The sequence below is a fragment of the Mixophyes fleayi genome, chromosome 9 (genome assembly GCF_038048845.1).
Source record: "Mixophyes fleayi isolate aMixFle1 chromosome 9, aMixFle1.hap1, whole genome shotgun sequence".
Taxonomy (NCBI): domain Eukaryota; kingdom Metazoa; phylum Chordata; class Amphibia; order Anura; family Limnodynastidae; genus Mixophyes; species Mixophyes fleayi.
In genome coordinates, this window is record NC_134410.1 from 127,871,929 (window position 1) to 128,016,107 (window position 144,179).

Consider the following 144,179-nt stretch of genomic DNA (forward strand, 5'->3'; position numbering starts at 1 on the left):
CGGAGACCAAAGCGTAGATGCGAGAAACCTCGGAGGACTATGACCAGTCCCATCTCCATGGAGGCTTGACGACAGGACTGGCGAAGAGGTATGGTTCCTGCTGGACTGACAAAGACCGAAAGCCATGTAGAAAGCCTGCGGGGACCAGAAATGATCTACCTTCATACACAATCTTTGTGGGTCTTGTGACAGTGTCTGCCTGCCAAAAGCAGGGTGACACTGGGGCAGGACCATTCCTTTCCTGGAAGTGAGAGTTAGGAAAGCTTGGTTTCACAAGTAGGTACCCATGCAGGAAACCCAAGAGATTGGCTTAAGAGACTGGTAATTGTGATGTTCCGTTTTCTCTTTTATGTTCTATTGCAGTATTTTACAGTCAGCGGCCTCTTTGGCTCTTTCACTAATCTAGGCCCTCAGTTACTTTCTGTGTTCTCCTCCTTATAATACCATATGTATGTCAGTATAAAAATAGAGCACTTTACATCTCTTTACAACAATAATGGAAACAATTCACACTTACATTATTTCAATATGAAACCTGTTTATATATGGTTTAATGAACAAAACAGCTATATTTTTCTTTCAACTAACTGTAAACACGAGGATACAGACCACTATACACTGACAGCAACAGCGCCACCTGGAGAATGGCAATGTCTATTCATGTACCATTAAGAGCGCGGTCTGCATTTCCAGTACAGCAAATACCGTGTTTATGGCCTCAATAAATTTCAGTTTTACAGCAGACCTCTTTGTTGCAACAGATCATCTATCAACCCAGCTTTTGTATTGACTGAAATGTGACTCTAAATAGAGCTCAGAGTTATTGAGAAACTCAGCATTTTGTGGCACACCCCAGTAATAAAATATTCCAGGAAGAGTCGTTCCACGAAACCTGTAGGGACTATAACACAGAATAGGAAGGACTAAGAAAAGACTTTCTTAAAAAAGAACAGGAACTTTCATTCAGGCCTGTTTCTATGGATGTACAGAGAGTGCAGTGTTGTGTGAATAATATGGCCACAGCCTTTATTTTAAGGGGAATGGCTTCCAAAGCAAATCACTGCCACGTCACGGCTGCCGTGGCAATACCACATACCGCAGGGTCACGAATGGAGAACCCGGACCCAATACTCACTTGACACAATTCCTGACACCATGTATGTAGGAGACAACCGCCAACCCCCCTCCCTTAAACCTCCAACTCAGGCTGTGACAAAAAAGTTTAACATGCTGACAAAAGCATATATTTTTAAGTTTACATATGTAGAGATCACACTTGTACAAAAAGCAAGATATACGTAATACAGGTAAACTAACTGCACAAAATCATGCAACTTGTGCATTTTATAGTTGTCTGGCATTAAAGCAGTAATCCCATGATAAAATGAGGGGTGCTTTTATAAAAAGAAGTCACTAAGGCGGGCTAGAAGAAGAAGCTTGGTAATAAAATTTTTCCTTGGTTTTTTTTTTTTCAGGCTGCTATTAATGATTTACAATGCACAGTGTCATGTGATCACCATGGCAACCACAGTCACACGGTACAGTTAGTGAGCAGAGAGGCACTGAAAAGTCCCTCTGAACTCAGTTGGCTTGTGCACTGTAAAATTCTCCCACTCCTTCTACCCACTCTGCCTTCACATGACCTCAGAGGCTTCCTACACAGTACACAACACTGATGAGAATTCAAAAATGGGTTTCAAGAGTCTGAGTGTGACTAGTAGCCATACTTGTTTCCACTCCAGACAGATTTTGAAAAAGAGACAATGATTTGTGGGAAGGCAGCTAAGAAAAATGACTAGCATGCCTAAAAGGTACTTAACTTTCTATTTCAAGGGAGAAAAAAAATGATATGGGATTGATGGTTAGGCTTTATCCAGTAATCTCTTCATTAGAGCTTTTCTGCCATATTCCAACTTAAAAGTGGAAGACAGACAATAACTTATGGTTGATAATTCAGAAAAACCCCACTCAGACCCTCCTTTCCACCAATACACTTATAACACAGAACCATTAATTACAATACACTAAAAACAATGAAATAACTCTACAATACATAGAAAACTCAAAACAACACAATTCCTATAAACTGCTGGTGTTTTAACAGGAGATGTGATTGCGGGAAAGAGAAGCACCGCAAGAGCCATCATGTAATGAAGGCTACGTATATAATTTATTGATTGCAGAGTAACTAAAAAACAGCCGCGCTGCACGCTTATCCGTCCTTCTAATCAGTCTAATGGACAAGAGCCCCGAACATTTTTCAGGCCGGATCAATCTTCTTCTTCAAATGGCTTTTATTTTACATTTGTCTGTATAGCAGCAGTCTTGATGTTAAACCTACTATGGGAATCATTCACCATGCTGAGATTTTATTATGTGCTTTATTATTTAGCCGTTATGTGATAATAATAATTATATTAACAGTATAAGACATATCCGAAATGCATGAAATGCATGTAAATAATATCTTTATCAACAGCATTTCTACATTTACTTATCACTCCAGCTGTTTCTATTAGTAGCTGTTGCTCTGTCAGCAGAATCTCCATCATCTACTTTTAATTACTCACTGGCTACAGTAGTGTGAGGAATTTGATAGGCTGCATTCCTACTGATGTCATTGGTTCCTAGTGAATGGATAGGCTGCATTCTCACTGATGTCACTGGTTCCTAGTAAATGGATAGGCTGCATTCTCAGTGATGTCATTGGTTCCTAGTAAATGGATAGGCTGCATTTTCAGTGATGTCACTGGTTCCTTGTGAAGGGATAGGCTACATTCTCAGCGATGTCACTGCTTCCTGGTGACTGGATAGGCTGCAGTCTCAGTGATGTTCCTGGTGAATGGATAGGCAGCATTCTCAGTGATGTCACTGGTTCCTGGTGACTGGATAGGCTGTATTCTCAGCGATGTCACTGGTTCCTAGTGACTGGATAGCCTGCAGTCTCAGTGATGTTCCTGGTGAATGGATAGGCAGCATTCTCATTGATGTCACTGGTTCCTAGTGACTGGATAGGCTGCATTCCCAGTGATGTCACTGGTTCCTAGTGACTGGATAGGCTGCATTCTCAGTGATGTCACTGCTTCCTGGTGACTGGATAGGCTGTATTGTCAGCGATGTCACTGGTTCCTAGTGACTGGATAGCCTGCAGTCTCAGTGATGTTCCTGGTGAATGGATAGGCAGCATTCTCAGTGATGTCACTGCTTCCTGGTGACTGGATAGGCTGTATTGTCAGCGATGTCACTGGTTCCTAGTGACTGGATAGCCTGCAGTCTCAGTGATGTTCCTGGTGAATGGATAGGCAGCATTCTCAGTGATACCACTGGTTCGTAATGAAGGGATAGGCAGCATGCAACCCGTGGAGCCTGCACATTCTGGGGTTGGTCTTAGCCCCAGCACATGTACTGGCTGATACTTCAAAATACCATGATTCTCAAGCGTCCATGGTTAAATAACACAGGGCCATTCCACTTCAAATCAACACAATTTTAGAAAAAAAATCTACCTTACATTCTCTAATTTCAATTACATTTGGTATAGTAAATGCTGCTATGGGTGTAAAGAAAACCCCAAACATTGGGCTGATGTGTACACTGGTTTTGAAGTTATATGCCTTTAAAGCTGCATTTTTTTTAATAAAAAAATTGCTATTAACATTTTTTTAAATGCCAGCATTTATTATACCAAATATCATTACAATCTGAAATGGTCAGTTTGAAACCCTGTATTGATTTGATGTGGAATGTCCTACCGCCAAAATGTTGAATTGTCATTGCTTGCCTCAATAGGAGTTATACCTTCTAGTAGTTCTTTTGGTTACACTGGTGCTACAGCATTAATGGGGATGTATGCGCACCTCTATCTGGTGTGTGCACGCGTGCCTGTGAGACTGTGACATTGGTGGTATAGTGTGTTATAGGGAAGCTGTGTGTGCACCTGGTCTGGTGTGCGCATGCTACCCTTACAGCTACAATAGGCATCCCCACTGTCGAACAGGTGACCAACTACAACATTTTGGAGCCTAAAGTGGCCAAAATTAATAAAGTGGGTCCTTGCAAATTCTTTTTTCAATATATATATTTATCATATTTAAGATATATTTATTTATATATATATATTTCCATTTAATTATTGATATTATTTATGTAGTAAAATATCCTATATATATCCTTTTCTTTGTTATATCCCATACATTAGTTTGTACCTATTTCTCCATATTTTGCATACACCTACATATATACCCTCCTACTTTCCATCCATCCAAAATCATCCTAATTTCATCTTTATTTCTTGTACATTTATAGATCAAACCTCTTTGTCTCTAATCACATCATTTCTCCGCTACTGCACTTAATACTTCGTGCACATCTTCTAACACATTTATATTGTACTGTTGGTTCCATTAGAGCCATCTACACATAACATTGAATATTATAGAATATTAGCAGCAAAAGAACATACATTTTCTCCCACGTCTTTAACTATTCACATAGATCACATTGTACATTTAATGTATATTCCTTCTAGTCTCCCCCTGCCCTCCCATCTCTTCTCCATCTCCCCACTTTTCCTTCTTTATGTCATTTACTCTTTATATCATATTCTTATGTTAACATTATTCTTAATTTTCTTTATTGATTTGTATATTCTCTTTTCCTATTTTATCTAGTGCTAAACTATTTATCTTTATTTATCATCACATATTTATATTTCAGCATTATTTCTTGTCCCATCATTGTCTCCTCGTTATGCCTCTCCTGTAAAGCTGCAATAGTCTATAGTGTTGACTAATGTACAACTTCCCTCTGCCCGGTCAGCAATATGCCTTCTCCTTGACAAGAACCATATAGACCCTAAGATTCAGTGTCACACCACTTTAGTCATCAGCCTACAGGACATCATAGTACCACACAGAGCGCTTCACAACAACGCAAAGCTAAATAGACAAATCTGAGTTACATACCTGTATCCTGTAGTTAGCATCATGAGAGCAGAAAGTCTCCTGTGGTCTGGTACATTTGGCTGAGATGACTGGGTAACCATAACATAAACAGATCCAAGCGATCACTCAGGGGGCCAAGCTATTTGAAGTGCAATGGCCCACAAAATATCAGGATGTAAACGGATCTAAATTGTTATTATATGGGGAATTCTTTCTTTAGTTCCAACTGGAACTTTGGTTTATTTATATCATTGCTCTTGGCAAGGTGATTTAAAGAGACTATTGTTGGCTGGCTGTGAGATAAGAGGTATCTCCTACTTACGATCCACTCCTATGCCCAAGTACATGTGTGCATGATATGGTCATTGCTATTGGAATCTCAGTTCCTCCATCGGTGACCTCCGCTGCCTCATTGGTGACAAGTTAGACACCAGGCTACTCACAGCTACTCCAAGTTGGCAGTTAATCACAAGAGAGCCCATGCAGCCCATAAGCAAATGCCTGCTCCACAACCAGAAGAGGAGGTTCAGTTGTTATAACTGGTAAAGGGCAGTTATGATTTACAGCAACTATCTTAAGGTTTCTACAGCAACTGGTTCTTGTTTTGCATCTCCACCTTCCGCTGTCTCTCCTGGTCTCACCCGTGACGTACCACCGGTGGTTGAACAGAAATGCCATGCACCAAGGACCGCTTCATTACTGACATTGCTTCTTTATAATAAGAACAAATTAACCAGTCTAGCTGCTACAAATGTTATTCCGCTTCTTTATGAATCACGAGGTCCCCATACCTTTTAGACTGTAAGCTCACTTAGGCAGGGTCATCTTTACCTTTTGTACAGTGCTGAATAGTATATCAGCGCTTTATGAATACAATACAATAATAGTATTCCGCACAGGTGTTGAAGGGTCCAGTATTTGTACCACTTGGTTAGTGGGGTGATTCAGTGGACCTTGTGTCAACTGGGAATTAGAAATAAATGGTGATATATTTAGTTCCATGACAAGTAAATCTGCTTGATATCCAGTTGTACCTTCTTTTTATACAGTCTAGTTTTATCTTTGCCATGTCTGTGTCAGTAGCAGCCATTCACTCATCTGTAGGTTCCAGTTCATTGTAAAACTCTACAATCACAGTCCATTTCCCTACAATTCATATCATTTTCTAATTGAGGTTCTAAGGTACAAATCTGTTTCGATCTCCTCTTAACAACATTTACGACTGACCAGATTTATGTTTTAATCTGCAAACCATATCCCTTAAGCTTCTACCAGTTTAGCTGGCATTTGGAACATTTTAGATCTTGTATTAATCACACTCTGCTTCTCAATACAAAATGTATCATGACAAATGTGATGGCCATACCTTTTCAGTGATGTATAACTAGTGGCTATAACTAGGTTAAATATAATGTTGTCTGTTAGTTTCTTTATGATTTCTTAATAGTAAATAAATCCATGTCTAAATGCAATGTTCTGACTTTCCTGATTGTGTCAGCGACCTCTGTTTTTTGCCTCCTCTGCCTGTTGCGTGAAAATGAAGTACTCAGTCCTGTAACGCTGGGTGCACTACAAAATTTCTCCCGATGTGATATCCTTAACGATTTTACTAACAATTAAAGAAAAAGAAGTCCAGATCAGCATGCAGATTCATGTGTACATACTAAACACATTTTACATGATCGAACTTTAGATCTGTGCTCTTCATCTGTCATAACCATCAACTGAAAAGATTGTGACTCTGCACACTCCGTAGAGATCTAGGGACACTGCCGCTTATGAGTGTGTACACATTGCAGAATTGAAACAACATCATTCCATCGCTGATCAACAGTTTTAGTCTGGTTTAAAGTGCAAATGAAAAAATATGATGTGATTTGGAATGATAATCCTTCATTGTTAGCGTACACAGTGATACGAAATCGGGCCAAATGATCGTTTATCGTTTGATTGGCCCGATGATCTGCTGAAAACACGTAGTATGTACCCAGCCTGAGAGATAGTTGAACTTTTCTTGCAGACCTGGTTAATCCAGTCAAAATTACTAATAATTGTCTTCGATCAGGCAACCAGTGTGCAGTAGACTGCTCAAGATTACAAATAAGATACATACATTGACCAGCTAGACAACTTACAAAGACATTTTTCTGCAGGAAATACTGATTGGAAAAGCTTTAAATGGATTCATACACAGAAAACTGCAATCCCTCTTATAACAACAGGGTCAGTGTGCTGCCTCTCAGCTGTTTGTTGTCGTGGAGCGCTGTCGGTGGTGTCTTCATGTCTTGTAGATGGATTCTATAGCGATGTAGAACCAGAGCTGTGGATCTCTATGGTTTTTAAAGGGCAGTTGGAAAAGGAGCCACAAGACAGGTGATAAAATGTAACTGTGTTAAGTACAATGTAGTGGAGAGTTGGGTAAAATAGACAGAGCTGAAAAGAGAAAGGACTAAAGTGTTAGCACCCTGAAAGAAAAAGCAATAATGTATCATATTATACAGGACATAACCACAAGTTCAGGAATTATCTATTCATATAAACATTAATAATTACCCAAAGATTCTCAGGTTAGTAAACACTCAAACCTACTACTATACAACTCTCAGTTCCCTATTCCAGCTAAGGATAGAAAGGTTACAACAATTATTATATGCAGATTGATTCTATAGATTCCCTTTATAAGTGGAGTTTAACAGTTATTAAAGGGTCCATTTGATTCACCATTATGAACATTACAATAGGTTAGCTGCAATTAATTGAGTTCTTCTAGAGTCTAGACCTTTGAAGATCACAAATAAGCATTTGAGTGATGGCAGTTCAGTAAAAAGAATACGAATAGTAGGTGAAATCGATAACTATTAATAACTGATATACACTTAATTGGTGGGAAATAATAGAAATAAAAACATCTTGCTCGAACCTGTTGTATGTAAACATGTGTTATCTATTTCTGTTTAATCTCTCGAGATTCTGTAATGCATTTTCTAGGGGAAAAGATGTTTCTAATAAAAAGTTATAAAAAAAACAACATTTTGCTCTATTTTGCATTGAGTTGCATATACAGACCTGCGACTATACAATACAGATATTCTAAGAGGCATCTTTCTATGCAATTGTCCCAACACTGTCTTGTACAACGTCAATCCATAGACAAGGAGTCTCTGTTAATAGGCAAAATAAGTCCCAATGCGAAAATTGTAATAGCTACTAACAAGGCTTCCTTTGGGACCAGGCCTGTCCATCACACATCTCTAAGCTGATCCACCAAGTGACTCACCAATCCATAGCAATGGCTATATGAACACAAATCATAGTTTCTCTGAGTTATCATTAACACACAAAACAATACAACTGACAGTATATAAACAGTACATATAAATACAGTACATACATTACTGATTAACTGGTAAGATCGTCAACATTTATTTAGATAGCCCCAGCAAAATCCGTAGCGCTTTACAATTGGGAACAAACATTAATAAAACAATACTGGGTAATACAGGCAGACAGAGAGGTAAGAAGGACTTGCTCGCAAGCTTGCAATCTATGGGATAATATATTATACCACTAAATCACTCTCAGATGTGAGTTTTAGTTTATACACAGGCATGCTGCTTCTTTTTCCTGTTACTAAGTTATCTCTTTGAGTAACACTGTGTTTTCCTTAGTGTTAAGTTACTTAACTTTTTAGCTTAATACCACTTTTCCCTCTGTGTGGATGTCAGTGGAGAGCAACAGGTGGCCAGCGGAGGTATTAATGGGATCATCTCTATAATTAAAATAAACAGTCGCCTTTAATTGCACCTCTAAACTTTACACTATAGGCTACTTTAATTAACTACTTGACAATAATGGCACTTTTCCCAAGAGCTGACATTCTTATGTAGTGGGGCAGTCACTCTCAGTTCTCTGCTCCCTTGCTGCTGTGGTCAGTGCCGCTGACTGGATGCAGAGCTTAAATAGTTAATGACGGTAATTAATTCAGCCAATGTGCAGACAGAAAATAATCAGGAAACGCAGAAGTGAAATGATACGACAACGTGCACAGAAGTGAGGATGGTGGTAGATGGGTCATGCAGGACTGAGGGATAAGAAGCACAGAGACATGTAGGCGAAATGCAGCAAACATAATGGGCAGCGTCCAACAAAACAGGCCTCTAGTACCCATATTTCAAATGGAGACAGGAACAAAACGCTTGACGTGTTATCTAAGTAAAAAGTAAGCATCTCTCAGACATAGAACCCATTTGCTTTACAACACAAATTGTTTTTTACCAATTTCCCTTAAAGATCCCTTGATATAACAGCCAATAACTTGCGTATAAATGCTTCCAAAGCGAGGTAAGATATTCTAAATTGTTATTACCTGCTGGTGTCAATGATGTAACTTCTGTCAAAGAGAAGATTCAGCCAATAATATACAAGTGTTCTCCACAGACAGTAACAGTCCGGTCAGTCAGGTACTTATTATGGGATATATTTGCCTCAGTCCGGTCATATAAATATTATGGGAGGTTTTAGTTGCTTCAGTTTGATCACCTACATATTATGGGATATTATATCAGCAGCTATTTATATAGCGCTGTACAGAGAACTCACATCAGTCCCTGCCCCATTAGAGCTTACAGTCTAAATTCCCTAACACAGACACAGACCGAGGGAGAATAAGGTCAATTTAATAGCAGCCAATTAACCTACTAGTATGCTTTTGGGATGTGGGAGGAAACTGGAGCACCTGTAGGAAACCCACGCAAACACGGGGAGAACATACAAACTCCCCAAAGATAAGGCCATGGTCGGGAATTGAACTCATGACCCCAGTGCTGTGACACAGACATGCCAATCACTAAGCCACCGTGCAGCCCTAATCAATTAGTTGCCGGAGTCTTGTCAATCAGGTACATATTTTAGGATATCAGTCGCCTCAGTCCGGTACAGATTACAGGAATGTCAGTTAGTCGCCTCAGTCAGATACATATTATGGGATATCAGTCGCCTCAGTCAGATACATATTATAGGATATCAGTCGCCTCAGTCCGGTACAGATTACAGGAATGTCAGTTAGTCGCCTCAGTCAGGTACATATTATGGGATATCAGTCACCTCAGTGAGGTCAGTCAGGTACATATTATGGGATGTCAGTCACCTGAGTCCGTTCAGTCAGGTACATATTATGGGATGTCAGTCACCTGAGTCCGTTCAGTCAGGTACATATTATGGGATGTCAGTCACCTGAGTCCGTTCAGTCAGGTACATGTTATGGAATATTGGATTAGTTGCCTCAGTCAGGTACATATTATGGGATGTAAGTCGCCTCAGACCAGTCAGGTAGGTACATATTATGGGATATCAGTCACCTCAGTCAGGTACATATGATGAGATATAGATTAGGCAGTCCAGTGCATATAATGAGGTGTCGGTTAGCTGCCTCAGTCCGGTCAGTCAGGTACATATTATGGGATATCAGTCACCTCAGCCCGGTAAATATTATGGGAATGCTGGTTAGTCGCCTCAGTCAGGTACATATTATGGGATATCAGCAACCTAAGTCCGGTCAGTCAGGTACATATTGTGGGATATCAGTTGCTTCAGTCCAGTCAGTCAGGTACATATTATGGGATATCAGTCGCCTCAGTCCAGTCAGTCAGGTACATATTATGGGATATCAATCGCCTCAGTCCAGTTAGTCAGGTACATATTATGGGATATCAATCGCCTCAGTCCAGTCAGTCAGGTACATATTATGGGATATCAATCGCCACAGTCCAGGTAGTCAGGTACATATTATGGGATATCAATCGCCACAGTCCAGTTAGTCAGGTACATATTATGGGATGTCAATCGCCTCAGTCCAGTTAGTCAGGTACATATTATGGGATGTCAATCGCCTCAGTCCAGTTAGTCAGGTACATATTATGGGATGTCAATCGCCTCAGTCCAGTCAGTCAGGTACATATTATGGGATATCAATCGCCTCAGTCCAGTCAGTCAGGTACATATTATGGGATGTCAATCGCCTCAGTCCAGTTAGTCAGGTACATATTATGGGATATCAATCGCCTCAGTCCAGTTAGTCAGGTACATATTATGGGATATCAATCGCCTCAGTCCAGTTAGTCAGGTACATATTATGGAATATGGATTAATCGCCTCAGTCCGGTACATGTTATGGAATATGGATTAGGCAGTCAGGTACATATTATGGGATGTTTGTTAGTTGCCTCAGTTCAGTCAGTCAGGTACGTATTATGGACTATCAGTCGCCTCTGTTCAGTCAGGTACATATTATGGGATTTCAGTCACCTCAGTCAGGTACATATAATGGGATATCAGTTGCCTCAGTCCAGTCAGTCAGGTACGTATTATGGACTATCAGTCGCCTCTGGTCAGTCAGGTACAAATTATGGGATTTCAGTCACCTCAGTCAGGTACATATTATGGGATATCAGTCGCCTCAGTCCAGTCAGTCAGGTACATATTATGGGATATCAATCACCTCTGGTCAGTCAGGTACATATTATGGGATATCATTTGCCTCAGTCCAGTTAGTCAGGTAAATATTATGGAAATGCCGGTTAGCCCCCTCAGTCAGGTATATATATTATGGGATATCAGTCCCCGTACTCCGGTCAGTCAGGTACATATTATGGGATATCAGTCCCCGTACTCCGGTCACTCAGGTACATATTATGGGATATCAGTCCCCGTACTCCGGTCAGTCAGGTACATATTATGGGATATCAGTCCCCGTACTCAGGTCACTCAGGTACATATTATGGGATATCAGTCCCCGTACTCCGGTCACTCAGGTACATATTATGGGATATCAGTCCCCGTACTCCGGTCACTCAGGTACATATTATGGGATATCAGTCCCCGTACTCCGATCAGTCAGATACATATTATGGGATATCAGTCCTCGTACTCCGGTCACTCAGGTATATATTATGGGATATCAGTCCCCGTACTCCGGTCAGTCAGGTACATATTATGGGATATCAGTCCCCGTACTCCGGTCAGTCAGGTACATATTATGGGATGTCAATCGCCTCAGTCCAGTTAGTCAGGTACATATTATGGGATATCAATCGCCTCAGTCCAGTTAGTCAGGTACATATTATGGGATATCAATCGCCTCAGTCCAGTTAGTCAGGTACATATTATGGGATGTCAGTCACCCGAGTCCGTTCAGTCAGGTACATATTATGGAATATGGATTAATCGCCTCAGTCCGGTACATGTTATGGAATATGGATTAGGCAGTCAGGTACATATTATGGGATGTTTGTTAGTTGCCTCAGTTCAGTCAGTCAGGTACGTATTATGGACTATCAGTCGCCTCTGTTCAGTCAGGTACATATTATGGGATTTCAGTCACCTCAGTCAGGTACATATAATGGGATATCAGTTGCCTCAGTCCAGTCAGTCAGGTACATATTATGGGATTTCAGTCACCTCAGTCAGGTACATATAATGGGATATCAGTTGCCTCAGTCCAGTCAGTCAGGTACGTATTATGGACTATCAGTCGCCTCTGGTCAGTCAGGTACAAATTATGGGATTTCAGTCACCTCAGTCAGGTACATATTATGGGATATCAGTCGCCTCAGTCCAGTCAGTCAGGTACATATTATGGGATATCAATCACCTCTGGTCAGTCAGGTACATATTATGGGATATCATTTGCCTCAGTCCAGTTAGTCAGGTAAATATTATGGAAATGCCGGTTAGCCCCCTCAGTCAGGTATATATATTATGGGATATCAGTCCCCGTACTCCGGTCAGTCAGGTACATATTATGGGATATCAGTCCCCGTACTCCGGTCACTCAGGTACATATTATGGGATATCAGTCCCCGTACTCCGGTCAGTCAGGTACATATTATGGGATATCAGTCCCCGTACTCCGGTCACTCAGGTACATATTATGGGATATCAGTCCCTGTACTCCGGTCACTCAGGTACATATTATGGGATATCAGTCCCCGTACTCCGGTCAGTCAGATACATATTATGGGATATCAGTCCCCGTACTCCGGTCACTCAGGTATATATTATGGGATATCAGTCCCCGTACTCCGGTCAGTCAGGTACATATTATGGGATATCAGTCCCCGTACTCCGGTCAGTCAGGTACATATTATGGGATGTCAATCGCCTCAGTCCAGTTAGTCAGGTACATATTATGGGATATCAATCGCCTCAGTCCAGTTAGTCAGGTACATATTATGGGATGTCAGTCACCCGAGTCCGTTCAGTCAGGTACATATTATGGAATATGGATTAATCGCCTCAGTCCGGTACATGTTATGGAATATGGATTAGGCAGTCAGGTACATATTATGGGATGTTTGTTAGTTGCCTCAGTTCAGTCAGTCAGGTACGTATTATGGACTATCAGTCGCCTCTGTTCAGTCAGGTACATATTATGGGATTTCAGTCACCTCAGTCAGGTACATATAATGGGATATCAGTTGCCTCAGTCCAGTCAGTCAGGTACATATTATGGGATTTCAGTCACCTCAGTCAGGTACATATAATGGGATATCAGTTGCCTCAGTCCAGTCAGTCAGGTACGTATTATGGACTATCAGTCGCCTCTGGTCAGTCAGGTACAAATTATGGGATTTCAGTCACCTCAGTCAGGTACATATTATGGGATATCAGTCGCTTCAGTCCAGTCAGTCAGGTACATATTATGGGATATCATTTGCCTCAGTCCAGTTAGTCAGGTAAATATTATGGGAATGCCGGTTAGCCCCCTCAGTCAGGTATATATATTATGGGATATCAGTCCCCGTACTCCGGTCAGTCAGGTACATATTATGGGATATCAGTCCCCGTACTCCGGTCAGTCAGGTACATATTATGGGATATCAGTCCCCGTACTCCGGTCACTCAGGTACATATTATGGGATGTCAGTCCCCGTACTCCGGTCAGTCAGGTACATATTATGGGATATCAGTCCCCGTACTCCGGTCAGTCAGGTACATATTATGGGATATCAGTCCCCGTACTCCGGTCAGTCAGGTACATATTATGGGATATCAGTCCCCGTACTCCGGTCAGTCAGGTACATATTATGGGATATCAGTCCCCGTACTCAGGTCACTCAGGTACATATTATGGGATATGAGTCCCCGTACTCCGGTCACTCAGGTACATATTATGGGATGTCAGTCTCCGTACTCAGGTCACTCAGGTACATATTATGGGATGTCAGTCCCCGTACTCCGGTCAGTCAGGTACATATTATGGGATGTCAGTCCCCGTACTCCGGTCAGTCAGGTACATATTATGGGATATCAGTCCCCGTACTCCGGTCAGTCAGGTACATATTATGGGATATCAGTCCCCGTACTCCGGTCAGTCAGGTACATATTATGGGATATCAGTCCCCGTACTCCGGTCACTCAGGTATATATTATGGGACATCAGTCGCCGTACTCCGGTCAGTCAGGTACATATTATGGGATATCAGTCCCCGTACTCCGGTCAGTCAGGTACATATTATGGGATGTCAGTCCCCGTACTCAGGTCACTCAGGTACATATTATGGGATATGAGTCCCCGTACTCCGGTCAGTCAGGTACATATTATGGGATATCAGTCCCCGTACTCCGGTCAGTCAGGTACATATTATGGGATATCAGTCCCCGTACTCCGGTCAGTCAGGTACATATTATGGGATATCAGTCCCCGTACTCCGGTCAGTCAGGTACATATTATGGGATATCAGTCCCCGTACTCCGGTCAGTCAGGTACATATTATGGGATATCAGTCCCCGTACTCCGGTCAGTCAGGTACATATTATGGGATATCAGTCCCCGTACTCCGGTCAGTCAGGTACATATTATGGGATATCAGTCCCCGTACTCCGGTCAGTCAGGTACATATTATGGGATATCAGTCCCCGTACTCCGGTCAGTCAGGTACATATTATGGGATATCAGTCCCCGTACTCCGGTCACTCAGGTACATATTATGGGATATCAGTCCCCGTACTCCGGTCAGTCAGGTACATATTATGGGACATCAGTCCCCGTACTCCGGTCACTCAGGTACATATTATGGGATATCAGTCCCCGTACTCCGGTCAGTCAGGTACATATTATGGGATATCAGTCCCCGTACTCCGGTCACTCAGGTACATATTATGGGATATCAGTCCCCGTACTCCGGTCAGTCAGGTACATATTATGGGATATCAGTCCCCGTACTCCGGTCAGTCAGGTACATATTATGGGATATCAGTCCCCGTACTCCGGTCACTCAGGTACATATTATGGGATATCAGTCCCCGTACTCCGGTCACTCAGGTACATATTATGGGATATCAGTCCCCGTACTCCGGTCAGTCAGGTACATATTATGGGATATCAGTCCCCGTACTCCGGTCAGTCAGGTACATATTATGGGACATCAGTCCCCGTACTCCGGTCACTCAGGTACATATTATGGGATATCAGTCCCCGTACTCCGGTCACTCAGGTACATATTATGGGATATCAGTCCCCGTACTCCGGTCACTCAGGTACATATTATGGGATATCAGTCCCCGTACTCCGGTCACTCAGGTACATATTATGGGATATCAGTCCCCGTACTCCGGTCACTCAGGTACATATTATGGGATATCAGTCCCCGTACTCCGGTCAGTCAGGTATATATATTATGGGATATCAGTCCCCGTACTCCGGTCAGTCAGGTACATATTATGGGACATCGGTCACCACAATCCGGTGACTTCGTCCGTTTGATCCAGATAGTAACATTGGCAGAAGCGCTCTCCCTATTTCCGCTTGTGATTGGCCCGGTTCAGCACGTGACACAACTTTCAGCCAATGAGTGGCAGCGCTGTGTCCGGAGCTCGCAACGGAGGGGCCGGAGATTCTCATTCAAATCACAGCAGCCAGAGAGCGGCTGGAGCGGCTCCCGGAGCCGGAGAGGGAGCCCGGGCTCGTCATCACCACACCCGGCCACCTGCTGACATGTCCCGGACACCGCTGTCCGCCCGCCCCCCACAGGAGGCTCACAGAGGGGGCTGAGGAGAGTCCCCCAACTCTGCGCACCCCAACCACACGGGAGCCCCAGTGTACTGGGCACTGTGCGGAGGAGCCCCCGTCTGACCGTCCCCCACCTGGCCGCCCCTCACAGGGCCACAGGAGAAGGGACACAGAGCCCCCCATCTGACCGCCCCCAAGGAGTAGAGGACACAGAGCCCCCCTCCCCCCCCATCTGACCCCCCAGAGGTGACGGGGGTGCTGACCCTGGGGTGTTGTGACAATGCCGGTGAGGAACAGGTACAACCTGGTGGATGATGGATGTGACTCCCGGGTCCCCCTGCACAATGAGGAAGCCTTCCAGCATGGCATCCACTTCCAGGCGAAGGTGACTTATCCCGGACTACTTACTGTCTCCCCTCAGCTGCTGCTCTCTTACTGTCACTGTCCCTTCAGCTGCTGCTCTCTTGCTGTCACTGTCCCTTCAGCTGCTGCTCTCTTGCTGTCACTGTCCCTTCAGCTGCTGCTCTCTTGCTGTCACTGTCCCTTCAGCTGCTGCTCTCTTGCTGTCACTCTCCCCTCAGCTGCTGCTCTCTTGCTGTCACTGTCCCCTCAGCTGCTGCTCTCTTGCTGTCACTGTCCCCTCAGCTGCTGCTCTCTTGCTGTCACTGTCCCTTCAGCTGCTGCTCTCTTGCTGTCACTGTCCCCTCAGCTGCTGCTCTCTTGCTGTCACTGTCCCTTCAGCTGCTGCTCTCTTGCTGTCACTGTCCCCTCAGCTGCTGCTCTCTTGCTGTCACTGTCCCTTCAGCTGCTGCTCTCTTGCTGTCACTCTCCCCTCAGCTGCTGCTCTCTTGCTGTCACTGTCCCTTCAGCTGCTGCTCTCTTGCTGTCACTGTCCCCTCAGCTGCTGCTCTCTTGCTGTCACTGTCCCTTCAGCTGCTGCTCTCTTACTGTCACTGTCCCCTCAGCTGCTGCTCTCTTGCTGTCACTGTCCCTTCAGCTGCTGCTCTCTTGCTGTCACTGTCCCCTCAGCTGCTGCTCTCTTGCTGTCACTGTCCCTTCAGCTGCTGCTCTCTTGCTGTCACTCTCCCCTCAGCTGCTGCTCTCTTGCTGTCACTGTCCCTTCAGCTGCTGCTCTCTTGCTGTCACTGTCCCCTCAGCTGCTGCTCTCTTGCTGTCACTGTCCCTTCAGCTGCTGCTCTCTTGCTGTCACTCTCCCCTCAGCTGCTGCTCTCTTGCTGTCACTGTCCCCTCAGCTGCTGCTCTCTTGCTGTCACTCTCCCCTCAGCTGCTGCTCTCTTGCTGTCACTGTCCCCTCAGCTGCTGCTCTCTTGCTGTCACTGTCCCCTCAGCTGCTGCTCTCTTGCTGTCACTCTCCCCTCAGCTGCTGCTCTCTTGCTGTCACTCTCCCCTCAGCTGCTGCTCTCTTGCTGTCACTCTCCCCCCTCAGCTGCTGCTCTCTTGCTGTCACTCTCCCCCCTCAGCTGCTGCTCTCTTGCTGTCACTCTCCCCCCTCAGCTGCTGCTCTCTTGCTGTCACTCTCCCCCCTCAGCTGCTGCTCTCTTGCTGTCACTCTCTCCCCCCCTCAGCTGCTGCTCTCTTGCTGTCACTGTCCCTTCAGCTGCTGCTCTCTTGCTGTCACTGTCCCTTCAGCTGCTGCTCTCTTACTGTCACTGTCCCCTCAGCTGCTGCTCTCTTGCTGTCACTCTCCCCCCTCAGCTGCTGCTCTCTTGTTGTCACTCTCCCCCCTCAGCTGCTGCTCTCTTGTTGTCACTCTCCCCTCAGCTGCTGCTCTCTTGTTGTCACTCTCCCCCCTCAGCTGCTGCTCTCTTGTTGTCACTCTCCCCCCTCAGCTGCTGCTCTCTTGCTGTCACTCTCCCCCCTCAGCTGCTGCTCTCTTGCTGTCACTCTCCCCCTCAGCTGCTGCTCTCTTGCTGTCACTCTCCCCCCTCGGCTGCTGCTCTCTTGCTGTCACTCTCCCCCCTCAGCTGCTGCTCTCTTGCTGTCACTCTCCCCCCTCAGCTGCTGCTCTCTTGCTGTCACTCTCTCCCCCCCTCAGCTGCTGCTCTCTTGCTGTCACTGTCCCTTCAGCTGCTGCTCTCTTGCTGTCACTGTCCCCTCAGCTGCTGCTCTCTTGCTGTCACTCTCCCCCCTCAGCTGCTGCTCTCTTGCTGTCACTCTCCCCCCTCAGCTGCTGCTCTCTTGTTGTCACTCTCCCCCCTCAGCTGCTGCTCTCTTGTTGTCACTCTCCCCCCTCAGCTGCTGCTCTCTTGTTGTCACTCTCCCCTCAGCTGTTGCTGTCACTCTCCCCCCTCAGCTGCTGCTCTCTTGCTGTCACTCTCCCCCCTCGGCTGCTGCTCTCTTGCTGTCACTCTCCCCCCTCAGCTGCTGCTCTCTTGTAGTCTCTGTAGCCCCTCATATGCTGCTGCTCTCTTACTTACTTTCTGTCTATTTCTACCCCCTGGCTGCTGCTCTCCTGCTGACTGGCTCACTCTCCTCCTGCTTCTTTCTTGCTGTCTGTTGGAAGAACTCTACTGTATATTGTGTAGGGGGTCTGCAGCTATCTCTTCCCACAGAATCTATATGGCAGTAATAATGGAATATGTGATGTAATTAGTACATTCTTCATTAATGGAGATTGATATAGTTAGTGCATTATCTACTAGTTAATGGAGATCACTATTGTGGATTGATTTTGCTTGGACTGTAACTTGCAAACAGCAATATATACAGTTGTTTTTTTTCCAATGTCGGTCTAATCTCCAGTTATTTCCCTGATGCTGAATGGAATTTACTTGCCTGATCATGTATTGAGTGAAAGATATACATAATATTGAACAATTGCCATATTTGTGGAAAATAACACACGGACACACTTTACTTTTCCTATAATCTGTGTGTAGGACTAATGGTTTGTTTAGTTTTGCCTTCAAATGTATTTTTGTCCCAGTTATTAATCACACAGTCATGGTAGACAGGTTGTGCAATGTACATGGTAACATTTGTTCTGAAAGAGATTTTTCCCACAGTAATCGCACATTTATCCATTGATTTATTGAAATATACATTTAATAGAATTTCAGTTGTTGCTATACATTTTGCTTACAGAACTGCTGGAGTATTAACGTGCGCGCAGGATCTGCGGGTGCGCTGGAGTGAAGGCCAACTGTCATTGTGCAGATTTGTGAAAAGGCGACATAGGCCCGTGCTTAGGATGAGAGTGATGCTGGGTGGCACTTGGATCACTTTATATTCCAGTATCATTTACTACTTGTGTATCTTGTAAATTGAACCATTCACTCCATTAGGGCTATGTTATTACCCATGTGTGTGTTATACATATGGGGTGCAGTATGGGGTTGGAACCATATAGCGTTAAAGTGGAATGGGGTGGCCTAGAAAGAGGAGCCATGGGGGCACCCCAAATGTAAACTTGGCTGTTACTTGATACATGTAAACAATTGGTGTAATGATTGAGCAAGGCTGACAGTGCTCTTTATCTCTCATAACCATCTGCTGAAAAGATGGTGACGCTACACTGTACAGATATCTGCCTACGGTGCCGGTTGTGAGTGCGTACACACTGCCACATTTGCTCGACATCGTTCCATCGTTGATCGTGACTTTTTAAGGAAGTTTGGAAAACCAAATCAACAGATGCGATGTGCTTTGGTACGATTAACCGTGATCATGGGAGAGTACCCACTCTTGCAATATCTGACCAAAACAGTCGTTTATTGTGCAATCTGCACGATAATTGCATAGATGTGCTTAAGACCACGTGTTCGTAAATAGTATTTTTGGTCTTTGAGGAATATTATACAGGACTTGTGGGTCTGCAAACAGTGACTGCACAGTGTTGGTGGCAGTTTGGTCCAGAGGACCGCCCCGTATTACTGAGCGGAGAGAGATTGCATCGCTGGCTAGATGAGATGATGAGATTGTGATAAGGATTTAAACAACTGATTTGTTAACGCTGTAACGCTATAATCACAATATGGTATGAAGTATGGAATGTGTACAGTTGGCAGATTCTGCTCTGAGTGCCGGGAAGGGGGGCGTCCTATACCTGCAGCGGGCACCGCTGACCCTAAAATACCTCATAATAAAAATACAAAAAAATGTTCATATGATTGACGATGATACAGATAAAGTTTGGATAATGGGAGTGGATTTTGTTCTTTACTCATCTTTCTGTTTTGAGGAGAGTTCTGTTTATTGCAGAGTTCTGCAGTAAAGTTAACTGAGTCCATATAGACTGATAACCGAACACTAGCTGCAGATTGTAAGCTCTTCTTCACAGAGATCTCTTTGTGAGTAAACGTAGATAACAGTACGGTGAATAATGGTTACATGAAATATACTGCACACTGTCATCTTGTGGGATGCTTACATACAAATGTGGGATTGGCTGTAAGTCCATTCATTTTTATTTTATTTTTTAATTTAAGTTGTGTGGATAAGGGTCACCCTCCTCAAAATTGTATTTAACTTGAGCTGTTATCTATTGTGTATAAAATGTTACACAAATAGAATTTACTGATCTATTGTTGGTATAAATGTCCGCAGATAGTAGATCAGCAGTTGTTGCTGCAGGACCTTTTTGGATCTTAAGTTGCACTGACTGCCGTGAACAACTCTAACTGGCTCATAGTGATCTCTACAGACGGGGGATGAGTGAGACTGAGTCCTTGTAGAGGCGCAATAGGGGGCTGCATCATCACAGATTCGCTAATACTGTTGTGTATAGATCAGAAAGACAGCAGCAGGCCGTTCGCATGATTTATAACTGCGCCCATAACATGAATCAGACGTTCTTTAATGCAAGGTGTTTCCATTAACCCTGAAAATCTACAGTTTGTGTAATGAATTATTTTTGATCACTCTGTTTACATAATTACACACCTATAGATCTATTCTAGTGACCATAAAACAGAATAACTGTGACTGCTGGGCACTGATTTATACCAGGGGGGCCATGTTGGGTAACTTGGAAGAGGCTGGACGGGGTGAGAGAAGCTGCTGATTTTCATGCACAGTGGTGTCCTAGAAGCTGAGTCACGATGGATATATCAGTGTAGGGACTTTCAGTGTGTTAGTTGGACTTTAACCGGCCTGAGCTGAAAGTAGGTTGCAGGTTATAAATGTTTCTGCACTATTATATACGCGAGAGAATAAATAGTGCACCTGTCGTCATGAATTAATGTTTCCTAATTAGTATATTCATGAGGACGTTTGTTGTGTTGTAGATGTCTAGTCTGTCCGGCCTTCCCTTTAGTCACTGATGATGTGGAGGGAAGACGAGGCTGTATCAGGGGTTCTACTGTATTTTCCTTCACGATAGACTCACAAGTTTGTGGCCTGTTTAACAGTAAATAACGTTTTTTGGCGTTTCCACTTGACCGAGGCCGTCTGTGCCACCGTGCGCTGCTAGGAGGCAGCCCCTGTGTCTGTATGGGGAAATTACATGTAAATTTCTCTCGCCTCTGTGTTGTGTCCGTTACAAATCCTTTCAAATCCCCAGGGAATAATAGGAGCTGCACAATCTGCCCGGGAAGGGTTGAATGAGAGAAATTCCAGACATCATTAAACCTTAATAACCTCCCTTTATAGATGTTCACCATCATATGCAGACAGCATATTAATATCTGAAGACAAAACCAGACCACGGCGTCTTCAGTAAGGAAGATCTAGGACAAGTAAAAAAAAAAAAAAAAGTTTTTATGGAACCTCTTTTAGTTGTCTCACCATATAACTGTTATACTGCAAACTTAGTTTTATATCTGTGTGTGTTGTTTACACTTTATGCAGTCTATCATGGCTCATTTTTAAGAGGAGTCCTAAAATTGTGTACGATTATAAACAGACCTTATGTTTGCCTTTTCGGATTGGGTTATCTGTATTATAGGGGTCTATTTAAGACACATCATATTTTTTAGTTATCCTTTGTTATCGCATTGATCAGAAATTAATATATAATGTATTTATTAACATTGTTCAGCCAGGGCAGCAGCTCAAATAGGAGCCTATCCCTGCCAATAGTTTATAGTAAAGTGATTTGTAACTGCGATCACTGTACTTACAGGTTCTGTGCAGAATTTGCGATGTGGACGAGCACAAAGCCCATGGTAGCCTAGTTTTTGTTCTTCCGGGAGATCCTGGGGGGCAGATGAAGTACAAGTGAGGAAAGGGGGGGGGGGGGGGGTAGGGTGTTATGAATCACATCATTTTGGCCCTGCTCCAGAGATGTGATTGCGTGCATTTGTCGCACGGGGTGGGGCCAGCCTATCCTGTCATTCAGGCTTCCACCGTGCCCCCTTCACTAATAAGTAGGTAGGATGCGGGAGAACAGCCTACTCTCCCAGGAGTCTGGGAGACCTATCTGGAATTCGGGAGTCTCCCGGACATTTTGGGAGAGTGGAGGGCTCCAGGGAGATCCCTCTCCTGCGATGTGCTAGGATAGAACGGCTTTAGCTGTCTAAATCAAGCTCAGAATTTCGAAGCTTGATAAATAGTGTATAATTGCTGTTAATTGTTCTGGGGGACGTGATCCTTAATGGTAACTATCATATGAAAATATTGTTCCTTGTTCAACCATAAGTCTGTTCTGGATTGTTTTCTGCTCTGCAATTAATTCTCTCTTCCGGATCGGTTCCATGTCGTCTCTGATTGTCATGCAGATGTGTAGTTTTCAGCCCTGTGATAGCTAATGACGTTCTCTGAATTATTGTCGGAGAAAGTACAAAGAGCAGTTCTGTCTGAAATAATCTATCGTGTCAAATGTAACACAGTCCAATGGAAGTGATTAATAATCTCACCCAGCACCTGTCAGAAGAAATTGTGTACGCTGACATTTATGGCTTATTCAGGAGAAGGTTTGGTTTGGGGTAGATAATATCCTGTGTATGGAACAGTTCCCCCATACTGGTCATTGTTTCCAGGAAGCCACAGCCTGCTCAGGGATGATTCAATATAATAGTAGTCATTTAATTAACAAAACCACTATGAATATGCTATTCCATTATCTGTCCTCTTAATTAAAGATGTAGGCGACCAATGACTTTCTGCCTGCTGTGGAACTATAAGTACCAGCACGCCCTGACAGTCTTTGTTCCACAGTGGGTGAAGAGTGCAATGCATCTATTAGTCGCTGCGTCATACCGAGCGCAGTGCGTAGATGGATGACAATTACATATACACAGTGTGAGGTTTAATGAAGAAAACATTTGTCTGGATAAACCGTTTGTGTTTATTTGGGTTTTCTTTTTCGTTTTATCTTGTTTGTGTAATGTTACCTTGTGCAATGCAATCATCATCATCATCATCAACATTTATTTATATAGAGTCGGCAGATTCCATGGACTACATTCTAATAATCTGCGCTAACCTGGAGGTTGTCTGTATCTTTGTGTGTATCCAGAATAACGGTGTTGTTGTTGTAAATGATATTACTACATAGGTGATCAATGATGTAGAGTGATACATTGTTCAGTAGTTTAAAAAATAACTTTATACCCACTTGCAGGAATGAGCAGGGAAACAAAAAGGGTCCCAGGAAGATGGGGTAAATAATACATCAGTATTTTATTGCAACCTTGCATTTAATTTCTGACCCTGCAAGTCATTGACTTGTTTGTTTTTCCCGGGGTAAATGAGTAAAGCTCACAATCTTTAAATAGAGGGGGGATATGTGAGCTGGAGAACTAATCTTAAGCCGCTATCTCTTGCTTGTGGGTAGTCATCCCGCTCACACGTATCCCCTCAGCCAGGGCGATGAAGGAAACTCGTTGTGTAACATCTGGGGAGGCACCTTAGGAGCGAATATTTCTAACTGGTAGTGTGTCTTAGGTAGGCTTGTTAATGTTGGGACCTCATCATTTGTTTTATAGCTCCACCAATTCCGGAGCGCTGTACAGAGAATATTTGTCACTGCCGCATTGGCGCTTATAGTCTAAATCCCGTAACCCACTGACAGACTAGAGTTAGGTATGTTAGCAGCCAATTAACCTACTAGTATGTTTTTGATGTGTGGAAAGAAACCCACACAGACACTGGGAGAATATACAAACCCTGCACAGATAGAGCCATGATCGGGAATCAAACTCACGACACCAATGCTGTGAGGTCATGGGCAGCACTTCTGCCTTTCTTGTCATTCCCTCTGTCCCCTCTCTCCTCTAAGCTGGACGTTTCTACTATATTAATGTCTTTTGGGAGATGGTGCCCCAGAAGTGTACATAGTACTTGCCCTATAAATGACAATATAACCTCCTCCTTCCTGCTACTAATACCTCTTTCTGTACGGCCAAGTATTCCGCTGGATTTTCTCCTGGTGACTGCACACCTGTAACTATAACACCAAAGTCTCTTCCTGTGTTATTGGTTACTTGGTGTTCTGTGAAGTTAGTGGAAGAATACCTGGTTATATTTGCAGCACTTGGCCTTGGGAAGCTGCAGCCTGGTTACATGTGTCTTTATATCCAGCAAACAGAGCCGAAGATGGAGGATTTACTGCAGGTCACACAAAGACCCTCCGTAACCCACGCACGGTTATTTCTGCCCAAGATGTATAAAAGCTACAACCTATATAAACACGGACAATGAGCTGTACTTGCCGATAAAGGTCGTTACAGATGTTGTTAGATGAGGCTGCAAAACTTTGTTCTTTTAGGTTTTTTTTCAGTTAAGAACGTGATATTTTCAACAAGTGGCCTATGGTGCCACAAACTCTTTTTTTTTGGGGGGGGGGGGGGGGGGCTTTGGATAACAAGAGCTTAGACCACCAGCATGAAGTAATAACACAGTAGGTTATTTCTGCCCCGGCTAAATCTGCAAAAGTTGGAAGTCGGGGCCATATGGTAGGAGAGTAAAATGTGTGAGCCCTGCGCAAAAATAAAAATAGGTTTGATGTATGGAAAATACATTATATTCATAGCTTATTAACATAGAAGATCATGCTGCGGATGACCAACATATTATATCGCATTACCAGCTTATTATATACCACATTACCAGCCCAAATGACCAGCATATTATGCCAGCCCTTAGCCCCCACAGCACTCCTCATACAGACTATTCAACATGTCCCACTCAGGGGCAGTTCACCTTGTACTAAGAGTGGTGTTTTTACTTCAGCCCAGGTTACCGAGATATAAATCAGTGGATCCTGAATTGGAGCATTTATTTTTGGGAGTTGAGTTCCCCCCCCCTGCGTTTTACTGGTTAGTGCAACCCCCTAAGCCCCCCCACTCCTTCCATCCTGCAGACCGGCATGCTGGTATTCACACATTAACCTGCTACATAGACTGTATAACTGCGCTCACTGTGTGACCTCACCAATCACACACTAACCTGCTACATAGACTGTGTGACTGCGCTCACTGTGTGACATCACCATCCAATCACACACTAACCTGCTACATAGACTGTGTGACTGCGCTGTGACATCACCATCCAATCACACACTAACCTGCTACATAGACTGTGTGACTGCGCTGTGACATCACCATCCAATCACACACTAACCTGCTACATAGACTGTGTGACTGCACTAACTTCAAAGGAGATTTGTGATTGTGCCATTTGGTCCTCTCCTCAAAAAACTAGATATGTCCAATGTTGCTTCCCAATTTGGCTACAGATCTGTCATTTGCTGAATTATCTGTTTTATACAGAGTGTGTCTAACTAAATACAATCACTGATCTGATTTTGACCAAATAGGATGGGGCAATTGTCTGCTAATTTTGTGCAAGCCCCTAAATCTCATCTTTCCCATTTAAACTGGAATATCTCCCTGAGTCAACTTTCCTTACCATAGAACTCATTGTCTTTCTTCCGCCCAGACTCCAATCCCACCATGACCTCTATTGTCATCAATAACACCACCATCTCCTCTGTCATCCAACTTCGCTGCCTGGGTGTCACCCTCGACTCCTCTCTCTCTTTTGCCCCCACATTCATTCCCTTGCCCAAACCTGTCGCTTCCAACTACGCAACATCGCCCACATCCGTCCCTTCCTCTCTCAGGAGGCCACCAAAACCATCATACACGCACTCATCATCTCCCGCCTCGATTATTGTAACCTCCTCCTCACTGGCCTCCCCCACTCCCGTCTCTCCCCCCTCCGCTCTATACTCAATGCGGCCGCAAGACTTCTCTTCCTCTCACGCCGCTCTTCCTCTGCCTCCCCTCTCTGCCTTGCCTTACACTGGCTCCCCTTCCCCTACAGAATCCTTTTCAAACTCCTCACCACCAATTACAAGGCTCTCTCTGTCTACTGCCCCTTACATCTGTAACCTCCTCTTCATTCACACTCCCGCCCGCTCCCTGTGCTCGGCCAACGACCGCCGCCTCTCCTCCACCCTTATCACCTCTTCCCACTCCAGAATCCAAAACTTTTCCCGTGCAGCCCACCTTCTCTGGAATGTCCTCCCTCGTTCCATCCGTCTCTTTCCTACTCTGTGCTCCTTCAATTGTGCACTGAAAACTCGCCTCTTCCTCAAAGCCTACCAACCATCTACTTAACCCCCATCTCCTCCCTTCTCTCCTCTTGCCTAAACTGGCTCCTCTTGTGCCTGGTCTGTTTACCCTCCCTTAGGATGTAAGCTCGTATGAGCAGGGCCCCCTCCCCTCCTGTCTCCATACCTGTTCTTCCGCTCCGTCTTTACTGCATATGACTGGCCGGAGTTTCTGAAGTATTGGTACTTTTTGTTCATTGTTCTGTATGGTTTCACCCTGTATAGTCTACTGTTAGTACTGTGTGCGGCGCTGCGGATACCTTGTGGCGCCTAACAAATAAATGATGGTGATAATAATAATAATTACATATTTGCTGCTGGATTTATTTATAGCGTTCTTTCTAAATTACAGCAGAAGAATGATGTGTTTAACTGGGGGCTAATAGTGACCGATGCTCTATCCCTGTCCTCTAGAATACATTAAATATATTGACTTTACCTTATTTCAAACCCCACAAACAGACTGATGCAGGAGCTGTTTATATGGGGAGTGCAGCAAGTAGTGCGACCTAATTGTCTGTTTCTGGTCTGTCGCATCTCACAGAGGCAGCTGTTTGAGTGCCCTCCTCAGAATAAGACCCACTACAACCATTGTTCTTGACCATCTGTTACTGTAGTGTGTTAATCTCTGGGGGGGGGGGGGGGGGGTGCGCCAGCCTCCCGTCTGGCTGAGCTGTGCCACGTTTAGCACACTTTCTTCTTGCTGAGGCCACTCATCACTGTCACATCTCTGGCACGCTCGGCCGGGATGCTCATCAATCCAGAGATAGCTGCATAATGTACTAAGCAGCGTCCTAATCCAGCCGCTCATCTGACTTCTAGTAAATGCAAATGGAGCAGATGTTTTTAAATAGAACTTAAAGGGCAAATAGAAAATCATGACGTTATGTAGCAGAACAGTCTGTATCTGGAGTAAAGACTATGAGCCTGATTCATTAAGCCACACAAAACAAAAGTTGTTTTTTTTTGTGTGTGGCTTTTTTTTGTTTGTTTTTTAAACGCACGTAAATTGAGCATACGCACGTCCGTATTCAATTACAAGCGGAGCCAAAGAAGACACCTCGTAACGTTATGGGTGTAGGTATGCTCGGCACTTACCGTATTAAGACAGATACGATACACCGCAGGATACGTCCAATTCGTATGTTCAATATAAAGTACCATCAGAAGAATAACAAATATTCAATTATTGTCACCTATTAATGAAATGGTCATTAAGAAAAAGCATTAGAAACATAAATGGTTATTGTACAATATTTTTTCCATGAAATACATTTATTAGGATGTTATTAATGTCTACTGTACATAAAATACATTGTTACAGTTGCTCCTGATTACAAACACATGTTCTAGCTGTATACACAGCCGTCATCACTAGTAATCAGCACTTATATCTGACCTGTAGCTGGTGCAAGTGACACGACAGAATAACACGCACCTTAGAGAGCTTGGATCGGCCTTGGCACGTCCTTGCTGTACGTTGACCATGTGCATACGTCCCTTACCCTCCATATTCTGCCGTTCACCTTGTTGGCTGACGAACGTGAATTGCATTCCTTGGTGTATGCGCATGCACAAAACAGAAACAGAGTACCAAAAACGCAAAATGTGCCACTTAAATGGACTTGCGTTCCTTAATGAATCGGGCCCTGTAGATCTATTTTAAATGGTAGTAAATTATTTTAAAAATGTAAGATCCCGATCCCATGTGCGGGGGCTGCAAAATTCTCATCTTAGAGCAAATCCCTCTTCTTTTTTTTTTTTGTTTTCTTTTGGCTGTTTAGCAGCTGCAGATGACTTGGACATAGGACAAATAATTTTATCTTCCAGGCATAAAGAAATCTGTAAGACAATCTGCACCTGAATGTAATCTGTTTTAACATGTCGGGTAAGTGTGCTGTACTGTACAGGAGGAGACGTCCCAAATCTCTCCAAATTGCGTTGTTGTTCTTATTTATTATTTATTATATAGCACCATCATATTACACAGCACTGTACAGAGAAGATTTAACCATTTGCATCAGCCCCTGTGACTTGGGAGCTTACAGTCTAAATGATGTAACACACGTGGACGCTAAGGGCAGCGTCTGAGCATCCTGTCACTCTAGAACTCGGTTACTTCATTTAGGTGCAGAATTGACAATAAATTACAGCAACCAATCAGACGCTGGATTTTATTGGTTAACTTGCAGTAAGTGATGAAAGCTACTTGCTGATTGTGTCTTCTGTTCTTCAAGGCAAATCTTAATTTTAGTGAATTAATCCTTCTGAGTTTGTTCCCGGAGTTTGTCATTCTGGATCGATGAAATTCATTGTTTAACATTGTATGAATTATTGTGTGTTAAGGACTTATTTCCATAAATATAGGAAACTTGCGGACGTTTGTAGGACCATCAATCAGGGAGAACGAATCCCCTCGTTATTCCTCGTGCTAAGGGGCCCCTACACTCTCATTGTGTTCGGATAATTAGAACATTTTAGACCTAACTGACTGATGTGTGTTGTGGCCCCTGTACACACTGATTTGCAATCATTCCTTATGTCCCCTGCTCATTTCTATATATCAGGGAGGAGGTGAGTGACCGTTATTATCAGAAAAGATAAATTCCTGGTGCTGAGAATACTGTTATCATTGACTTGTAATCTGCATTAAAATATACCGTATATACTCGAGTATAAATCGACCCGAATATAAGCCGAGGCACCTAATTTTACCTAAAAAAACTGGGAAAACTTATTGACTCGAGTATAAGCCTAGGGTGGGAAATGCAGCAGCTACTGGTAAATTTCAAAAATAAAAATAGAATTAACAGTTCCATTTTGATGACTTTTTATAGATGTTTTCATACTGTGTAACTTTACCTAGATTGCACCACATTAGGCTTATGGCTACCTGGTACACCATTATTATGCCAATTTGCTAATCAATGAGCTGTAGCCTATGTTCCAGGTTTGGGCTACCTTCAGCTCTCCAGTTCTTCTGGACCATAAGCAGCTGCCACAGGCTGAAACTTGTACAACAGGTGCTACAAGTTCTCTACACCTGATAAATGCCTCCATGACAGCTTACAGAATTCTGCCCTTAATAGTGTCTGGACATCATACATAAAGAGGGGACGTTATTATGAGACACAGGAATTGTTCTGTAATTCCTTTATAAAGTGTCTTCCTAAGTTTAGTTATACTGAGAGAGAACCATCTCTAGAGTAAATGGTAATGTAAATCCATACATTGCAGTCCCTTATCTGTATTCAATTGCAAAAAGAATGAATCCAAATAAAAGTGTGAGTGAATAAAGTTTGTTAAGCCCCCCCCCGTATAAGTAAGCGCTCCGTGCCTGGGGAATAAAGGATGATGTGTCCCAGGCACTGCACTCACCTTTTGGGTCTATCTGGAAGCCGCAGTTGCAGTGAAAGGTGGACATTTTCCTGGCAGCACCCGGAGCCCAAGACGCAGACGATCAGGCACAGCAGTCTGCAACAGGACCCGGGAGAACTTCTGCGCATGCGCAGTCTAATGCCAGGCAGCGTCTGAGTGAGTGCTCAGCTCTTCCTGCACCACCCACCTTGCCCGCTCTGCTGCAGCCTGCCTTGCACTAAGTACGGCACCTTCTCTCTCCACTAGGGATGCCGCTCAGCTACCTCACCCCAAGCATCACTCGAGTATAAGCCGAGGGGGGCTTTTTCAGCACAAAAAATGTGCTGAAAAACTCGGTTTATACTCGAGTATATACGGTAAGTTCCGTTAAAGGCTGGGGCACTGAGCTGGAGAACTTCTATGCGGTACATGATACAGGAATCAGGATCTGTTACTCCTGGTAAATGACATAAATGGCATTTCTTATCTGTTCGCTCCCTGCTATAGGTTTATAATATCCCCTGTGGGCTATATTTGAATTTAAAGCTTCATAGCAACTTCCAAAGATCTTTAGTATATACATTAAGGGGCTCAAGTTACTAAAAGTTCTAACAAGGAAAAGAGATGTTGCCCATAGCAACCATTCAGATTGCAGCTGTCATTTCTTAGAATGTACTAGATAAATGAGATATAATTTGGTTGCTATGGGCAGCACCTCCTCTTTTTTGTTAGAACAAGAGGCGAGGCCGCTGTTTATGAACTATATACTGATGACAATATGAAGTATAGTATATACATTGCTCTATAACTCTAATATTGCTGACCGAGAGATCTGGACAATTAAGCCATGTCCCCAATTCATCCACATTCCCTTTCCTGTGAGTCTGCCCCTCTCCATTTTCACTGCCAGGTATTGGGACCATCCTTTGAAAATCAGGGGGTATATTTACTAAACTTCGGGTTTGAAAAACTGGAGATGTTGCCTATAGCAACCAATAAATTTATACTTAGCATTTATTTAATACTTTCTACAAAATGACAGCTAGAATCTGGTTGCTATAGGCCACTTTTTCAAACCCACAGTTTAGGAAATATACCTCCAGGACCATAGTCTTACCTCTGGAGAAAAGTACCACTGTTATTATAGAGCGGTTTCCCATTATATGGAAGTTAGTATCAGTATGTGGTCATTTTTAAATCTTTTTGTACTTTTCAGTTTCTTTGTTAGAATTTTACATTTCATGATTTGTCACAAAACTTCTCTTTAATCTGCAACCTTCTGTGGACAGCGTCTTGTCACTGATTACACCGCTTCATCGACCTAGGTAACATTGAGACCTGCAGGTTATAGAAGGCTAAAATGATCGTGAGGAAGCTCTCCGGCCTGTGGAAGCCATATCCATCTGAAACCGCGCAATGCCCGAAGCCCATGTTCCTCCAGTTTCACAACGGGAGAGGATGGTGTAGGGAGCAGGACATCTACACTGCATGGATCTTCTGATTTTTCGCCACGGGAAAGCGCCAGGGCTCATACCCATGGGCGTTAAAATAAAGCACGTCTATCACGTGTCGCCAAACTCCATAACCGCTCTCTGATGCTTGAGTGTAGGTTGCCTGGAGAACTGCGCGTAAAGAGCACATCCACCACTCTCCGGCTAAGCCCTACATTACCGTGGTAACACGTGGGGATTAGAAGTAAAATAGTTTTTGGTAGTCGATTCTTCTTGGTGATAATTGTATTTGGAGTGCCATCAATATTTTTTTGCAGCCCTATCACACAAATTGGGTGCCAACCTACTCAAACTAACGTACATATAACATTTCAGTGGAAACTAGGTGCTAAACTCTTATAGGTAACAAACACTGGTAAAAACTTGAGTTGAGAGGTGGACTCTATTCGTCTTTATTCTCTGTAAGATAGAGTTTAGTGCCTTATATCCACTGAAATTTTATATTCATGATAAAATACTGACTTTATCCGTCGGCTCAGATGTTGGACGCCAACGTTGTATTTTCTTGCTATTGGAGTAAATCTTATTTTTTTCTATATAATGAGCTTTTGATTGCTGAAAACTAAGACCAAACAAGTCAAGGGCATGTAGAAGCTTTTATCTCCGAGCACTTGCATGATGAATAGAGGACTGATGGTCTCCTTGTGCCTTAATGCTATTTACGTACAGAGGATTGAATAGAATCTCATTCCTTATTTGCGTATTTTTTTTCCAACAACCATTAACGTCTACATGGAAACCAATCAATATCGCAATTCAGCTTCTCATGTCCTGGAAGAATGCGTACTTATGGAACAAACAAGCAGCTCCAGATGTTGAGATGCAGAAGCTAGAGCCAAAGATGAATAAATTAGAAGATTATGCAGATCCTGCAAGATGACAGAGTTGCACTTGGCCCGGTCTCCGTGTTATGATAAACAGGTTCTGTGCCACAGCTTCCAAATGTAGAGTCTGCGATTTTTAAGTTTTATTTAAAATTTAGGCCAGCAAATGTTCCCGGCAATGACTCTTTTTCAAACATCCATCTAACTGCATTGTCTGTCTGCATTTTGTAACATTACAACGGCAAATTCTGGCACTAGCGATAGATTGTGAATCCAGGTCCCTCTTCCTGGAACACGTACACGCTAATGTGTAATTACACAATTTCAGACTAGACAGATCATCATCTTTTATATAGCGCTTCTAATTCCGTAGGGCTGTACAGAGAACTCATTCACATCAGTCCCCTACCATACACACACACAGACCGAGAGAGACTAAGGGCAATTTATTAGCAGCCAATTAACCTACCAGTATGTTTTTGGAGTGTGGGAGGAAACCGGAGCACCCGGAGGAAACCCACGCAAACACGGGGAGAACATACAAACTCCACACAGAATTCAAACTCATAATCCCAGTGCTGTGAGACCGAAGTGCTAACTACTGAGCCACCGTGCTGCCCACAGATGTGACCAGTTTGGTGACTTACTGAAAGTGGATGGACCTATTGGCCACAAAATGGGACAAATTGACTATTTAAAAAAAAAAAAAAAAAAGGGAGACAGAAAAATAGCGTTCCAGCTCGTATCCATCACCATGCACATTTCGAGATTCCTCCGGCTCCGCGCCCTTTAGAAAGTGCAAAAGATCCACCTCATAACGGGGGGCGAACATGCGCGTGTCTGGAGAGCTGCATGAGCCGTATTTGCGTGTACACACCTTTACTGTACTCGCTCAATGTTAGAACACCCCTTCCCAACTCCCCAGGCACAGCTGGGCGTCGGTGCCAGAATCGCACTGGCACACACACCTGTGCCCTTTCTGGGCATGCGCAGAATGATTTTGCACAAGGTCTGCACAAACAGACGTCTGCCCGTCCCATTCTCTCAGGGTTTGTGTTGTATATTTTGTTGGATGACAGATCGTCCTCATAAGCACAGCTCCCTTTTATCTAAACCGTAGATTGTTATCGCTGCCTCGTGTTTTACTCTGCTGCAAATGAAGATTAAGCTGCAACATATCTCCCTTAACAGAGCCATCCTAAACCATTTTTAGTTCTCGGCTATTATATATTTGTCACAAGCACCTTGGAGGGGGATTAACATTGCATCTTCCAAGATCATTTCTCAACCCAGGCTGGATTACCACACAGACAAAGCCTCTATTGATCATTTCCTCTTTACCCCCCCCCCCCCCCCCCCTCCTATATAGCCTGAAAAATGTTGATTTGTCTGAGTCTTCTTTGTAATCTCCATGCAGCTTGCTGAGCACAATGACATCAATCCTTCATTATATGAGCTCAAATTTCTCCAATTCCCCGTACTGGTAAGATCTGCCATAAAAGCTTGTGATGAACGAACATTCCAGTACGATTACTCAATGTCGTATGGCGGGGGGTGAGGGGTGGGGAAACTTGGGGTATTTCCATTTTTATAGATCAACAAAAAATGAGAACTGCAGGCGATTTAAAAAAAGAAATGTAAAAAGCACCCCACCCCTAAAATGAATGTTAACAATATTATTTAAAAGCCTTGTGTAAGCCGAAAAATACATATTTTTAATGACTTGTATTAATTTTTCGAGAAATATTTACTAAACCCTATGGGTACTGGATGTTTTCAACCTTTATTCTTTTAAAGGGCAACTAAATGCCGAACTGAAGTTTCCATATTTAAAGCATATAAATCTCCTAGATCAGTATTATCCTGCGCGTCCACCGCTGCTTTGTTACAAAGTAAACTGGGGATTAAGCAACTGCTCGTTGCTGAAATCACAATGGACTTGGTGCGCTCAGCCCCTGGGTATGAATCCACCAGTCTGCAGTCTGTTACCTTACGTACCCCCCCAAACGCAACAGTTCAATGAATCTCCATCAATTATCTTTTCACTGAAGGATTTGTACAGACAGACAGGGTCTGATTAAGGGTTCAGGCTGCCCTAGGCTAATACGTTCATAGCGCCAGCTCGCTTTCCATGCCAGGCTAATATGCGTTAGGTAAGAATAAACTGGTCTTTAATTTAAAATCCGGCTACCTTCACTAATGTTTATGTTCACGTGTTTTTTTGAAACTCTGCTCCTCTAGGCTTTATAAAAGGGTGACGCAGGGCCGGTGCTAGGGTCCACGGCGCCCTAGGCATTTTTAAAAAATCACCACTGCCGCCTCTCTGCTCCGTCTCCTCCCCTCCACTCACTGACACTAGTAAGTGGAGGGGAGGAGACGGAGCAGAGAGGCAACGGTGGTGACAAAATAGCCTCTTTCCCCCCCTACCTGTCCATCTGAATGCTGTGTGGCGGCCGTGACAGGTATGGTCAGCGGTCGCCACACAGTTTTAAAGTATTTCAGAATTCTGTGGCGCCCTCCAGAGCCTGGCGCCCTAGGCAAGTGCCTAACCTTGCCTAATGGGAGCGCCGGGCCTGGGGTCACGGCGATCGTTGTACCTCTATACAGATCTGATCGTAATGAAAACAAAATGAGTAACAGAGACAGACGAGCGCTCTGAGGGTGACTGCGCCTGTTGTTACCTTGGTCTCTCCTACTCACTTATCCTCAAGCACCCACCCAAGGATGACTCATTGTCTTCAGCCTCTACCATGGAAATACGTAAAGATTAAAACCTTACTACGTTTTTCTTTCAGGTCTTTTTACTTTACAGAACTATTCTGTTCTGTTTTAAAATGCATTTCAGTTTACACCTCTCCCTGCCACAATTTTTGCATCCTCAAAAATGTTTGCACCATCTTCCCAAAAGTCTTGCACCCTAGGCTGCAACCTAGTTGGCCTATTTCATAATCAGGCCCTGCGTACAGAGCATTTTAGCTCACTAAATTATGGTTGGTCAATCTCCTCTTGTACAGATATTGAAAATCTTAGCTGATCATATTTCTGAACCATAGTGTGTGTGCAACAGACGTAATGGTACGTGTGTGTGTGTGTGTGTTCGTCTTCACAGACCCGCCAGCCGTCACTCAATCTTTATCTGAGAAATATTATCTTCGATATTTGTTTGTAGCAGTTATCAGAATGCAGGTCCTGTGGGGGGCGGAGGGGCAGCCTGCGGTGACATCACAGCTCTGAGACCAGTGATTGTATCAATAAACTACAACTCCCATCATCCATTGCAAACCTGCATCCAGTAGCAGCACCAAACACTACCTGTCTCTGCTCCCTGATATGACCAAGGTTGGAGCAGCGGGTGATAGAATCCAGCAGAGAGCAGACAGTTGCAGACAAGGTAACACAAAATGGAATATGTTATCCAGAGCAACCAAACTAAACCGTATCACTACCCAGGAGGACAGTCAGTGCTGCCTCTGCTATAGCTCCCAGCTGCCATGTTATGTTGGCAGATATGTATGTTTTAGACCGAATGGATTTTAATAGCAAGAACTTGTTTGAAAGTAGAAAAGTCCTTTTTAAAGGAAATATTGTCCCTAGTCAGTAATAGAACAGCGCCCCCCGGTGCCTAAATACCTGTTGACAGTATTCACTGGCACAATCCTTGTACATATTACTTCTAGTGGGGTAACCTAATTTTCTTTTCTTTTTTTATAGTACATTGGGAGTCTGGATGTGCCAAGACCGAACAGCCGGGTAGAAATTGTGGCAGCTATGAGAAGAATCCGGGTAAGTCTAGTTTATTTTTGTATGGATTTTTTTGCATGTAATATGGAAATTATGTGGTTTACAGGTAGTTTTTCATCATAATCTGAAGAGTTCCCGTTGGCCTTATACTGGGCCTCCTGTCTGCACTCCTCCCCAGTAGAGGTCGTTCTCATCTGGGTTGTGTGGTAGAGAAGAGTCAAAACTGCACTTAGGAGGAAACCGTAATGTGTACTATAGACCATCGTTGTTTAAAGGGATTCTCCATTGATTGTTTCTGCATGTGTTAGATGTGTTATGTATGTGAATTCTACTCGATCCCAAAAGTTTACTTTATTATTATTATTCACCTCTTGTGATTGCTCCACCTGATCATTTACCCCTCCCCCTCGTTCCTACTGGCTTTCATCTGGGTCTGTGAGAAGAACCGATGGACTATATGGTGCAATCCTAAGGGCTAGGATAGGGAGAAACTTAGATAAATTTGCCCTACCACCTACTAGGTCATTTTTACCGTGATTGGGCATTCACTATACTTGCTGACTCCCTCTGCTGGATCCTGTTTGATCCCGGTAGCATCTGAAGAGAGCCTGGGATGCCAGGAGTCAGGTGTCAATGATTTCTACCTACACCACAATTTTGCCTAAGAACACAGCCATGAATAAAGAATGGTACCAAAACATCCTCCAAGAGCAACTTCTCCCAACCATCCAAGAACAGTTTGGTGATGAACAATGCCCTTTCCAGCATGATGGAGCACCTTGCCATAAGGCAAAAGTGATAACTAAGCGGCTCTGGGATCAAAACATCAAAATTTTGGGTCCATGACCAGGAAACTCCCCAGACCTTAATCCCATTGAGAACTTGTGGTCAATCTTCAAGAGCCGGGTGGAAAAACAAAAACCCACAAATTCTGACAAACTCCAAGCACTGATTAAGTAAAAATGGGCGGCCATCAGTCAGTGTGTGGCCCAGAAGTTGATTGACAGCATGCCAGGGCGAATTGCAGAGGTCTTCGAAAAGAAGGGTCAACACTGCAAATATTGACTCTTTGCATAAACTTAATGCAATTGTCAATCAAAGCCTTTGACACTTATGAAATGCTTGTAATGTTACTTCAGTATACCATAGCAACATCTGACAAAAGGTCTAAAAACAATGAAGCAACAAACTATGTGAAAACCAATACATTTGTCATTCTCAAAACTTTTGGCCATGACTGTATGCTGCAACAATGTAAAAGATTTTACACTTCCATGTAGTGGACGGACGTTGCTCATAGAACAGGTCGGGATCTGCAGAGATACATCTATAAAATCTTTATGGGAGGTAATAAATTATGACTTAGTCCCAGCATTACGGCAGCCAAGCACCATATACAGCTGTCCCGGGCTAGATAAAATGTTCCTGTGACTGTGTTTTCTTACATGAGTGTCTGGGTTGTGAACAGACTTCAGTTTGCTGTTCCACATAAGCTCTGTGTTTCTTGGCCTTCGGTGTTGATTTGACAGCCTTTGTTATGAGAGGTGACAGCTACGCGGAAGGAAGGTGCCCTGACGTGAAGACAGTCCTCACCAGGGATTATTCTGGACAATTTCATTGTCAAATCCCAGCTGTGCAGTTCACAAGGTTCCGTCTGCAAAGCCTTATATTGCTGCACTGAATCTATTGAATGTTTCTTCTGAATGTTAGTTCGGCAGCTTTTCCTATATTAAGGGGGAACCATTGTCTGGAATTTATTTTATTTATCATGTGTTCCCTGCACATCATAGATTGTAAGGTCATTTGGACAGGAAAAAAAAAACCTTTTAATTTTACGGATTTTGGGATTACCATTGGGTGCCCTGTCATTTTTTTTGTTCTGGGTCTAAGCATGACCATACCCCACACTCATCCAATCAGAGCCCACCCCCTTCCCATGTCCTGAAACTGTTCTAAATAATTTATAATATTGACAGGAGGGTTTTGAGAGGGAATTGGACAATGGGATATAGGCAGAAACTGGTCCTCTAGGTAAGGTAAAGTATGCAGACACCATAAAACTTGCATAGAAGGTAGGGAAAGCCCTGCAGCAGGAATATTATTATAATATTCATCTCTTTAATAATTGCATTAGAAAGATGAAAGTGGGGGAAAAAAGATATATGTATGGTTAGTAGGGATGAGCGCACTCGGATTTATGAAATCCGAGCCCACCCGAACGTTGCGGATCCGAGTCGGATCCGAGACAGATCCGGGTATTGGCGCCAAATTCAAATGTGAAACTGAGGCTCTGACTCATAATCCCGTTGTCGGATCTCGCGATACTCGGATCCTATAAATTCCCCGCTAGTCGCCGCCATCTTCACTCGGGCATTGATCAGGGTAGAGGGAGGGTGTGTTAGGTGGTCCTCTGTCCTGGTAGATCTCGTGCTGTGCTGTTTAGTTCTGTGCTGTGCTGTTTAGTTCTGTGCTGTGCTGTGCTGTGCTGTGCTGTGCTGTGCTGTGTTCTGCAGTATCAGTCCAGTGGTGCTGTGTGCTGTGCTCTGTCCTTCTGAGGTCAGTGGTGCTGCTGGGTCCTGTGCTGTGTCCTGTTCAGTCCAGTGGTGCTGTGTCCTGTGCTCTGTGCTTCTAAGAGCATAGTTATTTCCCCAATATTCCCCTGTGTTTAAAAAAAAAAAAAAAAAAAAGTTTTTTTTAAAAAATACCAAAAACTACTTAAATTTATTTTAATTACCACAAAATTTGCACAACCAATCCTGCAGTATAAGCCCATTGGTACTGCAATATTACCAAGTTCACACATTCAGCAGTAAAAGTACAGTGGTACTGCAATATTACAAAGTTTACACATTCTGCAGTATCAGTCCAGTGGTGCTGTGTCCTGTGCTCTGTCCTGCTGAGTTCCGTAGTGCTGCTGGGTCCTGTGCCGTGTCCTGTTCAGTCCAGTGGTGCTGTGTCCTGTGCTCTGTGCTTCTAAGGGCATAGTTATTTCCCCACTATTCCCAAGTTTTTTAAAAATAAAAAAAAAGTAAAAAAAAAATAAAAAATTTAAAAAAAAAAAAATATATAATAATTATAACCAAATTTGCAAAACCAATCCAGCAGTATAAGTCCATTGGTACTGCAATATTACCAAGTTCACACATTCTGCAGTATCTTGTGCTACATATAATGGAGACCAAAAATTTGGAGGATAAAGTAGGGAAAGATCAAGACCCACTTCCTCCTAATGCTGAAGCTGCTGCCACTAGTCATGACATAGACGATGAAATGCCATCAACGTCGTCTTCCAAGCCCGATGCCCAATCTCGTAGTACCGGGCATGTAAAATCCAAAAAGCCCAAGTTAAGAAAAAGTAGCAAAAAGAGAAACTTAAAATCATCTGAGGAGAAACGTAAAGTTGCCAATATGCCATTTACGACACGGAGTGGCAAGGAACGGCTTAGGCCCTGGCCCGTGTTCATGACTAGTGGTTCAGCTTCACCCACGGATCTTAGCCCTCCTCCTCCACCCCCCCCTACAAAAAATTGAAGAGAGTTATGCTGTCAGCAACAAAACAGCAAACAACTCTGCCTTCTAAAGAGAAATTATCACAAATCCACAAGGCGAGTCCAAGGATGTTGGTGGTTGTCAAGCCTGACCTTCCCATCACTGTACGGGAAGAGGTGGCTCGGGAGGAGGCTATTGATGATGTAGCTGGCGCTGTGGAGGAACTTGATGATGAGGATGGTGATGTGGTTATTGTAAATGAGGCACCAGGGGGGGAAACAGCTGATGTCTATGGGATGAAAAAGCCCATCGCCATGCCTGGTCAGAAGACCAAAAAATGCACCTCTTCGGTCTGGAGTTATTTTTATCAAAATCCAGACAACCAATGTATGGCCATATGTAGCTTATGTAAAGCTCAAATAAGCAGGGGTAAGGATCTTGCCCACCTAGGAACATCCTCCCTTATATGTCACCTGAATAACCTTCATAGTTCAGTGGTTAGTTCAGGAACTGGGGCTAGGACCCTCATCGGTACAGGGACACCTAAATCCCGTGGTCCAGTTGGATACACACCAGCAACACCCTCCTCGTCAACTTCCTCCACAATCTCCATCAGATTCAGTCCTGCAGCCCAAGTCAGCAGCCAGACTGAGTCCTCCTCAATACGGGATTCATCCGAGGAATCCTGCAGCGGTACGCCTACTACTGCCACTGCTGCTGTTGCTGCTGTTAGTCGGTCATCTTCCCAGAGGGGAAGTCGTAAGACCGCTAAGTCTTTCACAAAACAATTGACCGTCCAACAGTCGTTTGCCATGACCACAAAATACGATAGTAGTCACCCTATTGCAAAGCGTATAACTGCGGCTGTAACTGCAATGTTGGTGTTAGACGTGCGCCCGGTGTCCGCCATCAGTGGAGTGGGATTTAGAGGGTTGATGGAGGTATTGTGTCCCTGGTACCAAATCCCCTCGAGATTCCACTTCACTAGGCAGGCGATACCAAAAATGTACAGAGAAGTACGATCAAGTGTCCTCAGTGCTCTTAAAAATGCGGTTGTACCCACTGTCCACTTAACCACGGACATGTGGACAAGTGGTTCTGGGCAAACGAAGGACTATATGACTGTGACAGCCCACTGGGTAGATGCATCCCCTTCCGCAGCAACAGCAACAGCTGCATCAGTAGCAGCATCTACAAAATGGCTGCTCATGCAAAGGCAGGCAACATTGTGTATTACAGGCTTTAATAAGAGGCACAACGCTGACAACATATTAGAGAAAATGAGGGAAATTATCTCCCAGTGGCTTACCCCACTTAGACTCTCATGGGGATTTGTGGTGTCAGACAATGCCAGTAACATTGTGCGGGCATTAAATATGGGCAATTTCCAGCACGTCCCATGTTTTGCCCACACCATTAATTTGGTGGTGCAGCATTACCTCAAGAGTGACAGGGGTGTGCAGGAGATGCTTGCGGTGGCGCGCAAAATTGCTGGACACTTTCGGCATTCAGCCAGTGCCTACCGCAGACTAGAGGCACATCAAAAAAGCATGAACCTGCCCTGCCATCACCTCAAACAAGAGGTTGTGACGCGCTGGAACTCCACCCTCTATATGCTGCAGAGGATGGAGGAGCAGCAAAAGGCCATTCAGGCCTACACAGCCACCTACGACATAGGCAAAGGAGTGGGGATGCGCCTCAGTCAAGCGCAGTGGAGACTGATTTCCGTGTTGTGCAAGGTTCTGCAGCCATTTGAACTTGCCACACGAGAAGTCAGTTCCGACACTGCCAGCTTGAGTCAGGTCATTCCCCTGATCAGGCTGTTGCAGAAGCAGCTGGAGAAAGTGAGGGAGGAGCTGGTAAGCCATTGCGATTACACCAAGCATGTAGCTCTTGTGGATGTAGCCCTTCGTACGCTTTGCCAGGATCCGAGGGTGGTCACTCTTTTAAAGTCAGAGGAATACATTCTGGCCACCGTGCTCGATCCTCGGTTTAAAGCGTATGTTGTGTCTCTGTTTCCGGCGGACACAAGTCTACAGCGGTGCAAAGACCTGCTGGTCAGGAGATTGTCCTCTGAAGAGGACCGTGACATGCCAACAGCTCCACCCTCATTTTCTTCCACATCTATGGCTGCGAGGAAAAAGCTCAGTTTTCCCAAAAGAGGCACTGGCGGGGATGCTGATAACATCTGGTCCGGACTGAAGGACCTGCCAACCATTGCAGACATGTCTACTCTCGCTGCATTGGATGCTGTCACAATAGAAAAAATTGTGGATGATTACTTTGCTGACACCATCCAAGTAGACATGTCAGACAGTCCATATTGTTACTGGCAGGAAAAAAAAGGCAGTTTGGAAGCCCCTGTACAAACTGGCTCTATTTTACCTGAGTTGTCCCCCCTCCAGTGTGTACTCGGAAAGAGTTTTTAGTGCAGCGGGGAACCTGGTCAGTGAGCGGCGAAGGAGGTTGCTTCCTCACAACGTTGAAAAAATGATGTTTATAAAAATGAATAATCAATTCCTCAATGAAGTACAGCACTGCCCTCCAGATACTACAGAGGGACCTGTGGTTGTGGAGTCCAGCGGGGACAAATTGATAATGTGTGATGAGGAGGAAGTACACACTGTAGGGGGAGAGGAATCAGAGGTTGAGGCTGAGGACGACATCTTGCCTCAGTAGAGCCTGTTTAGTCTGTACAGGGAGAGATGAATAGCTTTTTTGGTGTGGGGGCCCAAACAAACCAATCATTTCAGCCAAAGTTGTTTGGTAGGCCCTGTCGCTGAAATGATTGGTTTGTTAAAGTGTGCATGTCCTATTTCAACAACATAAGGGTGGGTGTGAGGGCCCAAGGACAATTCCATCTTGGAACTTTTTTTTTGGCATTATATGACCAATCAACAGTCGTTTGCCATGTTCAAAAAGTAAAACCAAATTTTAAAAAATTCAAGAAATTAAACCAAAAGTAAAATGCCGTGTCATAATTTAAAACAAGAGGTATTGACGTGCTCTAAAACTACTGTATTGTTGTTTATATTATTACACTACACTTGAAAGCTTGAGTCTTTCAATAAAAAAGTAACTGTCCATTGCACGAATATTTGCAACAGGGACAATTTTAGGGTTAAGAAAGCCAACTAATAACACTTCGACGCTGTCTGTCTTTATAAACACTACACTTGGAAGTTGGAGGAGGTATTGTGGCCCCGGCACCAAATTTACTACCGGGGCCACTCCACTGTGCAGTCCATATTTAGGTGTATCAGATATTAAACAACGGTGACAGTTGATGCCCAATTTTTTAATTATATTGTGGCCTCGGTACCAAATTGTGTACCGGGGCCACCACACTACGCAGTCCAGATACTTGTTTGGTGGAATTCAGACCAGTTGAGGGTTTTATTATTATATTGTGGGGACCACTCTATCTATACCACACTACAACTCTATACCACTCTATTTCATACTTTAATTCTATTTAATACTTTAATTCTATTTCATACTTTAATTCTATTTAATACTTTAATTCTATTTCATACTTTAATTCTATTTAATACTTTAATTCTATTACTAATTACCATAAAGAGGAACTGCCGCTTCTATTTAATACTTTAATTCTATTAGTAGTTACCATAAAGAGGAACAAAATAAACCAATTTTACCAAAAGTATAATATGACTTAGACTTACAAACACTACACTTGAAAGATGGTGCCTTTAAATGAAAAAGTCAGTCTTCATTGCACGACTATGTGCAACAGGGACAGTTTTTTGGTTTACAAAGTCAACCAATAACACTTGGACCCTGTCTGTCTTTAACATACTTGATGGGATCTCAATGACGAATTGTCTGTACCATGTTTGGAGGAGGTATTGTGGCCCCGGTATCAAATTGGGTACCGGGTCCACCCCACTACGCAGTCCAGATACTTGTTTGGTGGAATTCTGACACGTGGAGGGTGTATTTATTTTATTGTGGCCCCGGTATCAAATTGGGTACCGGGGCCACCCCACTACGCAGTCCAGATACTTGTTTGGTGGAATTCTGACACGTGGAGGGTTTTTTAATTATATTGTGGCCTCGGTACCAAATTGTGTACCGGGGCCACCACACTACGCAGTCAAGATAGATAGATGCGTATCATAGATAAAGTACATTCAGTGGTGTGGGGCAAATTGAAAAATATTCAAAATGCACTGTCATTATCAAAAACAAGAGGTTGTCACAAGCTAAAACTCCAACATGTATATGATGGAGAGGATGGAGGAGCAGCCGTATGTGTAGTGTAATGCAGACCTGTTGAAGGTTTTTTATATATTTTATTGTGGTGCCCAGTGCCCACTCCTCTAGGCAGTCCAGGTACATTTATTGGTGCGATTCATAAAAGTTCAGGGTTTTTAATATATTGTGGTGACCCACTCCTCTACGCAGTCCAGGTACATTTATTGGTGCGAATCAAACAAGTTGATGGTTTTCTTATTATATATATTGTGGTGACCCACTCCTCTACGCAGTCCAGGTACATTTATTGGTGCGAATCAAACAAGTTGATGGTTTTCTTATTATATATATTGTGGTGACCCACTCCTCTAGGCAGTCCAGGTACATTTATTGGTGCGATTCATAAAAGTTCAGGGTTTTTAATATATTGTGGTGACCCACTCCTCTACGCAGTCCAGGTACATTTATTGGTGCGAATCAAACAAGTTGATGGTTTTCTTATTATATATATTGTGGTGACCCACTCCTCTACGCAGTCCAGGTACATTTATTGGTGCGAATCAAACAAGTTGATGGTTTTCTTATTATATATATTGTGGTGACCCACTCCTCTACGCAGTCCAGGTACATTTATTGGTGCGATTCATAAAAGTTCAGGGTTTTTAATATATTGTGGTGACCCACTCCTCTACGCAGTCCAGGTACATTTATTGGTGCGAATCAAACAAGTTGATGGTTTTCTTATTATATATATTGTGGTGACCCACTCCTCTAGGCAGTCCAGGTACATTTATTGGTGCGAATCATAAAAGTTCAGGGTTTTTAATATATTGTGGTGACCCACTCCTCTACGCAGTCCAGGTACATTTATTGGTGCGATTCATAAAAGTTCAGGGTTTTTAATATATTGTGGTGACCCACTCCTCTACGCAGTCCAGGTACATTTATTGGTACGAATCATAAAAGTTCAGGGTTTTTAATATATATTGTGGTGACCCACTCCTCTACGCAGTCCAGGTACATTTATTGGTGTGAATCATAAAAGTTCAGGGTTTTTAATATATATTGTGGTGACCCACTCCTCTACGCAGTCCAGAAAGATACCTTGTTGCAACGTTTTGGACTAATAACTATATTGTGAGGTGTTCAGAATACACTGTAAATTAGTGGAAATGCTTGTTATTGAATGTTATTGAGGTTAATAATAGCCTAGGAGTGAAAATAAGCCCAAAAACTTGATTTTTAAACTTTTTATGTTTTTTTCAAAAAAAATCCGAATCCAAAACCTTAAATCCGAACCGAGACCTTTCGTCAAGTGTTTTGCGAGACAAATCCGAACCCCAAAAATAACGAAAATCCGGATCCAAAACACAAAACACGAGACCTCAAAAGTCGCCGGTGCACATCCCTAATGGTTAGTGCCTTTTAACAGCTCTAAAAACACACATTGTATATCTGATGTCATCTTCCATGGAGCAGTGCTGAGATATTGGCTCTGTTGTCTGCAGATTGTCTGTTGGCAGCGCTGGTGTTCTCTCTGCTAGAACGGCTGTTGCTTGTGGCAATTCTGTATATAGGAATCTTGCACTTATTGAGTTGCATGACATGTCTTGTAATACAAGGAGGAACACAAAAGCAGCATGTTGTGTCCTATAATCACTGAGGAGGAGATCTACACCTTGTAATTACTGAGATTGCTATATCGCTGCTGCATGGGAGAAGGGTCTATTACTCTGTGGTAACCACAAAACGGGTTTACACTTCGTGTACAGCGCTATTTTCCTTGTCTGCGTTGGGAGTACTGCTCGGTGAAGGATGATTAGCCCCCACTGCAAGTAGGGATCATTGAGCCCTATGAAGACCGGACAGAGTGTACACAAGTGTTCAGAGTGAATGCTGGACGGACAGAAGTGCAGCCAGTCCTACGGTCTTTATCTATGTCCTGTCTTTACACGTGTGTACTGTTGCTGTGTGCTTCATAGGGTTCAGTTAAATGTGTTTGCAGTGCTGTGGCCACACCTCAGACAGAATGAACCATATGTGTAGGGAGCACACCTGTGTGTACAAGACTTATATTTGCTTTTCCAATACTCGTATGGCACATTTGTCATTGGAATCAGAGTTTCATAGATATCTTTGTAAACCTGGCTGTCACACTGGTGGCCCTTCTAAGATAGAGATGTTTGTGTTTACCTGTTTGTTTATACATACTGCCCAACCTGTCAAAAGGAAAAAAAATGGGCCGAAATAGGCCAGGACCTGGTCAACCTGACCACACCCTCATTTAGCAGACCACACCCCCAATCTGGTAGGCTACTCCCTGTTTGACTACAGGAGTAAATGTATCAAGCTGAGAGGTTTCCGGCAGGTTTGAAAAGTGGAGATGTTGCCTATAGCAACCAATCAGATTCTAGCTGTCATTTTGTAGAATGTACTAAATAAATGATAGCTAGAATCTGATTGGTTTTTCAAACCCGCTGGAAAACTCTCAGCTTGATACATTTACCCCCAAGGAGTACTTCCCTTTAGTGCCTGCAGAAATCAGGACCATCCTGCCACAAACGGGTCTGTTGGAGGGTAGGCAACATTCTGATGAATTGGCACCGCGCGGTCACTTGGGTACAGGTAGGATCCGCTAAGGTTCTGCTGTCGTCGTGCAGATATTGCCCTGTTTAATGCCCTTTATTTACGTTCTACCCTGTATCACCCATGTGTGTGATCAGTGGTGAGCTTGACCCCTCCAGAACACACGCTCTTGCTGTTGCCAAGCGGCTAAATGACACTGCGTGACGGCAAGCACTCAGGGTAATATATTATTGCTGTTGGCTGAGTTAAAGTATGGATGCGAGACGTGACTCTAGCGGAGTGCAAGCTCTGCTTTCATGCAGTGATGCATATGTCTACATGCAGTGATACATATGTCTACATGCAGCGCTCACCCATCAATCATGGTCACACAGCTCTGAATTTTAATACCGGTAGATCCTCTTCTGCAATGTTCATGTGTGTACATTTCCCAGGGAATGTTCTAGTGCTAAAGGTAATATAACAATGTAGAATTTCAGAGCCATTAGGAGCAATACATAACAAGTGTGTTCAGTGATAAATCTAAAATATGTAATGTGTTTATAGTTAACAAATTCTGTTACTATGATACCTGTCCCGTCTACCTGCTGAGAGCAGACGTGTTTAAAGACCTGCTTAGAAAACCAAGTACTCAAACAATAGCTTTACATCCTTAAATCCGATCTCCAACCAGTTTGGTCTTATCTGTTGTTCTCCTCATCATCGTTTCTAAGCTAAATCCAGAGAATCTTAATGGAGCGGATGTAGGTTTGGAGGGTAGAGGGAAGTCCACGAGGGATGTTTTCTGTTACGTATGAATGGTGAAGTCTTGGACCCACATTTTAGATAGTTACAGCAATATTTATAGACCCTACACGGAACCTGGAGATATAAAGTTACATATTATATTCTGATATTTATTTCAAGAGATTTCACATTCATGTTTATATATTTTAATTCCGTATTCGTGGAATACTTTCTTTATCAGAGTAATGTGAGGTTTTCTCCTCCCTATGACAACACGTTAGCTGGCATATAAAACTGGCACTGGACTAAATCATGGTGGTAGCTCAGGGCTGATTTGCTGGGTGGAGAGATTATCGTGGTTACCACTGTGACAACTGTCAGCCTCTCCTACAATACTTGAAAAACCCACTTAAGTGGCGAAACGCGTCGGTTACAGATTAGTATGTTGTCATGGGGAAACTATTTGATTCTTTGTTCATGATTGGACCATTTACTACTGCCGCACCTCTGAGGATGATTACAACTGGTGGTCAAGCCGTGTGAGTACGGAACGGGAGCACACATCAAATAGCCATAAGAATCCTGTCCAGATTCGGATATACTTAAATGTAACACAGATAGAAAGTATCCAGTCTATGACGGTACGGACAGATACAAGTATAAGGCTGATATAATTTATACGGGAGTTGGGGAACTGGGGTTCCCCATCCAGCCACGTTTTCCAGCGCTCTAAGGAGGGGTACCCTTCGGTTTGGAGGTGAGGCACTAACATCTGACAGCTGTCTTGTTACATGTACTTCAAGTAATTACCAAAGTCCTTTAGATGAGGATGCATCAGAGGGACATTGGACTGTTCTTTTTCAGCTTCTCGGTACATGGATTCTATGTAATACCGATCAGAGTGTGTAACTAACCTACTATCTGTCATGTAATCTCTACTGGATAAGGAGTAAGGCGAGTTGGTCACTCGCCATTTATCTTACCATCTGTACCTATAGCTTTTACATCAGAGGAGATCACCTTGTATGAGATTTGTAGTTTTGGTAACTTTTTTTTATCAACAACAGTTTTTTAGTGTTTTGGGGTTTTTTTTTTATGTGATTATCCACTGTCGTAATTGTTTTTATAGTTTTGTGTTTTTTGTTTGTTTTTTGATTGTATGATTTTAGATTTTTTATTTAATAAATCTTGTTTAACCGGCAGCCCATTGTTAGTCTGCCATATTTTATATTAGATTTTGGTTATCAAAATATCAATTGTAATTCATTTAAGCTGGCGCTACTTATGTCGTTTTTGTTTTTTCTTTCTCCTACAATTACAGTTTATCAGGGTGCGATGGTTATATGTTTCTCGGCTATTGTAGAGATTTGTTGTAGGGGTATTGTGCTACATAGAATACGTGTTTTTGTGAAACTATTAAATATAACATACTCCGGAGGGTTTCACTCTGTCCTGGGAGGGGGGTGGGGGGTCACTGTCCCGCCCTGCCACTCTGCCCTTGGTGGGGGCGGGGGGGTCACTGTCCCGCCCCGGTACTCTGCCCTGGGGGGGGGTGTCGCAGTCCCGGCCTGCCACTCTGCCCTGGGAAGGGGGATCGCTGTCCCGCCCTGCCACTCTGTCCTGGGGGGAGTCACTGACCTGCTCTGCACTAGCATAAGGGGGGCTCAATAAATCACACTACTGTCCACTCTTATTTTGGCCCAGGCACAACGTCTCTTGTTCAAGATTGCCTCATTGTCAGTCCGCTCACATCCTGCTAAGGAGAGACTATTATCTAGGTTCTGTCTCCAAAAATACAATGTCCCCACCACCAGCCAGCCGGCTCCTCTCTCTCCCTAACAATGTGCAGTCAAACAGGGTTTTCCGATATATTATTCACTTGGCATCATGGCATTTGTTCTTCAATTAAGTAAATATAATCTGCACAAACCCATATTGATGAGTGATAATTAGAATGGAAATGGGTATTGATTGGAGCTGTGGTGATGTTAACGGAGGCAGAGCCAGTTAATTCACTTCCTATCGCTTGATATAACAGAGCCACAGAAACAGACACGGGGCCCACATAAGTGAAATGGGATTTAAATTAGAAGTGCATCCTCTTCCCAAACTGCCTCACCCCTTATTTTATTTTGGTTGTCCTTAATGAACCATCTAATATTTCAGAGAATTGTACTGATATGATGAGTAATGACCTGGGATAATTACAAACTGTATATTATGTAATTTAGTAATACTCCAATAAACGTACACTAATTTACAATAACTGGTTAATGTGCTCCTTGAAGCAGCAAACCCACATCGAATTTAAGTACCTTTTTAAGCATCCATCTGATAGTAGTTTATCATCCTACAAATCATTATCTCAGAAAAGCTCTTTGGTTGGCAAACAATAATGGCTGTAAGACATGGTCTGCTACACAGGATCACAGTTCTCAGTATGTTATGTGATGGCAGGGTGGAGGGGATGTCATAGTGCAGACAGAGCTCAGAGGGGTGTTCCAAAGCCTCTCTGCTCACTACATCATTTGCCTTGTGGCTGTGGTTGCCATGGTAGCCCATTCTACTTATAGCCTTCCATGGTGATTTATGTTATAAAAATCTTGATTGCTGCTGTAAGGTCTGTTAGGAGTTGTGCTGAGGTCCTGGGATTTCAGATGTCTTCCTGCTTATGCAGTTAAACTATTCCCATCATCCGGCCCTTCTCTGTAATGACAGCTATAATACTGGTCCGCAGCGGCCTAAGAATCCGGCTTCCTCATTTGTTTCGTTTTCATTTAATTCTGAGCTGTCATCTGATTTCTTTCCTCCCTCATTAAATGACAAGGTGGCTAATCTCCGTGTTTCTTCCTTTCCGTTCATTGTACGAGGCCAGAAATAGATGAGGGGCAATTTTGTAATCATACGTTTTTTGACTCGAAGCCCCGGATATCTTTGTGTCCTTTTAATAATATTGAAATAAACTCATTAAGAGGTTCTGACTTGATGGCTTTGACCTTGGCCGTCCATTTGAGAAGTGCCTGCTTTATATGCAGATTTTCCCTAGAACACCAGGACTATTTACTGTAAATGTAGAGTGAACGAAAGATTTCCTGGTGACTGGAATCTATTCAGCACCGGACAATATACACCTGTAGTTTTATGTCCTGGATGCATGCAGTTTGGATTATAATATTTTATTTTTGTAATTTAATACATTGTAAGTAACATAATTACTGAAAACTGTTATAAACAAGTTTGGCATATGAACTTTATTGCTTATGAGGGTGCGTTTGATACCACGACCTCCATTCCCCTCCTCACATCATGTCACTGCCCCTGTCACATGCAGCCCTGTCCTCACTAACACATCGCTCATCTCCTGATATACTCTGTGCTGCTGGGGGACCCTGCTCTTTCCACTATATAACTCTCAGTCTGTGACTTCCTGCTGCCTCCATTACCCTCCTCACATCATGTCACTGCCCCTGTCACATGCAGTCCTGTCCTCACTAACACATCACTCATCTCCTGATATACTCTGTGCTGCTGGAGGACCCTGCTTCTTCAACTATATAACTCTCAGTCTGTGGCTTCCTGCTGCCTCCATTCCCCTCCTCACATCATGTCACTGCACCTGTCACATACAGCTCTGTCCTCACCAACACATCACTCATTTCCTGATATACTCTGTGCTGCTGGGGACCCTGCTCCTTCCACTATATAACTCTCAGTCTGTGGCTTCCTGCTGCCTCCATTCCCCTCCTCACATCATGTCACTGCCCCTGTCACATGCAGCCCTGTCCTCACTAACACATCACTCATCTCCTGATATACTCTGTGCTGCTGGGGGACCCTGCTCCTTCCACTATATAACTCTCAGTCTGTGGCTTCCTGCTGCCTCCATTCCCCTCCTCACATCATGTCACTGCACCTGTCACATACAGCTCTGTCCTCACCAACACATCACTCATCTCCTGATATACTCTGTGCTGCTGGGAGACCCTGCTTCTTCAACTATATAACCCTCAGTCTGTGGCTTCCTGCTGCCTCCATTCCCCTCCTCACATCATTGTGTCTAAACAAAATGTTTTCACCTTTTTCTGTATTATTGAAGTTTTGTGATAAAGGAACAGAGATCTTTCATTTGTGAATTATTTGCTGACACTGGCAGCTTCTCAGAGCAATTATGGTGTGAACTTTGTAACCTTGTAGGTCTAGGTGCCTGTCACTATCTCTGGAATCTGTGTCCTTAATTGGCTGCGTTTGCTGTAATGTCACAGTAGCAGCCTCTCATCCTGCTCCATTTGTCTGTGTAAATCCCTAAACTAGACACACAAATCCTCAGTATATTTAGTTTAATATATCCGGTTATCAATGATGAGAGATATGACTGTAGAGCGAGTGTACTGAGGGGGCTTCGTTAGAAGAAAAGGTGGTTACTACAAGTCGCTGGGAACTTCCACTGTAATTTGCAGCCTTGTAGACAAGTTTTGCGTGGGCAGAACCAGCAGTTCCCAAAGCAATTAGCGAGCAGAGGCTCAATTCTGTGGTCTCGTATTAATGCATGGCCTTATCTGTGCGTGGTTTGTATGTTCTTCTCGTGTTTGCGTGGGTTTCCTCCGGGTGCTCCGGTTTCCTCCTACACTCCAGAAACATACTGGTAGGTTAATTGGCTGCTATCAAATTGACCCTAGTCTCTGTGTCCGTGCATGTATGTTAGGGATTTTAGACTGTAAGCTCCAATGGGGCATGCGGGTGAGTTCTCTGTACAGCACTGCAGAATTAGTGGCGCTATATAAATAGCTGATGATGATAATGAATGGTGGATTATTAGACTCTTCTTTATTGGGGATAAAAAAAATGTCACGTTGGATCACTTTGGTCAATAAATGAATGAAACCGTGAATCCTTTTGTGCGTTAATTAATTTATTTGCATATCTATCTCTATTTTTATGCATTCGATGGAGCTCTGATCTCATATAAGGTCAAATTTGTGCAAAAATCTCAGCCAACTTTCTAGCACCACTGTATACCGACCTGTTCCAATATGTCCTGTTTCATTTGGGTTTTAAATGATGGGTTTTGTGAGTTTAAGATCTTGGATAGTTAAAGCTGAGGAAGAAGCCCATGGTGTTGGTGGTAGTCGTGGCTAGGTCATAAATGCCGACACAGCCAGGGAATAGGATTAGGGCATTTTAAAAGGTGGGACTTTAAACTGAATTTCGGATAGCCCTTGGGAGGCGCTCTCCCAGAGCTCTGCTCCTTCTATACAGAGCAGCCGTAGTGAGCTGGAACAGGACAGCAAGATCACCAGTAATTGTGGGGGTCCTGAAGCCTGGAGGGGGGAGGGGGGCACAACAGGTGCTAATAGCAGTATTACACCTACGTTTGTGTAGTGGCGATGTTGTATATACATGGTCACAAGCGGAGCCGTAACTTAAAATTTTACAGCCTGGGGCAAGAAATAAAAATATCTATTTCCCCCCTCACCCTCCCTTATCCCTACATTTTAAACAAATTATCCTAAACTATTCATAAACTGCATCCCACATCCAGCGTCACACCCTGGGCAGTCGCCCATATCGTACAGCCCCGGTCACAAGGCGTTAGGAGCTGGAGAAGTCTAATTAGACGACTGTCTAATATTCCCCCTCAGATCGCACAGATAAAGAGCGAGAGCTCTTCAATCACTGTGTGCTGGGATCTCGCTCCTGGCAGCGTGCAGTTGGACACTTGTCTCTTCCCCCCTCACACGTTACCACGGATACAGCGATCTTAACAGCATTCCGTAAGCTCCCCCACTTGTCAGCACACGCTACAATATTCTGTAGCTATGATAGATGAGAGCTTATGAATAATTATTATCCTGGCATTCAAAATATTGACAGCTTCTAATCCCTGATTCTGATCCGTCTGCATGAAAAGTTGTCCCCTTCTCCAAATAATAATCCCTTCATTAATCGCCATTTTTCATTTCAGAATTTGAATGTTTCAGCAAAGAGTCTCTAGTTACCTTATGAATCTATTTACCATTTTCTTAAAAAGTTACCTTAGTCCTACAAAAGAAAAAGGTGATAATTTATCTTTCAGAAAAATACACAATCTGTATTCTGGAGTTCAACATAATGAATATGTGTAATGGAGTCATTGGTTCAAAGCTCTGAAGATTATTTGGATAAATTTCCTTAAAGTTCTGGGAAGTTTCTTTTAACTTTGTTTTTTGGAAAGGTTCACACAGTAGGTGTCACGTTTCCTTTGATTAATTTACTGCACCTTCAGCAGTGCCAAATCGCGGATATTCATGAGGGTTGTGGCCGACTGAGAACGAGATGGACAAATGTTTATTAAAACTCAATGATTGATGGTTCTGTGTAAGCCGCTATATTTGTGTCTGTGATTCTACGTTTCTTTAATTGTTTGACACACAAAAAACTCATTTGGAAGCTATAATTGAGCAGTAAAACATGGGTATTCCCATTGTGGAGAGATTTTGTACCTAAATCATTTTATCTACTCGAAATATTTATTAGTGTATTTTATCCAGGTGCTGATTTGGTTCAGCTGTCATTTGTATGTGCTCAAGAAACGCACTTAAGAGACAGTTTTGTGAAACTTGCCCCAGCAGGGGGCGCTAATGGCCCCAGTTATTTGGACTCGCCCTAGTACAAGAAGCTGTGTTCAGTTTCATACCTGTTGTAACAATCCGTTATTCATTGTCGACTTCAAAAGTTGCTTGAGTCTATTTTACTTAGTCATTGTATCTTTTAACTAGACACCATGCAACTAGGCTCTTCACAATACACAGATGATCCGCTAACCAGCCTCACGGAACTTCACAATACACAGATGATCCGCTAACTAGCCTCACGGCTCTTCACAATGCACAGATGATCCGCTAACTAGCCACACGGCTCTTCACAATGCACAGATGATCCGCTAACTAGCCACACGGCTCTTCACAATACACAGATGATCCGCTAACTAGCCACACGGCTCTTCACAATACACAGATGATCCGATAACTAGCCACACGGCTCTTCACATAGCACAGATGATCCGCTAACTAGCCACACGGCTCTTCACATAGCACAGATGATCCGCTAACTAGCCACACGGCTCTTCACATAGCACAGATGATCCGCTAACTAGCCACACGGCTCTTCACAATGCACAGATGATCCGCTAACTAGCCACACGGCTCTTCACAATGCACAGATGATCCGCTAACTAGCCACACGGCTCTTCACAATACACAGATGATCCGCTAACTAACCACACGGCTCTTCACAATGCACAGATGATCCGCTAACTAGCCACACGGCTCTTCACAATGCACAGATGATCCGCTAACTAGCCTCACGGCTCTTCACAATACACAGATGATCCGCTAACTAGCCACACGGCTCTTCACAATACACAGATGATCCGCTAACTAGCCTCACGGCTCTTCACAATGCACAGATGATCCGCTAACTAGCCACACGGCTCTTCACATAGCACAGATGATCCGCTAACTAGCCACACGGCTCTTCACATAGAACAGATGATCCGATAACTAGCCACACGGCTCTTCACATAGCACAGATGATCCGCTAACTAGCCACACGGCTCTTCACAATGCACAGATGATCCGATAACTAGCCACACGGCTCTTCACAATGCACAGATGATCCGCTAACTAGCCTCACGGCTCTTCACAATGCACAGATGATCCGCTAACTAGCCACACGGCTCTTCACAATACACATATGATCCGCTAACTAGCCACACGGCTCTTCACAATGCACAGATGATCCGATAACTAGCCACACGGCTCTTCACATAGCACAGATGATCCGCTAACTAGCCACACGGCTCTTCACAATACACAGATGATCCGCTAACTAGCCTCACGGCTCTTCACAATACACAGATGATCCGCTAACTAGCCACACGGCTCTTCACAATACACAGATGATCCGCTAACTAGCCACACGGCTCTTCACAATACACAGATGATCCGCTAACTAGCCACACGGCTCTTCACAATGCACAGATGATCCGCTAACTAGCCACACGGCTCTTCACAATGCACAGATGATCCGATAACTAGCCACACGGCTCTTCACATAGAACAGATGATCCGATAACTAGCCACACGACTCTTCACATAGCACAGATGATCCGCTAACTAGCCACATGGCTCTTCACAATGCACAGATGATCCGCTAACTAGCCTCACGGCTCTTCACAATACACAGATGATCCGATAACTAGCCACACGGCTCTTCACAATGCACAGATGATCCGATAACTAGCCTCACGGCTCTTCACAATGCACAGATGATCCGCTAACTAGCCACACGGCTCTTCACATAGCACAGATGATCCGCTAACTAGCCACACGGCTCTTCACAATACACAGATGATCCGCTAACTAGCCACACGGCTCTTCACAATGCACAGATGATCCGCTAACTAACCACACGGCTCTTCACAATGCACAGATGATCCGCTAACTAGCCACACGGCTCTTCACAATACACAGATGATCCGCTAACTAGCCACACGGCTCTTCACAATACACAGATGATCCGCTAACTAGCCACACGGCTCTTCACAATGCACAGATGATCCGCTAACTAGCCACACGGCTCTTCACAATGCACAGATGATCCGCTAACTAACCACACGGCTCTTCACAATGCACAGATGATCCGCTAACTAGCCTCACGGCTCTTCACAATACACAGATGATCCGCTAACTAGCCACACGGCTCTTCACAATACACAGATGATCCGCTAACTAGCCACACGGCTCTTCACAATGCACAGATGATCCGCTAACTAGCCACACGGCTCTTCACCTATGCACAGATGATCCGCTAACTAGCCACACGGCTCTTCACCTATGCACAGATGATCCGCTAACTAGCCACACGGCTCTTCACAATACACAGATGATCCGCTAACTAGCCACACGGCTCTTCACAATGCACAGATGATCCGCTAACTAGCCACACGGCTCTTCACCTATGCACAGATGATCCGCTAACTAGCCACATGGCTCTTCACAATGCACAGATGATCCGCTAACTAGCCACACGGCTCTTCACAATGCACAGATGATCTGATAACTAGCCACACGGCTCTTCACAATGCACACATGATCCGCTAACTAGCCACACGGCTCTTCACAATGCACAGATGATCCGCTAACTAGCCACACGGCTCTTCACAATGCACACATGATCTGATAACTTGCACAGATGATCCATTAAGGTGTAAGGAGCAGACCGGTACTGTGTGACTTACAGAGCTGGATGAACTGATTTTCTAATCTATGACAGACTGCTGGTGGGATTTCAGCATTGCTGTGAAGAATTAAGTCTATTTGTCAGTCTCCCGTCCTGGGAAATAGACATTGCATCAGGTATCTAAAGATCAATATATTACAGATCTAATAAAGGAATGAAATGACAAACGCGTCTCGTACTTCTGTGCTGATTTCCTTGGCTGGCAGCAGAATATATGTATTTTCCTCTGCATTAGAAATGATGAAACAGTTGTGACATCCTGTTATATGTTACTGTGCGGAGAGTGAAACCTGTAAAAACAAGACCGACAAGACGAGCAGAATGGTAAATGCTTAAATCTCCAATGCAGGCCACAACCTTTCATGTATATTTCTTTATAATCCACCATACGACCGTTGGATCATTGCACTATATCACATATATTTTCCGCTTTGTTCGTGATCCAGCTAAGGATCGATTTCTCTTCTTTGCTCAGAAAAACATCAATATTACAGCTGATGAAGTTCATTCTAATTACTGAGTATCTCAAGATATACAGGCTGGAAAGTTTGGTTAGTTTTAGGGTGTCACTGTGTGTCTCTGTTTCAATGTGTCTGTGTGTGTGTCAATGGGTGTGTCTTTGTGTGTGTGTGTGTCAATGTGTGTCTGCGTGTGTGTGCCAATGTTTGTGTGTGTCTCTGATTTGTGTGTGTGTGTGTGTGTGTGTCTGTATATTTTGATGCACACGATTTCCACAGATCCTTCCGTTGCATGCTCTGCTGTATGTTATGCATTTAGTGAAAGCTGAACACAGGATGAATATATGTATTTTATGTCAGGACTGTATTGAGCTTTATAACTTTGCAACACGTTAATGTGTGACATTACCTTCTTCTGGTTCACATATGCAGAGACTGTAACTAATCATATCTGTTGTGTGTATCCTTATTCCTGTTACGTCTATAAAACTTTGTGGATATATATTGGCAGGGACAGAATACAGCTATCGGAGAAGTATATTTGGTTATGCCTGTTGGGAACCTTACATTCAGAGAACCAGACACCACAGGTCAGGGAACCCGCAAGACTTGTGTAATTAAAGTATATTCTTAAGATAAGTGTTCTTTCATGAACATCCCGTTGTCCTTGCTGAGGGTCATAGATCAATGTTGTTTCATTTTATGGATAATGTCTGAATCTCAAGGCTAATATGAGAGCAGTGTCTACGGTTAGTGCATAGAGATGTGCTGGAGATCGGACACTCTGTCTGGCTCAGTTCCTTCTGTATTAATGGAAGATGGAATCTGCATATGTCCTATTTGGGTGTTTATAGGCTATATTGAAGTTATTTCATTGCTTACCAATAAACATTGCCCGCTGCGATTTGTGTGGTTCCAACACACAATCAGATTTAATAGCAAAAAGCAGCAGGATACAACGAATAACAATTCACTAAAATAAGTACAGCTGATTACATGCGCAGGTGCCCTGGATCCAGCATACAGTCATTCAATCCTGAAGTCTGTGGTCAAGAAGACTGACCGCTGGTCCTAGAGCTCCAGTGAAAACAATAGAGATGATTTGGCATGTTTCCATTGGTTCAGACTTCAGGACAGTCCAGTGAAATGCAGGTCATTGGTCAGTTCAAACAATGCCCTCCAAGGGTGGGGGTCAGCTCTCCAACAGATGCATACTAATCTTCAAACCGAGAACTGGTTCAAACTGCTCTATTTGCATTACACACAATACCATTCTGATCATTTATTCCCTGATCTCTGAGGATAAATAGGGGATTAGGATGATACCAAACATATGTTTCCTGTATCCTGTACCTTAGATCTCAATAAAGTGTTTTTAACATTATTATATTTAACTATAAACTCTATTACATTTGATTATAAACGACTGAGTGTTGGAACTATTTTAAGGTGAACTATTTACAAGAGAATGTGTAAGTGTATGTATGCGTTATTTATCTGTGTGATTGCGTCATAAAACGTGGCGTACTGATCGCAATTGCACGGTAAAACGACATTAATCAATTTGATTTACTTCATCCAATTATTTGACTTCGACAGCTAATATTTTTTTTTCTTTAATCTTTTTCCTCCTCGTTCATACAGAAGAACAATATGCATGTGATGTCTATTGTTTGGCCTTGGGTTTGAAGTTTTGTGTAGTGAATAGGATTATATTTTAATAAAAGAATATATAATGACTGTTTCTGTGAAATCCAGTTTCCATTTCCGCCGAGTGTTGCTGCTCTTTACACTATCATATAGTGTAAAGCTTCTGTTCCTATGCACACCAGGAATTAAGGAGGGTTTCAACCTTAACATGTTTTAATTTATTGGCTTGTACATGGTTTCCTGCAACATTTTCAAAATTGTAACACTGGATTGTACTGACATCTCTGTGATTTTCAGCCACCGCTTTATATCATCAGAGAGTTTTTTTTTTTTGTGTCTTGGAGTTTGTTGTTCTCTGAATACAACGGGGAATAAATAATTTATCCGGATTATATAGGCAGACGAACCCTTTTACGTCTGGAATCCTGATGATGAACACACCACACAGCCCTCTCTGAGCAACACAGTATAAGTAATAATAGCTTCCTGCAATTCTATGCTTAGTACTGTTAAAGCCGTAATTCCATGAAATAAATCTGTTGTGTTTTTTAACATAAATCACTGTGGCAGGCTATATACGAAGTATGTTGATAATTTTTCCTTGTTTTCTTCAGCCTGCTTTTAATGAATTATAATTCTAGACTACCATGGCAACCACAGTCACATGGCACATGATGTACTGAGCAGAGAGGCTTTGGAACACCCGTCTGAGCTCTGTCTGCACGGTGACATCATCCTTCTTCCCCCTCTGCCATCACATGACCAGCTGTGAGCCTGTGTCTGTGTAGCACACTGTTTGTGTCTGACATTTTTTTTGGCCAAGCGATCTTTTAAAAAGGAGATAATGATTGTTATGGTAGCAAAGAAAAATGAGCATCAGATGACTGCTTAAAAGGTCCTTGTTTTTGTAAAGAGAGAAAAAAATCTATGTGGGATTTCTGCTTTAAATGTCTTATTACACTACAGTTGGGCCTTTGTCTGTTACACCCTACTTTTACATTTTACTTTCCATTTTATCTACTCGCCAAGTGGCCACGGTACATGTGTGTTCTTCATACAAAGGCATCATGACATTATGTAAAGGACAGCATGAAGTGGGCACTTTAATATGCTACTTACTTCCTATGGCGGAATTATCTTTTACCTTCATCTTCCAGACTGACTGGATACATTGTGTCCAAGCTGACTCCCTGCAGAAAGATCACTGATACATTGTTGCTGTGAAGAGCCCTTTAGAACAGACTCAAGTGCAGCAGCTGTTTGCTATAAATACATCCAGTAATAGAACAGTCTTTTTGGTAGCAGTGATCGAAGTCTGTATCCCCCGGGCACGTTACTGGGGATATATATGGGATTCAGTTACATGTACAGAAATAGAGCTGATAAATGCCAATTATATTGTGTATAAGCCGATGGGAAAATCCCCAGCAGGTGAAGCCAGTAGACGCACAAAGCCCTTTATACTTCCAGCTTAGACATCCTCAGCTATACGGCCACCTGCTCCGAGTTACTGCAATGTAAGTGTTCATCTTACCCTGAGTGTATCTAACCTTACCGGGCTATACCTGCTGCTTGTTGTCCATATAGAATACATAAGGCATCAGCGGGAGCCAGACTATATATTCCTAATTTAGCGTATTCCCCAAATAATTGTAATATAAATACATATGATTTATTGTGAATTAAGCAAGGTGTTTATAAAGGGATACAGCAGTAGCAAATCATTAACTATCTGGAAATACAAGCCAGTGTGAAAACTAATTTTAAAAAGAGAGACAAAACAAACCCCTTCAAAAACATACTTGTAAAAGTTTCCATACCTTGACAGAACTTGAGACGTTGGCTGTGCAGATGAGATTGACCTATTGGTCAATTAAATACTTCTGCACCAATATTGCAGTGATATCTGCTAATGGGCCAGATAAGGTATCATGGGGCCCGATTATAAGAATAATCGGATGGATATAGTTTGGGTGATTATTGGGTAACCTCTATTGGCCTGTGTGTACATCAAGCTTCCCACCACACCAACAGGCCCTGATGGACTATGGCAGTGTTGGCTAACCTGTGAAACTACAAGTCCCAGCATTCTTTGCCAATATTAGCAGCTTATTGCTGGAAGGGTATGCTGGGACTTGTAGTTTCACAACACCTGGAGTGTCACTGGTTAGCCAACACTGGACTATGGTGCTGAAGGACCGGACTGAGTCGCTCAGACCACGTAGGAGGGTGGGTAACAATGTAACAACCAGCCCTCCTTTCTCATGACTTCTCCTGCATAGTGACAGTGTGCAGGGAACCACAAAGGCAAATTATTATATTTTATTACATGAAGCGCCTAAATCTGGGTTGAAGCTGAGTCACCCTGTATCTTCGCTCATTGTTGTGCCCACTCAGACTTTGTGTGGCCATGATAGCCGTTGGCATGTGTGGGCAAACTGTTTATGAAGGAAGAACACAGATGCCCACCCCCTGCCTGTTCTGTCTCCACGCTGTTGGTATCTCTGATTTAGGGATCAGCAGACATAGGAGCTGGTATTCACTTGTCTCTGCTCAGAGACAGGTTTACAGATGCCAGGTCATAAAGACACGGAATGTCTTATAATTTATTCCTGCTCACAACTGCTTCTGATTTCCCGGAACACAGACAATTTGTCACGTTTATTCTGTGTGTATTGTGAAGTGTTTATGTCATTATCTAGTTATATTTGTCCTGGGATGTGGTGAAGCCTCTAAATATCTCTTTATTTGCCAGATTGCATCCTGCATGATGGTTGGTCTCTCCTATGCTTTCTGCAATCTGCTTTCTGTGTTTGCTCAGTTGGGGAACTTTGCTTTGTAAGTATATATTTGTGCGATAAAAAAAATGACAGGACTATTCTTCATTGTATGGTATAAGCAGAGGTCGCCGATCCTTTCTGCAAATTTAATTCACTTATTCTGTGATCTAAGGTTGGACGGGCGATGAATATTCTATGTGGCTTCAGATTATAGATACTACAAACCAGCGGAGAGGGGGAGGGTGTGGGGTAGATCCAAGGTGACTGTCTTCTCTGTGGTTATTAAAAAGGTTTTACTTCTCCAACATTGTTGTCTGCTCTTTTCTGTGTTTAGAATAATAAAAATATTTCTAAATCACGGTACGATAAGTGGTGGTCTCCAGGAATTAGGACTGGTCACACGCGGTCTTCTGAAGGCCAGAGACCAGTTGAATGTCCTTTTTATATATTGCACCTTTTCAGGACGACAGTAAACATACCTTAGGTGTTACATGCTGTCCCTGTATAGCTGTTGTTATGTTGTGGTTGTCGGTGACAAAAAAAATCTTAATAAAGTTCAGGGATAACTTGGAGATAAGATGTGGTTATATCACAGTAAGTAGACTATATATGTTGTAGCTATGAACTAGTGTTCGTAGAAAGAACAATCCACCCCCCCCCCCCTCTCCCAGATTTGAGGGCCACCGTTATGACACACGAGGTTGATTGATGTATTCCACTACTGGGCAGTTTCTGAGAGATTTCGGGGTATTAGTAGGGTCACTTTCACTGTAGTTGTTGTAATAAAATGGATGTGTGTAATTCTGCGCAGAGACTTGCGTTACTTTCCATAGACAGGGAATGAAGGATAGTCATTTTATATCTACAGGGGGTGAATTTCTATATGTTAATATTCTCAGCAGGTGAATGATGGCTGGTTTTAGTCTGTTTTATTGTTGGTGTGAATGTCCCTACAGGGTAGAGCTGCAGTCGTTGTTCTTTGTAACGTTTCTCCTCCAGTCGTAATGGTTTCCTACGTTTTTTGTGTTTAGTGTGTTCAGGGCGACGACGGCCAAGCGCACATCACCTTCCCTAGGGAATGGTGTGGACACAGCACTGCGCCGGTAACGTAACCACTAGCAGCCACCTGTCCTCTCCCATGGTAATTGCCCTACAGAGAGCTCTGGCAACCAATCCGCTGTGTTTTATCCAATGAGAGTGCAGTACCCAGGGCAGCCTTCAGGGGCGCCCTGCAGGATTCTGGCTCCATGGGATGTGTAAGATATGGAATAGGTGGACGGTTATGTTATATGCTGAATAGTTGTTGGCTAATATCTGATTAATGTATGACATTTTACACTTATTAAACCCTAAAGAGTTTTGGAAAATCTGAAAGTGTCTCGCTGGGACCGGAGGCTCTGTAAGGCTGACATTGTCCATTCTCCGCCGTGCCGGCAGGGAAGATTCTTCCTATTCATCAGAACAATCAGGAAGTGTATTGTAAAGGTTGCTGTCACTGTGACATTCACTCTGTGTTCTATTTCTGCACTTCTCATTATACTGTGCAGACCAGGAACTGTGCCTTTAAATAAGTCTTAAAGGGGCATCGATCGCTGGTTTGGTGGCCCGTGGTAGAAGACACTGGAAGGAGCGGGGTCCACCTGAGGACTGTGTAGAGGTGTAGCCTGTACGAGCTGTAAGATCTGCTCTTTTGTTTTTTTCAGAACAATTGCAAAATAAAAAACAGAAACAATTTGTAAGTTTCTCCCTGGACACTTCCCACATCAGAGGTCACTGACTGTAATCACTAAATACACTGGAGATTGTACAAGTCTTTTATAGTAATCCAGCAGAGGAGCCCTATGGGATCGCACCCTGGGTGACTGGATCTGCCCAGGATGAGGCTTTCCACACACGTGACCAGCGGAGAGTCATGTATGAGGTGACCATGTCACTAAAGCAGCAAAATATATCCAGACATATCTACACTACAGATTCTGTGCTTTTGGTTTGGAGCTTATAAAGACCACACCAACACAAGCTGTGATCTCGCGGGCGACCTCCGACAAATAGCCGCCTACTGCAGTACTATTACTACTGCCTGATCCTGTTGTAGCGTATAGGATCCGTACTCTGCACATTGATAAAGTGGGTGAGGAGGTGACAGTAAGTCAGGCGTGATCCGCTATGTTGGTAGCTTAATACTGTCCAGTATTGTTTCATGTTCAGTAGTTTCTGTTCCATGCATTAGAAAGCAGCGGTCACCCTAGATGGGTGTTAAACCCTCTCACAGTCTCTCTTGGCTCATATTTCACCATCTGACCTAAGATTAGTGGTCTGTATAAACCATCTTTACCATACTCTATCTCTTCTAGATTGTCAGTTCTTGGGAACAAAGCCCCCTCTCCATGAAAGTTTTAGTTTACTGTAATCTATGCTGCTGAATCCTGAATATTTATGTCACATCTATATAATTCTGAATCACATTCCAGACGCGATATCCTATACAGAGACCCCTCCCAACATTTGGCACTGTCGGCTCAAAATAGTCTGGGCGTCCTTCTGTTTGGAAGGCATTATCAGCTTAGGACACTTAGATGTAATTAAACACATGAGATAAACCTCATGATATTATCCTGTCTGGTCTATTTCAGGCAGCGAGATGTGAATGGTTGGATATGATGTCCTCCGAGTTGCTGGTAGATTAATTTATTGACGGGGGACCCCCCTACCTGGGGCTGGTCTCCTATTTAATGAATGTTATGAATCCCATCCTGGAGAACTTTAACAATGAGTCATGTGACACGTGGGTGGGTCCTAGGTCTGGAGGACAAACACGGCTGATTGTAAATTGACTGAAGAATATACTCAACATGCGAGCAGGGCAGCATCCTAATAACAATACATGGTCTATAAAGGAACATGAACTAAAATCTTATCTAAAAAAAAAACCCCACAAGATAAAAACACCCTAGTTCATTGCCGTAGGGTGGGCAGATTAGCGAGATTTTTTTTTATTTGTCCTTAATCAGGGTGTACACTGTCCCTGGTTCTGCCTCTGAGGCCCGTGGCACGTCCTCAGCCAACAGGAAAGGACCTTTTCAATCGTATAATTGAACATTTTGAGGGGCGGAACCGTCGCTAGCATCGTTAGCAAGGCAGCGGCTCCCGCCACTAGCAACAGGCGCGCTGCGTTTTTTTATACCTTCGAAACGCGTTGCTGATGTTTTTAATACAGTCTAGACCAATGATTTGGCCACAGGCAACACTAAGGCTGCATACAGCCCTCCAATCCTTCACCCCCAGGCCCCAGCGCCTTCCTGCTTCATACAGATGTGTGTGTTCTAGCGTGTAACACGGATAGGTCTCTTTCTTTCATTAAATGTATGTTTTTCCTGAGATTAAGGGTAATATGTGGCCCATGCAGCCCCTGATGTGTACCAGGGTACTTATCACTGATCTAGGGAAGTCTCGTATACAGCCACTCATCAGCCTGATCCAGATTAGTGCGAGAGTGTTACCAGGGGGACAAGAATCCACTCGGCAGCCTATTAGGCCCAGTGATGCCAAGGTAGCCCACTGTGGGACTAACCCGGGGGGGGGGGGGGCAGATGGCCCCCAGCCCAGGCTGCCCCTGATACATGGCCCATACGTAGATATCCCATCAACTACATCCAATACAGACGTGTCCTTCATCCAGTGCTGCAGCGACGTCGGCAGAAGTTGGATTTAAAGCCGCTATTTTCAGTAATGATTATTTCCAGGTAAAGTCCACAAACAAAATATTTAAGTAGCCTCAATGGGGCAGGGACTGATGTGAGTGAGTTCTCTGTACAGCGCTGTGGAATTAGTGGCGCTATATAAATAAATGGTGATAAGACACACGTGATTTCCCTCCATATGAAGGACACGTGTCTGGCTGGGAGGGTGCTGTTGTCAGACCAGCTGTTTAACGTTCAGTCTTTATATTTCATAGGAGCAGAGGCCGCTCGTACATCACAGCCCAGGATGTAGCCGGATATTTCACTGAAAAGTTCTTTATTTTCAGCACCATATTAGGGACATTGATGGAAATTGGTGCAGAATTTATTGTACAAAAAGGAGGTGGGAACGCAAAGCAGCCAGTTATCTGTAAACCAGATTAAAACAAAAGTCTTCTCTGTGTTCCTGCGTCCAAGAAATGCCTACAATGATTTATGTAGAAATATTAATTTCACCTCTGTAAAGCAAACGACCTGGCTGTAACTGAAATAAAGACGTAAATACAATACTCAGTTACCTTTAAAATGGGTATAAAAATTCTCCTAAAATCTCCAATATTTCTGCCTATACTGCTGGTTTTTGGAAAAACCGTGAAGCAGAAACTGGAACTGCTGAACATCGACTTAGACATCTGTCAAATCCTTTTACAGTAATCTGCATCATGGAGCTTCGCTTAGGCCAGTGCCCGGGCTGTTCCTCCAGACACAGAGACCGCTGGGGGCGTCCCGTCCTTGGGGGGCAGAGTAACGATGGATCACCCAGAAGGCTTCTCTATGTTACCCTGCAGCATTAATTAAAAGGAGATCTGTCTCCTAATTGCCACTTTGTTTTATCAACATTTCCACAACAAAGACAAAATAAAATGTGTATATGTGACCTTTACAGAGATTTAATTCTCCTCCTGTCTGGATGTCGGCAGCTTCTTTGTGGCTCATTATCATCACTTTGCATACGAAACTCCAGCCAAGTGCTCCCCAAGGAACTTGTCATGCAAATCAGCTTTTACTGGTAGCATATTTACTGTATTCGCGTTTTCTCTAGTCCAGGCCTGTTAAATTAATTTCCTAAACTGGGACAAGGGGCTGACGATCACTGTATATTCCCCACTTTGCATGTAGTGTCATATTCACTTGTGGCCCCCGGTATGCAAAGAATGATATAATAGGGCCCTATATGACATTTCTGTGCATATTAATGTGCTGTTAGGACATTGTGTATTAAACAGCCTCTGAGTGGATTAAGGCTGGGTACACACTACAGAAAACATCTCCCGGTGCGATATCGTTAACGATTTTACCAACGGCAAAAAAAAAAAAATGTTCCGATCAGCGTGCTGCTTCTTGTGTACACATTATACACGTTTTACACGATTTACCCTCAGATCTGTGATCTTCATCTGTCATAACCATCGGCTGAAAAGATGGTGACTCTGCTCACTCCATAGAGATCTATGGATCCTGCCGGTCCTGAGCGCGTACACACTGCAGAATTGGAACGACATTGTTCCATCATTGAACAAGATTTTTAGTCCGGTTTAAAAATCAAATCAGACGATACGATGAGCTTTGAAATGATAATAGTTCATTGTTGGAGCGTACACACTAATATGATATCGGGCCAAACGGTCGTTTATCGTGTGATTGGCCCGATAGTTGGCTGAAAACACTGTAGTGTGTACCCAGCCTTTACGCCTCCTATTCGGAGCATATTGCGAGAGTATCGTCTTCATAGATCTTGTTGTTCTTAGTAGATCGTCTACTGACATCTTATGCCAGGAATGGTTGTTTTTAATTGTAGCTCATTAATTAAGAACAAAACGTACTCTTCAGCCCGCAGGAGGCTTACGTTGACAGATCACCTGACCTGTTTGATTGAAGGTCGCTGGGCTGTCGTAAAGGACAGCACTGTGTGACCAGTCATCTGACTTTTCTGTAAATATTATACTATTTAAGATTACAGTGTGTGTTGCCAAATCCACAGCGTTTAATAATAACTGGGCAGTATTTCTGGAAATCCTCATTAAAATAAGGTTCTAGCTCCTTTTATGTATCATGTAATTATATGTCTGTATTCACTCTGTTATTTTCTCGCTGTGCACTAAGCGTTATAAAATGCCTCTATTCTCCCGGTCAGTGTGTATAATTACATGCCTGATTGGAGTTAATATCTAACTGTTGCTTTGAACGTGCAAAGCATATGTTTATGGGTTTCCCAAAAGGTTGACATTATCCCATTAATCTCTGCTGGTCCCTGCACCCCCCATAGACAGTGGCTACGGATATGGAGTATATTTCATTTTCTGCCTGGCTGCTCCGTAATGCAGGAATGTGTCAGCCGGATTCCAGCGATTGCCTTATTGCGTGTTGCACTTGTCACCATCGCTACCACAGGAGCGAGGGGCGTGGAGACCATGTTGTTTTGCGAATGAATTCCAGGAATTTGGCAGTTTTTCAGGAAGACCCTCCACTGTGCTGGAGGCCGGCCAACCTCCCGCAGAGACGAAACACAATTATTAACCAAATGTCTTGTATCTGTGCTTGTTATCTGACTGGGTTAAAGGGACACCAACCTCAGATTTATCCCTTTTTTAGGGGGCTCATTTTAAAGCTGGTCGTACGTTCGTTTGCCACGTAAAAATGTCTCTGGGCGCCAGGCATCCAGAACTTGCACCCAAATTCAGAGCTACGTGTGGCGTATGGCCTGTTGTGTCAAAAGAGGTGGATCGGGTGTTCACGTGTATGTGCAGTACAATAAGATTGTATACAGGTAAAGAAAACCCCTTACAGATGTATCCTAGGTACAGATAAATATATCTTTTCCACCATAAGCCTAATGCAAGTTTACATGTTCCGGACGACTGTTGCATCTTGTTTTAAATAAAATTATAAATGTTTAAAAATTAAAAAAAATAAAAAGTGCGTAACCCTCACTAAAATAAATAACCAACACCAGCGTTGGACTAAATCAGGGGACAATGAGTGCCGGGTACCCCAACTAAAGTGTTAAGCAGGATAGACAGGCTGGGCTGGTCTCTCACCCCCACACACACACTGGGGACAATCTGCCCTATACCGAAAAGTGCCAGTGATCTTTCTGACACCTAGGCTATGGGTACCAGTTTGATTGTACTAAAATAATTGACCCCCTTTGCCACCGTAGTGGGCCAGTATAATTAGAGCAGTGTCACGAAGTTCCTCATCCCTACAAATATATAACAAGGCAATAAAACAGAAACAAAGGGAGAAAAAACTTAAATAAACCTAAAACTCTTAACATATTTAAAAAATAAACACACAAACATGGTCCTTAGGGAATAAAAGCTCCGTCCGTAGTCCTGGTGCTGAATGACCCTTCTGGAGAGCGCAGGAAGCCATTCATGTCGTATAACAGGGTTTTTAGTTTATTCCTTGACTACATTAATGAAAAAAAATATATATTTTTTTTCATTAAAGTGGTGAAAGACAGTTCTTGGGGTGTCTTTATTTAAAGATGTTTTTTGTTTTGTTTTTTAGTTAATATTCCTTTTCACCATTAACTTTCAAACTACTTATCAGTTGCCACCAACACCTCTTAGCTTGTGAGTAATATACTTTTCGGTCATTTTCACTATATGATTAATCTCTGGGGAACAGATACAATCTACCCATTTACCAGCCTCTGGAAATTGCTTTAAAGCTCGATGCCACCTTTGTGCTCCAAACATTTCTTCAATTTGACCCCTCGGCCCAGGAACAAACCATTATTTCCAATTGGTTCATTACTTTCTATGGGTCCATTACTTTCAATTGAGCTATTTGTTTCCTTTTACTTTACATTTTTCTACTTTTAACTTTTGTTTTCCCCCAACTCTATTTACTCTTTTTATGGTTTTTTGCTTTTGTTTTGTTTTTGTTTTTGTTTAATCCCCTGTGTTATTATAAGTGGCCTATTGGTGAAGTTTGAGTGGCTTTTCCTGTGATATTAATTTCCAGCTGTTTTTATAGTTCAGTCGTTTGATATTAAGTACAGGAGTAGTTCCTAAGTATTAAGGGCCAGCCCCAAAGTTATATCAATAGTGCCCCTGTTTAAAAACCAGGCCTTCCTAACTGTAACTAGCCCCGACATTAAATTAATAGCATTCTCTCGTAATATATAGACATATTTCCTCCCAACCAACCCCAGCATTACATTAATAGTCTCATTACACAACATGAGTAGGCTCACTGTTAAATTAAATAGCCCCCACCATCAAATTAATTGCCCGGACCAATACATTAATATTGCGCATCCACTGTTAAATTAGCCCCCACCATCGCTATTAAATTTATAGCCCACACCTAAATTACATTAAGAGCACTCCCTCCCCCCCACACTTACCTTCTTGCACTTGGCACTGTAAGTGTCTGCTTCTATTGAATGCCAGGGGTCCCCTGCAACTGGGTCACCGGACAGTCTTCAGTCATCTGGCTCCTCCATACGTCTACTGCATCATGACCCCAGAAAGTAGCTGGAGAAATACCTTTTTCTTTGAGTGGCACCCCATATGTGTATCGTCAGCAGTGGAAGGCAGGCGCACACAGCGGGAAAGAGCGGATCTGTACGATCCGTGCACACAGCCATTGAGGTGACTGCTCCCGGAGAAGGGGGTGTTTCCGGGCAACTGGAAACACCCCCCCCCCCCAAAGCGTGTGCCTTTATGTGGGAGTGGAGGTACAGTAATTTATATAGGTACAGGGCGGCAGAGGTATGGGTGGTAGTATGTGGAGATGAGGTATGGAGTGATGGAGGCACCGTTGTGGTGGAGGCACTGGTGGGGGGTGAAGGAACAGTCCGTGCTGAAGGTGTAGGGGAGATAGAGGTATGGGGGGTTAGGTAGGTTGATGATGGAGGCTGTTCAACATCAAGGTTTTCAAAAAGTGGACTCTAGAGGTGGTTGGTTCTCAGAACATCTTGCGTAGCGTATTATTCAGCACTGTACATTGATTGAAACAGAAAGTTTGTTGGTTTTCTTGCTGTTGAGACGGCTGAATAATTCTGGGCCGTGGTTTTGTTACTTTCATTCTTACCCCCCTTCTTCTCGCTGCACATCTGTTGTTATGATATAAAATATTCCCACTTTCCTTAATTAATCGCTTCTCCATAAGAAACCAGTTAGGAGCCCTCATCACATTTCCAAAAACATTGGAAGAACCACAGCTAGATTGTGCCAAGTGAGTGGTATTATCTGTGTGGAGTTAATTAGCTGCAAATCACCAGTATTTCCGGAGAATATATGATCACGGTGTATTTTATATTCAGTCATAGATATGGTGTGTGGGAGTAGACATCACTGATACTGTGTGATAGAGAATAAGTCTTATCTTTCCGTGACTCTTGGAACAACTTTATTTTGAGAATTTAAGAAGTTATGTTGATTTCAGTAAAGCAAAAAAATCTGACCTGTTGGCAGCTACGTTAACATTTTCCTTTCTTTCTCTATCACATCAGCCCCTGTCCCATAGGAGCTTACAGTCTAAACTTTGTGCCAGACAAGCACACTCACATCAGGGTCCATTGTCAGCAAGCACTTAACCTACAAATATGTTTGGGGGGCTTTTTCTTGGAGTATGTAAGGAAACCGCAGCACGTGATAAAACCCACTGAATTACAGAGGGACCTACAGCCACACACAGATGGGGTCCTGTTTTGGATCAAACCCCCGGTTCTGTGAGGAAGCAATGCTAACCACCATGCTGTCTAGTTCAAAGCTGCAGATATGGAGTGTAATGGAAACTTATTTCTGTGCGTATTGATAGTGATTAACAGGAAGACACATCTCTCCTGTTTGCATGGACTGGGTAATACTTCAAGGCTCCAGTGATCACATGACCAGGAAACATGGCAGGAGCATGGCCTGACCTCACAAATTGGATATTAAAGTTATCTGGAGGTTTAAGGTCTCTATAACCATGATAAAAATAGGAGGAAAGTTTAGCTGCTCACTTAATGACCCATTTTTGAGAGGTGTTGTACAGATTAATGTTGCTCACGGCCTTCCCCTACGTTGCCAGGATTTTACTCCTCGTTTTGTCCCCCATTGACGCGCAGAGACATAAAGCTGCTCACCATTAACCTGTTCAAATTTGTTAATGGGCAAAAGGCGGTTTCATGACCGAATGGCGATAAAAGGCTGCGCTGAAAGACCAAGACTGGGCTTTGTTTTGGAGCTCTTGGCTCGGTGGGTAAAGCTCAGTTGTTTCCTGAGTGTGGCAGCTGTGAATATCTGTCCTTACAGGAAAAGAACAATATAGTGGAGCTGTGTGACGTCTGCTCTATACAACATGGTGTTTTGTGAGCATCCGGTGGGAATGAGGTTTGTGCGAGCTCCCTCCTGCCTGGGGTTTTACCGGCCTGGGAAACATTTCTGTCCGTCAGCCGGGCTAATGTCATCTTTTCAGTAGGTGCAGCCACGGTAACGATTGTCCTTCAAATAATTCATCAACTGCATTTTGTATTCATTTTCCTTTGACTGAAACTTTGTTACATCTTAACCCAAGTTTGTCAGTTGTTACAGTATAGAACGTAGAACTTTGTTGTAGAGATTGTCTTCCTTACCTAGAACTACACTGGTGCTTAAAATAAAAAAAACTGAGTATGAATGGATCCAGAATCAGGATGCTAATTCTATGTGTATTTGTATGGAAACTTGGAACAGGGAAGATTTTATAGAGCAAATAATATACACAATCATACACTGTTACACACATATACACAGTCCCTAACACTCAGTCACATGGAGACACACACACAGCCACAATCACATTGTCACACGGACACACAGTGATTCATAGTTAAAATCCAGCAATTCAGCAATTATACTTTATTTATAGGTCTTTCATCCTGATATTTATGGATGTAGTTCCTCTTTAAGGAGTTCATATATAAAATCCTATACAGCCAGGCACTGATATGAATCATTTAAATCTATCCTCCGATCTTATGCAGCCACTTCAATATATAATATAATGAGGCGAGTGCTCTATCGCTGAAGATCAGGAAAGATCCTCTCTAATAAACTAAGATTATCTCCCATTAGATGAGTATATACAGTATTTGTGGAATAAGCTGTGCAGCCTTCCAGATTGTTCTGCCCCATATACAAGATTTTAGAAGCATTTATTTATGATTATAATCATTGATAGAACTTGATGTTTCTGCTAATTATAGTGATGAGTAACCTGTTACGTCACTCAATCCCCCTCCTCCTAGATCCTGACACACTTGAGGGACCTAGTTGGTGGTCCGTGAGAACTACTTGGTGCTTGACTTTGCCACAATGCTTTTAGTGGTCCATGGATATGATTTTGAGATGATGGTGATCTGCGTCATGGTTCCCTCAACCTATGGCCCTCGATTACACTTCACAATGCTTGATCTAATGGGATAGTCCAACCTGTAGAACTATAGTGTGTGTATAAGATCTGGTGAGCGGTCAGGGGACTTTATATAATGCCGGCAGGGGTCTTCTCGCACTCATCATTGGGTACAGTAGTAGATCTATGACATGACTGTATGGGAGAGATGTAAAGTTGTGTGTCCGCTATATTGTGGCCACGTGTTGCGCTCTTACGCTGTGGAATGCGGTCACATAGGCCCTCGTAACAGATTAGCAGATTGCGGTGCAGATTTGCCTCCAGTGCAGAAAGGTAGTATAAAATAAAGGTTTAGTGGTGTAGATTATACTCTATTCACAAAAAAATTCAGGAGTTGTGGAAAACCGCGGCCATACTAGAAGCCCCACCCACCGTACTTCACATCACATGAAATTCTGAAGACGTCGACCATTTTTATTTCATCCCTCTCTCTCGCTCACTTTCCAGTCTGGTGTAGTTTCTGCAGCCAATAACTTGGTGATTGATTATTTTCTTCTCTACGTCTCACAACAGTACATCCTGACAACATTTCAATCTACTGTCTGGTCCCTATGACAGGAGGAAGATAAATGAATTTTTCCAGCATGGTGCTGACCAGTAAGATTCTCAATACTCTTAATTTTATTACAATTTCAGCTACGGACATAACTGCAAAGTCTCATTACCATCCTTGGTGCAGAGAACGTTATTGATATCCTGAGATTCATAGACTGTCTGATATAACAAGGAACAATGTACTTCCCAGTACCAACCTTGCATTCATACAATTTAAATATGACAGGAAATTAAAGAGCCACAAGCCAGTCCAATCACCTCCATTGACAATGTCACAGCTTTGACTGAAGCAAAAGATATTCTCTGCCAGTTCCTTGCTAGGAGACATGAATAAATCACTTCCCTAGAAGCTGTCATAAATCATTTTATCCAGACAGCTGGAGAATTCGGAGAAATGCATTTATCGTATGGCAGCAGTTAAAATAAATCCAGCCTGTAACTGAAGCGTTTCCCTCTAAATCATAGCATCCTAAAATAACTCCCGTGTATGTTCTTTGTGGTACCATGTCTCCTGTATGTTCATTGATTTTCCTGTGATATTAAAGGGTAGCTAGATTCAAAAAATATTTTGCCTAATTAAATTCATTATACTGAAAACTGCATATTACTAGACTAACTCCTGATAATCTGCAATAGGATTTCTGCCTGAAATTTCCTATTGAAAACTCAAAAGCACACTGTTGCTACCTTATAACAAGCTGTGAATAACTGATATTCCTCTTCATCATCATAACCCAGGAAACAAACTATGGACTACGTTGATCGTTTCCTTGGCTACAGATGTAGGTCAGGTATTCACATAACGTCAAATGGCAGAAGTGACTTTTTTGTATTTAACAGATGATTTCAGGCAGAAGTCCTATTTCAAGTGCAAGGAGTTGTGGCAGTTCACAATATAATGTTTTAATTAGGCAACTTCATATTTGAGTGAAGTTATCCTTTAAACAGTAATTCTCTGGGCTATAAATGTCATGCATAGCAGGATTTGTCTTGGGTAGGAAAGCGAATGAGCATGTGAAACCCCCCCAGCCATCAAAAGGGCCACATAGAATAAGGAGGTAGAGCTCATTGCGCTCCCTCCTCCGGGTATGTCACATGCCCTACCTGGACTGTGCAGAGGAAGTCACGTGATGCGAAAGCCGTCGGCCTCTGTTCTGCCTCTTTGCTTCTTACAAAGCACAGGAGCAGCCGGCTGGGGTACCGTGGGTGTTGGCCCAGCAGGCCGCTGCTATAAGCCTCATAAATCACCTCTTCTATCTAGTATGGCAGTGTAGAGGAGAGTAGTGCTCAGAGTAATAACTTGTAAAAGCAGATGCCTGATTTATAAATTAACAGGATCTGCATCACTGACCTAAACGAAAACCTGATAATTACATTCAACTGATCGGTCTGACTGCATTAGAAATACGTAGTATTCTATGATCATAGAAATCTGTATTCTGACAACAAGATCAACTGATGATTGCACACTATATATGTATGAGAATATAATGCATTCATATTATTTGTGTACTACTGTTTTGACACTTGATTTAAGTGTGTCTATTTCTGTTGTTACCAGGTCTATGAGGTCTGTGTGTTCACACTCTTCATCCACTGAGCCGAACTTCATTCTATGATTGGATTGGAGTTCAGCGAGTAGTCACCTCTATATCTCTATACTATTCTCTTATTGTTACAGCCAGCCTAAATCTCTAACCCCCCAGCACCCCACCTTATGCCCCTACTTATAAACGTAACGTGTGCCTATATGGATTGAAGCTCCTGTGTTAAAATTGTATCCAAAATTGTCCTCCCATTTTCTTGAATCAAATGACAGCTGATTATCAATGCTGCCTCCATGAAATCAAATGTTCAAGACAACCTAATAAATGGCCATTACTATATAATAAAGTCTATGTATTGCTGATATAAATAGTATACCTGGAATCTGTCCATAATGCTGCCTGTCACCCCTGTTGCTATTCATTCATTTCTTTAAAACAGTTTGTTTATAAGGGTGAAGCTTCTTTATCTTTCATCATTCTGGGGCAGTGCAGGTACCATAGCCTGGATGATAGACTGGTCGCTCATCTCACAGATTGATGATATGTTATACTTTGCAATTTCTACATCATGTCTGCTGTCAGCTCTGCCTGAGGCCTCGTCCGTGCCCGGCTCTGCCTGAGGCCTCATCTCTGGCCTCGAATGTACTATTCTGTACCACTACTGAGTGGATAATTACATGTTACATCACCAGTAATAACACTATCTCTGCTGTTCCCCAACTCCGCTGCCTGGGTGTCACCCTCAACTCCTCCCTCTCTTTTTTTTCCCCCAACATTCAATCTCTTGCCCAATCCTGTCGCTTCCAACTATGGAATATTGCCGGCATCCAGCCCTTCCTCTTTCAGGATACCGCTAAAACCATCATCCATGCTCTCATTATTTCCCGTCTTGATTACTGTAACCTTTTCCTCACTGGCCTCCCCCACTCCCATCTTGCCCCTCTTCACTCTGTTCTCAATGCGGCTGCAAGACTTATCTTTCTCTCACGCCGCTCCTCCTCTGCCTCCCTCTCTGCCTTGCCCTACACTGGCTCCCTTTCTCCTACAGAATCCTCTTCAAACTCCTCACTGTCACCTACAAGGCCCTCTCCCATTCCACTGCTCCTTATATCTTTAACCTCCTCTCCATTCACACTCCTGCACGTTCCCTGCGTTCGGCCAATGACTGACACTTTCCTCTGCACTGATCACCTCATCCCACGCCAGAATTCAAGACTTCTCCCGTGCTGCCCCCTTCACTGGAACAACCTCCCTCCCTCCCTCCGTCCGCTAATTTTGGCTCCTTCATATGGGCTCTCAAAACCCAACTCTTCCTCGAAGCCTACCAGCCATCCACATAACCTTCTCCTTCCTTGTTCTCCTCACCTCCCACCTTCCTGTCTCCTCTTGTGCTTGATCCCCTCCACTGACTCCCCTTGTACCTGCTGTCTGTTTCCCTTCCTTCAGTATGTAAGCTCATATGAGCAGAGCCATCTTCCCTTCTGTCCATTTCTTCTACTCCTCCACCACTGTACTTGCTATGCTTGGAGATATTGAAGTCTTAGCTTTACTCGTTTTAATCTGTACTGTCGTACCCTTGTATACTGTCTGTACTGTATTTTTGTATTTTGTACGGAGCTGCGGATACCTTGTGGCACCATATAAATAAATAAACAATAATAATGTTGCCATGCGTGTTCGGCTGACCCCCCCCCCCCCCTCCCCAATTCCCTCTTACGGGCCGCAGCCTAGATTTCCCCGTACTGAGCAGTTATCAGTCTCCACTGCAGTAAGTAATGGCCTCCGTGTGAGAAACATGAATTACATTTCCTGAAGCTAAACTACGTCAGCACAAATCTACCGTTTTAAGGTTGAATTATTCAGCGCGTCCAACAATGCTGCCACTAGTGGTCCTCTCCTATTTGCCCTGGCGCCGATAACTTAAAAGCTCTGGATACAGGGGTCCGATGAAATATTTAGAGAAGTTTCAGGGGGGAACCTCGGATCATGTCCAGGGAACAGTCACATTAGTTTCCATTATTTATACCAATAAAAGCAGAGAGCGTTCACATGGAGTTTTATTGCTGGAAGATAAGTAAAGTTTCTTGTTTACTGAAATATTTACAGGCTACGTGGAATTCTTTGTTAGATATTTGTTGGCTTTGAAATACAAGGTCGTCCGTTGCTTCATACAATGATGAGCATGTTTGTGATAAGCTTTTATATAAGTATGAAGGAACACCGCTAGTTGGTGTACTGCCAGCCTATAAAATAACATATCTACTGGTATATGTAAAGGGTGTTGGAATGTGACCCTCCAGGGAGAGGTTTCTGCTCCTCGCATATAATAATAATAATAATAATTATACAGGATAGTCAGGGCCAGATCCAGCAGTCTCTCTCTCTCTTTCCGTGGGATGAGTCATTGTAGAATAACTAGATTTTTTTCTTTAAATATGGTGTAAATGTGTTTTATTACATTTTGGTATTTAATCAGTTTACCTGTAGAAGGAGATCAGTGCACCCCTATGATATAATACAGGGATGACATATATTGTTGCGGTTTCTCAAGACCCTGAAATGTTGACAGTACATTTCTCCCCTGCATTTTATTTAATGGTGCAGACAGAGTTGTTTCTGAATTGTGGATATTGCAAATATCTGGGACTCTGCTATATGGAAACATGAGACACGTTGCTTTGTGCTCTCATCTACTTATCTCAATCCTGATAACCGGTGACGAGACAAACAAATGGGGAGAATGGAGGGTGGTTGTTTTTGTTTTTTGTTTTTTTAATAACTTTATTTTGAGAGGAAACTGTCAGGGTGAGAGCATAAATCTGATATGATGAAACAGAATATTAAATGTCAAGGACCAAATAAAATATTACATTGATACATAACAGTGAACATGATTTTCCCCTCAGATAAATGTTTGTTTCCTTTTTAAAACATTTGGTCAATTAGCCCAGTAGGAGGTAGTTATTTGAGCAGACACTTTGTGAAGAGACCAGCATACGATATGCTGATCCTAGACATCCATTGTTTTGATCATGTATTCCACTTCCTAATTGACTTCCTTTCAATAGTTATTGTAAACACGAAAGAACCACTAGGTGTAAATTAGAGAGCCAAATGCCTAGGTGAGAATCTTGGAGACCCAGATAAAACCTGAAGGCTCTTTATGCAGGTATATAGAAATATGAACTTCAAAGGAAATGCCTTCATATTTCATATTTTGGGAAACCTGTGTACCACTCTATACCAAGGGGCAAAAATCACACCCGGGTCGTGAATTATACTTACTAGCGGTACCAGGGATCATCTATAATCACATGTCTTTGGGAAAGGGATGTCGGATTGTTATAATTCCACCGTGTTTGGTATTTAAATGTGCGGGAGATTATAACTGGTTTATTGAAGGGCATGACTTTGGGATATATTTGTGGAAAGTCACCAAAGGTTAAAACGTTTGGAATATTTGTGCGCAAACTACAGTGACACCCAGGGGACATTCCTGCCCCCACATTAGCATCAATACTGCCCCTGTGAAGGCCATCCCATTTCATTTTGCTTAAAAACAACCTGTGTTGTGAAGGGTCAAATGGTCAGTTTCTTGGGAATCCATCTAATTGAAGGACTGTCCATCTTTTCTGCCTACCCCAGGCATATAGATTATTATATGTAAGTGATGCTCTGTACTTTCATCCCATTTGTTTTTATAACTGTTTGCAATTTTTTATTTGTATGTCAAATCTTTATATAATTTGTTTTTTTAGTATCTTTAAGCATTGTACCTTTTGTATATTAAATCTAACAAGTTAATAGTTCTGACCTTATTGCTCTAAACAAATTCATTGCCTCTTTAGAAGAGAGAGATTGCTTGTCTGGGTTAACTCTTTAGAAACCAATATGTAAAGGGTTAACTGTCTAGCTACCAGAGCACCGAGTGTGCGCAATTGGATAATTAAGTCAAAGGTTTGCTACGGGCCTTATACGTAGCTGGTGGCAGTTTGCTGAGAGGTGTGCAAGTGGGTGTCTGTGTTAGGAAAGGGACCAGTAAATCTGTAGCCTTAGAGGAAGAGGTGAGTGTGAGATTTGGGCTGGAATTCTGTGTTCCCCTACAGTAAGCTTCCAAGTCACGAGTGCGCAGAGGGCGGTTTGTGACAGATAAAGGGGTTCAGGAGCGGTTTCCTGACAAAATAGAGGTGATATTTTGTGTTACTGTTGGAATATATGATAAGATATAAAATCAGGGAGTAGCAAGAGGGGCTTAGCCCTGACAGAAACTGTTACAATATAAACAGTAAAAAATGGATATCCAAGACGTTTCCTTCAAATTTTGTTATATATATATAATAGGAGAGACAGAAGAAGAGGGAGAATGACAAGTGAGAGGAGAAGAAAATGAGCAAGAGAAGAGTAAGACGTGGTGAAGAGGGGGGGGGGGGGGGGCAGACAGGAGGGGGAGTGAAACAGGAACTGTAATCAGAGAGATTCAAATAGTAAATCTATACAAACAGGGAAACCACTGATTGTAATGAAAACAAGATCCATCTGGATAATGGCGCCTGCCCAGTAATCACAGCACCCAGCCTGGAGGATCTGGAGCCTGCTCAGGGCCTAATCTACATGGGGGGCTGCTGCACCCGGGATGTGGCTCAGGACAGATAAGAAATTGGTCAAAAACAATTTAAAAAATACCTGGGAAGTTGTAGCTGCGTTTCTTGCCTCGCATCATATGTGCTTGCATACAATCAAAATTGTTATTAGACATGTTGGTAAATGTGATTTAAGGATGATTGTAATGACACCAAAAGTGATCCAGCCACTCTGCACTGGCGAAGGACCGGATCTCTGTGAACATGTCATGTTGGCCCATGTGCGGCTGCATTGACAGTGACAGAGGAGTAATCAGACAATGATGACAGTTACTGTTGTAATTCCCGGTAGGCATAGGCACGTACTGTAATATTCCTCCCATCCACCCATCAATGGCGGCAGGGAGACCACCCAATTCCTCTGCCATCACCCCCCTGGCCTCCTAGCTGAGCACCTTCTAAACTGCAGGTAATGATGCATGTAATCAGGTCACAGGAATGCCAGAGGCCACAGCAGAGGTGAGCCACCTGAACGATGGCAAACCTGCCTTCAGCATTCCACCTTATTTACTGTTTTACTGCATGCTTGGGGAAGCATGAAAGTCACAATTCTAATGTGGAAGGACGGACTGTTAACTGTTTACCTCCTGGAGGAAGTGGAGGGAGCTGGATCTCCAGCGGAGATAGTGGGCGCTTCACTGGAGTCTGGTGTGGGTCGTTGTAAGCTCCTATCCCCTAACCGTTAATGAAATGATCTGAAAAGCTTTGCTGCTATTTTGTGTAAAAAGGGAAATAGATCAGCTTATTTTTCTATCTCTGCTCTGTCCATAACACGTCTCCAAGTCATGCAGTGTGATATAATAACAATGTACTCTGTTCACACACACAGCACCTCTGTGCTGCTGGTTCTCCACCCCCTCATCCCTGGGCACCCTGTGTGATGAATACCCATATAGTCTTCTGTCATACATGCCGTAGATGTACTGTGCTATGGAAGGAGAACACTGCACATTGCAGACCAGGTCTACGGAGGAGAGGTGGTTCCAAATCTGGTGTAAAGTGAAAACCTTCGTTAGACGCAGGGGAGTGTTGCAGTGTGCAAGGTGTATTATGTGGGCTATGCAAAATAATGGTCATGGCTACAAGAGTGTAATTTTCGAACACATTGTTGTAATAATACACTTTTATAATATATAAATATATATATATATATATATATATATATATATATATATATATATATATATATATATATATATATATATATAATATCTCTATCTCATACAATATAGTATTTTACAGTGATAAATACACAATGAATATTATTTGGATATAATATATACACAATCCATAGATACATGTAACAATATATACTCTGTGGTAACAGGCTAGAATCCTCCCCTCCAAGATTAAAAGTGGCATGACCATGCCCTGTACACTCCCTGCAGGTAGCAGGAAAGAAGAGAAGACTGGTTGGAGACAGACTAAGTGTCTGTCCCAGAGGTCTAGACTCCGGCAGAGAGAGATCTCAGAGGAGCTGAGGAGATGGCCCAGTGAAGTCATTGTGTGTCCTGCAGGAGGCAGCTCAGAGGAGCTGAGGAGAGGGCCCAGTGAGGTCATTGTGTGTCCTGCAGGAGACAGCTCAGAGGAGCTAAGGAGAGGGCCCAGTGAGGTCATTGTGTGTCCCGCAGGAGGCAGCTCAGAGGAGCTGAGGAGAGGGCCCAGTGAGGTCACTGTGTGTCCTGCAGGAGGCAGCTCTGAGGAGATGGCCCAGTGAAGTCATTGTTTGTCCTGCAGGAGGCAGCTCAGAGGAGCTAAGGAGAGGGCCCAGTGAGGTCATTGTGTGTCCTGCAGGAGGCAGCTCAGCGGAGCTGAGGAGAGGGCCCAGTGAGGTCATTGTGTGACCTGCAGGAGGCAGCTCAGAGGAGAGGGCCCAGTGAGGTCATTGTGTGTCCTGCAGAGGCAGCTCAGAGGAGCTGAGGAGAGGGCCCAGTGAGGTCATTGTGTGTCCTGCAGGAGACAGCTCAGAGGAGCTAAGGAGAGGGCCCAGTGAGGTCATTGTGTGTCCTGCAGGAGGCAGCTCAGCGGAGCTGAGGAGAGGGCCCAGTGAGGTCATTGTGTGACCTGCAGGAGGCAGCTCAGAGGAGCTGAGGAGAGGGCCCAGTGAGGTCATTGTGTGTTCTGCAGGAGACATCTCAGAGGAGCTGAGGAGAGGGCCCAGTGAGGTCACTGTGTGTCCTGCAGGAGGCAGCTCTGAGGAGATGGCCCAGTGAAGTCATTGTTTGTCCTGCAGGAGGCAGCTCTGAGGAGATGGCCCAGTGAAGTCATTGTTTGTCCTGCAGGAGGCAGCTCAGAGGAGCTGAGGAGAGGGCCCAGTGAGGTCACTGTGTGTCCTGCAGGAGGCAGCTCTGAGGAGATGGCCCAGTGAAGTCATTGTTTGTCCTGCAGGAGGCAGCTCAGAGGAGCTAAGGAGAGGGCCCAGTGAGGTCATTGTGTGTCCTGCAGGAGGCAGCTCAGCGGAGCTGAGGAGAGGGCCCAGTGAGGTCATTGTGTGACCTGCAGGAGGCAGCTCAGAGGAGAGGGCCCAGTGAGGTCATTGTGTGTCCTGCAGAGGCAGCTCAGAGGAGCTGAGGAGAGGGCCCAGTGAGGTCATTGTGTGTCCTGCAGGAGGCAGCTCAGCGGAGCTGAGGAGAGGGCCCAGTGAGGTCATTGTGTGACCTGCAGGAGGCAGCTCAGAGGAGCTGAGGAGAGGGCCCAGTGAGGTCACTGTGTGTCCTGCAGGAGGCAGCTCAGAGGAGCTGAGGAGAGGGCCCAGTGAGGTCATTGTGTGACCTGCAGGAGGCAGCTCAGAGGAGCTGAGGAGAGGGCCCAGTGAGGTCACTGTGTGTCCTGCAGGAGGCAGCTCAGAGGAGAGGGCCCAGTGAGGTCACTGTGTGACCTGCAGGAGGCAGCTCAGAGGAGCTGAAGAGAGGGCCCAGTGAGGTCACTGTGTGTCCTGCAGGAGATAGCTCAGAGGAGCTGAGGAGATGGCCCAGTGAGGTCACTGTGTGTCCTGCAGGAGGCAGCTCAGAGGAGAGGGCCCAGTGAGGTCATTGTGTGTCCTGCAGGAGGCAGCTCAGAGGAGCTGAGGAGAGGGCCCAGTGAGGTCATTGTGTGTCCTGCAGGAGACAGCTCAGAGGAGCTGAGGAGAGGGCCCAGTGAGGTCATTGTGTGTCCTGCAGGAGGCAGCTCAGCGGAGCTGAGGAGAACATGCACACGTACATATTATATACATATACACAGATGGGCCTAGTCTTCGTGTAGCTAACCATGAACAGTAGGTAAGACCATTCACGGTCTCATTGTCATCCACGTTTATAATCCTCTGCTTCCCACTTTCACCAAGGGAGAGGTGACAACTTTTGGCCTGTGGTCAAGCACAAGCAAGTAGTGGTCTCTTCTACCAGCGCCCTAGAAAATGAGCTGCTGTAGTTTGTCTAAAGTGGGTGCAAAAAATTATGTTGAAGAGCTATAATCAAATACAGCACCTACCAGCCCCATATGACTACTGTTCAATGCAGACTATTCTACAGACCTATATACATTACAGAGAGGTTTCTGGAGATTTGTATACTATACAGAGAGCACCCTAGTGACAGATATACAATACATAAAGCTTTTGTGTGACCTTTATACAGTACAGAGAGTAGTCTAGTGATGTCTGTACAATACCAAGAGCTTTTGAGTGACCTCTGTGCAATGCCGGGCGCATTCTAGCGGCCTCTGTGCAATGCCGGGCGCATTCTAGCGGCCTCTGTGCAATTCCGGGCGCATTCTAGCGGCCTCTGTGCAATGCCGGGCGCATTCTAGCGGCCTCTGTGCAATGCCGGGCGCATTCTAGCGGCCTCTGTGCAATGCCGGGCGCATTCTTGCGGCCTCTGTGCAATGCCGGGCGCATTTTAGCGGCCTCTGTGCAATGCCGGGCGCATTTTAGCGGCCTCTGTGCAATGCCGGGCGCATTCTAGCGGCCTCTGTGCAATATCGAGAGCATACTAGTGTAGACGAGGACTGGAGATGAGAAAGGGCTAGTAACCGCTGTACTCCATTGCAACAGTTTTAGGGGTATATTTAAGAAATCACGGTAGTGCACTTACCGTGTAAATTAGGCCACAATGTCTCCTACGCAAATTTATTAAAGGTGCATCGCTTTGCACTCCTCATCGTTTTTGCGAGCAGTCACCATACAACAGAATGGTGACTGCTCTGGCCGCAATCTAACAAGTCCCGAAAAAATGTTTTTTTTTTTCAGGAACTTGTCTTGATAATGTACGCCGAAGCTGGCGTACATTATCATAAATGAGAAATCTCAGTGCTGTCAGCTCTGCTCCGAAGAGCAGTGCTGGACAGCGCATGTGTGGAGGGATCATGTGATCCCTCCCTGTCAATCACCTGTCAATCACCGCTCGCTCTCTGCAACTATAGTTGCAGAGATCGAGCGATATGTTTGTGCGCATGTGCAGTAAGAAGAGGAGTGAAGAGGACGAGGAGGTGATCCAGGGACATCGTGTTCCGAAGAGGGGGGTAAGTATGATTTTTTTTTATCACAGAAACAGCAGTTTTTCGGAACTGCTGTTTCCGTGCAGGGTTGTACATAAATGTGAGAAATAGTTCAATCCTTATCATTGCGATAAGGATTGAAAACTATTTTTCACTTTATGTGAATATTGATATATGTGCCCCTTAGTCCCTCCACTTCCTGCTTTCATGTTTCTGACAGCACAGTGAATCAGGGCGTAGCTAGGCATGCACTGGAGAGGAAAGTGATCACCTCATTAATAGGAACTCCATACCAGCCAAACTTTGTTTTGGGGCCCAGCGATGTTGTGTTCTGCCCCCTACCACTGTACAATGCAGAACGTGACCAGGATACAATGCACAGAGCATTCTAGTGACCCATAGACAATGCTGTGCAGTATCCTGCAAGAAGCGTACAGGAACCAGAGTGGCCAACTGTCCCCAGCAATAGTGTCCTTGGAAATTATTGTGAAGTTTCAGATTCTTTGTATGATTTGTGATCACTGGACAGGTTTTCTAGATGTCTCCATAGAATGGATGTACCGTTTCCCCCGGGGAAGAGGGTTACCCTGTAGATAGTGTAATATCATCCATAGACCCCCATGGGACAGTGACTGTTATATTTGGCTTATAGCGGAGCCGCTCTCAGATACCGGAGTATTCTTCATTCAGGATGAACGATGCAGAATGTTTGTTGTCCTTCTATTCACATCAAGAACATCTGTTATGCGAGTGTGTAATATAGAAACCTCCCCAATAGTCTGAAAAGCTCTGCTCTATATTGTCCATACCATTCAGTGCATTTATTCTATATTATGAAGAGTCCCCTCCCCCATTCATCCCCTAACCCTGAATCTTCGGTTCATGTCAGAAGGGGGAAGTGTCCCCTTCGTATTCTTCCCTATCTACAGCACAAAGCAAATGTCAGATTGATGTGTAGTTCCAGCACTTTTATCTGCAAAATTATCACATGAATTATGCATAAGAGAAAGTCCTGTTAGTTTTATTCAGTAAGCGGTCTGCTAATTTGCTCCGCTAGCGATACACAAACAGCCCCATCCCCACCCCATGTACCAAGTATCCCTGTACGGAATTCCACCAGGCCCTCAGTCTGGCAATGAATAAAACACTGAAGGCTGAGATGAGCCAAACTTTGTACCATGTAAAAAACAAAGTGTTATCCTGATGGGAAAGTTACCGACTGATCTATAATTCAGGTGCGCTGACAAACACGTCCGTTTACATGGCAACCTCTATTCACATCCTTCACCTGTCAGAGATCTCCCCGGTCCGTTCATCTCCACAATATTCTGTGTATCTGAGAAGAGTTTTGTAGAGCGATCAGACCTACACTTCACATTGATCAATAGGATGAATCTTTATGCCATTCTTCCATACACTTTGTGATGTTTAGCCGTATGTTGATTATTTTATTTTATTTAAGGTCTACATGCAGTGGCTTCTCAATAGGCTACAGAAAGCCGGTGATTAGACAATAGGAGTCTTAGTAGATTCCGGGCACTAGCCTAGGTGGGTTTATGTGTTGGGTACCACGGCAGGTGGCATGACCTCAGTGCTTACTGATTGTTATCCAGGCCTCATTCCACTCATCTCCATCCACGTTCTTATCTTACCACAGATGTGTCTGTTGTTATAAGGGTTCAGCAATGTGTAACGTGCCCAAAGCTGCTGACTGATGATACAATGATTGTGTTGTTCTTCTGCAGCTCAGCACTTGTCTGTTACTTTTATGCATTTTTGTTGTTCATGAAATATATTAAAGGCTATAAAACAAGGGAGTCGTTTCATATGTGCAGACTACAGTGTATGGCTATAGGTCTAGGAGCTGAGTGACTGGAGGATGGTGTCCTCTGTACACCCCATATACACCACCTAACAGCAGGAAATAAGCCCCCCCCCCCCCACCATGCTCAGACCCCACCCCTATATTACATGCTAAAGGTGTTACTCAAAATAGTACTTTTTATTTTAGTGGATGTATATACAGTGCCACTTCTCTTGTCCTGTATACTGGATGTAACTCTCAGTATCTGTTCTTGTTCTGTATGTATGGACAGTTGTACACAGTACCACTTCTCTTATCCTGTATGTATGGACAGTTGCACAGTACCACTTTTCCTATCCTACATATAACTCAGGATCTGTGTTCTTATCCTGTATGTATGGACAATTACACAGTACCACTTCTCTTACCCTGTATGTATGGACAGTTACACAGTATCACTTCTCTTACCCTGCATGCTGGATGTAGCTCTCGGTACCTCTCCTGTTTTGAGCATCTGTTATACAACGTGTGATCTATAAATAGATGAAATACTAATGGCTCGTAGCCAGTTGCCGTTTCTCAGGTCAGCGTGCCCCCGTTAATGAACAACATGCAGATGTAACAACCAGCCTCCTTCTCCCGCAGTATGAATTTAAAGCCAAGAACATTAAGAAGAAGAAAGTCAGTATCGCCGTATCCGTGGATGGCGTCAAAGTTGTGATGAGAAAGAAACAAAAGGTAATTTTTTTATATCTGTTAATGAACAGACAATCACTATATATATAAAACTCCGACTGCAATTTCCATGCAGTCCTGGAAGAATAAAGCATGTATACAGCGTGTGCAAGTAAACAGTACACAGACATGCTATAGCCATGCTTCTGCGGCATATAATGGCGGCTTTCTTGGCTCTGTTTGGTTATTGTGCACGTTATCCACTTGCCAATTGATGGTGATATTATTGTCCTTGTATCCTCAAATAAAAACTTTCTTTAGCCCCTCCCACTGTTGACATCACAAAATATAATCCAGTCCTATATATATATATATATATATATATATATATATATATATATATATATATATATATATATATATATATATATATATATATATATTATTGTAGTGTGAGAGGAGGATGATTCGGATACATGGGCTCATTGATCTATGACATATACTCCCATTACCCTACAACGCTGGGGGCTGTTGTATGACAGGTGCGTACTCTAGATACACAGACGCCTTGTTCCCTGGTGGATTTAGCCAACTACAACACTGGGGGTTGTTGTATGTGATACTCTGTATATCACTGATACAGTATTGTGGGGTAAATGCAGGAATGAGTCTTAATAATTACCCAGAATTCACATTAGAATTAGCAAAAACTTTGACGTGTAGATAAAATGTAGAAACTCCTGGAGATCATACATAATAAATTAGGACATCCGCTGAGATGACAGCCTGGCTTCTACCACAAAAATGTCAAATACAGTTAGAAAGCATTGCACATTATGACACGGGGGCTGCAGAAGAGATTTCTAGGCTACTCGAATCATTCTGGACTATAATAAAATTGTATGTCCCTGTTTTTATTTGTAGTGACCGAAATGGATAAAACTATATAATAAAAATAAATAATATTCAGTCAGGACATCGCTCACATCCAGTTATGTTTTACGGGCAGTGGTTTAAGAAAATACAATGGCAAAATAGAATAAGTGTCTTGGCTTTCTGTGAAACGGTTTATTAATATGATGGTTTTTAACCAAAATAAATGTGTGCCTTATGCCTGGCAGCCCGTTATATAGAGCCTCTTACACAAGTCAATAAGTGAGAGCTTCCAGCGTCAGATCAAAGCTGCAGCGGGGTGGAGGTGGCGGCAGCGGGGTAATTGATTTGAAGTCTTTGAAGGTGTGAAGAAAGATCTTGTACAGTACGTTCATCTGTTTAAGATAAAAGATGAAAGGCAAAAAATTCTCATTTAATGCCGTCTTTTATAGTTGTCTCAAATATGTAAAGGCTGAAATGCTAATTATCCACACAACATGTAGCAGATAATCACATTTTTCAGGTGTATTACATTTATAGATTTTGGGGGGAATATTTTGAATATATTTCATGTTTGCAGTGAAGTTCAGGGTGCAACTATTTTCTAGAATATCCACTTGTGAGGGAAAAGGCTCAGATTACCCTCTGTACTGCTGGAGGACCCTGCTCCTTCCACTATATAACTCTCAGTCTGTGGCTTCCTGCTGCCTCCATTCCCCTCCTCACATCATGTCACTGTCCCTGTCCCATGCAGTCCTGTCCTCACTGACACATCACTCATCTTCTGATATACTCTGTGCTGCTGGGGGACACAGCTCTCCAGGGTGATTGTGGGAAATTAAAATGTCCTCCCAGAAATACCTTGTTGTTGTTGTTGATTTGCTGTTTGTGTCACACAGAGAAAGGAATGGACCTGGGATGAGAGCAAGATGCTGGTGATGCACGACCCTGTGTATAGGTAAGAAACTTTTTTGTATTTCTTTGTTCCCTTTTATTTACATAGCACCACCGTATTCCACAGCGCTGTACAGAGAATATTTGTCCTTAACATCATCCCTGCTCTATTGGAGCAAACCGTCTAAATTCTTTACCATACACAAACACACTAGGGTCCGTAGTTGGCCAACAGCCAATTAACCTATCGGTATGTTTTTGGAAATCGGATCACCCGGAGGAAATCCTCACAAATACCGAAGAACATATGTCTTCTGGAGACTGAAATCCCCCCTGTCCTGACCTCGGCTCTGAGAGGAAGAGTTTACATGATCCGTGTACAGGACATCAGCCGCTAACACGCTCTGCGTCATGCTGACGAGGGAGCAGTGTTTCCAGGAATTAAAATGCAGATTCATTTAATTCTTGTAGAACTGAAGTAAACAGGTAATTACACCCTTCACGTTCCTGATACCGTATAAGTGGACGCTGTGCCTGTGTTTTCTTGCTGTAATTTTCAAGAACATCTTGTTTTATAGCAAAACATCCTTTTTGTTTCCGGTGTAATGAGATTTACTTCAGCGCTAGACGTCCCCGGGAGTCTGCAAGGACAAAACAAATCTTTTATATCTGAAATGAGAAGGATAGAGAGCCAGGTTCTCAGTCACAGAGCCGATATAGAGGGAAGATCATGTATGTTGTAATACTACTGCGCCATCTGCACACGGAGGAGCCGGTGCAAAGATACAAGATTTTATTTTACGGGGCAAGATCGCCAAAACAATAAGGTAGTGTAGAGGGTGTATTTTGGGGGTGTTCTGTACAGAAGGGTGCACTCAGAGCTGCTAGAGATTGGGTTTTGTTTGGACTTTGAGTGAGATGCATTGTGCACCTTCCATTTCCCAAAAGCGCATTTTGGGTGTAAATAAAAAGCCTCAACGCACAGATATGGTACAGGAAATAAAAGGCTGTCCCATCGTCCCCTCACTCTCCTGATTTACTTAAGCCTTCAAAGCAGGATTTTAGTAGGAAAATGTAACCGTTTGCTTGAAGGGAAGGGGTCGGAGGTTGGATTTTAATGTGATGTTTACACTTCTGCACAGATTGTTCATGGGAATCTAGGTCACTTCTAGTCTGCGGTGGCTTGTCCCCAGAGCTGACATTCGGAGCATACAGTCTAATTGTATGGCACCTCTTCACTGAAAATCCAGCTCATCCCTTCACTGGGGAACAGTCACATCCCTTTGGCACAAATACAGAAATCATCCATACTTGGCAATGTTTGTGTTGTAACAGTTACATGTGTAATGTGTTATTTGTATGTAACCTATTCAGTGCATGTATACATGTGTGCATCATATTAGTGATGCACTCAGTCCATATTTTAGGATTCTCCTGAATTATTTTTATGACAGAATGTGTTGAACCCAGAAGGAGCCTATATAAGATTGTATTTCAGTGACATGACAGCGTTTGTATTCAGTTGGCAAAATCTTGATTAAAAAAAAACCCAGAAACATTATTGATTAGCTGAGTTAATGAAACCGCAGATGTGGTGGATCCAGCTCACTACATCAGAATAGCCCCCTCCCTGGGGTGTGGGGCAGGAAGGGTACATGTAATGTCTCTGTGTACCCTCACCGCAGTGAATAATATTAGGATATTTGCAAAGCCGCAGACTGTTCTCTACGTCTTACATAACAGAATGATTTATGTGTTATTTCCTTGGTGTCTTGATTTTAGACTGTGAGAGACCCCTGCCGCTGACCTCCGCATTGAGTTATGGGTCTCATTAGGATTTGGATGTGCTCTGCTTTTCAAATCAGCTAGAATATTTCTGGTACCGTTCAGTTCCTAGCGGTCGGCCGGCTGGGTGCATGCCAGCTTGATGCGTTAAGGACATTGAGCATCACAAAAGTCTCTAAAATTAAATGAGGCAACAACATAACTTTTCTTCCCTGCTGAATATCTGCTTATATTCTTGGTTCTCCAATTCAAAAATGCTGCTTCATTAGGCCTAGCTTATGTACTTAAAGCAGCAATCTCATTAAAAAAAAATAGGTTTTTAAGAAGATTGATGGCATTTACAATTTTTCTTGTTTCTTCAGGCTGCTAATAATTATTTATGATTCTGGACTACCATGGCAGCCACAGTCACATGATGTAGTGAGCAGAGAGGTATTGGAACGCCCCTCTGAGCTCTATCTACACTGTGAAATCTTCCTTCTGCCATCACATGACCTGCTGTGAGCCTGTGTCTGTGTAGCAGACTGACTGTGACTGTGTCTGGCAGCCATTTGTGTTTGTAGAACGAAGAGAAAGAGTGTATCAAAGGGGCACTCCGGGGTATGGAGTGTAAAAATTTATATTTTATTAGTAATTATTAAAAATTGAAGTATCTTGATACAACTAGCGAAATATAAGGATAAAAACAAAGTGAGGGAAGTGAGAGTAAAATTGCAGTTTCTACTGCAAATCGCCTGTAATCTCACTACTAGTATTAAATTGATAAATCTTGGTATAAGAATATTTGCTGCTGTGATAATACTTGATCATTTAATAAAGAGTTCATATACATTAAAGTTGTTATTTTAACAATATTTCACGGATATAGATTGGCTATGGGTTATATAATTGATTGTCTGGATTGCAAGTAATAGTCCATGCCTAAATGATATCTGTGATCCTATATACTCCTAAGGTCATAACAGGTAGTGACTCCTATGTTGGCAATACAATGGACTAAGATAGAAATCAGGATAAAGCTAGCTCCGCCCTCCTAATCAGTCTCTGTGGTCATAGGGAGCTGTGTAGTAAAGTCACTGTGTTAATAGCCGTATATATTATGATATGATAATCAGTGATTTTAGCGGCACTCTATATAGCAATATTACCCTAACAGATACCATCTGATAAGAGATAAAGCGCAATAAGCTTGCTGTTATCTATGCTGTCTAAGAATTATTAGATGTTTTGCCAGCCCATTGATTAGCGGTTTTGTTGCCCCATAGTTTTGCTAAAATATGCAAGTATGATATATATTTCTTGGAGTGAACTAGGTATTGTTATTACAGCAGCGTGTGAGATACAAAGCGAACGCCGACGCGCGTTTCGCTTGTATGCCTTGAAAAAGCATACAAGCGAAACGCGCGTCGGCGTTCGCTTTGTATCTCACACGCTGCTGTAATAACAATACCTAGTTCACTCCAAGAAATATATATCATACTTGCATATTTTAGCAAAACTATGGGGCAACAAAACCGCTAATCAATGGGCTGGCAAAACATCTAATAATTCTTAGACAGCATAGATAACAGCAAGCTTATTGCGCTTTATCTCTTATCAGATGGTATCTGTTAGGGTAATATTGCTATATAGAGTGCCGCTAAAATCACTGATTATCATATCATAATATATACGGCTATTAACACAGTGACTTTACTACACAGCTCCCTATGACCACAGAGACTGATTAGGAGGGCGGAGCTAGCTTTATCCTGATTTCTATCTTAGTCCATTGTATTGCCAACATAGGAGTCACTACCTGTTATGACCTTAGGAGTATATAGGATCACAGATATCATTTAGGCATGGACTATTACTTGCAATCCAGACAATCAATTATATAACCCATAGCCAATCTATATCCGTGAAATATTGTTAAAATAACAACTTTAATGTATATGAACTCTTTATTAAATGATCAAGTATTATCACAGCAGCAAATATTCTTATACCAAGATTTATCAATTTAATACTAGTAGTGAGATTACAGGCGATTTGCAGTAGAAACTGCAATTTTACTCTCACTTCCCTCACTTTGTTTTTATCCTTATATTTCGCTAGTTGTATCAAGATACTTCAATTTTTAATAATTACTAATAAAATATAAATTTTTACACTCCATACCCCGGAGTGCCCCTTTGATACACTCTTTCTCTTCGTTCTACAATTCCTATAGTACAGTGTAAGGGTGCACCCTCTATACATATTAGATCTATTTAGGAACTAATTAATGTTCAATTATATAGGGGTTATTGACTATAAGATATTATTTATTTACTTAGTGCGGTGATCCCTGTCACATATAGCCATTTGTGTTTGTCAACTAGAAAGCTTTTGAAAAGGAAAATAATTTGTAGGAGGATAGCAAAATTATTAGATGCATGATTAAAAGCTACTTAATTTGCTATGTAAAGAAAAAATAAGAATCTTATATGCTGCTTTAAGGAACAAAATGATTTGTGGGGACCATTAATTATAAAAGAAGGATAATATAACGGCATAATTATCGAGACAGAGGGCAGATTCTATCTGGTTATTATATGTCAGAGGAATAGAAATTTATGATCCAATATATTCCGGCAGTCATTGGCAGGCTCGGCTCGTTGGGTTCTGTCTGCCAGCGTAATTTCACACAAATCCACAATAGTGTAATATTCATTTTCCTGTTTCCAGTTTCTCTATTTCTAGCCTGGCCAAGAGCTATAATGAATGTTTAATTTCCATGTTCCTCTTCCAAGCAGTGTTGAATATTCATGTCAAAAATCCATTTGCATTTCTGTATAACTGAGAATAAGAACTGGGACATTAATCTAATAGACTGAAATGTGTTTTTTCCTTCTCCCATAGAATATTTTACGTATCGCATGACTCTCAGGACCTGAAGATATTTAGTTATATCGCTCGGGATGGGGCTAGTAATACGTTTAAATGCAATGTCTTCAAGTCAAAAAAGAAGGTGAGTGCAACCATCTGCTTCTTCCCACTGACATATCCTTTCATAGTAGACAATTTGGATGATGCGGGAAGCCCCACGATAGAGGCTTTCTACGCGGATGATGTGGGAAGCCCCGCGGTAGAGGCTTTCTACGCGGATGATGCGGGGAGCCCCACGGTAGAGGCTTTCTACGCGGATGATGCAGGAAGCCCCACGGTAGAGGCTTTCTACGCGGATGATGCAGGGAGCTTAGCTATATATTGCTGAACTATAAATCTACTACAGAGATCATGTGCAGAGCTGTATACATGTGCCCCTGCTGTTCACATTGATAATCCTCATCCCCATCTACACCTTGTAGTTCAATCAGGTGCAGAAGGGACAAAAAAGCATTTTCAGCTTTTAGTCTGTTGCAGCCAAGATGTGACCATCCTAGCCCTCAGTTTTCCTAAAACTGTCCCCCTACACTGCTATTTCTAAATATCCCTTAATACGGGAGACCTTAGCAGTATACAGAAATAGTCTTATTTAGGGTTAAGAGGGCAAATTGGCTCCTGGATAATCCATGCGGTGCCAATGCCATGCGGGGACGATCCTGGCTGCTGCTGCTGCCGCACACGTACTGCTCTTCCTTCTCCTTCACTGTCTCTAACCCTGAAGAAATATGTTGGATTGGCAGAGTCAACTCTGCAGCTTTTATACAGCTATTTATCCTTCCTACAGACCTGGCACCCGCCAGCCGAAAATATTCTTCAAACTAAACTTGATTTAAAAATTAAAAACCGGCTGTCTTTGGGATCGCCGCAGTGGATGGAACCTCCATTAATCCGCAGCATTTCATCCTCTGTGTGATAGGAGGAACGTTCCCCGTTCACTCCACTGCCTCAGATGGTGACATAGGAGCGCTATGAAGGCTGAAAAGCGACCGTGTGACACCACACTGGGGCTGTTTGTGAAGCTCTAATGTGGACATTGCTTTTTCCGCGTGGTTTAGGCATTTTTAAGTAAAATGTTCATTTAATAAAAGCCCAACGCAAGAAATATCGGAGATAACTCCTGCATTAGGTAAATTTCCACATTAAACCGCAGTCCCCATAATGCTCAATGGGAACTGCGGTCTGGGCAATTTTATCAAGCTCCGAAATGCTTTATAGAACTTGTAACGGATGACATTGGCCATTTAATGCTATAGGGAGAGCATCGCAGGAGAGGATCTTCTCCGCTGCCTTCCTGCTCTACCTTTGCGTTAGTTCATGCACAGTATCGACTCCGGGTCAGAACCTGGAGTTAACGTTAAGTCATCGCAGCGTCTGCCTCGTATCCCTATATGACTTCAGTAGTGAATTGCTCCGTAAATGTATCTGTCATGGCTGCGATGGCAGATGATAATTAACATAACAAAAGTCCAAATGTAAATAAATAGGCTCCTATATATTGTTTATAACACCAGTTTGGACTACTGCTTATTAATGTGAATTTAAATGACAATATTGACGATTGTATCTTTGTTTTACATAACATTATGCTCATTCCCTAAAACCCCACTGACCTTGTTTGGTACAACTGTCCTGTGTCGTCGGAGAGGGATGACAGAGCGATGTATAATGGATCGCGGTACAGGATCTTCCATTTGAGTCTCAATGTAGAACTGGGGCTGGGCTGGTTCCCAGGGACGTCACCTCTTCCTCCACAGGAGCCACAATACGTCGCTCTCTCTGGTGAAATCGTGACCTTTGTGGGGTCCTGTACGTGGCAGTCTCAGAGCATCATCCCAAATATGTCCCATCCCAGATTTACCCGTTCCTTCCCCTCTACATATATCGCATCCCTCAAGATACATTAAGTTGTTTAATCTGTGTATTCTGTATAGGTGTCATTATTGTGTAATCTGCTCTATGTATCTTGTTTCTCAATTGTAGCCTCAAATAGTCTGTTATTATGGAGAATGTTACATTTATCTCTAAAAGTTGACTTTATATATACAGCAAGTCTTATATAAGGCTTATATCATGCTGGATATCCTCTATAACGAGCCTTCCCCATCTCTAGAGCCAGGCGATGCAGATCGTGCGGACGGTCGGACAAGCCTTTGAAGTGTGCCACAAAATGAGCCTGCAACACGCCCAGCAGAACGCAGACGGGCAGGCAGATGGGGCCAGCGACAAGTCGGTGGATGAGCAGAACTTGGAAGGTAGACGGAGACAGAGGCGCATTAGTGAAGCGCGTTCAGCTGGTGGAACAGCTGCGAGCCCTATTGTGCGTAGATCTAATGATCTAAATGAGGATCACATCCGCAGTGACTGTGGACAAGCGGAATGACAAGCGACAAATGGCGATATTCAGTTTTATTTTAGTCTCTCATAATATTCCCCAGCCATGCATGTAATCCATAAATTTATATGCAAATGAACAATGCGCCCTTTGTCCTTGTGTAATTGCTCATTCCGGCTTCTGTGCAGTATTCGTGCCCAGCGCTGGCAGGGACAGAGTTAACGGCGGATCTTTGCTGAGAGCGCAGATACTTTGCAGGTCACCTGATCTATTGTGAGCGTATTCATACTTTTTCCAAATTAGTTCAGTCGTTGCAAATGAAGCAACAGGCAGATTAGTATTCAAAGCACAGACAACATTTTCAAAGTTTTTTTTTTTTTTTTCTTCCTATTCTCCAATTTCTCCTTCGGCAGGCTGGCAACTGACCGTCGCCGAGAATAAAGATACTGAAGAGGCCGGCGGTAACGTGAAGAGCGCGGTTGTCGGTGATAAGGGAACCTGCGAACGCGCCATTTCTGCGGCTGACCTGGAAATTGTGAGATGCGTGAAAGTCCTAAAGGAACAGAACGAGCGGGTAAGACGACATGATGCTCCTACCGCGCAGTAAGACCGTGATAGACCTTCTAGAGTCACGTAGGATTAGGGGCCTATTTCTTAAAGATGGAACCAAAACATTTTACCTGCTTAAAACGACATTATTCATTACTTTATGGAATCTGCGACGGATGGGATATAGAGATGTAATTTAACTGAATGGAGACCTTTTCAAGATCGATTTCTAAAATACTTTATATTCAGAAGTTTTGCTTATTTAGAATTATATTTTAGCTTTTTTATTTTTTCCCTCTATAAATGTAAAAAAAACTGGGGTTTTTTTTTTGCCCTTTGGCCAATGAAAATTTGTATTTTTGTTAAAAATGGGGCGTTCCTCATTTCCACTAACTTCACGGCAAAGTCGGAAAGTAAGCAAAATGAAAAGCTCTCGGAAGGGTCGGAGAGGTTTCAGTAGGGTATTGCACAGTACAAGAATATAGTCAAATGTTTTACCTAGTTTTGAGACAACACGTAAAATAGTTAAGCTGAGTACACATTATGCAATTATGGTGTAGATCACACGATCCACGACTGTTTGGTCAGATATCACAGTGATGTGTGCACTCCCACGATCCTGTTTTATCGACCAAAGCACATCGCATCTGTTGATTTTGGTTTTATAAACTTCCTAAAAATCACGATCAGCGATGGAACGATGTCAGGTAAATATGGCAGTGTGTACACACTCACGACCAGCAGTGTAGGCAGATATCTGTACAATGTACAGAGTCACCATCTACTGAGCAGATGGTTATGAGAGATGAAGATCACAGATGTGAAGGTAAATCGTGTAGGTGTGTACACAGGAATCTGCTGCTCATCGGGACTTTCAGTCGTTGGTGAAATGTTACAGATATTGCATCTGAAGTCAGATTACATAGGTGTGTACCCAGCGTTACAGGTTACCTTTGGATGAGTGTGTCTCGGTAATGGTGCACTTTAGATGCAGTATAGTACAGAAACGGGGTCACACAGGAGTCAGGGTGATTCAACGCATTGGCTTCAAATGTGCCAATCTGAACCATTATCGCTATGAAAAACCGTTTTATTTCTAAGGCAGTTTCCCGCCAATAAAATTCTGGATGGCCAATAAAATCATGGATGAATTGCCCTTATATTAAGTGTGAAGCCATTGTAATTTGGGAGGCGTTTCATTAAGGGCGTTCTATGGGCCTCTTGGTGATCATTAAATCTGCAAATGTAGTTAAATTCCTTGACTGGTGGAGCCATCTAGTGGGGACTTTCATTCACTACACGAAGACACAGTGAGGTCAGGTGTGGTCTGTCTTCTGTATATGGAGCAGAGAATTATGGAGATGGATTATGGAGACCAGTCAGCGTCTGAAAGGACCACCTTTGTATTTCCATGTTCTGTATGTTATGGTGGAGCTGTATCAGCATTGCTGAGACTTGTAGTTCCACAACAACTGGAAAGCCACATGTTGCCCAGGAAGCGTTGTATGCAAAATACGTAGCCTGTAACCCTCCAGCTGCTGTGGTACTACAAGTCCCAGCAGGCAGAGACGTATTTCGAAAATAGGAGAGCCACTGATTGCCGTTGTATACTATGCTGCCCCCTATCCCCAAGTTCTCTACTAGACCCCTGTCCATTGCACCTAAAAAAGGTGAGTTATGATTGGGGTATAGGGTTTATTCTAAGTAATAATGAAACATTTTATCTGTACAGGATACACACTCCCTCCACCTCACAACAATGTAGATAGTTGGTTTTTTGTTTGTTTTTTTATTAAAGTAACTCCTAATAGAAAAAAAGAAAACAATCTGCTGGGTGGGGGTATAAATAGATAAATCTCCCACACCCCCAAAATATAGCCCACAGAATTACATGGGGATTCTCATTGACTCCCATCAGAAATGTGAAACCACTCCCCTATGTATCCGATCAGTCGCCCGGTCCAATCATCCGTGGATACTGTATATTACATTACCTGGTGTCTTCCTCTCTCTGTATAGAGACACTCGCTGTCATTCTGTAATTCATTTTTGTTACATGTTAAACATGGAAAAATTCCAAATGTAAATAACTAGGCTCCTATATATTGTTTATAACACCAGCTTGGACTGCTGCTTGTCATTACTGCTTATTAATGTGAATGTAAATGAGTCATTATTCAGGAACACATCAGACAAAGTGATGCTATAGGTCTGGTTATAGTCAGGACTCCGCTGTGACCTTCTCTCTGTTTCCTCTCCAGGACATAGAGAACTGCTCCACGTTCTCCGCAGTGTCACAGAGACTCTGCACTCCCAGCAGCAGCAGTATCTCCATCTCTGCCCTGACCCCCCTGGCCTCCCAGCATCGGCTGCAGCTTCTCCAACACCAGCTCCTGCAGCAGCAGCAACAGACTCAGGTGGCCGTAGCACAGGTGAGTAACATGGAGTGAGGGTGAGGACACGCACTCAGGGGAGTGCCCTCCTCATCCAGTAACACAGGGTGAGGACACGCACTCAGGGGAGTGCCCTCCTCATCCAGTAACACGGAGTGAGGGTGAGAACAAACACTCAGGGGAGTACCCTCCTCATCCGGTAACACGGAGTGAGGGTGAGAACACACACTCAGGGGAGTACCCTCCTCATCCAGTAACACGGAGTGAGGGTGAGGACACACACTCAGGGGAGTGCCCTTCTCATCCCGTAACATGGAGTGAGGGTGAGGACAGAGTCAGTTGAGTGCCTCCTCATCCAGTACCACGCAAGAGCTGGCACTAATAGTTGTAGTGTAAGCTGACTCAGCAGCTTTGATAACTCCAGGTTATGAGATGCTGATGTGCAGCTCTCGCCCGTCTCACCGCTGGGAGCAGACCAGGAGTTACCATCAGATTATTACATCGCTCTACATCAGTGTTGGCTACCCTGTGGCACTCCAGGTGGTGTTAAACTACAAGTCCCAGCATACCCTTCCAGCAATAAGCTGCTATATATTGGCAAAGCATGCTGGGACTTGTAGTTTCACAACACCTGGAGTGTCATAAGTTAGCCAACACTGCTCTACATTGAGGGGGATCATAATACAAACATGAAACAGCAGGTAAAGATGTCCCTGACCCTATGAGCTTACAATCTAGAGGTATAAGGAACACATGATACATAAGGTAGCCGTATAACAATTGTCGCTGGATGTGGGGACAGTGTGTGCGGCTACTGTAAGGCAGCAGCGTTATCAGACACCTGTAATAATGCCGTCATTAGTGATCGACATCTCTGTGCAGCGAGAAGAGACCGTGGGAGGCGGAGACATGAAAGATGACAGTCATTACTGACAACCACAACTGTCCTGCACTTCTCCTAAATATACATCCTTCCTCCTTGTTTTTGGGTTACACAGACACTGACAGCTCAAAGTAGCCCAATATTATTCTAAAGCTTAACTACTGCAACCTCCTGTTATCTGATATTCCCGACACCCATATATCCACACTTCAATCTCAATCCATCCTAAATGCTGCTGCAAGACTGATCTTCCTCTCTCACCGCTCCACATCTGCTGCACCACTCTGCAGATCCCTACACTGACCCCCTGTGTCCTCCAGAATCCTATTCATATTACTCAGCCTTACCTACAAAGCCCTGAACACCTCTGCATACATATCAAATATCATATAAAAATGATCTACCTCTGACCTGCGCCTTGTCTCGTCTCTGGTAACCACCTCTCACTCCTGCCTACAAGACTTCTCCTGTGCTGCTCCCCACTTATGGAATTCTCTACCACGCCCAATCAGACTTTCCCACAGCCTTCAAATCATTAGATGCTCTCTAAAATCTTCTCTTTTTTTAGAGCTTACCTCATCTCTGATACTACTCACACTAATGCACACTCACAGCTGTCTCAATCTCCACTCTGAGCCACACTCACTCCTCTTGTTTCAGCTGCGACCTCTTTCACTTAATGAGCAGAGTCCTCCATGTCCTTAGTTTCATGTCTGCATTTATTTTGTCTACTTTGCATGTCCCTGTTTTATGTATGTCCCTGTTTTATGTATGTCCCTGTTTTATGTATGTCCCTGTTTTATGTATGTCCTGTTTTCCCTACTGTACGGCGCTGCGGAGCACTGTAGCACCTTACAAATCTGCGATAATAGTAAGTAATAAGGCATCGCGCTCGCTGCTAGATACAGAGCCAGACACTTGTTCCTCATGATCGCAGCTATGGCGGCAGCTGCTGTAATCAAGGTGTCCAGCGAGATCGCCAGACGCGGCCACGCCAATCACTCATCGGGTTCTACCACTGATTGTTCACACAACAACTCCCAGAAACAATCCGCATTTGTTAGCCGATACAGGAGATGATGGATGTCTACAAACACCAAAGCAGAAGTTACATGAAGAACACTCAGCTCTGATCGCTATCTGCAGACACATAGGCGGAGACGGGTTAAAGGGTGGTTTTCATCAAAAGTTAAAAATCGCCATATTCACGAGACGCTCATGTACGAAGCATCACAGAAATGCGTGACAATCACGCTAAAGTACACTCACCCGTCCAATCTCTGATCAGTAACCACCTACACCTGCTCATGTTGACACTCACCCTCCCCTTAGTCTGTGGCGGTTATTATTCATCCTGAAATCTTTGTCTGGGAGTTTTCCAACCCACGTGGTTCTAATTACAGTTTTCCCCTCAGAGGTTACACCTTCTAGAATTACCTTCTCCCAAAAATATATAATGATCCTGTGTCTGGTGATTTAGGAATTCCACCCTAAAACTCTGTTCTTATATTCCTGGCCATCTTCATATAAATCCTCTTTTCTGTTCAGCAACTAAGTTAATTTCCCCATCTTTACCACTACGGAATTTTAACGTTTAATTTGCACCAGAGTCCCGTATCCGCCTCCCGTCTGGATGACCATATAGTCTGCTTGGTGAGCTGCGGTACAGATACTAAAATGGTCTATCTGGGCTTTGTGTCCTTTCATCCCAGTATCTTTATCCTGTGAAGGGGTCGGAGGAAATTGGATTTCATGGTGTATTTTATCATAACAGGGTTATCCGAGGTGTCCTTCAGCAATACCCACTCTGTATATTGTGGTTGCCATTCCCAAAACATAAGCTGCACCCCACCCTCCTAATTGACAGGCGGAAACATTGTAACAGATTGATGTCTGTACCTTAGACAGCAGCCTGACACATGTGACACCGGTGGGCCTATATGTAGACATCCGTATCTGCATCTCAAGGACAGTTGTGTTTTTATATATTTCCACCAGCTGTTTGCTTTGTACATGGGGTAATAGCAATAAGTGGGTCATTCTATAAAACAGACAGAAGTCTCGGAAACTCCTTAAAATGGCAAATTAGTTACATATTTTATTATAAATAAACAGCTGGCCCTTAATTCACCACTCTTTTATTATAAAGTATTTGGTATAAAATATGGAGTTAACTTACCCCCATTTTAAAGTACATTTTCCGCCACTTGTATAAAATTGCCTTGTATATATATGTGTATATCTGATGTCATAACAAATGTGTATATTTTTAATGGATTTCATATATATATATATATATATATATATATATATATATATATATATATATATATATATATAATGTATGTGACTTAAAACACGGGGAGAATTCAATTGGCCGCGTAACGGGTAAAAGTAACGCGGCCTGCGCATTATTACAGTAGTTTCAACGCCAGCTTTCTGCTCGCAGCTCTTTGAGCCGGGTTAAAACTACCATAATAAGGGTAATATGTTTTTAACGCCGCGGAAATTCAGGGGGAATTAAATTCCCCCAACAGAATTGCATGTGGTATATACCCTTTAATTACAGAGGTGAACTATGAATCTCTCTAGGTTTATAGAGGGAATTGGGGTTACAATAGTCTCCCACATGAGTTTGAGTGAATACGGGACTTGCAAACCCTCTATGGATTGCACAGCAATAAAGAGGAGCAGCAGATGGATATTACGGCCTTACAGGCAGCTAATCTAATTCTCGACCCGTTTCCCATCTCCCTCCAACCTGCGCCTTGTCCCTGGATCTTGCTTTGGTTTTTTGGTGTGGTCCTATATACCTGTAGTATCGAGCAGGAGCACCAACAGGCGCCCCGTGCTTCTAGGACACATTAGAATGGAAAATGCCCCCGTCCCCCTCCCCCAGGGCAGGCAGAGGGATTATCTCAGCACATAAATCACATGCTCCTGATATTCGGAAACTTATTTGGTGGCTGCTGAACATTGAAATCTTCTAATCCCTCCCCCTCCTCATTCATTATAAAGTTACCTATCCCAACCTGTATGTATGTACACCTAGACACTACTCACATATGCTCCATAAATACAACTGTCTTTACACAATTCACATAGGACAACCTGGTCATTATAGCTAGTACAGTATATTGTATACATTGGGTTATGTGTCAGAGAATTAACCTTTTGTTACGTCCCCTTAAATCCACTGCACAGCTCATCACTTGGATCATGTTAAGTTGCATAATGTTAAATTTTGAGGGTAAGAAATTTAGTGTGAAAATTTATTTTTGATCAGTATCCAGCCAATCAAACCTGGTAAAAGTTTTGTGTGTAATGTAAACATGCTGCCAGTAGATGGCACTCCTAACACATCCAATTACTTCCTCATTTACTTGCCCATGTACTTATAATTGGAACCTGCCTGATCTGTGTTGGAGCAAGTTTGATGACATTGGTTATATGACATTTTTATAATGATCATGGGCCTGATTCATTAAGGATCTTAAAAGAAGAGGTATCTTATTTCAATCTCCTGGACAAAAACCATGTTACAATGCTAGGGGTGCAAACTAGTTTTCTGTTTTGTACATAAGTTAAATACTGACTGTTTTTCATGTAGCGCACAAATATCAACTTTAAATTTCAGTGTACAAATAAGCTATCAAGTATTTGTGTGTTAGATGGAAAAAACAGTATTTAACTTATGTGTAAAACAGAAACCTAGTTTGCACCCCTTGCATTGTAACATGGTTTTGTCAGGAGACTGAAATAAGATACCTCTTCTTTTAAGATCCTTAATGAATCAGGCCCCCTGTCATCACAAAATTACATTTTATCTTTTAACCATTCATTTGTATGCACAAGTAGCAAGTGGTTGCTGATTCAATCCATACTAGTGGAAAGTAAATGAATTTTGTTCAGAGTATTGTACATTAGGTATAATTTAATAAACTGCAGTTTTGAAAAACTGGAGATGTTGCCTATAGCAACCAGGCATATTCTAGCTGTCATTTTGTAGAATGTACTAAATAAATAACTAGAATCTGATTGGTTGCTATAGGCAACATCTCCACTTTTTCAAACCTGCAGTTTAGTGACTATACCCCCGGATCTATAATCTCTAAACTTTAGATAGGGGAAGAAGTTGAACAGTTTCAGGTAGGAGAGCGAGAATAATGGGCTCGTTTGTTGTGTAACGAGACCTTTGTTATTTGTGAATTATCAGGTACAGCTGCTGAAGGACCAGCTGGCGGCAGAGACGGCGGCCCGCATTGAGTCACAGTCCCGGGTCAGGCAGCTGCTACTGACCAACCGCGACTTACTGCAGCACATCTCACTGCTGGTGAAACAGCTGAAGGAGCTGGAGATCAGATCGGACTCTAACCACAGCGGTGAGCGCTAGTGAAGACATGATGGTGACTGTATAACTAGATGTTACTCTCTGTATGTGATATAACACGGGCCAGCGCTCAGACAACGAGCAGGGGTGTGGGGGGGGTGTATAGGACAAAAAGCTGAAACCACTTCCATGTCACCTCCTGAGGCCAGCAGCCTCTAATGAGTTTACTGTATTTGTTATGTTATCTATAATGAGCCACCTAATCTTACCACTCATAATATACTTTTCTTTCCTGCTCTTCACAGTGGACAAGAAGTCTTTACATAACCTGGCGATTGCTCAATCTCTGTCCCTGAACTTAAAGAACCTGTACAGCCTCGAAATCAACCTCCCTTCCACCTCCACCCCGGCCAGTCTGCAGAACCGCCCGGCCCCCGCCCTGAACGGGAACAACATTGGGGAGTCTTACCTCAACCTCCTGAACCTGGAGAAAGATACTGGTGGGACGGACGTGGTCTGCAGGAGGGTGGAGGGGTCAGAGGTCACAGACGTCCTTAAAGAGAAGACGGGAGAAGAGATCCCGAGAGGACACTGTGACAAGTACGTGTACTGGGTATAAACCCTGCGAGACATATGTAGTGTACCTGTGACGGTCCTATCACACCGGTGCTCCAAGTTCTATTACAGCTATAAACTCTCAGCAATCTCATAAGTCGCCATGATGACAAACATGTGACCTGGTGACTGATATACGCAGGGTTCATGTAACCCGCTGGTCCTAATCAGAGTAAAAGTAACTTGGCACCAGTGGATAAGATGGTGGCCTCAGTGACCCTCTGATGCGCTGCCATCCAGATATTCTAGTGTGCCCCCCGGAGGGTAGGAGCGACTGCCTGTGGTCATGTGACCAGCACACAGCCTGGTACGCCGTGGCACTGATGCCAGCATGCTGGATGTATTAGACAGCTTATACATATAATGCCTGTACTTTATAATGACTGCTCCTCTTATGGATTATACACCACTATGCTGGAATACATGGATTAAACCATGCTCACACCTGTTATAGTATAAGTGTCATGTTAAACACTGCCATCTGCAGGCCATCAGAAGCTACTACACGTCACCACAAAGAGGCGGGGCTTACAAATGTAATGACTCAAACAGAAACTATACAATTTTCCTAATGTGATAAAAGTACAAGATGTTCTTATTGTATCGAGGACAGGTCCTTGTTAAAGTAATGTAAGCATGTAATATATCTAGCATGTTAAACTTAATTCTCACACGTTATAGAACCATCAGCCGGTGTATCGTAGATTACAGCGTCAATTATCAGTTATGAAGTCAGTGGGTAAGGGCTCCTCAACAAACCATAGTATACAGCTATTTGTAATCTCACATTATGTATCTAATAATCCAGCATTCTACATAGTTACCGTCTTTAAGATCGATTTTGGAGATGATTTTGTTTTCAAGACTTAACAGGTATCTTTGTCTCTCCTTCTCTCCAAGGCTTTTACATTCTATTCCAAAACTGGTCCCACCTCCCCCAATCATCAGAAAGAGGTCATCAAAGATACTGCCGGGGCAAATAACCGAGTCAAGGTCAACCGAGAGTGTGACCCACACAACTCCAGCCAGCGTCAACGTGACCAGTTTTACCACGATCACGTCTTGTTCAATAACACCCGCCGAGTTCGACTCTGAGGGCACCAGTCCATCCTTCAAAAACTCTTATTTCCCAGGATTTGAGAACGGAGACCTTTCCCCCATCAAGGAGATGTCTCGGACGTCTTTCCACCACGAGTCCATAGAAGAGAACGGAACCTTCCATTCCATCACCAGCAGTTACGATAACCTGGAAGACACGGCAACCATCGTGCAGGAAATGCCGGCGTGCAACGGATTAGTGAAGACGCTGAGCATTGAAAACACGTTGCCGTTTTCCACTGCGAATGACACCTGCTTACACATCAGCTTCTCCGAAGACGACTTTCCCGACATGGATTCGGATGAGCACTTAGCGGTACATAAGCAGTGGCGGCTAATTAAAAATGGCAACTGACGGAACAGGCGATTGGCCAGTTACCGAAGTCAACACTTGTTCTTCCAGGAAAGTGACAGATGAAAAGGATGTAGCGTATTTGTATAAGGAAGCGCAAGTCTACAATACTAAGAGGTCGCGTTTCTCTCCCGTAGGCCTGGCGGGTTTGTAAAGCAGGGCGCGGTCAGACGCTGGAGGAAACGCCAACCCCTCTTTCTCCGCTGTTTATACTCCCATTTTGGAGACAAGTGATCAGCACAAGATATGTGCAGGGGACGGGACGAACAGATTGATCACAATTTTTTTCAATACATGGTAAATGTAACAATTTACAGGAACTACTATCTGCATTCTATCACCTCGGTAACGCTTTAGAAATCATTTGCTGCAAAATTATATTTTTTATCTCTAGAGCCGCTTACATTTTTTTTTGCTTTGTCAGAAGAGCGTGGACTATTTTTTGTGATTTCTTTTCACAGTTTAGATGGGGAAGGGGGGGGGGGGCAAGGGATATATTTTTAGAACCTCTAGGAAGAGAAGTCGAATAGAATTAAAAAACAGAAGGCGTGTGTATCATGTACGACACTAAGGTATAGTTTGTAATATTCAAAGTGTTATTTCCTTTAAAATGTATAATCTGGATCTGCCGATAGAGACGAGCGCAGCGCTTGCTGCCTTGGTACATTGTTATCATTTGTCGTAGCAATGTTCTGTTCTTGCCACTATGTAAAGGAATAGAAAATGTTTTATAAATGGTAAACACTGTGGAAAACCCGGGTATCCCGCTTTAAAGTCGCTGCGTTATCAGTAAGCAGCAAGGACTTTAAGTGGGAACAGAGCCTGCTTCTGGGTAGATCAGAGAAGGTCAGATACACTCCATTCTAGAGTGTTATTTCTGACTGATTAAGCCAAATGTTGCCAAGCAGTATCCGGAGTGGCCAAACATTAACAGATAAAACCCAGGGTGCATTGCACAAGAGTGACCTTCATTTTTATCTTCACTAGGCAGGAGTAATACTCGCACGCAGCAGTGGCAGGAGGAGTACTCGCACGCAGCGGTGTCAGGAGGAGTACTCGCACGCAGCGGTGTCAGGAGGAGTACTCGCACGCAGCGGTGTCAGGAGGAGTACTCGCACGCAGCGGTGTCAGGAGGAGTACTCGCACGCAGCAGTGTCAGGAGGAGTACTCGCACGCAGCAGTGTCAGGAGGAGTACTCGCACGCAGCAGTGTCAGGAGGAGTACTCGCACGCAGCAGTGTCAGGAGGAGTACTCGCACGCAGCAGTGTCAGGAGGAGTACTCGCACGCAGCAGTGTCAGGAGGAGTACTCGCACGCAGCGGTGTCAGGAGGAGTACTCGCACACAGCAGTGTCAGGAGGAGTACTCGCACGCAGCGGTGTCAGGAGGAGTACTCACACGCAGCGGTGTCAGGAGTAATACTCACACACAGCAGGGTCAGGAGGAGTACTCACATATACCAACGCTGTAACGGTCTGACGTGACTATACTATGCAGCGTCCTACCACTCTTATAGGGATGAGACCACATAGATGTAGTGTAAGTCGGAGCCTGTCATTTAGTAACATGCTGCTGGGAGTTATTCACTGGTACTCACTGGGATAGGTGTCCTGACATTGCAGTGATCACTCCTGGGTAAAATAATGACTAAAGCTACAAACACCCGTCCATAGAACTAGGATCTGTCATTACGGATATCCTCTGTGATGTCGTATATAGTGGGGGTGAGTATGGTGCCTTTGCCCCCTGTATTGATGGCACTGTATAATAATATGAGTATAATACTGCTGTAGAAGGAGCGGGTAGCAGAAGGCTTCACGTCTCCTGTAGATAAATATACCGTATAATGTGACGTACATCATTATCACCTTTGGTGTTTGAGTCGCTACATACCGGACGGACTCCGATTTTCCTTTTACGTTGTGTATTCATATTAGCGGACATTATGTAGAACGGAGCAATGTACATAGCGCTTCTTGTGTTATATTAGATAATAATATAATCCTCTGCATTCTAAAATACATCAGCTTAACAGATAAATATGGGATAAAATAAAAACAATATATTTTTACATAGAATTTAAAAGATAAAATACGCACATTCTGTCCTCTCCCCATTTATTTGAAAAAAGGGTATTTTTTTTACATATTTTAGGTAAAATTAAGGGTCACAGATTGAGGTAAATCAGAGGAACATGCAGCGTTGTACGAGGTAATATATAGAACATCCACAAATCACAATAAAAACGCCACCTAGTGGCAGAAGTACTATAAATAATATCATTTGTCCTAACGGACCAATGACAGTGGCTGGAGAGACGTTTACAAAACAAAGATTCAAAAATAATGTTTCCACAACACCAGCCCTTAAAAATTATTTTATTCTCACCGACCAGCCTCAAAACTGTTTTATAAGGAGTATTTTTCTTATCAAATGACCTAAACAGAATTCGGATAAATCTGAATATAAATGTGTCCAATGTATTTTGTTTATTCTGTAGAAATGTAATATGTCCAACAATCAGCAGAAAGTGATCAATTCCCTTCCCAGTTCCCCATAAGTATTTTGGTTTCATTACACAGTAATAGATGGATCCAGCTGAGATTCACTTATTGGTCTATGGATCACAGACTGGTTTTGGTGGATGAAATTGTGGCGCCGACTAGGAAGGTGTTATCTTTATACAGAGGTCTGCTCTCTGCCCTGATATGGTATCAATGGGATGTACAAGGCAGAGATCAGACCTCTGTATTAGGGATATGGTATCAGTGTGGGATGTACAAGGCAGAGATCAGACCTCTGTATTAGGGGTATGGCATCATAGTGTGGGATGTACAAGGCAGAGATCAGACCTCTGTATTAGGGATATGGTATCAGTGTGGGATGTACAAGGCAGAGATCAGACCTCTGTATTAGGGGTATGGCATCATAGTGTGGGATGTACAAGGCAGAGATCAGACTTCTGTATTAGGGTTATGGTATCATAGTGTGGGATGTACAAGGCAGAGATCAGACTTCTGTATTAGGGTTATGGTATCATAGTGTGGGATGTACAAGGCAGAGATCAGACCTCTGTATTAAGGATATGGTATCATAGTGTCGGATGTACAAGGCAGAGATCAGACCTCTGTATTAAGGATATGGCATCATAGTGTGGGATGTACAAGGCAGAGATCAGACCTCTGTATTAGGGATATGGTATCCTAGAACGGGACGTACGGTCCTCAGTGACTGTACAATGCAGAGAGAGTCTTGCATGTGGGGTAAAGAGATGTACACAGTACATAGAGAAGGTAACAGATGGATCAGCATGTGATGGATGGACGTGTTAAGTGTAGGGACAGGAAATGAGGTTAAACCGCAGAGTATCCAGGTCTGACCGCTCGTAGCCGTGACTAGGAATTGTTATTTTATTTCATACTGGTTATTTTAGGGTTTTCGTGGTGGATGTATACAGCACCTTACAGATCTGTCACAAACATAGGAATAATAAATAGCAATTTTGGAATACAAACTGAATGCGATCCCTGCCCTTAAGAGCTTACAATCTAAGCTTTTCAGTGCGGGGGATGAGTGCTGGCCAGACTGCACCACACAATAGGGTAGAAGTTACCAGGGCCCGGGCAACCTGCGTGTGGGCACAACGCAGAACCACAACATGATCCCCTGAAGACAGAAGAGCAAAGTGTATTAGACCCTATAATATCTGAAATTAATGAGGTTCTTAGTGCTCATTGTGAACAAACTGTGTGTGTGTGTGTGTGTGTGTGTGTGTGTGTGTGTGTGTATACATACACATATACACACACATACACAACGGCACCCTTTCTCCTTCTGCCTTCATTGTATCATTATCACATTCCAGTCACTTACATTATATCATCATCATTTATTTATATAGCGTCTCAAACGTAGCATATTAGAATCAATGTAGTGGGGTGAAAAAACATTTTGTAATAGAGTAAAGACACTACCTGATAACACATTCCTGGGTAGCTTTTAAGAGCGTTCAAAGTAGTTTTAATTCTGCAGAAGATTGAAAACATGTTATTAATACAGAAAACTGAATCTCTTGTGTCCAATAAATGTAATACACTGAAATACACCAGAGCAGTTCTTCAGTCTTATCGTTTCCAAACTACCATGTAATAAATGTTTGTATTGTCCTGCGGTCAGGGGTCACCATTGTACAGAGCCGCTGATGTCGGGGACACCGATGTCTATTACATATTGAGCGCTGCAAAGATTTGTTTTCACCCTCCCCTCCATAAACCACCCCCCACTCATCATGAACGCAGATAGAGCAGACTTTGCTGCTCCCATATCTCACATCTCAACATTTACACTACAACTAATGCTGGAAAATGTGATATTAACTGATTAAGTGGGAAATTTTAGGCGATTGCTGCACTAAATATCACCCCATCTGTGCTGACGTATCTGGTCACTAACACCGGCACCTCCTCTTCTGCAGCGTAGTATTTGTACCGATGTGTCAAAGGGACGTTTGCTTTAATTGTAAATAATTCAAATTGCTGTCTGATTGCTACACGTAGTCTACTACTGATAGAGATTTATTTAATGAACAATGAATATATTGCACAGTGATTTTTTTTTTTATTATTAAATAAAAGTGTTCTAACTTTTTATATCTGTGTATATGTTACTCTACTTACTGGTAAAGGGAATAAAATTCAATGTCTACATTGTTTTGTCGCTGAATCCAATGTAAATTACTTCTACTAACAGACAAGGCCATCAGCAGAACTGCACCAACATCTCCACATTTGTCCCAAATATCTCCCAACTCGACACCTCCGTTCTGCACAAGATCTGCGTCTCTCATCACATTACAGAACTTTTTTTTGGGCTGCACCCTCTCTGTGGAATTCCCTCCCTCACACAGTAAGACTTTCCTCTAATCTTCTAGCGTTCTCTGAAAACCCATCTCTTCAGACAAGCTTATAATATTCCCCAACCACCCTCTTAATAAACTAAATTAGGGATAATTAATAATGGAACTGCAAGTCCATTTCTGTTTTTGGGTCTATTATACCCCCCCCCCCCCAAAGGTAGATTTAGGGACACAGGCATTATAGGATGGCTCTGTGGTCACCATTGTGATTCGTCTCTGAAAACGCTGCATGTAATGGTGTTAGAAGCCTTTTTGTGTTTGATTAGTAGCCCTGTGAGAACATTAGATTCATGGTGCGTTAATCTTACAGGGATGATGTTTCTCACCCAAATCATCTATGTAAGAGTCCGGATAACTAATCATTTTATAAACCTTTACAACAGGCCGCACGTTTAACACTTTAAACAGACATTTTATGTTCTCATCTGTATCACTAACAGCCGAGACCAATCTCTTAATGTATGTACAGGAAATATTTTAATTAACAGTCCAACTGCGCTATCTAGAATTAGGATGGGATCAACATTCACTTAGGACTTCACACATGTGCTGGAAAATTGGTAAAATGCATAAAAATTCACTCTTAGATTACGACTAACGTGTTACATATTTACCAATTCTGTATGGATGACGTACACTATCCCACCAGACGTCATGTTATATTATAAGATATTAAAAGCAGAATAAAAATTTAGGGAAGCAAATGTGGGAAAACATTCATCCTACTTTTAATGGACCTTCAAGGTTTAGATGGCTGGAAATGAACAGTGAAGAGATGAGAACCAGCCCCAGTGTCCGTGGTCTCAGAAATCACATTGTAGAAAATATTCAAAGTTACAATAACATTTACTGAGAAACAGGAGTTGTGAACACAGTGTCTTTATATACAATATCCTACACACAGAACAGGAGAAGTGGTACTATGCATATATCACATATCCCAGTATACAGAACAGAAGAAGTGGTACTATGCAGTTATCACCTATCCCAGTATACAGAACAGAAGAAGTGGTACTATGCAGTTATCACATATCCCAGTATACAGAACAGAAGAAGTGGTACTATGCAGTCATCACCTATCCCAGTATACAGAACAGAAGAAGTGGTACTATGCAGTCATCACCTATCCCAGTATACAGAACAGAAGAAGTGGTACTATGCAGTTATCACCTATCCCAGTATACAGAACAGAAGAAGTGGTACTATGCAGTTATCACCTATCCCAGTATACAGAACAGAAGAAGTGGTACTATGCAGTTATCACATATCCCAGTATACAGAACAGAAGAAGTGGTACTATGCAGTCATCACCTATCCCAGTATACAGAACAGAAGAAGTGGTACTATGCAGTCATCACCTATCCCAGTATACAGAACAGAAGAAGTGGTACTATGCAGTCATCACATATCCCAGTATACATATTTTTGTGTGTGAGTGGAGTGTGGTTGTGTGTATGTCAGTCTGTCCGAGCGGATTGGCTGTAAAAGTTTAGTCCAGGGGGCAAACTGGGCTCAGCAACCTATTAGGAACATTTTAAAGGGGAAAAAAATGCAAGTGGCCCATAGTAAGACCAGCCTGGGGGGGGCAGAGACCCCCCAGCCTAGCCCGGCCCCTGGTGTGTGGTTTATATGAAGGGGATTACACTTCGCTGAGCTCTCGTATCTCCTCACAGTGACAGCGGCATCTGAATACTAGTAATCAGCACAGTCTGACCGGCAGCTGTCGGATCTTGATAAACATGGACGCTGCGGTTGGATTATTCCCTTCAGTGACCCCCTCCCAGGCCAGAGCGGATGTCACTGGTGGACGTTTCTGCTGCTTACAAGCGATTAAGCAATTTCTCATCCAATTTCAGAATAAAATCCATCTACTGATTCTGCGCTTTACAATCCCACAAACAGAAAACGAGATATTTTCATGATATTGTGTTTGCTATTCCCGAAATAAAATATTCAGCTTACAGTAATAGTCATGTTGTGTTGCACAATCAGATTATTCCATTGAAAAGGATTTGGTATAATCAGTATATTAACGCTCCGTTCCCGCGGTGGGGACCATCCAACTGTAACGTAACGGGTGATAGTCATCTGCTACTACTCGCACTCTTTATTGCGACAAAAAGTGTAATTTTATTATTTCCGCTTATTGTCGCAATGCTCAACTACCACGGTGAAAATTATCCAGAGAGATAGGGTCTGTACTCAGGTTCAGCTCATAGCTCCACTGTTAGAATACAAAAATGTTGCTTTTAGAAAAATTGTATAAAAACAACAAATATTGTGAATTGTGACTGACTGGTAAAGAGTCTCCTGTCGAGGAACTGGAAAAACCCGCTAACCCCATAATTCCTTGCGCTCAAAACATAAGTCTGGCACTTTGTGTGGCCTCATTATTTTCTCCATTTGCTGCAATCACCCAAGTAGGTCCCAACCCACCTCCTTTTGCCTTTATTCCCCCTCCCCCCTCCCACCTATTCCACACTCTCTTAAAACAGGTTATGGCCCAAACGGCAACTGATTATATGGTTCACCAAACATCAGTATACAAGACTCCACCGTTAAATGGTCTGCAGTTTCCAAAGTTGATCTGTCTTAATGTTTTGTTTTTTTTTGTCTGTAACCAACCAAAATAACGAATTCTAACGAAAGAAAATTCTGTCTGAGCGGCAAATTTGAATTAATTTACAGTTAAAGTCAGTTCTCAGACTATGAGAAAAACATTTCTTAATCTGTTTGAAAATACAGAATTTTCTACAATAAAACCTTTACCTTCACGTTCGAGAATCTCCCTCCCCTATATGTGGTCTGTAATGGAGATTCAGGTCATTATATAGTGAGTAAGGTGATGAGGATTTCTGTATGGTTGCTGTAATACCGCTTCCAGCCCATAGGGGGCAGTATGCTTCCACTAAACAATGTCCCATAATAGATTTAATATAATAAGAGGTGAAAGTGAGTTTATATGATAATACTCCAAGCTGTCGTCATAATTTCAAAGGGTTAACTTAGAGCGGGACCCTTATTAGACAGTTATATACCATAAATAAACTTTAAAACAAACACACAATTCAAGCCACTCTCTAAAAACATTGAGCCACTTGTTGATAAATATCTAATGTATCTTCTCTCTCAGTATCGGACCTCGGTAATGTCCATATATTCAGCGAGTCACTTAATTAAGAACTCCAATGTCTAACCTCCTACAATCGTTCTTCCGAACAATAGATTCATGTTGGTCAGAACCCCCCCCCACAATGCTGACAGCGATCAATTTCCCCAGGCTGCCAGGTGAATCCATTACCTTAAACCAGCCAATTTCATCAGCTTTCACAAAGGATTTTCTAACAAAATTTTTCATTGTAAACGTATAACTTCATCCACAAAATCACATTCTTACCAGTGTATTTTGAGATATTTATGAGAAAAAAATGATGTCCCCTCCCAAAAAACTATTTTAAATCAACACCGGCTCACATAGTCTGCATTGGTTACCGAATCAGAGTCAGGTATCAAGGTGATTTTATACCAAGGACAGTTATTTAGGTCATTGATGAAGTGGTAGAGGCTGGAGTTTTTGAATGTTCTTGTGTAAAGGGATTTAAAGCAGTAATCCTACATAGAAAGTGTTTTCTTTTTCTATAAATGGCAAGTTAACTGTCTTAGCATACAATTGTCTTTTTTTCTTGTCCTTCTGCAAATCATTATCATATTTTCAAAATCTCTACTGGAGGACAGACACAGACATACAGACTCTCAAAATGTCATGTGATGGCAGAGGGAGGAGGTCACAGTACAGATAGAGCTCTGAGAGGGTTTCCAAAGCCTCTTTGCTCACTACATTGTGTGTCATGCGACAGTGGTTGCCATGGTAGTCAGATGCAGAAATATAAATCGTTACTGGCAGCCTCAAGAAACAAACCATTGTAAAATAGTAATTAGCAAGTTTCTTCTTATAGCCTGATAATGCGATTCACTTTTTCATTGGGTTGCCGTTTTAAAATGTGCAGACATATTTAGAGATTGGAGATGTCCTAACAACTCTATATTGCCCTGTTCAGTATTTGAGGGCTACATGTAGAAGAAGCCAATGTTCTTCCTTCCTGCATTTCATTTTGTTTTGCCCCCACCCCCAAGTAAAATATGAACAACCCACCCCAGGAAAAACAAGAGAATTTGCACATTCCAATTCTCAATAATTATTACTGGTGCAGACTGGATAAAACACATATTTACCACTCAATCTATTATAAAGTACCATGCAATATATTTTCTGAGATAAGGGGGGGCCTTTATTTTGTGAAAAAAAAAAAAAAAAAAAAAAGACTGCAAAATATATTACATTAATAATACATTATTATATCTCCTTGATAGAACCGAGTGCACCCCCTATTCTGCAGAGAGCTGACCTTCCATTCACTCAGATGTTAATAGGTTAACATCAGATTATAAACGTTCTAAGCTAATGCACATGGTGGAACAGTTCCAAGTTCTGTGACTGTTACACATCAACGTACGGACGTCAAAACATCTGGACCAGCGTGTCCCCTCTATAAAGCTGTCGCCAATCGTGCAGTTTGGGGAAATTTATAGAGTGGGATTTAGATCATTTGCAGAATAGCGGCATAACTATTAAATGGGGGTGCACCCCCAGTTAATGTCTCTGTGGCACCCCTGACTATTGTATATTGAATATTTTATGTCGGTCACAGGGATGCCCTCTATATTGTATGTCAGTCACCGGGATGCCCTCTATATTGTATGTCGGTCACCGGGATCCCCTTTGCATTGTATGTCGGTCACCGGGATGCCCTCTATATTGTATGTCGGTCACCGGGATCCCCTTTGCATTGTATGTCGGTCACCGGGATGCCCTCTGCATTGTATGTCGGTCACCGGGATGCCCTCTGCATTGTATGTCGGTCACCGGGATGCCCTCTGCATTGTATGTCGGTCACCGGGATGCCCTCTGCATTGTATGTCGGTCACCGGGATGCCCTCTGCATTGTATGTCGGTCACCGGGATGCCCTCTGCATTGTATGTCGGTCTCCGGGATGCCCTCTGCATTGTAGGTCGGTCTCCGGGATGCCCTCTGCATTGTAGGTCGGTCTCCGGGATGCCCTCTGCATTGTAGGTCGGTCTCCGGGATGCCCTCTGCATTGTAGGTCGGTCTCCGGGATGCCCTCTGCATTGTAGGTCGGTCTCCGGGATGCCCTCTGCATTGTAGGTCGGTCACCGGGTTCCCATGCTCCCTGCCCCAAAATCTGCACATATAATCTCAGTGAGGGCAGTTATTGCCTCCTGCCATCATGAACTTTGTGAAATTTGACCACACTTGCCCACTTATACTCTGAAAGGGGTGGTGCAGGTAACAGGAAGGGGGCAGGACGTTACAGCGAATCCCGCACAGGTGGCCTACTCTGCGGAGAAGCCTCCCGGGAATTTGAGATTCTCCCGGACATTTCAGGAGACTTTTGGTCACAAGATAGGAGACCACCGTACACTTCACGATGACATTACTGGCAGCGCTGTCGGTATTACAGCCTGGCGGTGGAGGCCTTATTAGCCTATTAATGTCAGCAGCTAATTAACTACGTTTTATCTTCTCGAACTCTTCTGACATTCACATCCAGCTCATGAAAATGCATCAGTTCAGTTTTTCCACTTATTGGAAAGTTTAAAAGCTGGAACAAATTGTTCCCATCTAGAGATCACATTAATATTTACAAATTGTTTTCATTGTGTACCTCACATTGCCAAAACAGACGGAGGCTTCCTTGGAATAAAGTCATATAATATATTTTTGCTGTTTTTTTTTTGTTACTGTTTCTGCACTTTTGAAAAAAACGACGTGGACAGATGTTAAATCCCTGGTGCCGAGTTTTACAGGAGCCTGGTCTGAGGCACAAACTGTTCCCTCTGCTTGTAGAGAGGACTCTGCAGTTATATAACGGAGTTCTGGTCATTATACACCACGTTAACAGAGACCAGAAAACTGTATCAAATGCACAATGCTCTGTGTATAACAAAGAACCTTGTATGATTCAACTGCCTCCTTATAGTAACTAACAGCCGCCAGCCAGATAGATATTACCCTGTATCTTTGCATTTTCATAAAGACCTTTACTTCTGTCTTTATCCAGGTAAACTTAAATACAGCAACAGAACAACGCCACCTAGTGGCCAAGTTAGGCAAACCCTGTAGATGGTTTTGACATCAACAGTTGTCAATGGGAGTTCAGCTTCACAGATTTGCTTATAAAAGTTAGTTTATAATGATTATATAATTATGATTCTTCATAATAAATACAGTAAAAATAAATATTAGGATTCTCTGATAACTTTGTTGAAAATGGAAAGAAAACAAAATGAGAACTTCAAAATAACAGATTTCTAGTGATAAAAACCCCAGGACAGCTCTGTATAAAGAGGAATATGGTTATTCCAGGATGCATGGACCAATACATCTTATGGGCGCAGGACATGACACGGGTAGCAGGATATAAATTACTAGTAAATGATGGTATATGGTATGACGGTACAGTATGGGATATACACAATAGCAGTGGAGAATTCTGAAAATGTCTTTGATAGAACAATGATATTATATTACAACATACTGTTATAAAAAAGTGTTTATTTATGATGTAACAGTTTCCTTTCTTCGTTCCTTTAAAAATTAAGCTTTTTTCAGTTCTTATTAAAGAAAAAATGTTTTCTAAATAGTCTCTATTCTCTTCCAAGGGTTAATTTTCTACTTTTTCAATGTCGATTGTTTCTTCAGTTGGGAAAAATAATGAGTAGAAAATGACCACGTAACTTCTTTTGTATAAAAGTGATGATTTATGGTGGTGTTAACTAAATCACACAGAAAAATGTCCTAACATTATAGAAAGTGGGGTACAATGAAGGACAATCCTATAGACAAGTACAGGTCACAATCCTCATTATTCATAGACCAACCCTTATGTGTCATTATAAAGCATTACTTATTGGCGTATGGTGCGAGGGAACTGCGTGTTTTGGGTCCTGGTGTTAGGGTCACACTCTGTACCCATGGACGTTCCTTTTTTCACTACTCACATAAAAATGACCATAAAGGGAGAAGAGAGAGACTGCGCCAAAACTAAAGACAATATAAGACTACATGGACTTTGGAGGTATAACTGAATCAGTCTCTGGAACACGCTAAGGAAAAGTAACCAAGTGTTCCGTGCTTTGCTATTTCAGCTTTTTTGCCCATCCAGAAGCTGTTCTTCACAGACAGATGAATTTTTATTGTACATTGCACTGACAAAGAAGTAAATGTTTGTTAAAGTATCTGCTCGTTAGCCTGAACATGGTCAGGTTTCATATATTCATGAGTCCACCACTCCTACAATAAAAGTTTTGGTAAAACTATGAATCATGTATAATGTATAGTATATTGCACTAAATAAATTACAGAACAAAAATACAAAACTACATTCTCAGGGGAGATATGAGACACTGTACCTCCCCCCTCCCTCCCCCAACTCATATTATTGAGGTCAATCTTTTGAAGCCACAATGTGGAGGCAGAGTTTCATGTTTGCCCTGCAGGAATCAGTTACAAAATACTCCAGAGATGAAGAACTCATTTGAAGAACATTATGAATTACATGAGTTAACATGAAAATGTGTCATTATTCTCTCCCCTGCAGTTATATTAGAAAGTAAATATAGTCAGAACTTTGTAGTGGATTAAATTGTTGACTGTATTTTCATTTTTAACATCTATTATTCTTAAATTACCTTTTAAAACAGCACATTGTGTATCTGAGCAGCCTATTCCCAGTTGGCTGCTGTGAACAAAGTAACAAACACATACTTAGAAGATAAATACATTGTCTGCTAGTTAATGTCTTAGGACAAGTCTGATGGCCTGATTCATTAACAGAAGCTAAGTAAAAAAAAAAATTGAGTAAGTTCGCTCCTGGATAAAACCATGTTACAATGCAAGGGGCGCAAATTAGTTTTCTATTTTGCACATACGTTAAATACTGACTATTTTTTCATGTAGCACACAGATACTTGATAGCTTATTTGTACACCGATCACTGCTGGCTACGCAGAAAAGCCAGTCGCCAATTGCTGCTTTATTATTGGCTACTGATAATTCTGACGCCTTATAGTAGCCACGCCCACCCGCTACAAATGTTATTCCGCTACCTCATGTATCAAGTGTTCCACCGGAACTCTTAGATTGTAAGCTCCTATGGTCAGAGTCTTTACCTTCCGTTTCCAGTCATTGTATGTCATTTGATTGTGTCACAACACTCCCCTCAATGTGAAGCGCTACGGAATACGTCGGTGCTTTATAAATTAATAATAATAATAATAATATCTGTATGATGCATCCTTTGTGGTATCAATCGAATTAATGACAAGTAAAGACGGAGAAGACACTAAGGGGGGTATTCAATTGACGGCGGGATCACCGAAAATCCTGCGCTCGAAAAATATTACCGTTAATACGGTAATATTGCGCGTAAATACCATTAATACGGTAATTTACTCCCTGGATTTCAGCTTGCGGCTCGTGGAGCCGCGAGCTGAAATCCAGCGAGATATTACCGTATTAACAGTAATATTTTTCGAGCGCAGGCTTTGCGGCGATCCCGCCGTCAATTGAATACCCCCCTAAGTGGCTTCCTAATTAAGGCTGTATTTGTACATACATGAGTTTCATACACAGAGAAAGCATAGTCCAATTGTAAAGCGCTACGGAATATGTTGGCGCTATATAAATAAATAGATGATGATAATGATGATGATGATAGTCCCGGGGGGGGGGGGGGGGGGTCGTAAATATTTGTTTTTTAACATATACAGATTTTCACAGGACAAATAATGGTTGAAGGGTTTTGGAACTATTGCAACAAGACCAAACATACCCAAACTTCTTATAAATTACAATCTTTCCCTGCAAGAAAAATCAATTCATCCATAATACAACTCTCAGCTCAGTAAGTTCCCTAATTACCCGTAAGTACAGTGTTCTGCAAGAGGTTACCACCCTCGGACCCGTTATAAGGGATGTCATCTCTGCCGGGTCAGTATCCGTACGAGAGGTCTGAGTTCTCCACAACGGCGCAGACCGATATTAATGAAACAATATGGAGGCACTGAGCAGGCGATTAGAAGAGTTTATGGGAGAAGAAAACCAATTTCCCGGCCGGCGCTCGCTCTCCGTGAATGAACCAGTAATCAGGAAAGGACCCGCAGGTCCTCATTTTACACTTTTATTAATAGAAAACGGAGTCTGATCGGAAAAAAACAACAGGTCAGAGCCTCTCCGGGAAAAATGCTTTTCTTCGTGATTAACCATTTAAGATCTGGGAAAGTGAAGAATCGATATTGACGACGAGAAATAAAGTGTCAAAACGAAAAAAAACATATAAAGAATATTAAAGGGGAAAACAACTTGTATAGTGTATGTACCTAGAGCCATTCAGTGCTGCAAGTGTGTGAATAAGCCCCAGTAATTGCGCATTGCTCACACAGCTCTACACACCAAACGCTCCGTTATCATTTTCTGGGGTAAGTAGGTGGTAGAGAAATGTAAAGTAGCAAAAACAGGACTACAGTTGAAACAAACAGTATATAAAATTGACAGAAGTTTCCGTACCACTCTCAGCGTACAGAACTCGCAGCGGCCTTTATATCCCACCTATTTATCATCAGACGCCCCCACATTGTGAAGGAAACAAGAAAAAATTACAAAAAAATAAAAACGAGCATAAGAAGAAAGAAGGAAAATACAATGTTCGGTTCAATTGTCATTCTGGGTATTGTAGTGCACCAGGATCCTATACAAGGCACCACGCAGGACGTGTTTAAACGTTTCCGCCTAAGAACTTGGCGTCCCTGGACTGTCTTTTACAAACACACTTCACCTTCATTTCCTAACCCCCCCCCCCCCCCAAAATAAAGACTATGGGGCACATTTATCATTATTCGGCAAAAGTGAGAAATAGTTATCAATCCTTATCGCAAGGATAAGGATTGAACTATTTCTCACATTTATTAAAAAGGGATCACAGAAACAGCAGTTCCGAAAAACTGCTGTTTCTGTGATAGAAAAAAATCACACTTACCCCCCTCTTCGGATGCGCTGTCTCGGGATCTCCTCTTCGTTCCTCTTCTTCCTTCAAAGCACAAAGTCCCCACTCTGTCTCTGCAACGATACGTTGCAGAGAGAGCGCGCTGAGTGACAGGGAGGGATCATGTGATCCCTCCACACATGCGCTGTACAGCTCTGCTCTTCGGAGCAGAGCTGACAGCAGTGGATGTCTTCAATTCGGATGATGTACGCCAGCCTCAGCTGGTACATTATCAAGACAAGTTCCCGAAAAAAAACATTTTTCGGGACTTGTTAGATTGCGGCCAGGAGCAGTCACCATTCTGTTGAATGGTGACTGCTCGCAAAAACGATCAGGAGTGCAAAGCAGCAGATATCCATGATATCTGCTGCGATGCACCTTTAATAAATTTGCGGAGGGCACATCGGGACTTTAATTCCACTGTAAGTGCACAATAGTGCACTACCGTGATTTGTTAAATATGCCCCTATGGGAGACGTAGCGGATCGTCCGGGGCTCAGCTAAAACTGCAGTACAATAATAACATTCTTAATATGCTGTTAATCTAAAGCAAACACTGTATGTTTGTGTTTTCGAATATATAGAATTTTTTTTTAAAGCAAACTGAACAAAAATTTTTTACAAAATATAGAATATGGCCACAAGGAGGCACTGTTCCATTAAAGTCTATTGGGACTATTCAATGAGAATACTTCACACACAATAACAGAATTACTAATACTTCATCACTTTCATTTCCTCCTTTCTTCACTCCTGCAGTTGGCAAACAAAAGAAGGAGGAGGCATTGAATGGGATGAAAGTAAAATAACCCATTTTACTTTTGTTTCACATCCATATTACATCCCTATATAATGTATTCAGGGACAGAAGCATTCAGAGGCAAATATGCTTGAATCCCACGATAATCTGTATTTACGAACAAGGATTCTAGGTTAAATAAAACAAATACATTTTATTATATCTATTTCTGCAATTACATCCAAACAGTCCCGGTCAATTAAGGACTCAGTCATTCCTCTTATTCAGAGATTGGGCTATGACGGAAGAAAAAAGATTTTATTTTCTGTTAAAAGTGGTGAACGAGGGGTTTCAGTGAGTTTTTTAAAATTAAAATAAAAACTTTATTTTAAAAATATTTCTATGTTATTTTGACTCTTTTGTAGTTCCTGGGGAACTACACCTCCCAGCATGCTCTGGCAACTATTTATGGGCATGCTGGTGCTTCTACACGGCCATGCCCTTCCAGACAATGGCTAGCAGTGTATGCTGGGACATGTAGTTCCTCAACAGCTGGTGGCAGTGGCTCTGAGCCCAATGCCCCCTCCCCTCCTATTGAATTATCACAATGCTACATCACAACGTATCACAACGCTGCATCACAGCATATCACAACGTATCACAATGCTGCATCACAACGCTGCATCACAACGCTGCATCACAGCGTATCACAACGCTGCATCACAACGTATCACAACGTATCACAATGCTGCATCACAACGTATCACAACGCTGCATCACAACGTATCACAATGCTGCATCACAACGCTGCATCACAACGCTGCATCACAACGTATCACAACGTATCACCACAACGTATCACAACGCTGCATCACAACGTATCACAACGCTGCATCACAACGTATCACAACGCTGCATCACAACGTATCACAACGCTGCATCACAACGTATCACAACGCTGCATCACAACGTATCACAACGCTGCATCACAACGTATCACAATGCTGCATCACAACGCTGCCTCACAGCGTATCACAATGCTACATCACAACGTATCACAACGCTGCATCACAACGTATCACAATGCTGCATCACAACGCTGCCTCACAGCGTATCACAACGCTGCATCACAACGTATCACAATGCTGCATCACAACGTATCAACGCTGCATCACAACGTATCAACGCTGCATCACAGCGTATCACAACGCTGCATCACAACGTATCACAACGTATCACCACAACGTATCACAACGCTGCATCACAACGTATCACAACGCTGCATCACAACGTATCACAATGCTGCATCACAACGCTGCCTCACAGCGTATCACAATGCTACATCACAACGTATCACAACGCTGCATCACAACGTATCACAATGCTGCATCACAACGTATCACAACGCTGCATCACAACGTATCACAACGCTGCATCACAACGTATCACAACGCTGCATCACAACGTATCACAACGCTGCATCACAACGTATCACAATGCTGCATCACAACGCTGCCTCACAGCGTATCACAATGCTACATCACAACGTATCACAACGCTGCATCACAACGTATCACAATGCTGCATCACAACGCTGCCTCACAGCGTATCACAACGCTGCATCACAACGTATCACAATGCTGCATCACAACGTATCAACGCTGCATCACAACGTATCAACGCTGCATCACAGCGTATCACAACGCTGCATCACAACGTATCACAACGTATCACCACAACGTATCACAACGCTGCATCACAACGTATCACAACGCTGCATCACAACGTATCACAATGCTGCATCACAACGCTGCCTCACAGCGTATCACAATGCTACATCACAACGTATCACAACGCTGCATCACAACGTATCACAACGCTGCATCACAACGCTGCCTCACAACGTATCACAACGCTGCTTCACAGCGTATCACAACGCTGCTTCACAGCGTATCACAACGCTGCTTCACAGCGTATCACAACGCTGCTTCACAGCGTATCACAACGCTGCATCACAGCGTATCACAACGCTGCATCACAGCGTATCACAACGCTGCATCACAGCGTATCACAACGCTGCATCACAGCGTATCACAACGCTGCATCACAGCGTATCACAACGCTGCATCACAGCGTATCACAAGGCTGCATCACAGCGTATCACAAGGCTGCATCACAGCGTATCACAACGCTGCATCACAGCGTATCACAACGCTGCATCACAACGTATCACAACGCTGCATCACAACGTATCACAACGCTGCATCACAACGCTGCATCACAACGTATCACAACGCTGCATCACAACGTATCACAACGCTGCATCACAACGCTGCATCACAACGTATCACAACATATCACAACGCTGCATCACAACGTATCAACGCTGCATCACAACGCTGCATCACAACGTATCACAACGCTGCATCACAACGTATAACAACGTATCACAATGCTGCATCACAACGTATCACAACGTATCACAACGCTGCCTCACAACGTATCACAACGCTGCCTCACAACATTTCCAGAAGGGATTGCAGGAAAGTGTTTACACTGTTCATATTGCGGCACTTCTGTGTTCATTATTCTGGTGATAGGAGGGCATCCGATTTTTACTGACCTCCGCTTTTCTCTTACTGACAGCTGGTAACCCTGATACATTCAAATGTACTAAACATAGGAAAGTCTCCAGTTAGCAGATCAGCTATGTAATCTATATGCACATGAAATACAGTTTGTGCTTAGAATCTGCAATATCGCTCTGTGCATCCCCAGAAGCGGATCGTACGCCACAGAGCGCAGCCACAGTCAGTTCATCCACAAGTGCAAAGGACCCTTCTACAGCCTACGATTCCTGGGAGGGAACAGGGTGGAGAATGGGTGTGTGCACGTAGTCAGTGTAGGGGTGCGCCAAGCTGGAGCGCACGCAGCTGCGTCTGATTCAAGCTTTGGGCATCTCTCAGGAACATGTTTTTCTGAAGTATCTCTTGTACCAGCTACAGGTCAGGTGTAAGTGCTGATTACTAGTGATGACGGCTGTGTACCAGCTACAGGTCGGGTGTAAGTGCTGATTACTAGTGATGACGGCTGTGTATACAGCTACAGGTCAGGTGTAAGTGCTGATTACTAGTGGTGACGGCTGTGTACCAGCTACAGGTCGGGTGTAAGTGCTGATTACTAGTGGTGACGGCTGTGTACCAGCTACAGGTCAGGTGTAAGTGCTGATTACTAGTGATGACGGCTGTGTACCAGCTACAGGTCAGGTGTAAGTGCTGATTACTAGTGGTGACGGCTGTGCTCCAGCTACAGGTCAGGTGTAAGTGCTGATTACTAGTGGTGACGGTTGTGCACCAGCTACAGGTCAGGTGTAAGTGCTGATTACTAGTGATGACGGCTGTGCACCAGCTACAGGTCAGGTGTAAGTGCTGATTACTAGTGGTGACGGTTGTGTACCAGCTACAGGTCAGGTGTAAGTGCTGATTACTAGTGGTGACGCTGTGTACCAGCTACAGGTCAGGTGTAAGTGCTGATTACTAGTGGTGACGGCTGTGTACCAGCTACAGGTCAGGTGTAAGTGCTGATTACTAGTGGTGACCGCTGTGTACCAGCTACAGGTCAGGTGTAAGTGCTGATTACTAGTGGTGACGGCTGTGTACCAGCTACAGGTCAGGTGTAAGTGCTGATTACTAGTGGTGACGGCTGTGTACCAGCTACAGGTCAGGTGTAAGTGCTGATTACTAGTGATGACGGCTGTGTACCAGCTACAGGTCAGGTGTAAGTGCTGATTACTAGTGATGACGGCTGTGTACCAGCTACAGGTCAGGTGTAAGTGCTGATTACTAGTGATGACGGCTGTGTACCAGCTACAGGTCAGGTGTAAGTGCTGATTACTAGTGGTGACGGCTGTGTACCAGCTACAGGTCGGGTGTAAGTGCTGATTACTAGTGATGACGGCTGTGTACCAGCTACAGGTCAGGTGTAAGTGCTGATTACTAGTGATGACGGCTGTGTATACAGCTACAGGTCAGGTGTAAGTGCTGATTACTAGTGATGACGGCTGTGTACCAGCTACAGGTCAGGTGTAAGTGCTGATTACTAGTGATGACGGCTGTGTACCAGCTACAGGTCAGGTGTAAGTGCTGATTACTAGTGATGACGGCTGTGTACCAGCTACAGGTCAGGTGTAAGTGCTGATTACTAGTGGTGACGGCTGTGTACCAGCTACAGGTCGGGTGTAAGTGCTGATTACTAGTGGTGACGGCTGTGTACCAGCTACAGGTCAGGTGTAAGTGCTGATTACTAGTGGTGACGGCTGTGTACCAGCTACAGGTCAGGTGTAAGTGCTGATTACTAGTGGTGACGGCTGTGCACCAGCTACAGGTCAGGTGTAAGTGCTGATTACTAGTGGTGACGGCTGTGTACCAGCTACAGGTCAGGTGTAAGTGCTGATTACTAGTGGTGACGGCTGTGTACCAGCTACAGGTCAGGTGTAAGTGCTGATTACTAGTGGTGACGGCTGTGTACCAGCTACAGGTCAGGTGTAAGTGCTGATTACTAGTGATGACGGCTGTGTACCAGCTACAGGTCAGGTGTAAGTGCTGATTACTAGTGGTGACGGCTGTGTACCAGCTACAGGTCAGGTGTAAGTGCTGATTACTAGTGGTGACGGCTGTGTACCAGCTACAGGTCAGGTGTAAGTGCTGATTACTAGTGATGACGGCTGTGCACCAGCTACAGGTCAGGTGTAAGTGCTGATTACTAGTGGTGACGGCTGTGCACCAGCTACAGGTCAGGTGTAAGTGCTGATTACTAGTGGTGACGGCTGTGTACCAGCTACAGGTCAGGTGTAAGTGCTGATTACTAGTGATGACGGCTGTGTACCAGCTACAGGTCAGGTGTAAGTGCTGATTACTAGTGGTGACGGCTGTGTACCAGCTACAGGTCAGGTGTAAGTGCTGATTACTAGTGGTGACGGCTGTGTACCAGCTACAGGTCAGGTGTAAGTGCTGATTACTAGTGGTGACGGCTGTGTATACAGCTACAGGTCAGGTGTAAGTGCTGATTACTAGTGATGACGGCTGTGTACCAGCTACAGGTCAGGTGTAAGTGCTGATTACTAGTGGTGACGGCTGTGCACCAGCTACAGGTCAGGTGTAAGTGCTGATTACTAGTGGTGACGGCTGTGTACCAGCTACAGGTCAGGTGTAAGTGCTGATTACTAGTGGTGACGGCTGTGCACCAGCTACAGGTCGGGTGTAAGTGCTGATTACTAGTGGTGACGCTGTGTACCAGCTACAGGTCAGGTGTAAGTGCTGATTACTAGTGGTGACGGCTGTGCACCAGCTACAGGTCAGGTGTAAGTGCTGATTACTAGTGATGACGGCTGTGCACCAGCTACAGGTCAGGTGTAAGTGCTGATTACTAGTGGTGACGGCTGTGCACCAGCTACAGGTCAGGTGTAAGTGCTGATTACTAGTGGTGACGGCTGTGTACCAGCTACAGGTCAGGTGTAAGTGCTGATTACTAGTGATGACGGCTGTGTACCAGCTACAGGTCAGGTGTAAGTGCTGATTACTAGTGATGACGGCTGTGTACCAGCTACAGGTCGGGTGTAAGTGCTGATTACTAGTGGTGACGGCTGTGCACCAGCTACAGGTCAGGTGTAAGTGCTGATTACTAGTGGTGACGGCTGTGTACCAGCTACAGGTCAGGTGTAAGTGCTGATTACTAGTGGTGACGGCTGTGTACCAGCTACAGGTCAGGTGTAAGTGCTGATTACTAGTGGTGACCGCTGTGTACCAGCTACAGGTCAGGTGTAAGTGCTGATTACTAGTGATGACGGCTGTGCACCAGCTACAGGTCAGGTGTAAGTGCTGATTACTAGTGGTGACGGCTGTGTACCAGCTACAGGTCAGGTGTAAGTGCTGATTACTAGTGATGACGGCTGTGTACCAGCTACAGGTCAGGTGTAAGTGCTGATTACTAGTGGTGACGGCTGTGCACCAGCTACAGGTCAGGTGTAAGTGCTGATTACTAGTGGTGACGGCTGTGTACCAGCTACAGGTCAGGTGTAAGTGCTGATTACTAGTGGTGACGGCTGTGTACCAGCTACAGGTCAGGTGTAAGTGCTGATTACTAGTGATGACGGCTGTGTACCAGCTACAGGTCAGGTGTAAGTGCTGATTACTAGTGATGACGGCTGTGTACCAGCTACAGGTCAGGTGTAAGTGCTGATTACTAGTGATGACGGCTGTGTACCAGCTACAGGTCAGGTGTAAGTGCTGATTACTAGTGGTGACGGCTGTGTACCAGCTACAGGTCAGGTGTAAGTGCTGATTACTAGTGGTGACGGCTGTGTACCAGCTACAGGTCAGGTGTAAGTGCTGATTACTAGTGATGACGGCTGTGTACCAGCTACAGGTCAGGTGTAAGTGCTGATTACTAGTGATGACGGCTGTGCACCAGCTACAGGTCAGGTGTAAGTGCTGATTACTAGTGGTGACGGCTGTGCACCAGCTACAGGTCAGGTGTAAGTGCTGATTACTAGTGATGACGGCTGTGTACCAGCTACAGGTCAGGTGTAAGTGCTGATTACTAGTGGTGACGGCTGTGTACCAGCTACAGGTCAGGTGTAAGTGCTGATTACTAGTGGTGACGGCTGTGTACCAGCTACAGGTCAGGTGTAAGTGCTGATTACTAGTGGTGACGGCTGTGCACCAGCTACAGGTCAGGTGTAAGTGCTGATTACTAGTGGTGACGGCTGTGTACCAGCTACAGGTCAGGTGTAAGTGCTGATTACTAGTGGTGACGGCTGTGCTCCAGCTACAGGTCAGGTGTAAGTGCTGATTACTAGTGGTGACGGCTGTGTACCAGCTACAGGTCAGGTGTAAGTGCTGATTACTAGTGGTGACGGCTGTGTACCAGCTACAGGTCAGGTGTAAGTGCTGATTACTAGTGATGACGGCTGTGTACCAGCTACAGGTCAGGTGTAAGTGCTGATTACTAGTGATGACGGCTGTGTACCAGCTACAGGTCAGGTGTAAGTGCTGATTACTAGTGATGACGGCTGTGTACCAGCTACAGGTCAGGTGTAAGTGCTGATTACTAGTGGTGACGGCTGTGCACCAGCTACAGGTCGGGTGTAAGTGCTGATTACTAGTGGTGACGCTGTGTACCAGCTACAGGTCAGGTGTAAGTGCTGATTACTAGTGGTGACGGCTGTGCACCAGCTACAGGTCAGGTGTAAGTGCTGATTACTAGTGATGACGGCTGTGCACCAGCTACAGGTCAGGTGTAAGTGCTGATTACTAGTGGTGACGGCTGTGCACCAGCTACAGGTCAGGTGTAAGTGCTGATTACTAGTGGTGACGGCTGTGTACCAGCTACAGGTCAGGTGTAAGTGCTGATTACTAGTGATGACGGCTGTGTACCAGCTACAGGTCAGGTGTAAGTGCTGATTACTAGTGATGACGGCTGTGTACCAGCTACAGGTCGGGTGTAAGTGCTGATTACTAGTGGTGACGGCTGTGCACCAGCTACAGGTCAGGTGTAAGTGCTGATTACTAGTGGTGACGGCTGTGTACCAGCTACAGGTCAGGTGTAAGTGCTGATTACTAGTGGTGACGGCTGTGTACCAGCTACAGGTCAGGTGTAAGTGCTGATTACTAGTGGTGACCGCTGTGTACCAGCTACAGGTCAGGTGTAAGTGCTGATTACTAGTGATGACGGCTGTGCACCAGCTACAGGTCAGGTGTAAGTGCTGATTACTAGTGGTGACGGCTGTGTACCAGCTACAGGTCAGGTGTAAGTGCTGATTACTAGTGATGACGGCTGTGTACCAGCTACAGGTCAGGTGTAAGTGCTGATTACTAGTGGTGACGGCTGTGCACCAGCTACAGGTCAGGTGTAAGTGCTGATTACTAGTGGTGACGGCTGTGTACCAGCTACAGGTCAGGTGTAAGTGCTGATTACTAGTGGTGACGGCTGTGTACCAGCTACAGGTCAGGTGTAAGTGCTGATTACTAGTGATGACGGCTGTGTACCAGCTACAGGTCAGGTGTAAGTGCTGATTACTAGTGATGACGGCTGTGTACCAGCTACAGGTCAGGTGTAAGTGCTGATTACTAGTGATGACGGCTGTGTACCAGCTACAGGTCAGGTGTAAGTGCTGATTACTAGTGGTGACGGCTGTGTACCAGCTACAGGTCAGGTGTAAGTGCTGATTACTAGTGGTGACGGCTGTGTACCAGCTACAGGTCAGGTGTAAGTGCTGATTACTAGTGATGACGGCTGTGTACCAGCTACAGGTCAGGTGTAAGTGCTGATTACTAGTGATGACGGCTGTGCACCAGCTACAGGTCAGGTGTAAGTGCTGATTACTAGTGGTGACGGCTGTGCACCAGCTACAGGTCAGGTGTAAGTGCTGATTACTAGTGATGACGGCTGTGTACCAGCTACAGGTCAGGTGTAAGTGCTGATTACTAGTGGTGACGGCTGTGTACCAGCTACAGGTCAGGTGTAAGTGCTGATTACTAGTGGTGACGGCTGTGTACCAGCTACAGGTCAGGTGTAAGTGCTGATTACTAGTGGTGACGGCTGTGCACCAGCTACAGGTCAGGTGTAAGTGCTGATTACTAGTGGTGACGGCTGTGTACCAGCTACAGGTCAGGTGTAAGTGCTGATTACTAGTGGTGACGGCTGTGCTCCAGCTACAGGTCAGGTGTAAGTGCTGATTACTAGTGGTGACGGCTGTGTACCAGCTACAGGTCAGGTGTAAGTGCTGATTACTAGTGGTGACGGCTGTGTACCAGCTACAGGTCAGGTGTAAGTGCTGATTACTAGTGATGACGGCTGTGTACCAGCTACAGGTCAGGTGTAAGTGCTGATTACTAGTGATGACGGCTGTGTACCAGCTACAGGTCAGGTGTAAGTGCTGATTACTAGTGATGACGGCTGTGTACCAGCTACAGGTCAGGTGTAAGTGCTGATTACTAGTGGTGACGGCTGTGTACCAGCTACAGGTCAGGTGTAAGTGCTGATTACTAGTGGTGACGGCTGTGCTCCAGCTACAGGTCAGGTGTAAGTGCTGATTACTAGTGATGACGGCTGTGTACCAGCTACAGGTCAGGTGTAAGTGCTGATTACTAGTGATGACGGCTGTGTACCAGCTACAGGTCAGGTGTAAGTGCTGATTACTAGTGATGACGGCTGTGTACCAGCTACAGGTCAGGTGTAAGTGCTGATTACTAGTGGTGACGGCTGTGTACCAGCTACAGGTCAGGTGTAAGTGCTGATTACTAGTGGTGACGGCTGTGTACCAGCTACAGGTCAGGTGTAAGTGCTGATTACTAGTGATGACGCTGTGTATGCTGCTAGAACATGTGTTTGTATCAGGAGCAACTGTAAAAATGTATTTTATGTACAGTAGATATTAATAACATCCTAATAAATGTATTTCATGGACGGGATACTTAATTTTTTTGATGTTTTATCATTAATGCCTATATCATTAGCAGGTGACAGTTGAATTTTGTTTGTTTTTTGGCATTCTTTTGTAACTTTATATAACACATATGTACTAGACGTATCCTGTGTCTGTTAGAGCAGAGCGCCCCTAGTCCTGTATTCACCACCAGACGTATCTTCTGTTGACTTGTTGCTCCATCAGTTCAGTTTGTTTTGTTTATTTTCAATGGTGATTATATTTTATATCCCCAATCCCACATTCTTTTGGATGAATCCACATCCCACCAAAACATCTGGACCAATTACGTGTCATGGAGGCGGCTGGCGATTACTTACATCTATTTATAGACGTATTATTCCAAACAGACAGAACTCTCTGCAGCTGGTAGAACGGAGAGAACGAGGCTTCAGGAAAGAAGATGATTATTCCCAAACTCCAAATTATTCTGTTTTCTGAGTTGTCCACGATAGGAACAAAATCTAAGCTTTCTACGTATAAGGGAGCGATTCAATTAGCCGCAAGGTTCTGTAGTAGCCTCACGCGGAATATGTGCACAAAAACGCCACTTGCGGTAAAGAAAACTTTGCTTGCACAAAAATTAGCAATGGTCCATCCATGTTTTATGATGTATACACATTAATGTAATAACATGATTTCTGCCTGTATTTTAGTGTAAAAACAAGAGATAAAAGATTATAAACAATAACCCAGGAGTGTTTGTGCGAGTCCCATCCCCTGGGTCGCACACGTGCAGGAGAGACGCTGGACACACTTACTCCCATTAATGATGATGGAAGCCGGAGAGGAGAGCGCAGAGTGAACGAGGTCGCGGGAGCAGGTATCTGGGGAATGAGCAGACAAAGAGAAAGTACAACCTGATTACCTGACCTGCTCCCTGTAATTGTTCTGTACTCCCTGCAAGGAAAGGACAGACCCCCCCTGTATAGATGCCCCCCCCCCCCCCCATTTCTAGCTTTCAGTACACAGCACAATCCGCCTCTTAGTTCTTTCAAAAATTGTTAATGGTTTGACAGGTGTGTGGTGATCTGATGGAGAACTGTAATACATACACTGTATAATATAGTCACTTTAATATCACATGGTCACATGGTACAAAAGGGGGGGGGGCAGGAGACAAATGGTACAAGTCATATAAATGTATAAGAGTTGGCCAAGTGATGCATATAGATCATGTGACGCAAGAGGATAACTGACCAATAGAAAGTGGCCGGATTGTCACTATAGGACACTCACAGGTGACTTTCCCGGACCGACGGGCGGAACATGATCCCAGAATCAGGGGAGGGCTGACAAATTTTAGCCCGAGAGGCAAAATGCAACTCAGCAGCCTATTGGAAACATTTTAAAGGGAAAAAAATGCAGGATCGGGACTTTCAGTCATTGGTAAAAATGTTAACGCTGTCGCATCGGGAGAAATTTTCTGCAGTGTGTACCCAGCCTTAGGCTGCCAAAGTAAGAAAAGGACGGATCGCAGAGGAGGAGAGATTGTGACGCCAAACACAAAATTAGTAGATTTTGATGAATTTAAGCGGTGTAAGTTTATGTATCACTGCGTTAGACAGCGATACATTTTGATAATTAACATCACACACTGGCCACTAATAGACCCCAAAGTATTGGTATATACATGGAGATACATATTAAACATATTTATATGGGGAAAACATGAGTGTGGGTCTAATGGTGAGGGGGTCCTGGCAGCCTGAACCTTTATATGAACGTACCTGCACCCCGACTCTCCGCGAACCTGGAGATCTTGGGGACATAAGGGGCAAAAAGCACCCTGGCAATAATCCATGTTTTGTGCGTAATAAAGCGCATTAATAGTACAGCAAAGTTAACCCCTCGTTTCGTCACAAGCGTATACACAGCGTATACACAGGAAGAAGTACAAAAAATAGAACGTGCTGTAACAAGGTCACATAGGGGCATATTTATTACCAACCGCATTTTAAACACAATTAATTTAAATCCTTATCGGAAAGATAAGGATAGAAATATGACTATTTGTTAAAATTGTTTACTAGTAACATCAGTCACGAAAAACTGCTGAGAAACCTCTCTCTTATGTCCTCTATGGTCACTATCGCTGAGTGGCCACCTCTGTGATAGTGACCGGAGGAGAGAGCAGGTAAGTTGTGGCGAAGGATCTGAAGATCCTTCTACCGCGATCCTCTCCCCATTGGCTGTAATGCTTTTGCGTTCGAAGATACAAGAAAAAGCAGCAGATATTGGAGATATCTGCTGCGATGCCCTAGTCATAAACTAAGAGGATACTTGTTTTTGGGGGATTTCAATGAAAAATGTGTTTGATAAATAAGCCCCTAGGTCTGCTAATGCAAGAGGGGCTGACGAAGACGCAACCTGCACAATATAAGAACGGATAAAGAAAATTTATGCAGCAAAAAATAAAAAACAAATATCACACTAAACAGATGAAAAAAAAGTATCAAGTAAAAATAGAATCAAAAGCTCTGCAAATCCTCTGACAGCTGTTTCTTAGCAAGAACTACTGAGAACTCTGAAAAGTATTTCACTTGCTGAAAAAGTGTTTCAGAGTCTTTTTTCCTAATTTTATGTGCCCAGAGATTACTATACTGCTTGGCTCAGTGACCACAGAGATCTCCTTTTCTTCTGGTTATTAAGGAGCGATGAAAGTGACGTTTTATTTGGCGCACACTAGCGCTTCCTCTTCTGTTAACAGATAAATGGAACACAAGGAAGGGAGCAGCGTATTTCTTGTCTCCGTGTTACACACAGGGTCACGATGCCCCCAATATATCCCTCACGGCCTGTCTGCTGTCCGTGGTACTGAACTAATTATACCCAGTAGCCCAATTACCACCAGTATCATGGACAAGAAGACCTGACACGGATCCTGTGCTGCAATCCCTCAACAGAACGTTGGAGATTATTCTAGAAGAAGTTGTTTCACTAGATTTTGACAGCGGTGAAGTTTCCAGGGGTAGAAAAAAAAACCTTCTAAATAACAAAAAACAAGAACACACTTGGGGCTAGATTTATTAAACTGCGGGTTTGAAGAAGTGGAGATGTTGCCTATAGCAACCAATCAGATTCTAGTTTTCATTTTGTAGAATGCCCTAAATAAATGACAGCTAGAATCTGATTGGTTGCTATAGGCAACATCTCCACTTTTTCAAAGCCGCCGTTTAGTAAATATACCCCTTGTTGTAGCTCCATTACCAGTGACCGGCAGTCACATATCTGCATTCCCCATTCTCCATATGCTGATGCATGTTAAATGCTTAGACCTTGTTCTGCCTCAATAAGACTGTGCAAAACTAAACCAACAGTGGGGGAATCCTGGATGGGAGCCTCTAAAGACTCCTGTCACCTTGTTAACCCGACGCGGTTCCTTAGAGGCGGTGAAACCGATTACACAAGTTAATTTTCAGCCCCACACACGGCATCTGCTTCCTGCGCTGTGGCACAGTACAACTCCCAAATAATCTCATCCATTATGGCAATCCAGACAAGAGATATAATTAAGAGATCCCTGCGGCCATTATACAAATAGTAAGAGGTTTGTCCTCCCCAATAGACTACCGGGCGTTATGTATTAGCTGCAATATCACTGTTCTCCAATAATGATTATTCTCAAGACACAGGGTTTTTTCCCCACCGTCATAGGACTTTAACTTACTGGTTTGTACATGCCCTCCTGTAACATCTATTCAGCTGCATTCAGCGCTTTGCAGCCATTACTTTGGATCATCCGGCAGAGTTGTCAGTCTCTGGGATAAGACACAGCTCTGCTCCCTCCACTGAAAACACCAGAGAGCAAATTTGTGGTGTATTGCAGGGCAACGTAAACAAACAGCCATGGCTGATGATATTAAGGCGATGGTGAACAACACAGGAGGGGGGGAAAAAGCAACGTGTATGATAAAAGTTGAAAGCTGCAAGAGTGTGTGTAAAAGTCTGCAAAATAAAGCCTGCTGCATGTTGAACACCCTATAAATATACAACGCAAGATGCACACAGTCTGCCCGTTAAATATTTTGTTTTGTTTTGTCCTTTGAGTCATGGGTTTGGCAGAGACAGACCTTACGGTCACCTGCTGTCATAGCATATGTCTAAGTGAGACGACAGCTATAAGTAAGGTCATTTCTCCAGCGACATCCGCTGAGACCTACTGGCTGTGCTTAAAACAAGCCAGCAACGCTTATTTTGTGGAAATAATACATTAATTTTATATCGTCGACTTAGGGATAAAAGGGTGATAACGAGGATTGTGATAACAGACAAATTGTAGCCGTGAGGAGTCTGAATAATACAGAACAAGATGCTCGTTATATAAAAATATATATGAGAATTAAACCCTGCCGTCTTGAACCATTGAACAGGAACAAAACCAATTTCACTCCACTCTCTCATCCTGTTAATGCTGAGCCCAAGGCGAGTAAATAAATGTAGGATTTAAAGAAGATTTTCCATACTGCTCCCCACAGATACTGTAGGTCCAGCTGGCGTTTGCCTCTCAGAAAGTGATGTTCCAATTATTTACTTATTGCAACTGAATAAATACTTTGAACTCTTTAACATGCTGCAGCTGCTCCCACGTAACAATGTAACACAGCACAACGCGGCGTTAAGTAGCAATACTGTGCTTCATTACAGAATAAATACATTTTGCTGGCAAGGGAGTTATTATTGCGTATGAGAGTAACAACTATAACAATACAGTTTTTGTAAAAATAAATTGATGAACAAAAATATCTTATTTTTTGGCAGCAAGTGGCAGAGTCACACTGGGGTAAGAAGGGTCCACTGGGGAAATGCAATGGTAGGAGCACATGATATAGTGTACATGCCACTCAAGGGGCGTGACAAGGTGCCAGAGGGGTGTGGCCAGCCACCAGAGAGGGCTCTTGGGGCCCACATGGGATTTCCCCGATGGGTCAGTCCAACCCTGCCAAGTGGTCCTGAAGCAACTGTGCATTTTTCTATTACTTCTCCAACTTACAGCTTACTATGGTTCCTTAAAGTACGTCCATTACCCACATGCAATCGAGGTGACCATCTTGCAAGCTGGAAAGTATTCATGAGAATACAACCTCCGTAGGAACCAGTACCTCACACCACAGGGACGTCACTGGCTCCTAGTAAAAATAGGGATATGCTATGCTCTCCAGAACATTCAATCTGTGGCAAAATAAACCAATGATCCCAAATAGCTAGATCTGTACATGGAACGCTCCATTAAAGTGAAGTAGAACTTTGTGATAACACAGACATTTCCCCAACAAGTCACTGTAGCATGCACTGAAGCTGCAGGTCACAAGTTCAATCTGAAGTCAGCAAATTACAGCAGGCAAATAGAAGTCACGTGACAACATCCGATGAGCAGAAAGAAAACTAATATCCATTTCTTGAGAAAACAGAGCTCTTCTGATAACCAGGGAAAGGGAAATAACCCATCAACGTGTGTGCCTCGTGCCTCAGATGCCCTTTTCATTTTACCGTCATGCAAATTGAATCTGTGGTTATCCTATATTTAATTAATAACACTTACAAGCTGTAGCCTTCTGTCATATTACAGAGCGTTCAGTACCAGAGTGGCTTCCCTAATTACACGCAGTCACATTCTGTACCCCCAGGGGAACGCTGGTAGTGATCTGAATTTAATAGGAGTTAAGATGTTCTGTTACGCGGCTTCCTCCATACTAACCATGAAAGGATGAGCTGGTGTTATATATGTATTATAGATATGTATTATATATAGTAAGATAGAGTCAGGTCTACAACAGTAACATTCCCATCACAAAAGCTACTTTACAGCAGACAAAATAAAAGACGTTTTCAGAAGAAATTATCTGCTTTCTGCATCTCCATATAACCTGCAAAGAATCCTAATAAATAAAAAATGGAAACATATTATTAACGTTTATTTATATAGCGCCAACATATTCCGTAGCGCTTTACAACTGACACTTCACCATCTCCTTGGCTTAAACTTTGACCATGAAACCAACTTGTTAACCTGCACATCCATCGTGGGTACCGTACACTGCCCGCAGAACCTCCTGGTTTCCCAAACACCGTCCATCATGAGAAATGTTACACTCTACAGATAAATGCAGGTATCAGGGCATTAGTCCCTTCCCTGGGGGGGGGGGGGTGGGGCAGAATAGCCAGCCCAGGGTGTAGTCGGTTACAGAGAGGAGATTACCCCTGGGAAGGTTCAGACATCTACTGAACACTTATACATCACATCCTCTGTTACCGGCTATGTCCTAAAATTGGTTGTGGCGAAACCCTTCGTCCGTGCTCCGAGTAAAACCCATAACCCTGTAGGCCTCAGCCTCACCCACTCTTGTTAAAGGGCTCTGGGCAGTTGGCACCTTTGCCCAATGTCCGTGGAGGACTTAACCAATATCCTTATGGTTAAAGGGTTTGAACATTTTTCTGGTGAGGTCGTTGGGACTCCCCGGTAGGTACCGTGCTCTTTATCGGTTCTCTCGGCTGCAAACGTACGTTCCGTGTGCCCTGGGTCCACTGTTTGCCAAAAGCTGTCGGGGATAGCCTACGGTTAGCCAAGAGCATCACGGGCATGGGCATGGTTCTTTTGTACTAACCAGTGGTCTTTAATGCATCAGCCCACGCACCGTTACACCAAGGCCGCTCATTCTACCGGGAGGCCTGGTTGGTCACGGTTGAGGTGGAGCTCTAACCCAGTAAAGGTTTTTGCTCTTCGGTTAAGCTCCAGGATTCACCAAGAATCTTTTCAACGGTTGATTGAGCCTCTTCACTAACCAGGGGGTCAAATTGGCCAACAGTCAGGCTTCACATAGCCCACATAGATGAGCATCAACTGAGATAAGAGGAAGTTGTAGCCATGTTTAGAATCTCATTATACGCGTCACAAGTCCTGAGACGGCAAGTTCTGGGGGTTGACTACAATTAGTCACTCAAGTGCAGTAAAGCTGGGTACACAACTATGTAATATTACTGTAGATGCGATTTCTGTAACAATTTCACCAACGACTGAAAGTCCAGATGAGCAGCTGATTCCTGTGTACACACCTACATGATTTACCTTCAGATCTGTGATCTTCATCTCTCATAACCATCTGCTGAAAAGACCATGACTCTGTACATTGTACAGATATCTGCCTACACTGCTGGTGGTGAGTGTGTACACACTGCAACATTTGCCCGACATCGTTCCATCGCTCTCCGGATGAGAGGTTCAAGTCAAACCCGCTAAATAAACAGATAATGTCCCCACAAACATCACACAGAGCTCAGGACACACTGTATAAATAACCTAGTTTGTTAGATTTTACTTTGAATGAAACACTCCATAAATTATGACCCAATTGGATTATAAACCTGATGCATGTTTGGATTGTTTGCTGTATGTACCTTATGCATTGTTCCTTTTAAAAATAAAATATTTACGTGGGGGGGGGGGGGGGAAATTGTTCAAATCTGCTCCAATTTTACACAATCCCATTTCCCAGGTTATTGCAGAGTTTTCATATCCTTGTTACAGTCATAGACATCATCCGGCTGTAACACCACAATATACAAGTGGCAGAGGAATACACCTGCAGGCTTTCTGGCTATTTTTAGCCTTTGGGGGAAGAACAAAAGGAATCAGGTCTCTTTACAGCGGCCGACATAAAAATCACTGCTGGAGAAAGACACGAATCCACGGATCATTCGTCTTTCACTCCCTGTATTGTTACCAGACACTTCTCTTCTTGTAATCATTGTCTCCGTCTTTGCTGAACACATTGTGACAACTTCTGCACTGAGTGGAATCTGAGACAAAGTCACTTATTGGGACAGTAACGGTTATTATTAGAGTGTCACAGAATCCTACATCACCGCACAGAGCGGAGTTATCTATTGCACATAAAGGGGGAGATTCATTTGCCGATGATGTGTTTGTGCCGCGCACATTGTCGGTAATTACGATAGAAATCTTGGCTCGTTTTTATGCGAGGAAAAATGAGCAGAGACTTAAGTCAAATCTCTTCCACAAGGTGTCTCGGGGACGTGCCGCAGGCTAATCGCATCTTACCCCCACCCCAAAGTGTCCAGAACGTGCAGAACGCAACCTGTGCAAAACCAATTCACGTGCAGAACGCAACCTGCGCAATACTTTTTTTTTTTGTTAAATGCAAGAGAGCGGAACTTGATAGTTCGGACTATTCAAATCCACAATACATTCCTGTTTGAATCTAGGTGTAAGTGCGCTCTGCCTAAACAGCACCAGCCATACGTAGACAGAGAGAACAGACAGCAGGATATGCTCAGGCGTATGTTCAGAACACACACAAAATAGATTTAATTATAAAATAATGAATAACTCTCAACAGTATAATCAATAAAAATATGGATTTTTTTAAATATATTTACATTAGATACATAAATCGAGATGCCTTTAATGCGCACAGTGCATACAATGCATTTACATAGTCAGTCTTCCTTGCATACATGCTTTATTTCTAGCGGCACACGTGTGTAGTTTGTAATACCAAGACCACACCGTGCCAGGCACCACTATCTCCTGCCCTGCAGCTGGTGCAGATGATACGGCTGACGACGGGCATACTTAAGCAACACGCGGGGCTCAAATCTGCATCAGCGCACCCTTGGCACGCCCTCACCCGTTCCCCCGCTCAAGCCGCAGATGGTCAGAAGCGTCATTTGCGTAAAATAAAAATTAACCCTTAAAATAAATGAAGTACTAAACTCTTCTATTTCTGCCCCCTTTGAAATCCAGTCTAGAGAAGATTATTTTAAATGGAAACCCCAACTTAAATACTGACATACTGCTCACCGAGCACCAACTCCAACAAGCCGACTGTCCCACTGACCAAAACTCAACCAGATCTCACCTCCGGCAATTAACAAATAATCACTTGGATGGGCCGAATTTAATTCAGTCCTGTCCAGGTCGTTTGATTTATTGCAAGCCCCCCGCCCACCCAGCACATTTGTAAACCCCTCCGACCAGCGCCGGTGCTAGGGTCCTTGGCGCCCTAGGCACAGTGTGAAAATCGCCGCCCCCACCCCACCCAGCACATTTGTAAACCCCTCCGACACTACACCTCCCTTTCTATATTTTTAGAAGTAATGAGTCGCATATTGCATCTTACAAAACTACACTTAGAAAGAAAGTGTTGGTTACTTCACAACACAGCATATGATTGTTAGTCACCATCTTGAACTACAACATGTCGCGCTAATACGTTCACATTCCAGAAGGAAGAAAATAAAAACACGTAAGGAGATCACAGATGTTTTGCTAGTTTGTTATATACAGACCAATTATACATCAACCACTGTTACCTCCACATCAACCTAATTAAATGTATTTTTTTTGCAGTTATATATTTGCTTCACTTTTGCGCTATGACACAGGTCCCGCATCACCATCTACTAACGATATGTACCATCATGTATGTATTTGTTACTTTGATTTCTTATAAATATCCCGACTATAACAAGTATGGCTTTCAATGACTGGGCTGAGAGTGCTGTTCCTCATTGTGACGTTTGATACGCACTGTCGAAGTCAGATAATTGGATATGGTCATTTCAATTAATGTCTAACAACTTGATTGTCTTTGTCCGAAATTATACGAATAGCACGCTACGGCGTGGAGGGGCGAAGTCAACCGTAACACGTGGCAGACACTTTTACACACATTTACACGGACACATACACATGTAATTAGCTCATATTAAAAATAGTTGCAACACAGTTATTTGTACTAAAAATGTAGCATGGTGAAATATTATAATGTTATATACACGTTAGTGAGATCTACGGTTCAGGTCACAGGAAACATATCATGTCTGGTATCATTCTAATCCCCTATTTATCCGCAGACGTCCGGTTCATCCGCCGAAAGAATCGCACCTTGCCTATGCTAGTTATGGATGATAGGGAATAAATGATCAGAATGGTATTGTCTGTGTAATGTAAATAGACCAGTTTGAACTAGTTCTTGGCGGGAAGATTAGTATGCATCTTCTGGAGAGCTGACCCCCACCCTTGGATGGCATAATTTGAACTAGCCAATGACCTGCATTACACTGGACCTTCCTGAAGCCTGGACCTATGGAAGCAAGCCAACTCATCTGTATTGTTTTCACTGTTTCACTGACTGTATATAAGCAGGGGCTCTGAACCTAGTGGCCAGTCTACTTGACCACAGACTTCAGACCTCAATGATTGTACACTGGATCCAGAGCGCCTGCTAAAAGTAACGGCTGTAATAATTTTATTCTGACCTGTTATTCTGCTACTTTTGGCTATTAAATCACATTGTGCTTTGGAACCACATCACGGCAATCGGACAATCGTTATTGGATAGCAACTAGACGTGAATAACACGCAGCCAATGTGCTCTCCTAAAATCATTCATATCACTATGGAATAAAGCAAATTCTGATCAACTAAAGAATATTGCTAGGCTGCAAATACCTAAAGGAATATTCATGGTAGTAGTCTCCTGAGGTGGGCTTAAAAAGTTCTTCTAATCAGCAAGGTGGGGAGTGGTCATACAAATCCCACCCACCCAAAATATACACCCCTATATATGAATACACCATTGCACCTTACTTTGTGTTATAGCGTCACAATATATCAGCTGCCAATTTACTTTGTGCTGCGGAATCGTCCAGACCGCGCGGAGGACAGAGAACGCGAATAAACGCTTTGTACGACGGGTGTATGCGTTTGGGGATCCCCAGCAGGCTCTGGTTGGATAGATCGCAGAGGCAGCCGGAGGGGACTCTCCCCGAAAGGATTTCACCGAGATTTCCCTGTATTCATAGTGATTTATTTCAGAGGTCCGCGGGTGTTTAAGTCACATGTTCCATTAAGGTTATTGTCCTTTAATCTTTCTCTATAGTCGTCCCTTAAGCCCTTTTGCTATTACTAGAACTAATAGACCTAAACCGTAACTTACATCATACAATACAATTCTGGGGCTTTTGTTGATTTCAGGAAGTTCTAGAACAAAAATATCAAACAAACAACTTCATTTGCTGTTCCAGACGTGAGAACACCACAACAAGAATAACAAACAAGTACAGAAAAGAGAAACCCCTGTACAGGAATGATATTAAATAACTGAATTTTTACACTAGGAATAGCAATGGAAGCAGATGCGCTGGACAGATCTGGAACATAGGGGGGGTATAATTACTATATACTCTACATAGGGGGGAGAAGGACAAAGAGGAGGAAGAGGAACGAGGCTCCGGTCCCCAGGGTAAGAGCATCAGAATAGCAGAACATTGGACGTCATGCTGTATAGTGAAACATCACACGCGTCTATAAGTTACTAGAAGCTTTCTATAATTAGGATTTATTTATATAGCATCCCCATATTCTACAGCGCTGTACAATAGGGATAAATTGAATATATACGGTATATATTTATATATACATACACACATATATACATACATATACACACACACGTCATTATAAATTAAGGTATTGACCTATAAGCTTGCACGCCATCCTTATTTGGTGAAGGCTAATTGTATAAATAATTTACATCTTAGTAGATCAGTCACTAACATTACTGATATGGAAACCTCATGATCATTGAATGAACAGAGATTACTTGGGAGGGGAATGTGGTCGAACCGGACCAAGGCCCTGGGGGGGGGGGGCATTTGAGTGAGGGGGCCCCTATGGTGGATTATGGTTATCATTTTAAACAAGTACACAGGCAATACTGTGCACTACTGTTAGGTGCACGCAGCTCTGCCTTCACAAGCAGTACAGTATGAAGAGGGACATACCTCACAAATGTCCCTGTAGTTGGACCAAGTCCTGACTAAATGAGACAGTCACCCAATTTTGGGACTGTCCCACCAGATTCAGATTGCCCTGCTCTCTCCTACCTATCTTGCAGCTTTCACTACCCGCTGCTGGTGTCTTTAGATCAGTTGCTGCTTGTCCACACCCCGGAATATTGGGATTCCTATTAGGAATATAAGACAGGGACATAAGATTTCGAAAGCTCCAACGAATACCTGGCGCTAAATCAATAGCCCTCCACTCGGCAGCCTATTAGGAACATTTTAAAAAGGACAAAAAAAATACAGATGGCCCAATGACCCAGCCCAAAGTAGCCCACTATGGGACCGGCCCGGGGGGACAGATTCCCCCCCTGGCCCCAAGCCCCTGCTGGAGGAGGAGCCAATCTTCAGGAGCAGTACAGTGCCCCCCCCCCCCCCCCCTCCTTGAGCTGGTACTCCAGACGTGCCCTCTATACCCCCCCTTAATCCAGCTCTGGAATGTGAGGGGGGGGGGGGGGGGGCAGAACATAGGAACATCAAGCAGTTTGTTGCCCCCAGTGCAGACAGAGTAATAGATTTTTTAATCCTTTGAACAATGCAACACTCAGACTGGGGAGTTCTCATTATAATCAATGCAATATATATTGATTATTTTTAAGTGGTGTCAGAATGATGACATTTAGCATTGCAGTAATATAGATTAAACCTTATATTAGAACACACAAACACAATTCCAATTCATTTGTACCTTGTGTTGCTTTAGAAGAGAGACCTTGAGGAAGGTGGGGAATGAGGAACCTACAAAACACATCACTGTGGATTTATGATACAATCGATCGGAATCGTTGATGGATTTAATGCCTGTGTCTATGTAGACAGTATACGGCATTGCGCTGCTTACCATAAGATCCATCCATTAGTTGATCATTTTTCATATTGCTAAACGTAACGGATTACTTAATCTAATACATCTAAGTGGATGGGAATCTTTGATATATAGTTTTAAAAATAGACCTGTGTCTGTCTATTGTGATAAATGTTAACAGTAAAATGTCAAAACGTGAAGGTCAAAAAGGCGCCAAGCCCAGCTTAACGTACTAAACTGATAACATGTCTTATATACATTATATATGGCTGCAAGGAGATCGCAGCGTCAACAGAAAACTGAATTACAATTTTTTTATTTTTTTTTCAATGTGTCTTGTTACAGTGTATAGAACAGACCTGGGCAACTGTTGTAGAACTACAAGTCCCATCATGCCTCGTCAACTTCTGGTGAAGAGTATAGGAAAGAAATAAAAGTGACATTAATGACGTATTTACTTAACTAGTCAACAGAGAAACAAGAGAGTTCCCCAGTTACCGTCTGTGTCCAACAAAATAACTGCCCCCGATGAGGGCGGATTTATGGCTGAACAGAGCGAGAGAGCGAGAAACACACAAGTGGAGATGTGCCCACTGCCGTGCCCTGGAAGAGGGTGAAGAAAGAAGAGAAGAAGATAGAAGATCAGAAGAAAGAAGAGGGGAGATTTCTGCACTTACTGATCCCGCGCAGGTAGGTCCATTTTCTCCTTCCTGACAGATCCCGGAAGCAGAGGGCAAGTAAGCCAATCAGGGCTCGCTTTACCCTGCTGGGCAATCAGCGGCCGGATAGGTGAGCCAATCCTGGCTCACCACCGGGCGTTTGGATTGTTGGCACCGCAGCGAGCCAATTAGGGTTCACGACGCCGCCGAGTGACGTCGGTGCGCCAGTGGCTATATAATCTGCTGAGCCCCGCCATCTTTCAATCAGTTCGCCGGTAGAGAAGAGAGAAGAGGACGTCGTGGGACGTCCAGCAGTAAAGAAGGAGATGCCAGCGGAAGTGGCAGGGAGCCCTTGTAAAGCCTAAGAACTACCCTGCCACGAAAGACGACAGTGAGCACGGCGCGTTTCATAATGGTCCCTCAGGATCGGATGAGGGGTTGCAGTTTGTGTGACTGTCTCACCTAGCACCCATCTCACACACACAAGCCTATTTATTAAACATAGTTTTTACCCCAAATCATGCAAAAACAGCCATCTCTATGGGTACAGTAATTGATCCTTTTTGGAAAATGTTAACTCCATCGTACCCAATTCTATGGCCGCCGGAGAGCGTAATACCTTTGTAGTTTGAATCCGCGCAGTATATACAGGCCGGC

General features: G+C 43.4%; 1 protein-coding gene across 2 annotated transcripts; it reads left to right on the plus strand.

The window, feature by feature from the left end:
* Positions 1–15,836: 15,836 nt before the first annotated feature.
* LOC142101313 (carboxyl-terminal PDZ ligand of neuronal nitric oxide synthase protein-like) lies at positions 15,837–105,844 on the plus strand. Of its 2 annotated transcripts, XM_075185686.1 has the most exons (11): positions 15,837–16,336; positions 35,871–35,942; positions 85,886–85,978; positions 87,688–87,746; positions 92,354–92,462; positions 94,491–94,632; positions 95,126–95,286; positions 97,523–97,693; positions 102,754–102,919; positions 103,173–103,467; positions 104,383–105,844. In XM_075185686.1, the coding sequence occupies exons 1-11, from the start codon at positions 16,232–16,234 to the stop codon at positions 104,933–104,935; spliced, it is 1,926 nt and encodes a 641-aa protein (XP_075041787.1). In that variant the 5' UTR covers positions 15,837–16,231; the 3' UTR covers positions 104,936–105,844. The 2 variants fall into 2 exon arrangements, with proteins under 2 accessions (XP_075041787.1, XP_075041788.1); XM_075185687.1 differs by lacking the exon at positions 35,871–35,942.
* Positions 105,845–144,179: the final 38,335 nt, after the last annotated feature.

Excerpts from the sequence above, each read along its gene's own strand:
- LOC142101313 (XM_075185686.1), top strand. The coding sequence starts at position 16,232 with ATGCCGGTGAGGAACAGGTACAACCTGGTGGATGATGGATGTGACTCC. Across the intron at positions 35,943-85,885 it reads CAGCTATGAGAAGAATCCGG|TATGAATTTAAAGCCAAGAA; the intron begins GTAAGTCTAGTT and ends CTTCTCCCGCAG. Across the intron at positions 94,633-95,125 it reads GGATGAGCAGAACTTGGAAG|GCTGGCAACTGACCGTCGCC; the intron begins GTAGACGGAGAC and ends CTCCTTCGGCAG.